Here is a 139,511-nt window from a genome sequence, read left to right on the forward strand (position 1 = left end):
GCAACCATGCGCGTTTTATTGTAAGTTTTATATGCATATATATATTTACTTTAGATAATTAGTGGTATACATTTTCAATTTTAATCATATACTTAAATGTTTTTATAACTATTTCAAATACAATAATTTATAGTTTACATGTTGTAAATAATTGATTGTTTAAAATCTTCACATGTATTTGTTGTTTTTATTATATATTTACCGTATTGTATTTGCATTTAATTATTAAACAAAATAATATGTGCATGAAAAAAATCATCTTTGAAAATTATTTTGTATTTAATTTATGTTTTATTTTTACCCCCCCCCCCCCTTCAAAATGGATTTCTTTTTTTGCAATATTTCTTACGTTTATTCATTTTACATAATATATTATTGTATATACAAAAATCTAAGATATGTTAATTTTTAATCATGTATTATATATTATGCTAATGTTAAGACGTTATGTCATCATATTAGATTTTTAACATAAATATGAAAATAAAATTTATCAATTTAATATAATTTATGATATTTAGTTCAATATAATAATTTAACATGATTGATTATGATTATAAAATAGATAAAGTAAGACATAATTTCTATCTTTAATTTTATAAACAATAACTGAATATATATATATATATATTAATGCATAATAATAGTTCATTGCTAATTACGAAATTAGTGAAAATATTTATATAAACTTTTTGAAAATTAAGATATTGTTAAAATATTCAGATCAACATAATAATTTTTTTTAATATGATTGATTGTGATGATATAATAGATAAAAATATGATAAAATATTTATTTTTCATTTTATAAACGATAACTGAATATATTAATGTATAATAATTTTGAAAATTAAGATTTTTTAAAAATATTTTTAAACAGACTTTCAAAATTTTAATATATATATATATATATATATTAAATGAAAAGATATCAACAGATATTATGATTAAAGTAGTTCAAAAATTTTATATATTATTAGTCCTATTAAAATACATATAATCTGTTTTAAAAGATTAATTTTTTAACAAAATAAATTCTGAACGAAAAATATCATGGATAAATGTACTTGCCGAAGTACAAGAGTGTCTTTCAACTCCATGATAGGGAACTACAAATACTCCACATATGACAGGTATGTGTGCAATGTTTCCTCTTTAGGAAGAGAGTTTTCTAGGATATGATTCCACTTTATAGCTAATTTTAGACTTAGCTCAAAGACTATTAATGTTCTTGGATGCTCGCCTTAGTCTTTTTAGGTTCAGAGTTTGTTGTGGCTGATTACTAATTACTTTGCAAGTTTACTTCCTACTTGCATTCTTTTTATTAGTCTGGTTTGCAGTAGATTTTTTCGTTTGATTTATCTTCAAAATCTTCTTTTTATACACTGCAAATCTTACATATACATCGTTCTCTTCGTCTCTTCTCCTAAAATTTTCTCCAGCTAGAATGATAATACCAAGATATTTTTTAAAAATCATATATAATCCAATATCCGTTCCTCTATAACATGAAGGATATTAATGACGTATGCAATCTCTCGTGCACCAATATCAGCTTCACATGTCATAACTTCGGTATATCTTCGAGTGGAACCACATGCCATCATTTTGTCTAAGTTGGTGATTTAACAGTGTTATCCTTAAGAGTTAAAATGACAAGTTGTGTAAAAGAGGTGTGGATTTGCCAAATTATATAATACAATTCTACGGTTTTAGAATAAACTCGTTTAGTGAAATAATAATAATAATAATAATAATAATAATAATAATAATAATAATATTTTTTTATGATCTAGTCTTATGTATTTGATCGCATACACAAAAACAGAAAATTGTTTATAAGCTATTCGAATAAATTTTGATGTTTTTATATTTTTATACTCTCATTTCGGCAGATTTTTGGAGCAATCACAATTTCCTTCCTCTGAGATAGGATAAATTTTAAAGTTCTGGCCGACTTAACAATGAACACATGATAAACACAAACAAATCAGATTCGAAGTTACGAGTGTACTTTGTGGTCTTTGAAGTGGTATCTACTTTCAGCAAATTCCTGGAGCAATATCTTTTAATGTTTTGGCTATCTAAACAATGAACACAATCCAATTTGAAAATTATCGTTAGGCTTTTTTCGTGCTTGAATCTCAGCTTCTGTTTTTTTTCTCAGATCACTCAATGGCTAAAGATAGTTCACAAAAAATTGTGAGGGTATTTCGATTTAAAATTAGCTATGGCTGGTAAGAGATGACTGAGTTGGGCTGCATTTACCAAAGTAAAGAACAAATCCACTGTGATTCTCATGCGGAGGTAGTCAGAGATAGTGCTCAAGAATGCACAACTTATCTGCCAAAATCAAGAAAGAATGCGCTGTGATTCTCGTGCTGAGGTAGTCGGAGATAGGGCTCAAGAATGCACAAGTTTTGTTATAACTAAAAATGAAATTCGAATTTATAATTAAAATTGATTTGATATTAATATCTTTTTGATTATTAATATTTTTTAAAATGTTATATATTTGATTGATTAATTTAAATAATCAAATATGTCATATTAATTAATTAAATAGTTCTACTATGACTTGTGAACAATAGATAAAAATAGAAATTCTATTTAAGTGAAATAATAATAATAATTTCTTTCGTTTATGACTTATCAACAATAGATAAAAGGGCAATTCTCTCAAATAGACTTTTTTTTTTAATTTGTCACAAAAATAGACCCCAAAAACTAAAATGACAAAAATAGAATTTTTTATTTTAAAAATTTAAATTTTTTTAATTTTTAAAATTTGAAATCTTATCCCCAAAACCCCACTCCTCAACTCTAAACTCTAAACTCTAAACCCTAAATCTTAAACCCTAAACTCCACTCCTTTACTTTAAACCCTAATGTCTAGATTAATTAACCCTAAGGGTATAAGTGTATATTTACTTCTTTTGATAAAACATTTAAGTTTATTTTGGTATTTTTATTTTTAAGGTCTATATTTATGATAAAAAAATTTTAAGGTCTATCCTAAAAAATTTCTCTACATAAAATAGCGATTATGTTAATTAATTAATTAAATAGTAGATTCTTTAGAATTAAAATGACAAGGTGTAGAAAAAGGTAGAATCACCAAGTTATATACTAATTCTATGTTTTTTTAGAATAAACTCGTTTAGTGAAATAATAATAATAATTTCTTTCATTTATGATCCAGTCTTGTGTTTTGAGCGCATACACAAAAACAAAAAAAATGCTCATGAACTACTCAAATAGATTTTGATGTCTTTTTTTTTTTGCTAAATAGATTTTGATGTTTTTATATTTTTATATTCTTTTATAAATGCTCTGACGCATAAATCCGGTGTTCATGAGTTTAGTTTAGGGCCAGCTGATTTTATCTGCCAGAAGAATTATTTTGGAGCTATATATTTGGTAACTGTGAAATACGATTTAGATGGTTATCTCACAACTCAAATATAACAAATTTGACCTACCATCTAGATGATTATTACATGATGCTTAAAATGAAGTATATTTGATTGTTAGACGTCACATTAATATCACCCCTAAACTTTAAAAAGATTAGATACTTTCTTAATTTGATTAACATTTACAGAGCAAGAGACATGTCCATATATCACTGTCACTTAGTGAGCTGGAGAGGAAAGGAGCAGCAACCTCACGACGACTTTTCCTAAACACATAATCTAAGCTTTACAGATCCACACATCACTTATGATGAGCTGGAGACGAAAGGCACGCATTAGTGGCAGTGACCATAAAGACCCGTGTTCGAACTCCCTCAAAATAAACATCGTTTCTTTGTTACTTTCTCGACAACATCTCGAGATCTGAAACCTGATCCCTACCTTTTTCATTTCCCCTTCTCAAAAGTCGCGGCCTTTGAATAGTGTTCCTCTCTCATCAAATCTCAGTTTTCAAGTGTTGACTCATTTCAAGATCTGGCTTATGTCATTATTCCCTTTATAAAGCTTTCTTCTTTCTTCTTTCTTTTTTTAATCCCTTCCAGCTAGTACTACCGTAGTAGGTAACTTTTGGGTGGTCTTACTTGCTTTTCAGCAAAAAAAGCTGTCAACTTTCTTCTTGTCTTTGGGGATCTGAGCATCTCAGAAGCTTATATGGGAAATGGGTTTCTCGAAAGCATGATGCTTTCGCTGCCACTTGTAATCTCTTGCTGAAGACGAAGCAATGTGTAGGTAGGATGCAGAGTAGTTTATAGTTAGGTAGCTCATGAGTTCATTTGTACTTGGAGGACTCAAGATGATTGATCAGTTCATCAACTTTGTTATTCGCCCTCCCAGGTACCTTTTGCTTCTCTAAAGTCTCAACCTTTATTCCATTCAACTGATTGGTAGCTGTTGGAACAGGGCTGAGTATGATCCTGATCAGTATTTGTGGGAGAAGGACTTTAGCATCGGTGGCACAAAGTGTAAAAGGCAAGACTTGGAGGCAAGTATGATGTGCAAAACCAGTTACTGTCCTCTTCAATTAGTGGTTTCCTCATGTGGCTAATCTTAAAGGTCTTATGTTTTTTCTCTGAAGTAGCTTACAAATTCAAGGGGTCACACCTTGCGTTGCAGTCACTACATTCCTTCATCTTCTTTGGACAATACTACTCCTCTTCCTTGCGTTATATACTGCCATGGTAATAGGTACATAACTAAAGACTTTGCACACTCCTCTTCTTGGGAATGAATATTTGATGAATAAGAACTTCCATTTGATCAGTGGATGTAGGGCAGATGCAAATGAGGCAGCAATGGTTCTTCTTCCATCTAACATTACTGTTTTCACACTTGACTTCTCCGGTTCTGGCTTATCTGATGGTGATTATGTTAGCCTTGGCTGGCATGAGGTGTGTTTTCCTTGTTCTTACTTACTTCCATAGCCTTCTCTTTCTCTTCCAAATAGTTACACTAACCTTTTGCCTGTTAAACTTAAGCTAGAAAGATGATCTCAAGACTGTGGTTTCTTACCTGAGAAGCAGCAATCAGGTGTCTCGTATTGGACTTTGGGGACGGTCTATGGGTGCAGTTACCAGGTTACTTCTTGAACTAGCTCTTAATGTCTCATCAGCTTTCTTAATGTCTGTGATCTGGAATGTGTTCCTTGTGTGGCTCTCTTCATCATTTAATGAAGTTGTTAATGAAATGTGCAGCCTTCTCTATGGAGCAGAAGATCCTTCAATTGCTGGAATGGTCTTAGACAGTGCATTCTCAAACTTATTTGATCTTATGATGGAACTAGTGGATGTTTACAAGATCAGACTTCCTAAATTCACAGTATGCTCTCTTTTTCCCCCAAGTCATATTCTTCATTGCTTATATCTTCACATGGCTACAAGAGTCCAAGAAGATAGTTCCCTCTCTTATCCCTTCCAATGATGATAGCATACTGTAGACATTCTGAAACTCTTATCTCACTTTTCAATCAGGTTAAAGTGGCTGTACAGTACATGCGGCGAGTAATTCAGAAAAAGGCCAAGTTTAATATCATGGATCTCAATTGTCTCAAGGTGTTATTTAGTTACCTCTTTCTATATTCTTATTCAACATTTGCTCCAAATAATCTTAGCATGAGCTTTTCGATTTCTGTTCCCCCAGGTTTCACCAAAGACTTTTATTCCAGCTTTGTTTGGGCATGCAAGCGGAGACAAATTCATCCAACCTCATCACTCTGACCACATTCTCAAGTGCTATGCGGTTAGATCAAAGTTGCTATCTTTTTTGCATTCATGTCAGTGTTGTTTTTAATGTTATGTAGTAATCTTATAATGCAGGGAGACAAAAACATCATCAAGTTTGATGGTGATCACAACTCCTCACGGCCGCAGTTTTATTATGATTCAGTGTTAATATTCTTCTACAATGTTCTACGCCCGCCTCAAGTTTCTTCAGCTTGCTCATCTAAACTTGAAAGTTATAGCGCTGCTGGTTTGGACGAGGTAGTTTGCACTCCTCCTCTGGATCAAGCAATCCAAATATCATGTCTGTTTATATGTCTACACTTAGATAGTATATAAACATAAAGATCTTGCCTAGACATTCTACTCGAGTCACTTACAAGGTAGCTCAAAATAGATGAGGGTTAAGAACTTGTGGTCACACAGCATTATGGATTAATCTCAATTACAGTTAGCATGGTGAAATATGATGCACATGAATCTAACTGCTTGGTTTTTCCTTGTACTGCCAGAATTTTCTGTATGAGATCATCTCTGGGCTTCGTTCGGCATGTATCGATGTTGCAAGTTCTTCTTCTTCTGCACCTCCTGCCTCTCTAACAACAAAGCCAACAAATGAGCTCATCTCAGAAGCCATGCCCATTATGGATACTGTATATTTTCTGTTGCATGAATTTTTATTTTCTTTTGCTTTGATTATTCCTTTTGATAAATCAAATCATTAATGAAACAGGATGACTTGCTTGTAGCAGACAATGATCAGAACATTGATGAACCTGAGGTAACTGGAGCATGTGGAAACACACAATTAATATATATATATATATATATGATGACTTAGAGCTCCTTTTAAATGGAGTCCCTCAAGTGTTAGCCTTTATGAACCTTGCTGACATTATAGGTTTTGACTGTTGTTATTTGGCAGGGGATGCCTATTGATCAGTTTGAAGAAGGATGTTCATTCACAAGCTCTAACAGGGAAAGCTGGGGTAGATGCTCTTCACTAGGAGGCTCTGAAGAAGATGAGAGCTTGGCTGTCGGCGAGGGTGATCAGGTTAATGTTCTTTGAATCTTATACGAAGATGTTTGGATAGTTTCTGATTCATGCCTTCCAGGTCGAGAAAGCTGATATTGGAAACACAGAACAGAAGCCAATAGAGTCCACTAGACAACAAGAAGAAGAAGAAAAAGAAGAGAGGAAGGAGAAGAAAATGAAGAAAGGAGTTGAAACAGATGCAAAGAAGCCTAAACGAGAGAAACTGGAAAGGTTAGAGGCTTTCAGCAAAAGACTCAGGCTTGGCATCATAAAGCGAGTAAACCATGGAAGACACCGTTCTTCGCAACCTTAACAACAAAGTTCAACAAAATACTCTAAATTTGTTATATATGTTCTCTGCATCTTGCCATGTACACATGCAGCAAATCAAATATGTACTACCGTATCGATTGTCATTGCAAATGGACTACATTCCTAATCATATCCTTAGATAATCAAACACACTTCTTTTAGATAAATTAATAATCCGTCCCGAGCTTCACCAGAACACAAGTCACCAAATCGAAAATCAAATGGATTTACAACTGTAGAAAAAAAGAATCACAGAAGTTTTTGTTCACATCATTATGTGATGATTGTTTTATACGTGAAGATATAGACACACCATTATTAATAGATTAGCCGCAGCAACCTCCTTGCGGTGTGGATCCGTCTCTACCACCTGATGGCCCAGGGATTCCTCCATATCCAACTTTAATTCCGTACGACTCATTTGACACATCAAACACACCATCTTCAATCTTCTTGTATATTGTTGCCGCTGTCTTAATAAATGCCTGGCAAAATTTTAAAAGCACCAACAAATCATGATTAGTAGTTCTACTCGTGTGTGAATAGTAGGGAGAGTTATTCTATAAGTTATGCCTAAATCTAATTCTGGTATTATATGTTGATACTTCTCATATATGAGAGGTTTACATTGGAGACTAGAGAAAGCATGTGGGTAACAAAACGCTCGTATACCTCTTCAACGTTCTGAGCAGTCTTGGCAGAGGCCTCCATGAAAATAAGACCGTGCTCCTTTGCAAACTGCTCACCTTCCTCTGTGGTGACTGCCCTTCGGCTGGAAAGATCACACTTATTCCCAATGAGCATAATGGTCATATTAGCGTTAGCATGCTGCCTTGCATCCTCTAGCCAGCTGGCTAGATGGTTAAATGTCTCCCTCCTGCAAAAATACAGCTGAAGTCATTATTATTATGTCAAGAGATCATGCTCAACTTCTAAAAAAAATGCTTTCATAATCAAAGTCAGTTCATGATGAGAAGAAGATTAAAAACGGACCTAGTGATATCGTAGACAAGCAAAGCCCCTGCAGCACCTCTATAGTAGGATCTTGTAATAGACCTAAATGATTCTTGACCAGCCTGCAAGAATATAAAGATGATGGGGAACAAATCAAACACCAATGATATTTCATGAAAAAGGAGATTCAAGGCTTAAAGAGGAGGAGGACGAGAGTACGGTATCCCAGATCTGGAGTTTGAGGGGCTTGTTGTCGATGGTGATCATCCTAGCCCCAAACTCAACACCGATGGTGAGATCATGCACCGGCTGAAACCTCTTGTCCGTGAACTGAAGCAGAAGGCATGATTTCCCCACTCCTGATACACAAACCAATCATCTCAATTCCTAATGAACTAGATTCAGATCAATCATTGAATAGGTCACAGTGATCTCAATGGATTTGAAACGAAAGGAAGACGAAGGAGTTACGTTACCAGTATCGCCGATGATGATATACTTGAAGAGATAAGCGTATGACATTGGAGCTGAATAAATCGAAAAATCACGATGAAGACGAGAATTGTAGAGAATCTCTTTCTTCTCTCTCTGTACAGACGGGAATTTGTTAATTTCCAGCTAATCCAACGAAGCATCAACCTGTGTATTATTACCCGCTCTATACAAACTTTATGGCGTTTCCGAATTTAGTAATCACACTGCGTGACGCTATTTTGAATGAAAGACATCATGCAGTCTCTTCACTAAAAAAAAATGAGAAGAATTCTGAGGGTTGAATAGGTTAGGTGCTGTGAGTGGTCAAAGACTCAAAGGTCAAAAATATAACACTTAAGGAAAAAGCAGCTTCACAGTTTAAACTGAGATGCACGTAAAATGGTGAATTGTTTGTGTTGAAGCTTTATGCAGTTCTCTTTTAAGAACTCAGATTGTAGAACTGGATTTTTCAAAAAAAAAAAAAAATTGGATTTTTCATTGGTGCATAATGCAGTGAGCTCAAGTCGATTGATGTGGGTTCATAGAAATTGTAATTGGTAACTTGGTGCAATCATAATATAAGTGAATAGTGTAGTGCACCCTTTAATAAAAAAAATATAGAAAAATAACATATATGAATTTATCTATACTATTTTTAATTATTTTATAAACCATTTTTTAACACTCAATAAACTAGAAGAATGAGTCCAAATATTAATGAAACATGGTCATTCCAGTTGCGAGATGATGCGTACACATCTCAATGCAGTATAACCAACTGCTTAGTTGCAATCTTCCTCAGCCTCGCTTCACGTTTAAGCCTCAACATCTCCTCCTTATCATGCTCACCTAAGCTGATAATAAGAGCATGTTTAACGCTGTATCTTAGATAAGTCTCTTAAGATAATTATGATTTAAAAAAAAAAGAAAAATTACAATTAACACAAGGGACGTCTCTTAATTAGGCGATGCAATAAACGTCTCTTAGCGTACACGTGTTGCTCTCTCTTCTCTTCCTCTCTGTTTCTCTATCTCTTCATCTCGTGTCTGCTCTAAGAGCATCTCCAAAAAGACTCTCTATTATAGAGTTTTGCAAACTCTATATTTGAAGTTTCAAGGTGTTCTTCTCCAAAAGGAAAACTTCAAATTTAACTTCAAAACTATTTGTAATTTACATTATGCTCCTTATATTTATCATAACTAATATAAATCCATAAAACTTTTGTAGATAACTAGCACATATATAAAAATATTATAGTAATATTAATTAATAAAATATTACATTAAAATATAAAATTATAAATAGAAATACATAATTAAATATTAAACTACAAGGAAAATACCACATTATTACATAAAATTATTTTATTAATGCTCCATTTTCGGTTATACAAAATTTGTTTGGACAATATTTTAGAAGTTCCGGAGAAAAAATTTACTAGACTATTAGTGTTGATGTAATATTTAAATTTTTATAACAATTATGTCTTCATGTATATATCTTCTTAAAAGAATTATTAAGTTTCTTTTGTAATATTCTTTTTGTCTAAATTTAGTTTTAAAATATTATAAATCTTTATTTTGATTTTTAAAAAAACTTTTATATGTAAAATTTTAATTTATAAAAATAAATTTGAAATATTTAAAATTTACAAAAGTTTTAAAAATTAAAACCATGAATGAAAAATACTTAAGAATCATAAATGTGATGTATAATTAATTATAAGGACCAAAATGCAAATAAAAAGATGAAACTTCAAATTTAGAGTTTTGAGTAGTGAAACTTCATATTTGAAGTTTCACTTCTTAAAACTCTAAATTTGAAGTTTTGAAGTTCCTTTTTGGAGAGCCAAAAACTCTATATTTGAAGTTATAGAGTTTCTTTTGGAGATGCTCTAAGCCATTGATCGGACCTCCGTTTGATGCTTGATTGATTTAGAATCGATGTTTGATTGATTTAGAATCGGGTCAGATGGGTGGGATTGGTGATCCGGGAGCACTCGGGGCTTACTTTAGAGGAGGTCAGAGAAGAAGTTCTTCTTCTCCGAGGATCCAAGAGTGTTGGAGGCGGCGTGTACGTTGTCTGGGTTTGGGTTTCCTAGGAATAAGCTAGGGAGGTTGTATAAAGAGGAAAGGTCTGTTTTTTTTTTGGCAGATTGGGGATGCGATTGGTTTGGTGCTGGGTAGGTTGAATGGGGTGGGGTTTAGTACTGTGGCTGTGGCTGGTGTTTGTTTAGCGTTTCCGAGTGTTCTGCGTGGTGGTGTGAAGAGTGGTCACATGTAATCTTACATGTAATCTTGTGAGTTTGAGTTTGTTGATTCATTGGTGAATAGCACAAGTGTTTTTTTTAAGAACTCCTAATGGGGTTTTACCATTGATGCAAAGAAAACAAAACTACTTTAACAAGGTCTCTTAAAAAAAATTTAGTAATTAAATATTACTTAAGAGACACAATTGGATCTTTCCTCACTTTGAAAATATGAAGTGTGTAATGCTCGTATACTTTGATAATAATATACAACTAGAAGAATGGGTCCAAATATTAATGAAACATGGTCATTCCAGTTGCGAGATGATGCAGACACATCTCAATACAGTATGTTTTCTATTCTCTTCCTATTAATATAAATATACTTTAATTATTTTATATTGATACATGTGAAGACACTACATGGAATTAAGCGCTTGAAGTCCAACTTTGATGAAGATATTAATTCTAAATTGTTTGAGATTTTCTATGCTCATCCTTACCTAAGCTGTGTGCATTTGTTTGAGAATGCACTGCGACGTTACTCCGACATAGTGCTCTTGAAAACTCTACAAGCATGTGTCACCACCCACGGAAGACATGAAGAGATCGGTATTACCGGCTTTCTGCGAAAGAGATATTCATTGTGACTAAAATCACAGAAGACTCCCTTTGGACATATCTCGCGGCCACCGTAATAATGATTACACAAAGGCTTCAGCCTCATCATGGTTTTGTATTGGAGAATGAAATGGTTATTGCTAAAATTATTTAAACTTTTATACTCTTTTAAATTGTTTTATAAACCATGTTTTCAACACATAGTAAGCTCTTTAGTTAAAGAAATGTTGAAGTAAAAAAGTTGCCAACCAAATCATACTTATCGAGTCAGCCTGAAACTTCTTAATTCAACCTTGTCATATCTAAAAATAACATAAAAGAAGCATCACATAAGAATTAACCAGTGTAAATACTAACCATTTACCTCTTTGGCTTAATTTCTTCATTGCTCTGACTACTGTCCAAGTGAGTCATCAGCATAGCCAGCTGCTTAGCTGCAATCTTCATCAACCTTGCTTCACGTTTAAGCCTTAACATCTACTCGTTATCATGCTCATCCAAGCCCATAATCATGTTCCTGAAGTGTGCAATGCACGTACATCTCTATTTGTGATATAATACACAATCATGTTTTCTATTTTCTTTTGGTTAATTGTGTCAGTATATCTTACCGTTAGCAAGTTAAAAACATCTTTCATATATACAATCTTGCATCTGAGAAGTCATCTTTTTGTGAACGTCACATTGCCTTCAATGGGTAAGGTTTAAAACTCTCACACTATACTAAATCAAAGTTTTGTAATTTTCACCGTTAATTAAACTTCCTTTATACGTAAATAATACACAAATTGTTGATACATTTGGGAACAAAGAGAGCTACATCAATATAAACGTATTATTTACATCTGTAAAAGATTAAGAGGCTAATTTCTGCAAGGTTTTGAGGATATGATTTTAATGTTACACGACTAGGACCAATTTAAATTCCATAAACAATTGTTCAATGTGCTAAATATACTTTATAATAAAATTAGCTATATCAAGTTTTTAGATGTTAGTTGTGATGTAATGGTTTAAATCCCATCTAAACATTTTCTAAATGTTTACGTTCAAACCATGCAAAATGGAATCTGAAAAATTAGAAATGACCATATGAAAAAAAATTAACCTAGAAATAACGGTTGTGTCATGTATGCATGTGGTTGTCCACTATGGTATGGTGTCCAGTTTAACATTCTAACATGAAGAGAACAAAGATGCCCTTGAAAATCTATCTTTCAAGTCTTTGTTCTAGTGTTATTGCACTTATGAACAACTCTGAGTAATTATCAATTTATCCAAAAACATATATGGACATATTCTAGTACTTCTCTAAATACCTAAACATCAATAGCATCTGCTACAACTCTTGTGGTTTCCATTTTCTAAGTTCAGCATCGACGATGCAGTGTGCTTCCTCTGCGATCTCTGCGTTTCTCAATGCAGAATCAATAGCCTCCTCTACCTCTTCCATCTCTTTCATCTTCTCCTCCAACATCATCTCCCCTTCTACTCTGCTCTCCTTGATCTCTTCCAGCTGAACAGCAACCGTTTTGGCCTTGTACTGAACCATTCTCTCTGACTCTTCATGCTTCCCTCTCAACTCCTCGTACTCTTTCAATGATATTCTAATCTTCTTATCAGGCTCATTGTGAGTCAAACTCTCCTTCTTATCAGTAAGCACTCTCATGTCTTCCACGGCTCTCTTCTCCGCGGTTTTCGCTTTCGCCACCGCTCTTCCAACTATCTCTAGCTGCTTCACTGCTTCACCCATCACTGTACGCCTGCCTGATGTTTCTCTCCTGAGTTCATCCACCTGCATCCTCATCTCCTCCGCTTCTTGTCTTGTCCTCTCAGCTTCACTGATGATTTCATCGACCTTTCGACTCGCTTCAACCCATTCTACTTCTTCAAAAGCTTCTCTCTCGTTCTCCTTTCCCTTCAGATCTCTGTTCTCTCTCTGCACACCATCCAACTCCACCGTGAGGGATCCCACCAAGCTTCTGTATGATATTTCTTCATCAAAAATCTCACGCATCGCGCTCTTAGCCTCTTTTAGCTCCATAGCAAGTTTGATCTCCTCTTGTAAAAGCTCGTTCTCCGCAGATATCTCCTCCAGCTCATCTATATCTTTCCTCAGCTCAGGGTCACACCCTCGTCTCAGATCCTCCAGCCTCAGCTCAGCCTCTCGTTTCATATCCCCGTAAGTTTTCCCCATGTCCATTCTCTCCTCGTTGATCTTTTCCTCTTCCTTTTGTATCCTATCAGCACCTGACTTCAACCTCTCAGCAGCGTCACACATTTCAGCTATCTCATGCGTCATGTCTCTGATTTTTTGGGAGTTAACCACTGTTGCGCACTCTGCTTCATCTGCTCTTTGAAGCTCTGATAGCCTCTCTTCCACGGAAATGCTGAACTCTTGTTTTATCTCCGCGAGCTTTTGCTTGGCCATGAGTAGCTCCGCGGTGGCTAAAATGTAATTCTCTCTTGCGCGCTCTGTTTCTTGGTTTTGGGATTGGAGTTTTTCTAACCGTTGGTTCATTGTGTGTTTGGTTAGGATGGCAGATTTTTTGGATTGTTTAGTGGCTTCTAGTTTAGCCCTCAAGTCAAAGGCCTTTCGCTGTGCAGAGTCGAGAGCAGAGAGAGCTCTTGCTTTGGCTTTGACAGAGGTATCGAGACAGAGCTGGACTCTGTCCATTTCTTGTTCTGCTAACAGAAGCTGTGTCTCTTTTTCCGACACATCCGTTGTGTCCTTAAAAGAATAAAGAAAGAAAGAAAACCACTTCACAAAGATGCAAAATGGGAATGAGAGAAGGAGCCAGAGAAGAGTGAATGTACCTGAGAGGATAAGGAGGAGAGACGCGGTTGTTGCTGCTTTGAGAAGCTAGCTTGACGAAATAAACTAACGGCGTCTCTAACGGATTGGAAGGGAGGACGAGTGTCAATCTCTCCCACCTCACTCATCCGAGGAGGAGTCTCCACCGGAGCATCCGCTCTGATCTTCGCCATAGATCCTCTCTCTTGACACAAAATGTTTCGTCTTGTTTGACGTGTTGAAGCAGAGAGAGAGAGAGAGAGAGAGTTTGATGTTGGTCCTCTGGATCTTGCGTCTTCCAAATAATGAAGCAGAGGCTCGCCATGTTTTTCGCTTTTTTGTCACTCTAAGGCCTTCATTTTCCTTTCCTTCGTCCATTCTTCTGTTTTTTTTTGGTAAACTCGTCCATTCTTCTGTTTATAGATATCAATTCTTTTTTTTTTTTTTGTAACATCAATTCTTTGAATTCTAAAATAAGAAACCTTGAAATATTTAGAAATAATATCAAAACGTAATATAGTAGATACTAGAAGTTTTAATTTGCCCGTTTTAGTAAATACAAACCAAGGTTTCTTTGTATAAGTGGAAGTCGCTCAATTCCCTCTTTGACTTATAAGGAATTGGACTCTTCTTCTTTGGTTCCAAGTCTTCTGGTTGTTTTTTTTTTTTTTTTTTTTTTGTCAACAAGTCTTCTGGTTGTTTAGTTATAACTTATTGGATGAAACAGCAAATGGTGATGGAAAATTAGACAAACAACAGTTAGCAAGAATCATAACTGATATCATATAGGGTGAGTAAAGTTTTTTTTTTTTTTTTGATCAACGGGTGAGGGATGTTTAAATAGACCAATTTAAATGGGACTGACCTGCTCCATTTTAACATCTCTACTTGAATGAAAAAGAATAAAAGTGGAGACGATGACTTAGTTTTGTGGGTTGGTTGGTGAACTTCTTCTAAGGCTTACCAGACAGAACCACAATCTGGCCTGTAAGTTTTGGTCTGAATATGTTTACTTCAAACCTTTTGGTTCAGCACTCATACAATTATTACAGAAGATTAAGTAATGCTTTGGTTATAGTTCACTAGTAACACCCACTCCCACAACAGCAGCAAATTTACAGGAGAAAAAACAACCACCACCAGGTTTGCTGTGTATACAAATATATATAACTAGTTGACTTGTAATTTGTGTTACAACTTAAAACATCATTACACATCCTCAAAAATTTACAGGCTGCCAGATGTGTACTCTTCTTCTTCATCCACTCTCAGTTCACCACCATGTCCTACACAATCTGATTCAGGTTTGGTTTCCAAGCGGAACATGTAGCCATGGGTCTCCTCTTCCAAAAGAGATACAACGCTCCATCACTCCCTCCTAGTTTATAGTTTTTATCGTAACCTTTCAGCATCTCACTCGCCGCAAACGCCGCGGATCCGCCAACCGGCCATCCCACGAACCCTGCCATCATCATTCTCACCCTCCACTTCCCAAGCACCTCGTGTCTCTCAACTCTCTCCCTCTCCTCGCACGCTATCATGTTCACTATATCCCTCGCCACACAGTGCTGCTCCGCGCTGATCCTCTGCTTATCATCCCTCGGCCTCGCCGCATCGATCGACTCAAACATCGCCGTGTAGTAATCAAGCGTCTCCGCGAACCGCGACAGGAAAGGCGACGTGTTGGTGTTGGATTCTTGCTCCACCAGCGTCACGAGCCTCGGTCCGAGGCTCTTGATCAGATGGAGCAGCCTGTCTCTATGATTCTCCACGCTCACGCTCTCGTCGGGCATGTGGTGCAACACGTAAGGGAAGTTCACCACGACGGCGAACCCAGGCTCCACACCTAGGTGTTCCCTGTGGACCTCGCACCCGGACATGATCGCGTCGTGAAACTCAAACGGCACGCCGCACGACTTCGCCATGTTGGCGAGCTTCTCACCTACCAAGGTGAGTCCTCCCCCACGGGCGTAGTAAGACTGTGAATCATCCACGCCCGTGACACGCAGCAACGGTGGCCCACCGGGGCGTTTAGCAAGCTCGTGGATGAGGAACATGTACTGTGATCCCTGCGCGATCTGGAAATCGATGACGTGGATTCTGTTATCACCAGCCGTTGCTTCTAAGATGGCAGCGTTTGCGGCTGTGTACGCGAACTTCCAGTAAGGGCAAATCTCATAGAGAACCCCCATGTAAGACATGAGTTCTCTCCCCGTTGGTTCGTTGCACTTCAAGGCTCTGTATATATTCCCTCCAGACCCTTCAAGCCTCGCTCTAAGCCCTTCCGCCATGTAAGCGCCTAGACGTTGGATAGGACTTCCTGAGACCGACACCATCTGTTCCAAGACGTCGATGAACCCACACGCTGTAGCGAAGTCCCCGTCAGCGACCGCACGAGCTCCCTCTAGTAGCACCTCTTTCAAGTCTAGCTGTGGAGTCAACGCCAGGAGCTCGTCCCAGTTCCATGACTTCCCTGCAGCTGGGCTGAAGCCTGAGTATTCTTCAACTTTGGGGTCAGAACTCAGCAGCGTGTCCTCGAGTTCACGGATCTTGCTCTTGACCCCGGCTTCGTCGTAGATGTAGGAAGACGCCGCGGTCAAGGAAGATTCATACACGTTTTCAGGGGAAGGATGTGGATCAGAGATGCATGAGTGAGAGCCCTGAGGAGAAAACGGGCTCCGGCCAGATTTGATGCTCACAGAAGAAGGGGAGTCATAGGAAGGAAGAGTAGTACCAGAAGCAGTTGATGATTCGAGGGTGAAGAAGCTTTCTTTGGAGGAGCCATTGTTGTCTATCATTTGAAACTGAGGTGAACAGTGTGGTTGAGGATACAGCATGTGAAGTCCAGCTGCACTGTGATGTTTCTGAGATGTTTGCATATTCTTTATATTAATGTCTCTTTTGTTTGACTGAACCGACCTGTCTCCATGGAAAGGAAGAGAAGGACAAGTGAGGCTACAGCAGCGTACAAGCAACTTAAACACAGACAATATTATTTGTGATAGAAGAAAATAAAGAGTCTAGTTCTTGTGAACAATTTTTCCAGACGTATGCGACAAGAATGTAGTCAAAAGTCAAAACCCATTTGCAAAGACTGCTCCTTGTATTCAATCAATCAATCAATCAAAGGGGTCATCAGAAAAAAAAACAGATCTAACATCTTTCAGGAACACAAAGAACGGTTTTTGGTAGAGCCTCAAGATCTCTATTACCAAAAATAGAAGCCTTTCAGTCTCTCTCTACAGAAATCAAATCAGTTCGAAGGTTAGGAGTCAAACCCTAAAAATCAGGGATTCAACTATTGGATTGAAAAGATTAAATTTGACGCTAAAAGTCATGATTTTTATACATTCTGCACTTTTGATAATACAAGACAAGACATAGACAAATTGATTTTGGCTACTTATACAATCTCATATCCTTCACACCTAAAACAACCAAAAGGCACATAAGACCTAGGATTCAAAAACCCTATGATCAAAGGCCTAAAACAGAGTTAAAATAGATAAGAAGAAAATAGTTTCATGGTATAAGGAAGAAAAAAAAGAGTAAATGGAACTGAAAAGTGTTGACATGACAAATAAAGGAGAAAGGGAGTAGTGCATAGATTACCACGAAAGCTAACCTTAAGGAGAGACCCTGGAGGGATTGGTGTGGAGATTGCTGGAAGGGAACAGAGAGGAAGCAGAAGGTTTGATTGCATACTCAAGAATCAAAGGCTTGATGAGGAAGAAGAGGATATAAAAAGTGCAAAATGTCATGACCCTCTTGGACCTATTAAATGTCCCTTTTATTCCTTTTATTCACTTAAAATGCCACTCTGACCATTGACTTTTGGACGGCAGTAGTAGCTAGCACTTACCACTGTCTTTTTTTTATTACTCTTTTGATGTTATTTATCTACTATCTGTCACTTTTGCCATTGTAAATTTATTAATTTCTAATATGTTTCATGATTGATAAGAAAATAGCCAAATTATAGAATCTGATCTTATTAATTTAAAATGTATGATATATAAAGAATACACGATTTTTTTTAAAAAAATGATAGAAGTATAGCTCTAAACCGAAGTTAACCGGATCTATCCAAAGTGACTACTACAAGCTGATATGAAACTGCAGAAGAAAGCAACATCGCTAGAGTGAAACTTTGACTTTGGCTGCTACATCGCAAGGTGGCTGTTTCACCATCGGAGAGGCATTTTTTTTCTCAAAACGACGTGAAAGAGTACGTAAAAAAGGAAACAATGTTAAAAAGTTGATCTCCTTAAAGCCATAAATCTCATTAAATATCTAGAGAAATAATCTATTTATGGACTATACTTCATTATGGAGATTAATTTGGATTTTTCTATAAATTTGAAATATCTCTAATTTAATAAACAAAATATCAAAAGAAATAAAAAAATTTGGAAATCTTCGAAAAGATTTTGTGACATTCCGACCTTTTATGTACATGAAAATGTTTTTTACCAGAATTATTTGATTATTTATATTATTAATGTATTTATTTTCTGAATATTTTTCCATAAAAATTTAGAATTAATTAATCATGATTAATCTGAAATAATAGAAAGATAGATGATTTATTGGAAAATCATTTTCAATGCCTTTTCGAGCCTAAAATACAAAAAAAACACACATGGTGATTGTAGTATAAGTAAATAAATCTTTTGAACTTTTCGAACTTAATATTCTACCCGTTACACAAGATGAAATCTACATGCCGAAAGAGCGGACATAAAATCCATAAACTATGGACGGTTAGAGTTTAGATGTATGCATAAGTAAAGTCCCATAGCAAGGAAAATGCTTGAAAATTTTCATAGACATTTTAAAAACCTAAAAGGAAAAGAACAAAACAAATCACACGGATGAAGAGTAACCAGCAATGCAAGCAAAAGGGAGAAACAAGCTTTCCAAGAGAGAAAAAGGGAGCAACAAAATAGAATGTGCATCAAATCTAGGTTTATAGTTGACATTGGCCCATAGAGAATAAAGTGTGTACTACAAGTCTACAGCAAAACCATTGATTCTTTTTGCCATTCTTATTGAGAGTCGCGGTGGCTTTTCTATTCATTTTTTCTTTGTAGCACTGGCTTTTCTACTCACTCGTCTTGTAAATATACATATTCGTTTACTACGTACTAATAAATATTCAACAGGCGGACTTTTGTAACATCTCCTTAGATGTTTTTACACAACTTGTAAGAAAACTCTTAAAATATTATTCAGATCGAATGGATTTTATCCTTTGTACGGAGGTGTGATGGCAAAATAGTAAAAAGAGACGAACGTGAAGGGCAAAAGAGAACGCGTTTGCGTCACATCACACGCAATGCGTAGGAAAAAGGTCGAGGGGGATCAAGGGAGTTCCTGGAACATCCCAATCTCCTCTCACTCTCCGACACATTTCTTTTTCTCTTTTAACTTTTTTATTTTGTTTTGTTTAAGTCACTTAATGTAAAAAAAAGATATAGAAAGAGAGATATGAGTGTTAAAAAAAGGTAAAAGAGATATGGATACAAATCTATGTGAGTTGCATGGAAATCAGTATGCCAACAGATTGTATTTTGGCATATAAAAGGTGAGGAAACAGACTATAAATATAGAAACAAATCCTTTAAAACCTTTTCTTCTGCTTTCTTGCGTTTTCAAAATAAGTAAAAAGGGTAAAGGAGATGATGATGCGATGCGATGGAAAGAAAACCAATTGTCGTTCCTTTTCTTTGTAGAGATGCCACTGGCCCACAAAAAGAAAGGCTTACGTAAGAGCAAGAGACGTAGTATGTATAACCAATAATCATGGAGGCCCACCAAACACGGTTACTCTCTTTTCTTTATGTTCTTTATTACCAACGGTCCAACACCATTACTCTTCCCTTTGTTATATACTCATCATATTCAAACTTGCATTGTTAGTGGAGAAGTTGTTAGCAAGGTAAACTGCAATATTGTTAGTAGAAAAATAACTTGTTCGGTTAAAAGAAAAACTTGTAGTGCGCGTTTGCAATTTTTTCCTATAGTCAAATTTGTAAATCTATATAATATGTTTAAGTATCATCACGCATTTCTATATGGTGCAACACATCATGCATCTACAATAAAAACATTACTAATGATGATTTGATAATGAGGTCATTGATACATCAAATAAGAAAAAAAGGGAGGGATGTGAAGGAAACGTATCTGCTAGATGCTATAATCATTTACTTGACTATTTTACACAGCACACTTTTATAATTTGTTCATCTCAGTCTTCGATCATGTGGGCTCCACATGATTAGACCGAAAACCATACTACCGTCTGAGATTGAGAGCATGAGAGACGACACATATCAAGTGGACAGCAAAAAGGTGAAAGCTTACATTTTGATGAACTTTTGTTTTGTCTTTAAAAAAAATTATCCCACCCATATGCGCCATCCTTTGCTATCCTATGATCTAGGTCCTGCCTTTCCCTCTGGGCTCCTTGATAGCTTTACTCTTTTTTGAACTTGATTTGACTTTAACTCGTGAACATGTTACAGTGCTTCTCCTTGATAAACTCTCTTCCGCTGAATCCACCCTCTCAAAACTCATGCAGAACATAGCATAAGCTTTTCAAGTCTCGTCTATCTTGTGAACCAATGACCAGCAACCTGACCTCTTGTTTCTCAAGGCTACGAAGCGAGTACCATGGGATTCGTCTTGGTATAAGGAGAGGGGGGGTTAAGCATGGATTCAGATCTGCCTGAGCTAAATTCCTGATAAGCGTTCAAATAATATTAAGAGCGTTGCCAACTGTGTACAGAAGATTCGTAAAGGTTCCAACTTTTGATCCTCAGCTTAACAGTGAATCAAGGGAACAAGTCTGTGCTTGCCAGTAGTAACAGCTTCCTGACAAGTAGTTGTTCCCCTTCACCTGATGAGAAAGAGTGCTTTCAGATTCTCATTATATATAATATGGCTACTCAGGGGTTATGTAGAATAATACTGAATTGATGCTGCAAAAAAAAAGTTAAAACTCAGTTAACCATTATACTCAGAGATCCAAGTCCCAGAGGCTTATATGATACGTCAATTCTCTTTTATTAATCCCCAAACACAAATGATCCTAGACCAGACCCTTGTGCCTAAACCTCCCTGGCTGGTCCTTATTCATGCTCGGTAGCTCCCTCTCGCTTCGCAGAACCATAGATTGAGAGAGAGGGAGTTCTCGTGTCCAGCTTCTCGGGAATCATGAGCTCGACCCTCTTGCTCTTGGAGTTTTAACTTCTTCATCTCCATCATCTAACAGGCTTAACGGGTTTGGTTGTTTTGGATCTGACAATGGCCTTTAGATAAAGATGGCTTGTTGGATTTGAATTCAGTGGGGGAAGAGGAAGATAGATTTGAGTTGATTGAGGAAGATAACGATGATCTATTGTCGTAAGGATTGTGTAGGATTGTAGTTGCAGTGATTTCGAAATTGTGGAAGAAGAAGAAGTAGAGGGAGTTTGACTTCCACTCTCTTCATTTCAAAATTTTGTTCCGTTGTCTTTTATCTGATATGGGTTTTTTCATCTCTATTGGGTTCCATTATGGGCTCACAATTAATTGATTTTGCTATTTATTTATTTTCTTGAAGAAAAAAAAAACAAAATTTGGTATTTATTTGAATTTTGCTTCTGGTTTATTCATGTAATTAGTGATAAAATTCCGTATGTTTTAACATGTTTGACGGTGTACTCTACAGACATATTATTTAACAGAGTTTAGTTTTGTATCCATTTTAACTGAGGCTGTATACGCACATATTCATATACACTGTATTTTAGTTCTTAATCAAATTGGTGAAGACATTTTCTTAGAAACTGCAAATTTTTGTAGTTAAACGCACGGATTACCAAACTATATATGAAAACAGTAACTAAGTGTAATGGCTATGTGTTCCAAAAAAAAAAAGAGTGTAATGGCTATAAAATATGAATTGTAGTGTTGGTATAATAATGTTGATGCATCCTTCTGGCCTTCTGTCATTCAGAGATATTCCACTTAGTATTAAATTATTTTAAAGTTTATTTCCAAAGTTTTAATTGTCAGCAAATATATAAAATTGTTAGATGTCAATCTTGTCATTATCAACCATTCCCATGTTCCACTCCACTTTGATTGCCCTGGCTTTTGAAGTTTTCATTTTGTAGATAAACAAACCAAAATTACAACCTAACTGTGAACCAAACATGTTTTATATTTAAAATAAAACAAAAATATATATTAGCTGTAAAAAATATTTATTTCATATCTTAATATTTAATTCCTTGGATGGTTTCAGAAATAATTACACAGTTGCAAAATTAAAAGCTACATCTTAATTTTTAGGCAAAAATCTAAAATTACCACCTCAACCAATAAAATCTAAGTAACTTTTATTTTGCTAATAGCTGCATTTTTAAAAAATTAATAAAAATTTGAGAGAAAATCACAGCTAATTTAACTCACCTCTTGTTGTTAATAGAAAACTAGAAACAGTATATATTATTTCCTAATAAAAACGAATATTAAACGTAACTATGTAATTAAATAAGATAAAAACAGCAATATGTGCTATTACCAATTAAATAGAGAAGTGGGGAAAATGACGACAATGCCATCGTCTCTTCGAAAAAGAAGAGAGAATAGCCAAACAATATTCGTGCCTGCCTCCATATAAAATCCTTACTAATAAAAGGGACCTTTTGAGGCTCCATAGAGCGTCCACATCAGCAAAAAAAACTTCTCCCGAAAGATGACACGTGGCATAAAATATAGTTTTACATTTTAATATTACTAATTTTCGAAAATTATAAATAATATGTAAACATACATCATAAAAAAAATGGAAAAACTACATTAAACATATGTAAGATTATCATTTTTCGCTTGAAAAAAAGACGGCTTATCTCCATAATGTAACATTACCATTTTATAAAAAACAAAAAACATTATACATAATTTGGAAAATAATAAATATATGTAAACATACAACATAAAAAATGGAAATACTACATTAAACATATGTACGATTACCATTTTACATTTTTATTTAAAAAAAATAATATGTAAACATACAACATAAAAAATAGAAAAACTACATTAAACATATGTAAGATTATCATTTTTCACTAAAAAAAAAGACGACTTATCTCCATAATGTAACATTACTATTTTGTAAAAAAAATATTATACATAATTTTGAAATAATAAATAATATGTAAACATACAACATAAAAAATGAAAATACTACATTAAACATATGTAGGATTACCATTTTACACTAGAAAAATAGAAAAAACGGCTTATCTCCATAATGTAACATTACCATTTTTAAAAAAAATAAAAAAAACATAAATATAATTATTTGACTATTTGTCCAAGTTCTTCTATTAAATATTACCGTTTTACATTAAAAATAGAAAAATACATAAAGACTTAAAATATAAAATATAGATATTAACTAAATATAAATTATAAGAAAGAGAAATACTCAATATATAGAAAAATAAATAATAATTAAATATTATAAATATATTAATATACGAATTATATATACAATAATAAGTAAATGCACAATTTAAAAAAAAAATGGAAAGAGTACATTAAATATTAAACATCTATCTTAAAATGTAAAATATAGATATTAAGTAAATAGAAAGTATAAGAAAGAAAAAATACACAACTTAAAAACAATGGAAAAAGTATATTAAGATTTAAACATCTATCTTAAAATGTAAAATATAGATATTACGCAAATAGAAATTATAAGAAAAGAAAATACACAATTTGAAAAAATGGAAAATTACATTAGTATTTAAACATCTATCTTAAAATGTAAATCTATCCAAAATTATAAAATTATTAGTAAATAGAAAGTATAAGAAATAGAAATACACAATATAAAGAAAAATAAATATTAAGTAAATATATAATATAAGTAAATCCCCAATTTAAAAAATGGAACATTAAATTAAGATTTCAAAATATATCTTAAAATTTAAAATATATATTACGTAAATAGAAAGTATAACAAATGAAAATATACAATTTAAAAAAAATGGAAAACATACATTAAGATTTACACATCTATCTTAAAATGTAAAATAGAGACATTAAGTAAATAACAAGTACAAGAAATGGAAATACATATACAGGAAAATAAACAATAAGTAAATAATGTAAATATATAATATATGAATTATATATATAATAATAAGTAAATACACAATTTTTAATAAAAGGGACCTTTTGAGGCTCCATAGAGCGTCCACATCAGCAAAAAAAACTTCTCCTGAAAGATGACACGTGGCATAAAATATAGTTTTACATTTTAATATTACTAATTTTCGAAAATTATAAATAATATGTAAACATACAGCATAAAAAAATGGAAAAACTACATTAAACATATGTAAGATTATCATTTTTCGCTTGAAAAAAAGACGACTTATCTCCATAATGTAACATTACCGTTTTATAAAAAACAAAAAACATTATACATAATTTGGAAAATAATAAATATATGTAAACATACAACATAAAAAATGGAAATACTACATTAAACATATGTACGATTACCATTTTACATTTTTATTTAAAAAAAATAATATGTAAACATACAACATAAAAAATGGAAAAACTACATTAAACATATGTAAGATTATCATTTTTCACTAAAAAAAAGACGACTTATCTCCATAATGTAACATTACTATTTTGTAAAAAAAATATTATACATAATTTTGAAAATAATAAATAATATGTAAACATACAACATAAAAAATGAAAATACTACATTAAACATATGTAGGATTACCATTTTACACTAGAAAAATAGAAAAAACGGCTTATCTCCATAATGTAACATTACCATTTTTTAAAAAAATAAAAAAAACATAAATATAACTATTTGACTATTTGTCCAAGTTCTTCTATTAAATATTACCGTTTTACATTAAAAATAGAAAAAATACATAAAGACTTAAAATATAAAATATAGATATTAACTAAATATAAATTATAAGAAAGAGAAATACTCAATATGTAGAAAAATAAATAATAATTAAATATTATAAATATATTAATATACGAATTATATATACAATAATAAGTAAATGCACAATTTAAAAAAAATGGAAAGAGTACATTAAATATTAAACATCTATCTTAAAATGTAAAATATAGATATTAAGTAAATAGAAAGTATAAGAAAGAAAAAATACACAACTTAAAAACAATGGAAAAAGTATATTAAGATTTAAACATCTATCTTAAAATGTAAAATATAGATATTACGCAAATAGAAAGTATAAGAAAAGAAAATACACAATTTGAAAAAATGGAAAATTACATTAGTATTTAAACATCTATCTTAAAATGTAAATCTATCCAAAATTATAAAATTATTAGTAAATAGAAAGTATAAGAAATAGAAATACACAATATAAAGAAAAATAAATATTAAGTAAATATATAATATAAGTAAATCCCCAATTTAAAAAATGGAACATTAAATTAAGATTTCAAAATATATCTTAAAATTTAAAATATATATTACGTAAATAGAAAGTATAACAAATGAAAATATACAATTTAAAAAAAATGGAAAACATACATTAAGATTTACACATCTATCTTAAAATGTAAAATAGAGACATTAAGTAAATAACAAGTACAAGAAATGGAAATACATATACAGGAAAATAAACAATAAGTAAATAATGTAAATATATAATATATGAATTATATATATAATAATAAGTAAATACACAATTTTTTTTAAAAAAAGGAAAAAGTTCATGAAGCATTAAACATCTATCTTAAAATGTAAAATATATAATATAAGTAAATACACAATTTAAAAAAATGGAAAACGTACATTAAGATTTAAATATCTATTTTAAAATATAAAATATAGATATTATGTAAATAAAAAATATAAGAAATGGAAATAAACATTTTAAAAAATAGAAAAAGTACATTAAGATTTATACATCTATCTTAAAATGTACATCTATCTTCAAATGGTAGTAAACTACATAAAAATGGAAATACCACATTAAACAAAAAAAAATAAAAATGTATAGTTTTACATCAGGAAAGTTCCTGTAAAACTCATTATTCCATCAACATCAACCTCACACTATCAAGGAAAACTTCAAAGCACTCGAGCAAAAAAATAGTTCCACCATCAACTCTTGCCGTCCCAAAAACCTTTAATGACCTTGAAGGAGATTTTTTATAACAACGAACTTTTTGTTAGGTGGATTCATTGTTGGGAAACCCGCAACTTCCAAAAGCCAAACTTATTCATGGTAATTGAATTGCTTTTCATAGACTCAAAGGTATTTTTACAAATTTAAATTAATCTAATCCATAATTTTATTGTTAATATTCATACTAACTCTTTCATGATCAAACCATTACTGTTAATAATCATTCAAGCGTTTATTCCGAAACACTTCCTTTCTCGCCAAATCAGGTATTGGTTCATGTTGGTTTAGTATTGTTTTTGAATTATTAACCGGTTTAGGATGGTCCTATTGTAAATATAATTTAAGTTGGTTTAGCATATATTATGCTTAAAATAACTTAAATTAAATAATAGTAATATTATGCTTAAAATACAATTTTAGAGAGTTTTCAAATATAGTTTACAAAACATTATAGGTGATGAATTTAATTTATTAAATTTGTTTATTACTTAAAACTAAATTTTTTTTAAAACATACTGAGTTATAGATATCAATGATGGATTGGTGAGTATAACATGAAGACAAAAATATAAATATTTGATTTCAAGATAAAAAAATCAGCTTTTATTCAGTTACTCAATATATAATATCTTAAATTATTTATAAAAAAATATACATAATATATATATATATATTAATCTTCCAAACTTAAACTATTATATTATATATGAATAATGCTTTTAAATAAAAATAATTTCCGATTTAAAAATAAAATAAAAACAACAAATGGTATTTTCAAATAATGGATGTAATTTACATTATACTATCATTTAATAAGTATTAGATACATTTTGATATATCATTATTTTCTATTTCCAGAAAACAATAAATTGTTAAACTTCAATATCATCTAGGTTAAGTATACGAACAACACAAATTCAAACATCACAAAAAAATATTTACATAAACATTATAATACAATGATTTAATCAGAAAATACAATTCAAAAAAACAATATTCAAAAGAATAGTTATATACTTAATATTTAAAAATCAAAGATATTTTTGCTAAAATTGTACTTACCTGGCTAAGGAGATCGACCATCTTTTTACGGATTGATCGATTGTTGAGCATGTGGTCGATCCGAAAATATTCTGCAGTTTGATTAAATATCTAAAACATTTATTCCAACACTCAACAGATAGTTTTGCTAAATATGATAACTAGATAGCCAACAAAATTCTAAAAAATATTTAAATAGTAAAAAATATGTTAATTTAATGTGTTAAAATTTAAAAATAAATTTTAATTATGACATGCATCTTAACATTTATATAAACATATATCATAACCTAAATATAAATAATTTAACAACTTAAATTAAAAATAAAATAAAAATCCCGGGCGTAGCCCGGGTTAATCCCTAGTAAATACAAAAAGAAAAAAAAAACAATAAAACATCGTCTGGCTACTCCCTCACTTCTCTGCTACACACACGAACTCCATCCATCTTTAAAAAAAAATAGTATTTCTGATTTGGGAAATTTTCAAATTTATAAAAAAGAAAAGAAAAGAGATTAGATGTAAAGGGCAAGGAGGGCATCTCTCTCTCTCTCTCTCTCATAGATTCTCTCTTCTATCGCTGCTTCCTCTTTGGTGAGTACTACTTGTTACGTTTCGCTTCTGATCGACACATCTTCATCTTTCCTCTCCTTTTGGGTCCATCGATTCCTGTCATCCGATCACGACCCAAGTCCAGCTTTTTTCTTTGACTCTCATCAACAAAAGGTTTCTTCTTTTCATCCTCTTTGTTTCCTGTTCATATATTGATGTTTTGTAATCATGCCTTGTGTCAGTGAATCATCATTTGACAGAATGGAGTTGGAGTCTTCATGTAAGCTGTTCATCGGTGGGATCTCTTGGGAAACCACTGAAGATAGTCTCCTTCAGTATTTTCAGACCTTTGGTGAGGTTTTGGAGGCTCTTGTCATCAAGGATCGTCTCACTGGCCGTGCCCGTGGCTTTGGTTTCATCGTCTTTAAAGACTCCAGTGTCGCTCAGAGAGTCCTTCTCCAGAAACACATGATTGATGGCAAATCTGTAAGTTGATTGTTGCTTTTTGAAAGTGTGAATTCAGTTTGGTCTCTGTGTAAAGACTGAAGAGAAAGAGCATGTCTGTCTGAAAATGTATATATGTGTTGCTCAAAGTTGTTTGCTTTATATCACTTGGGCACTTGCAGCTGCTAATTTGTAGTATCATCCCATCATCGATGTCAATAGTTTGTAATGCTACATTTCTGCCATTCATAATTTCAGATTTGTTATGTAAGAACGGTATAACCATCTTAAATTTATAATGTTGTTTATCTTGTTGGTGTGTGACAGGTGGAGGCGAAGAAGGCAGTTCCAAGAGATGATCACGTACCACTGAACAAAAGCAACAGTAGCGTCCAGGGATCTCCTGGTCCAGCACACTCTAAAAAGATATTTGTGGGAGGGTTAGCATCATCAGTAACGGAGTCAGAGTTCAAGAAGTACTTTTCTCAGTTTGGGACTATCATTGATCTTGTGGTGATGTATGACCACAAAACTCAGCGCCCCAGAGGCTTTGGCTTCGTTACATACGATTCAGAAGAGGCTGTAGACAAAGTTTTGCAGAGGAAGTTCCATGAACTCGATGGTAAGATGGTTGAGGTCAAAGTGGCCGTCCCCAAGGAAACATCTCCCATCCCAAACATGAACATTAGCAGCTTAAATAACTTTGGAAGTAGCAGGATGAGTTTGTTGCTCAACGATTACACACAAGGGTTCAACCTGAGTCCAACCTCAGCAAAACCTGAAGTTAGGTACAGTCCAGCGTTGAGTAACCAACGTAGCTTCTCTCCGTTTGGCCACGGATTTGAGATTGATCTGGATTTTATTGAGAGAAACCATAATCAGAGTAATGTTAGTAGAAGGCTGTTTAGCCCTGGATATAATGCAAGTCTTAGCAGGTATGGTGGCCAATGGAATGGTTCTGTTAACCGAAATCAACTATGGGGGAATAATGGTGGTTTGAGTTACATGTCAAACGCTGAGTTAAGTGGAGGGTTCAATGGGAACTATGGAGTAGGAAGCATAGGAGAGAAGTGGGGAACAGTTGGTGAAGGGCGTATTAATTATGGTATAAGCAATGGAATGGGTTTAGGATCTAGAGGAGGAGGAGGAGCTCATATGAGCAGCTCGGGTTGGGGAATGTCCAGTGAAGGAGGAGGGATGCGCGGTTGTGGATACATGAACAACACAGAGGTAACAACTAAGATAGACTTTTGCTCTTGGTGATTGAGCCAACGTGATGGATTGATTACTAATGAATGGTACTTTTGCAGGAATTGCTGCTAGCTTAGAGACATGACATATCTACACTTTAGGGAGATGAGATGATTTTGGAGTGAGTTTTAGAGAGCAACTTATTAGAGTCCCATAAATTTTCAAATTTTGAGTTGCTTTGCTTCTTTTTTGTTTTAATTTGGAATTTACTTTTTTTTTTTTTTATCTTTGTTTTGTTTGCTGTAAAATGACAAATACAAATGGAGGAAAACAAGAAATAGAGAGAGTTTCATGTCACTTTTTGGACATCTGAAGCATTTTGTTATTTTCAAAGAATTAGAGTAAATGTGGAATGAGTGAAGCTGGTGTTTGGTAGACATGTAGAGCCCAAAGTTCAGCATAAGTCCTGCTACTATTGTCGTTCTTTTAACTGAATGAGAGGAAAATGGAAGATATAAAAGAATGACAGAAGTTGTTGAATGGTGATAATGAAATGGAAGAGTAATAATTAATGAGGAATTGGTTAGGAGTTGTAATGTGAGTAGAACACGTAACTGGACCATTATGTATGTGTAAGAGTATTCTACACATACATATAAAGAGTTTCGATTCACAATATCTTCAAAGACCAAGTAATTAGGAACAAGATGAGCATTTAAGATTAAGAGAATAGGGAACTGTAGAGTTGCCTTGGCAGGAGGGGAAAGCATTATGGTGAGTCTACAAACTCAGTGGTCCCTCCCTCATGAGTCAAGACCCATCCACGTAAATAAGAACCCAACGCCACACTCTGGTGTGTCCTCTTTTCTTAAATGCCCTCTTTCCCTTCTTTCTCTATAAACACACAACCAAGACATGATGGTTTTTGGAGAACTTGTCTTGAGTTCCAACTTCCAATGCGGCTGCTATCATCTGAACCTCAACTTAACTCTACATGTAAGTCCCAAAGCTGCAGCTGGAAGCCTTACTCTCATCCCAATGACTTTACTGCCAACGCCTTTATTCTTCTCATCATCATTTTCTCATCTCTCATCTGCGTCCTCTCTCTCAAGGCTGCACTACGTTGTTGCCTCCGTCCAGTCCTCCAACATGACCCTAAACCCAACCCTGACCCTGAGGTCTCTCGTTCAGAAGCTTTCCCCGTACTTGTTTACTCCCCTGGGCTGAACCTGGCAGGCACTGAAGCAGAGTGTATCATTTGCTTGTCTGAATTCAAGGACGGTGACACCCTCCGCGTGTTGGATAGATGCAAACATGGGTTCCACGTTCACTGTATCCAGCAGTGGTTCTCCTCCAACCGTTCCTGTCCCACTTGCCGTACATACATCTTCTCATCAACTGGAACTCCTTAGTCAGATGACCTCATGGTCAATACAGCTTCCTTATTTTCTTTCCCAACTCACACCTCTATCATGCTTTTCCAAGCTAGTTTATTTGTTACCTTTTGTTGTTTTATGTTCCATGAAATCATAAACACACACAAAGAGAAACTGATATAAAGTCACTTTTGTGAACCAAACTGTAACTATACGCAAAACAAACAAAGACGATAACGAAGCAAAGTATAACATTACCTCAAAAACATAAGAGTGGCCAAAGGCATTATTCAATGTTGGAGTTCAAGGTGTGAAAGGTATTAACTTCCCACCTGTTGGATAAGAAAGAATAATGAGGTGTTATTGGATAAGATAATGAATACTGAGGGGGAGCAAAGACAAAAGTGAATGACTCACATTACTACATTGGCATGATATGATTCTGGCACTAGGAGAATAAATTCCAAAGGTCTTCTCTGGATTTCATCAATATATAACCGGTTCACGTCTATCTCACTTGCCTATGTTTCTACCAACTTCTTCCCATCACTTCTGTTTTTCTAACTGTCTACGTATATATATCACAAACTGCTATTGGTTTAGTGCATCTCCAACCTAAAAGTAAGTAAAATGATTGATTTTGAGTTATTCTCTTACTGGCATGCACTAAGAGCATATGCAATGGTGAACCTCACCAATGAATCCTTAGGAATATTTTAGTAATTTTTTTTTTTTTGGTTTTTGTTTGAATAGTTAAGGATTCGAATCAAAACTGGTCGTCCAATGGTGTTTCCGAAGATGAATCCTTAGGAAAAAAAAATGTTATTAAATTTTTTTTAAAACTGAAATTGAAATTTTATTATTTGCATGATTAAAAATAAAGATACAATGATTAAACATAAAGATATAAAGATAAACTAATTAGTAATCTTCATCACCAAATTTGTTTCAAATATTTTTGATTAAATCATTCTTCAATCGTTCATGCATATGCCTATCACGAAGATCATTCCGATTGGGAAACATATTATTCAGATTTGTAGGCCTCTCGGTTTCGACCTCTGAACTTCTGGTGACTTCTCCTTCTTCAAATTCAGATATATCGTAATGAATGTATCCATCTCGTTCATTTTCTACTACCATATTGTGTAGTATGATACATGCTCTCATAATCTTCCCTATCTTTGCTTTGTTCATTGTAAGAGACGGGTTTCTCACAATCGCAAACCGGGATTGTAGTACTCCAAAAGCCCGCTCTACATCTTTTCGGGTTGCTTCTTGAACTTTAGCAAATAACTCTTGTTTAGGACTTTGAGGGAGTGTGATAGATTGGATAAATGTTGACCATTTTGGATATATACCGTCTGTGAGGTAGTACGCCAACTTATACGTGTGTCCGTTGACCACGTACTTTACCCTGGGGGCCCGACCTTCTAAAATGTCATCAAAAACAGGAGACCGATCGAGGACATTGATATCGTTTAAGGTGCCTGGAGGACCAAAAAAAGCATGCCATATCCAAAGATCTTGTGAAGCCACAGCCTCTAAGACAATCGTCGGTTTAGCTGATCCACATGCATACTGCCCTTTCCAAGCGGTTGGGCAATTCTTCCACTCCCAATGCATACAGTCAATGCTTCCTACTATCCCAGGAAACCCCCGTTTCTCTCCAATATCGAGCAGTCGTTGGAGATCCTCTGGTGTGGGTCTTCGTAGATACTCTTCTCCAAATAATTGTATTATTCCGTCAGTGAAATGGTGTAAACACGAAAGTGCCGTGCTTTCACCAATTCGGAGATATTCATCCACCGTGTCAGCCGCAGCACCATAAGCAAGCAAACGAATAGCTGTTGTACATTTTTGCAGTGGAGAAAGGCCTAACCTGCCGATTGCATCTCTTCTTTGTTGAAAGAATGGAACGTTCTCTGAGAGGCCATCGACAATACGCATAAATAATTCCTTATTCAGGCGGAACCGGCGTCTGAATAATTGTGGGGAGAATGTAGAATCTTCGCTGAAGTAGTCATTCCATAAACGGTTGTGTCCTGCTTCACGGTTGCGTTCTATATAAGCACGTCTCCTTTGCTTATTGGTATGGGACACGACTATTTCATTGTATGTATCTTCGACGATTTCTTCGAAAATTTCTTCCAGTCTTTCTAACTTCATCGGATGAAGATGACGACATTTCTACAATGTTTTCAATTTTTTTAAGGTTTTAAAGATCTTTCCACAAGGTTTTCATTTTTTTTTTTTTAAGTTTTAAAGATCTTTCTATAAGGTTTTCATTTTTTTTTAAAGTTTTATAGGTTTTGTCACAAGGTTTTCATTTTTTTTTAAGTTTTAAAGATCTTTCTATAAGGTTTTCATTTTTTTTTTTAAGTTTTAAAGATCTTTCACAAGGTTTTCATTTTTTTAAGGTTTTAAAGATCTTTCCACAAGGTTTTCATTTTGTTTTTAAGTTTTAAAGATCTTTCCACAAGGTTTTCATTTTTTTTTTTAAGTTTTAAAGATCTTTCTATAAGGTTTTCAATTTTTTTTTTAAGTTTTAAAGATCTTTTCTATTAGGTTTTACAAGTTTAAGATTAGTTTCAATAACAGATTGGTAAAGGAGAAATGTTTGTGTTACCTAATAAGTGAAGCAGCAGTTTCTACTTGTTGCAAGTTCGAGTAGTAGGACAAGATTACAACACCTAGATAGCAAGATATTACAACACCTTCGAGTAGTAGCAACCAAAATAAAGGAAAGAAGAAGTAGTTGAGAGTAAACAAATGAGATAGGTAGCAATAAAAACATCATCCAGTCGTGAAGTTTTATAGAACATAGAGTGATACAGTAGAACCCGTGAGTTGGCTCACATGAAGCTAGACAACAAAACACCTTTTTCTTGCAGCACCCGTGCCTTCACATGTCCTACTGCTCAACCTGAAACAACAAAAAAGGCTACAGTTAGAGAAGTGTACAATACAAACAAACGACATGAGATCAACTAAGCAAATGAGTAACAAAACTACCCAACATCTCAGACATTAGTTTGAGTTTAAGAGATGTTTCCATCTCAGTGAGTTGCTCTTTCTTGCCAAGTAAACGTTCAAGCAGTTTCTGTTTAGAAAGTTTTTCTTTCACTGCCATGATGGACTGAATCTGTGACAAATCCTCTTCTTTACCACTCTTCTTCCTCTTAGAAGCAGCTTTAGCAGCCTTGACGCCCACGGGTCATGCTCCGGTTCTCCCACTTCGTCTTCTGTATCCACCTCCAGCACTTGTTTGCGCTTCTCCTTACCACCGTGATTAGACGGATAGGTTGAGCACCACTTCTGGTCGTGCCTCAGCTCCCTCCATCTATGTTCCAGACTGAACTTGTAACCGTGATCATTGTAGAAGTAGTCAAGTGCAGCTTTCATCACATCATCATTATTTTGACCACTTCTCTGCTCCCTCAGAGCCGCATCATAGCTCCCAACGAACTTGGAGACTTGCTCGTTAATCCTAGCCCACCTCTGCTTGCACTGACCAAGCTCTCTAGGTTTTGTCCCAACGAGTTGAGGACTTGCGTTGTAGTAGGCAACAATCCTCTTCCAGAACTGTCCTGATTTCTGCTCATTGCTCACCACCGCATCCTTACTGGTGTTAAACCAAGCACCAATAAGTATTTTATCCTCCTTCAGAGACCATTTCCTCCTCTCCTTTCCACCAGACTCGACCCCAGACTCGATAACAGGCTCGACAACAGGCTCCTCAGGACCTTGGCTACCGAACCAAAAAGGTTCAGGTGAATCAAGGTCAACTGAAGATTGAGATTGACTAAACAGGAGATTAACATAACTAGTGTTCTTATCCATGGTTAGAAAAGTGTAGTGTGTCACTCTAAGAGCAATACATATCCTTAAGTAGGCGCACTTGAAGTTAGCAAAATTAAAATCAATGCAAACCGAGCAGTTGGGAAGGTAGAAAGCAAACTAGTTGCATTAAACACCTATCAAATCAGAGTAAAACCGAGTTCCTAACGTTGTAAAACATTTAAACCAATCACATCTGAGGCGGTAGGAAGTGGAAAGCAAAAAAAGAAGCATTTAAACGCAATAGATTGTAAGTTTTCAAATTTTTACACTACTATACGTTTTATATAATACATAGAAGTAGTCATAGACCCCTATAACTAGGAAATAAGAGTATTGTACCTTATTATACAGACACTCCAGTGGTTTTAGACACTCGTTTTTACTTCTTTGAAGCTCTTCCTGCAACAACATGAGATCAAACGGTCACAATTTTTTTACAAAAAGCATAAAGACAAACCCAAAACCACAAGAGAGTAACTTACCAGACAGATACATGACCGCCAGACCTAAAAAAACTACTGCAGAGACCACTAGACAAACCTCCATTGCAAAGCCATTTGTAATAAGCCCCGGTTTCTTCTTAGATAACGCACACACAGTCTTCTGTAGCTTTACCACCTTCTCCTCACACTCAAAACCTTGATCCTTAAGCTGCCTAATTTGTGTCTGCAACTCACGCATCTCCTCCGTGATAGCCACGTCCCACCATTTCCAATTGTGGCAGTCCCCATCATCGACATTTGGGCAGGTAAAGTACCTCCTCCCTGGATATTTAGCCGTGGAAGATATTGCAACCACAGGGTCACGACCACAGTAGCAGGTGGTCGGGATTCCTTCGTCACACTCGGGTTGAGGTTCGTACTGAAGCGGCTCAGCAATATGGTAGTTACTCTCAGCTTCATCCCCGTACAGTTCAAATTCGGCTTGAATCAGTGCGTTTATGTCGTACTCATCTGATGACGAAGGCTGGCTGTATGAATAATCTTGTCCCATTCTTCGTAAACCTGACAAAAATCATGTAACCCAAATCAATTGAAACAAGCATTTGAATGAACCTATAATCTACATGACTCTTAAGTACATTCAACTTCTTGCAAACCAATAAGTACAAAACGCTAACAACAAGTGGGAAAATGGGATTGAAAACCAAAATCGTTATCAAAACCTAACTACGAACGACCTTAAACCACAAATCGAGTGAAAAAAATAATGCGAAACCCCAATAATCTTATCAAACCCGCTCGATTGAAAACACAAAATCCCAAACGATTGAGAGAACAACAACATCGAACGTAATCAAACTCTAAGTACAAACGACCTTAAACTCCTAATCGACTGGGAAAAAAAATTCTTCGAAACCCTAATTTCACATCAAAATTTCAACCCCCAAATATTCTTCGATTGTAAACACAAAACGAAACCGATTGACAGGAAAACACCAACAAAGCTAATCCTAATCCATAAATCTGCAAGAAAATCGGAAGATTTACCTTGATGTCGAGACGGATCGAAATCGCCACAAATCACCTTTCGTCGAGAGCTATTTTTTTTTTCTCCGCTTCGGTCGCAAATGTCGTAGTTTTTTTTTTGATACAGCAAAGACAAAAACCGACCGGACCACTCAGGTTATGACACGTAGCTAAGGATCAAGTCCGTTTAATCCTTAGTTACAGACTAATCCTTCCCTTTCTCGGCTCGTTTATTAATTTAATAATATCACAGACTCGGTAAGGATTCGGAACGGACCCCGTTGCGGACGCTCTAATAATAACATGTGGAACCATATTATATATATGAGTATAATCAGTGGCGGAGCCACATACAGTAAGATGGGGGCCACTGAACCCAACAAAATTTCAAAAATTAGTGTAAGTTACTAAATCCCAATCTATATGCCCCCATTCTAAAATAACGTTTGCCCCCATAGATTTGCTTAAACCCCCTAAAAATAACAATACTAAAAGCAGCATATGCTGAAAATCTGTGCTGCCACGTCACTTAAAATAATCCTCCAACCAAAACTTTTCTTTTTGCCACGTCAGATCCGTTGTGTTATGTTACGTTTGGGCCTTCGTTTCTTAATTTTATTTTTGTATGGGCTTCGTTTGTTTTAGTCCAGGGCTTCTATCTATTGTTGTCGACAAACGTAAAAAAAAAAAAGCTACAGAGCACGGAGATCGCGATGCAGACGGAGGTCTCGAGGAACTACGCCTCTGCCTCTTCCTCTTCTCCGATTCAAAGCGTAAAGAGCTCTGATCGATCAACTTCTCCACAAACGAAACTCCAATTTACTTCTTCAATTAATTTTGTCTTAATGTTTTCGTTTCATCTCCTCATGTTCTTTCTTCTTTATATACCGATTCTCTTTTCTCCGATTCTCTTTTCTCTTTACAAACACAAAACCCTACCAGCTTCTCAGATCTCAACCATGGCGACGAAACCGAATGGGAAGTCTCCCGTCTCATCCGCCTCTGATGAAAAAGTCATGTTCTTCCGAGATGTCTCGCTGGGTCCACACGAAACTCAGCTGCGGTTTCGTCTGATCCACTTCTGGGAAGCTTGGAATCCGATTAAGAAGACGCTAATCGGCCTTGAGATGCTCCTCATCGACGAACAGGTTACGTCATTTTCTGATTTTAAAACCGTAATTGTAGGATAAATAACGGTTTATAATTATCGCTTTGTTATAAAACGAAAATCTCGGGATGAATTTGTAGGCTAAGCTGTTTTACTATAAACCCCATTAAAAGATCATCACGTAATTTTCATATTGTTTCGGTTTATAATAACTGTTTTCATTTTATAATTGTGCCTTTGTTATTACATGAAATTCTAGGACCCCTAAGTAAATTGTGATTTTGTTCTGTTATTTATTTCGTTTTTGTCTAATGTTTTTCTTCACAGGGAACGGTGATTCAAGGTTTCATTTCGCCATCGCGTATTGAAAAGTATTTGGGTAAAATGGAGCGAGGAAAAGTTTACAAGCTCGACAACTTCTATGGATCGAGTAACAAGTCGGTTTATCGGGTTTCTGATCATGCCGTTACCGTGTCGTTTTCGTGGAACTCTGAACTGTCGGAGCTTCAGAACATCACCACCCCTTTTGATGAAGACAGATTCCGGTTTCATTCGTACGAGGTTTTTGAAGCAAACTGTGACCTCAAAGGAGACCTCTACGGTAAACTCACTAATCTATCATAGAATCTTTGATTGGATGTATTTAAAAGTTATACTGTGATATTGGTTTCTCTAGATCATTGTCTCAAATAATATTTGAAAGTCGAACATGTAGATGAAATTTATTCGGTTATTAGGTTTGTAGCGTTAGGTAGCACAACTTATTAACCCTCACTCTTGGATTTTGGTGATCATCATAGCATATGTTAGTATAAATGAATTCGTTGATTATATACAGATAAGTTGTGTTTGATTTCCATGTTTTGATTAAATATTTAGCTTTTTATTTTGGAGTCATCTAACTTATAAATTTTCTGAACAATGTAACAGATGTTGTTGGCCACATGAAGTTGGTAAATGGTCATACTCTCACTGAGAGTCCCGTCCTTGACGAAGTGCAAATAGCAGCTGCGAGGCATCTTCTGGTTCATGTGCAATTACATGGGTATGTGTTATTTTTTTCTTATAAAACACCATTTTACTGTACTTCTCTTAACATTCAGTGTGTTTCTTTTTTGTTTGCAGTGGACCTGTGATTAAGCTTTACCTTTGGGACCAGGTCGCAACGGAGTTCTGCAGAAAATTCAAGTCTTGCGAAACCACTCCCACCGTGTTGCTGGTCACGACCGTTAACACAAAGCGTCTAGGAGGTTTCTATTTCCCTCTTTATATTGCTTATTGACATTTATACATGCACAGTTTGAGTTTTTAAAATGGGATTTCCGTAATAACACAGGAACTCTAGCCCTCACCTCAATGTCCTCCTCACGGGTTTTTATGGACTATGATGTCCAGCCTACTATAGATTACTTCGGCTGGTAAGTATTCATGTGATATGCATTTGCAATTTGCCTAAATGACGTTACCCCGTTACCTCATTGCAGTGAGTGACTAAATTAATGATTTCTACTCTGTCTCAGGTTGAGCTCAAATCCAGCTATTGCTGAGCAGGTTGATGCAGAGGTGGTAACTAAACGTGAGACAATGACTATAGGGGAGTTATTCTCCTACATTAAGCAGGAGTCTGCAAAGGTAAAACTCAATTTAAATATCTCTAATCACTTAGGAAAGCTTATATGGTTATACACTCTCGCAGGAAGCATTTTTTGAGTGCACGGCTACGATCGATGACGTCGTGCATGGCTATGCTTGGTACTATATTTCGTGCAGTGGGTGCCATAGTAAGGTTACCAAAGGCCCAACCTCATTGATTTGTACAAACAAAAAGTGTGGGAAGGTTAACGTAGATGGTGTTCCGCAGTAAGAACTCTGAACAGAATTTTCAATTACGTTTTATTCGTATTAGTTTCTGATTTGTTAATAACAGGTACATGGCAAGGCTATCTGTTTATGACAACAGTGAACAGGCCGTTTTTGTACTACTTGGTGATGCTGGGCGTGCGCTTACTGGAAAGCATGCGTCGGAATTAGTTAGCAACTACTTTGAGGTAACTAATAATCAGTCTATAAACTTACATGAATTGAACTCACACTGTTATGATGAATGTCAGGCTAATGCTAACGAAGGTGTTGACCAAGAGGTGCCTGTCCCGGAAGCTCTAATCAACACCATCGGACAAAGTCACAAGTTTTGTGTGAAGGTGACAAAGCACAACCTATCAGGCAAGACCCGAGCTTTGACTGTGACCAAGATCCTCCCTCTAGACACTCCAACCGAAACAGAAACCTCGGCAGGAACCAACATTAGTGCAACGTCGAATGAAACATCTCAGACTGGAAATGATGTGTGTGAATCTTCCAAAAGCCGTGTAGGTGCTGCAGATGCGGGGAGTAAGAGGTCGTGTGACAATGCTAAGGTGGAGAAAGCTAAACGCCCAAAGTCTGGGAAGTAGAGGTTGCAAGCTCCAGCGCACTCAAAGTCTTTGTTTTTAGTTTACTTATTGACTCATGCTTTTCTTTTAAGTTTGAATTTTACAGAGCTTTTCACTTTGCAAACATTTTGTCTCATTTGCATGAATATTAGCTAATAATCATGCTCATGTTGCTCTATCTGGTTATGAATTAAGGCGAGTGATTTTCTTTCTAAGCTTTTTATTACATGTTACCAGGTATTAGCTTACTTTTCAAAAGATATAGTCAAAGTAATTGTTACGTATGAAACATGTTTAGGGTAGTCAAGATTCGAATTCTACATTGTCAGAATTAGTTTTATAAAGTTACATTATATTTCTAACAATTTTCAAACGTGATTGACCCCATAATTAGCAACAAGTCGGTTACAAGGTAATCATATATTATCCTTTCCAAAAACGTAAGAGGATCTAGCAATTAATAATCAAATCAATCCATGATTTCCAATCTCCTTCCTTAATGTTCATACGTTTGACTCAGAAAAAAAAACTTCATAGTTCCCATTGTGAAAACTCCAAAAGCCTACGTAAGTGTGCAAAATTCGTTTACTAATTCATCAAAATTCAAACCTATATCCACATCTCTAACTTGCAATCGGATTGTTTCTAAAGGATCAAGACTTCAAAAGAATGGATATCCCACCTCCTACACCCCCTCTGGAGACTACAGGTACGCACAATTCTTACTTCTTTAGCTCCACGACATGATGTTTACATAATGTTAAACTCAGTAAATTATATAAAAGGTATCAGCTTCTCAAGAATTTCTTCACAATCTAAATAATAATATACCAAATTTTAATAATTTTACTGATAATAGTTAATACATTTATTAACAATTGAAAAACCATTGGAATAAATAATTTTTATTTACATTAAGTATTTAATAATTAACTAAATATTAGTTTCTAATATATGATAAACCTTTTTATTAACTGTATTTTCGTATTTTTAGTATTAACTATATATAAGAAAAGATGTAGTTCTCATATATTACTTTCCCTATTCAATAAGAGTTGGTGTTAATAAGGAAAAACTCTTTCCATAAGAACCTGGTAAGAAAAGGGAAAATATTTATCTATATAGTCACTGATAGTAAACTTATATTAAATTCAACCTGTATAAAATCACTGGCAAAAAAAAGAAATATATAGATGCAAACCATAATTAGGAATATTTTAGCTTTTCCCTATTGTTAACATATACTTTTAAAACGAAACATTAATCTAATATCATGTATTCAACATTTTTATGTTATTATCAATTTTTCTGACTTATTATTTAATTATAAAGATTTATAAAAACACACAAAAAAAACTTTCTACAAACTTTTTAGGTATGTGTTGGTTTTTGCAGGAAAAAAACCTTCGCTTTATCATAATCATTATTAAACTTAGTGTATTAACTTCGGCAAAATTATTCTCATTTCCTAACTAATTATTCTACACATATAATAATGTCTAGATTAGTGCTACAATACCAATCATGGTATTTGAAGTTAAAAATACTTTTTTTTTTCAAACCAAACCCGGTTAAAAAAAAACGTTAATGGCAAATTCATATAGCTTTAAAACAGAACACATGCAAAATAATAAAATTTCAATATTTATATTCTTTTATATCGCAAATTGTTTTTATATTAATATGGAGACAACAGGTATTAAAGTTTTATATTCTTTTATAACGCGAATTGTTTTTATTAAATAATAAACATTTCCATCTTTATTTCAAAAGGTAGGCTAATAACTCTGTCCTCTCGCAAAAGTTTCACGTGTCTCTCAATATACTAAGCTAAATATACTAATATGAAAACAACAGGTATTTATAATCTTGGGTTTTTAAAGCATCTATTTGTTCCAACTATATAAAAAACTAATATATAAGTTGAGAAAATTACAGATATTACTCATAGTATATTTTAATATTACGCTTTTAATTTAAAACTTCTAATAATGTATTTTTAAAAAAAACTTTGGGGAAAAAAGATAAAAAAATAAAAACATTTCGTATTTGAAAACATATTATCCAAAAAATCATAAGAAAAATTTATGTTTTTTATTCCATCAACCTCTTCGTCAAAATTCTACCATCTTATTTATGTTTTTTTCTTCTATGTTTTCAGACTTTAACATTTCCTCTTAATAATGATAAACAACTTAGCTTCTACACATAATTTATAACATACATAAATTTTAAAAAGATTAAAGTTATTTTTTTAAGATTTTCAAAACATTATATTATTCAAACATTCTAATGTGTGAATTGATTATTTTCTACAATTTAACATAGACTGTTTCATCAAAATTGATATGTCACTAATAATTTTCATACAAAAAAACCCGGGCGTAGCCCGGGATCGCCTCTAGTACATATAACAATAACATATATAAGAACATTTAATATTTGTGCCCCCAATAAAATTATTTCCTGCCTCCGCCACTGAGTATAATAAGAAAAGCAAAGGACGTTGGAGGCAAAGAAGAGTGAATGCACGTGAGCAAGTAAACCATACCGCCTCTGAGCCTAGTGTTCGATTATGCGTGTGATTTTATTTTATTTTACATTTTATCTTTATAAAAAAAATTTAGATGGAATAGTTCTTTCATCAGTGCTACGGTCATCAACAAGGATTAAATAAATAGCACAGAAGACCAAAAAAAGACAAAATAAAATGTCAAGAGTGGGATTTGAACCCACGCCCTTTCGGACCCGCACCTGAAGCGGGCGCCTTAGACCAACTCGGCCATCTTGACATCTTTGGCTAAAATTCAACTACACTTAATATAATTCTTTGTACATCACCAGAACCAAGATTTCTTCATTGTATTTCAAGAAATATATTTGCTTTTTTTTTTAATGAATTTTGCAATCTAATATGTCTAATTTTCCCATAGTGATAAGAATTTAATGTCTCTACGAACTTATGCTCGAGTTTGACGCACAACTACTCTACTAAAAGCCCACCACATAGTTTGGTTACTTGTGGTCTACTCTCAGCTTTTAAATGTTTTATAACCATTTGTAGAAACTCTTGGATACAGAAGGATAAAAGAAACTTACTAGTATTCATTCATTACTGAGGTTAAAGATTCAGTAGAACAAGTTCACCGATTCATAGTGTTAGTTATTATTATAAATAAACAGACAAAGAAAGCTTTATTACTGCCAAGTTCAAGTGTACAGAACAGTCCTTATTAACTTAACTTGACACTAAGTGTAGTTACTTCTCTATGGTGAGAATGAGTTGACGAGTTGTACACTGAGTCGAAGGATGAGTAGTGGAAGAAGGGATACATTTATTGGTCTTATAAAACTCTCTCCATCCATCGATCTTGGCCACTTTGTGATGAGACAAAGCAGGGATGCATCTCCTGTCCACAATCTCAAGTATCTTCTCTGTTCTCCCCAGATGCATTGCCGCTTCTCTCACCGAAGCTTCCCTCACTTCAACCGCCGTTACCAAACACTGCATTCCCACCACTCTTGCCGTGTTGCAAAAGCAACCTGCTACTATGTCCGACACCATCCTCTCCACCTCTCTGAACAGAGTATCCTCTGTTCCAATGTTTCTCGATTCGTATTTCTTCGTAAGGGTTTGGCTGATTCGGTACATCGAGTTTGCTGCTAAGATCTTGATGGGCCAGCGCGAGGGCTTCAGCAACATGTTCTTCTCCCACGATTCGCTGAACTCTTTCTTCGCTATATCCTCAAGCTCTTTAAAAACTTCTTGTGGTCTTGCTCTCTGTTGCTTAGATAGTTTCTCTAGATCCACTTTGAGCCACTTATGGTAGAGGTCAACTCCTAACCAAACTACTTCAGCAGCTTTCCTACTGTTGGCTAACTCTCCTTCAATGTCTAAGACGTCTTCAAACTTCTTGACATAGACCAACGCCTCGTTTACAGCCTTCACTAACTTCTTCAGCAAGCAAGGGTTGATGTTGGGAAGTGAAGCAGCTATACTAGTCAGTGTTACTAAAGGAAGAGCCCAGCAATTTGGTGGCTCTCCGGCGGCCGAGGCCGCCAGAGAACCGACCTCGTCGCTATCAAACTCTAATATCCCTTCAAATCCTTTTGAGATGGGATCTGTTGCCTCCAAAAGGTCGATCAAGTTTTGTGGCTGTTTCTTCCGGCCCTTTTGTATCAAGTGGTTTGTGGCCTCGCGGTTGCTCCGTGCCATATAGTCAACCAGCTCCTCCTCCCCTTCAAGATGCAGAACGAACTGTCTCGCTGATGGGTTTGATCCGGAGGATGAGTCAGGGTGTGTTCTGAAGGTGAAATGGCAACATAGCAAGATCCTACTCACACAGTAGACGGCGATGAACCGGAGGAGCTTGCTAGCAAACACTATCCCGTACTGTATCGCAATGCAGAGATCAAGTATGCATCGGTTTACGTCGTGTGCAAGCTTCCTACTGCGGCGACCATGGAGCATCCAAAAGTTCAAGGGATGTTCTTTCTTCTCGGAGAGACTCTCTACCCAATAACTCTCTACTCTCAACTCGTCTCTCAAGGATTTGCTTGCTCCTGATGAGCACTGTAAGTTCACAGCAGTAAACCATCTGCTCGCTGGAGCAACGGTTCCTATGGCCACAGCAGCCGCCTGCGAGAGTAAAACCAAAGTGGTTGACCATTTGTAATCAGAGTCTCCACCGCAGAACCCGAGAGACCTTGGTTGTATAAAGTAAGATCGGAGAATGGCTTCAGACAAGGTGACTGCACTCAAGAAACAGAGGAAACCAGAGGTGGTGCAGGTGACAGAGCGAGCCATGACGAACTGAGGGCTACAAGTGTGGGCCATCATCCAAAACTTCATCAGATCTTCCTTTAACTCACAGAACCCTCCTCTTCTCTCCGTCTGGTACAAAGGACACTGCTTCAAAGCCAGCTCGTAACTCTTCTTATACTTGAGCTCCAAGAAACGCTTTGTGGCTGGGACTGTGATAGCAGAGAAGGTCAAGATCACAAACATTAGAAGCGTGAGGACGATGACCAACGCGTGTTCTTGAGGGAAGACGTAGATGGCGCCTGTCCCTAGCTGGATACAGATGTTGACAACGTCGGTGACGACGAGAATCCCAAGAGCCACGAGGTTCATGAGGAGGTCTTGAGTGACCATGAAACCCAAGGAAGGCATGGAGTTGGCCATCACGGTGCAGACGAAGACGTTGCTGCTGAGCTTGGAGAGCTGGTCCTGGCGACTAGGCATGCAAGTGTTGAGATCCACTGAGAGTTTGACGCAGACGGCGAGGAAGGTGAGAGTGGTGGCGTTGAGGGAGAAGGACTTGCATGGAAACCAGAACCTGCGGTTGCGGAAGCCGCGGAGGAGATCCGCGAACATGGCGAGTCCGCAGATGAGTGAAGCTGCGGCCACGTAGACGCCTATCCATGGTAAGGGCTTGCTGAACTCTGAGTCGCTAAGCTTGCCTTGACCATCGCACCCCATCGCTTTTTTTTGATGATGTTCTGTTTCTTCTTCTGCTTCTTCCATTTATAGACAGAGAGAGAGAGAGAGAGAGTTGGTGAATTTAATGTTTGTGTGGACTTATTCAGTAACAAACTGGCTTTGATTTTTACTAAAAGTTGGATTCATTCTCTCTTCTTTCTATCTTCCTCTGCACTGTTTCAAGTTTAGTCTCATTCAGTAACAAACTGGATTTGATTCAGTGAATCCTTAACACTATCTCAACTTAAGACTAGTTCCCTCTTCTTGTCTCTTCCTCTCCACGGTCTTTAGTTCGGACTGATTCAGAGACGAACGTTGGCTGCATTCACACTGAACTGTGAACTCCTCTATTTGTTGATTCCTCTTCTTGTCTCTTCCTCTCCACGGTCTCAAGTTAGACTCATTCAGAGACGAACGTTGGGTGCATTCACACTGAACTTCTATTTATTACACTCTAATTGTCAGCTTTCAGTTTATTCATCGACAAGCCCAATTACTTGACAGGCTTTATGACTACATGGGCCTTACAAATCTAATATAGAGGCCCAACTTAATGATGATAATGTAAAACAAAAAGAAAATGTTTTGATAACAAAAAACATATAAACGACTGCAATGGCGGCCAAGTTTCTGCCGGCGACGACTCTCCGTCTCACTCCATTCTCTACTCTCCGTTTCTTATCCTTCTTCCCTTCTTCTTATTCCCTCTTCAGCCCTCTAAGCCGCCCGATTTCCGAAGGTTTCCCGGCAAATGCTCGCCGGAGGTGCTTTTGCACCGCCGTCACTGAATCTGCCGGTTCCGGTGAGGGAAAGAAGGTGGATAACAGTTATGAGAATCGATTCGGGAGTAGAGTTGGAGAATTCAGGAGGAAGTTGAAGATAGCTGAGGTGAAAGGAGGAGCAGACCAAGGTCTTGGTCGTGTCGGGCAGAGTCTAAGCATCATGGGTTGGGTCCGGACACTTCGGTCTCAGAGTAGTGTCACGTTCATCGAGGTGGATTCTCTAATCCCGGTTTACTTACCGCCGGTTTAATTTAATTGACTGCTCACAAGGTTTTGGTTTGAAATTTTTGTTTTTAAGATAAACGATGGTTCATGCTTATCAAACTTGCAATGTGTGATGAATCCTGACGCAGAGGGTTATGATCAGGTAATCACTTGTCATTTAGTTTAATTGAAGAGAGACATTTTCATTGCTTGTGACTTGATTAGGAGCCTCTAAAGTCTTGGACTTTTGTATATAAACCTTATGATATGTTAGGTAGAATCTGGTTCGGTGTTGACTGGAGCATCGATATCTGTACAAGGTACTATTGTGGCCAGCCAGGGAACAAAGCAAAAGGTGGAACTTAAGGTTGAGAAAATCATTGTGGTACGTCCTTTGCTTCTTCTACTTTTGGACCTCCTCCAACTTAAAGTTATTTTGTCACTTACTCTCACTTTATACCAGGTTGGCAAGTGTGACTCTTCCTATCCGATCCAGAAGAAGAGGGTCAGCCGGGAGTTCTTGAGAACCAAGGCTCATCTGCGTCCAAGAACCAATACTTTTGGGGCGGTAATGTTTCTTTCTTAGTTGTTTCCCTGCAACTTTCCTTTTTCGTTTACTTTGTTTGGTGTTTTTCCGGAGAAATATAAGCATGGCTATTGTTAGAAACTTTTGTTTGTCCTTTTAGGCCTTTCTTCTCTGATTGAACTTCTGTTGGTACTGTGTTGTGAAAAATAATCACATCCTGTGTGCTTAAACATATATGACGTCTTGTTTCAGGTGGCGAGAGTTAGGAATGCTCTGGCATATGCTACGCACAAGTTCTTTCAAGAAAGTGGATTTGTCTGGGTGGCAAGCCCAATTATCACGGCATCCGATTGTGAAGGAGCTGGAGAACAGTTCTGTGTCACCACACTCGTAAGCACCTTAACTCTCAACATCGCAATAATAATAACCCATTAACAGCTTGATTGCTTTCCACAAGTACTATTATTCTCAACTCAGAAAGGATATAATTGAATTACACCTAAACTGTACTTACACTTTTTTAGATTCCCAGCTCCCATGAGACCACAGATTCTTCCATTGATGCGATTCCTAAAACAAAGGGAGGGTTGGTCGATTGGTCTCAGGTGTGTGTTCCAGCTCCATTTCTTTTGTTTCATTGCAACTGGAAGAGATTTCATGGTTGTATTGTATTCACTCACTTCTCAGGACTTCTTTGGGAAGCCAGCGTTCTTGACAGTCTCTGGGCAACTCAATGGAGAAACTTATGCGACCGCTCTCTCAGATGTAAAACTTTTCGAGTGATCATCGGTTAGCTAGATTTTTTGGTTAGTAAGTGTCTGAGTTTCTCATATGTATGACTTCACAGGTATACACGTTTGGTCCTACATTTCGAGCTGAGAACTCCAACACTTCCAGGCACTTGGCTGAATTTTGGGTCAGCATTATTTCATCTTCCAGCCAAACTCAAAATTGAATTTTTCTTTCCTATGTACATTTTTTTTCTAAAAACCTCCCTCTTTCTATGGATGTAAGATGATTGAACCAGAACTTGCTTTTGCCGATCTGAATGATGACATGGCCTGTGCTACCGCCTACCTCCAGTACGTCGTATGTTTCTCTCTCACTTTATTATATTTCCTTCCTTCAAGCTATATATATGATCTAGAATTAATATGATTGTAATTTGTCTCTTGATAGGTTAAATACGTTCTTGATAATTGCAAGGAAGACATGGAGTTTTTTGATACGTGGATTGAGAAAGGAATCATCCATCGCTTGAGTGTATGTCCTCTCTGAATTTCTCACTCTGTGATCAGAAAAGAAGGTTACGCAGTTAGCACTGGCTGATATTATGATCTAACTTGTGAAGGAGGTAGTTGAGAAAGAGTTTCTACAGCTGGGTTACACAGACGCCATTGAACTTCTTCTGAAAGCAAACAAGAAATTTGAATACCCGGTAAAGGCTTTACTTTCTTCTTTGGATTAGATTTGAGCTGCATATTTTGGCCGCTGAGCTAGTATAGATCTTGTTGTTGTAGGTGAAGTGGGGGCTCGATTTGCAGAGCGAGCATGAAAGGTATATAACTGAAGAGGCATTTGGGGGTCGCCCTGTGATAATAAGAGACTATCCGAAGGAGATAAAAGCGTTTTATATGCGTGAGAATGATGATGGGAAGACGGTGGCAGCAATGGATATGCTGGTGCCTCGGGTAAGAGTTTAGATTTTGCATTTAACAAACAAAAGAAAAACTAGTTTGTAATGAACCATGGTAAAAAAAAAGATAGGGGAGCTGATAGGTGGAAGCCAAAGAGAGGAAAGGCTTGAAGTGTTGGAAGCGAGGCTTGATGAGTTGAAACTCGACAAGGAGAGCTACTGGTGGTACCTCGACCTCCGCCGCTATGGTTCAGGTCTCTTTTCTGCTTCTGAATCACTTTTTCTTGAATCGTCATTAAATGGTTATGGAAGGGAAACAAAAGATATAAAAAATTAGAGGCTGATGAAGTGTTTTTGTTATTGTGTGTAGTTCCTCACGCAGGCTTCGGGCTCGGGTTTGAGAGGCTGGTCCAGTTTGCCACTGGAATTGATAATATCAGAGACGTTATTCCTTTCCCGCGCTCACCTGGCTCTGCTGACTTCTGAATCATGTCTCATTTTCATTCTTTTACGCACCCTTTACCTCCATTTCTCTCTCTCTCTTCATTTCATCCAAATTCTTGTACTATTATGTGCCAATGTGCCATAAATAATAATCGGTAAAAAAGAAAAGATTTATCATATCACATTACAAAGGTTTTGTATTTGAGAAATACTCTTTAAAATAACACTAATTAGGCTTTTGTTCGCAATTTAAAAATAATTATACTATAATAATTGATTGTTATTTATTTTTAATTTTAAATTAAATTATAATTTGTATGTATAATTTATATTAATAATATTATATTACTTTAATTAGACATATAAATTTAGATATGTTATATCTAGTCGGTTTTGTTGTTATTTTTATAGTCGATTTAATTATTATTTGTGTATATTAGATTGTATATGTTTCTCTGAATTCAACTAAAATATTTTTTTATGTTAAATATATTAAAATTATGATTAATTTTCATATTTATATTTACGTTGGTTGTTGTCTTAGATATGCAAATATATTTGAAGAAGATTATGCTTAACTTAAGATATAGTATCGTTAGAATGAAATATAAAATAAACTAAAGTGTCTGATTCCAAATAAAGTAAATTAACATAACGATAGTATTCTATTTTTTCATGCATAAATATAAATTTTACAAAAGAATTAAATTATAACAATTGATTAATATTTTATTTTAATTTGTTAATATGTTTTGAGTCATCCCATAATTTACATTTATAAAATAAATCATTATTACAAAATTATATATTCTTATTATATTTAAATCTATGATTTTAGACATAATTTGGATTAGTCGAGTCACTCATGTTGTGAGTATATTGAGTTGCATATATTCTTTCAAATTAAAACTGAAGTATAATTATTTTTATTATAATTAAGTAAAATCAAATTAATTTTATTTATCGTTTAAATGTGCATGTAGTTTCATAATATTTATCAAATTATATGTTGATTTTTTAAAACAAAATATCAGAAAATATAGCAGTAATCAATATGAAGTTACATATATAAGTAACTAATACATTTTTGGAAGCTCATGAACACATATCTATATTTACAATAATTAAAATATTTGATAAATTTTAAATAATTTTATGTCTTAGATTTATTAAATGGTAAACTGAAGTTTATTTGGGAAATTGCCACAAATACCACATTCATAGTACCAATTTTTATGTTTACACTAACCACTTTTACCCTCACTTTTAATGAAGGGTAAAATACAATTATACCCTTAGGGTTAACTAATCTAGGCTTAGGGTTTAGAGTTGAGGTGTGGGGTAGGGTTTTTGGAATGTGAAATTTATGATTCTAATAAATATATAAATAAATTCTAAAAAAATATATAATATTTTTTAAAAAATAATTTCAAACATAATTTTCGTTTTTCAAAAAGAAATTTGAAAAAAAAATTCAAAAAAAAATTCAAAAAAAAAAGATTTCTAAAAAAGTTCGAATTTGAAAACATAAAAAAAAAATATTTTTTTTTATTTTTTTATTTTTTTTGATTATTTTTTTTGATTATTTTTTTTTTTTTTATTTTTTATTTTCTTATTTAAATAATTATTTATTATATATATAAATAACAATGGCATAAGAGTCTTTTGCCACTTAGTGAAGAATGTATTTTTGAAAATGTCTCATTAGTGGTGGTAAAAATGAAAGTGGTACCATAAAAATGGTAAACATGTAATTTCCCCAGTTTATTTTAAATAATCTTAAAAATGAAAATTAAGATATGCTTTGGTATTATAATTATAGTCATATCAAGTTCCACAAACATAAAAATTTAAAATTTAAAAGCAAATTTAATATTTTGAAAACAAATAATTTCAATAATAATAATTGATAATATATCTACCTCGTTAAACTATATAGTGTTATGTTATTTTAAAATATTTTTAATTATTTGATCAAAGGATATTTATTGTTAATTATTTTTTTAATATCTCTTAAAAATAAGCAGTTTATAAAAAAATTGTGTGATTGTATTTTAAAACCATATTATAAAAGTAAAACATAATTTATAGATTTTTTTACTATAATTGAAATATATTATAGTCAACTAAATATATGGAAAATAAATAAAACATTTCAATAATACTAATTAAAAACTATTTTTAGTTAATTAATCATATATCCTTTTATTTTAATTAATTATTTTTGTAATCATCTAAGAAACTAGATAGATATATAAAAATTATTTCAATTACTTTGTAAATATATTTTTTTGTATTTTTTAAATTTATTTTTTAAAAGAAATAATATTTATTTTCTAATATTAAGATTATGTGTGTGAATGTTGTTTTATGAAATCACATTATATGCAAATATATATTTTTATCTAAGAAAATATATATATAAAGAATTATTTATTACAATTTATTATTTTTATTCATCTTTATTCTCTAAGGCGATGGTGACGGCGACTTTTTGAATTTAGGGTTGATGGTGATTTTCGATTGGGATCCGGGCGTTAATGGGAATCGACTGGATCTTTATCATTATGATAAGATTGGAGGAGGATGGAATCACAAGGAAGAATTGGAATCAAGGGTTCTCGAAGGAAAACACGGTTTTGACGGGATTCAAAATAGGAGGGGGCTACAATGGGCTGAGATTTTCACACGATCTGAGGAGGAGATCTGGTTTACGGAGTATCAATTACGAGATCTGCGAGGGTTACTTTGTGGGAAAGGAGGGAGCGATGAAGACCGGTGAGGTAGCACGGAAACGTTTGAAGATATCAGTTCCTCACTTCGATAATTCAGAATTGATCAAGAGTTATGCGTTGACGTTGGTGGGGAGATGTATGAATCCGGACGAGCAAGAAATCAATTCGCTTCTAGTGATGCTTCCGAAGATCTGGAAGGTGGAAGAGAGGGTGACTGGTGCTGACTTGGGAATGGGGAAATTTCAGTTTCACTTTGAGAAGGAGGAAGACATTGAGACGGTGTTGGAGATGCAGCCATATCACTTTGATTTTTGGATGCTCTCCTTAGCAAGATGGCAGCCACGGATGCCAAAGAATTTCCCATCGGAGATTCCGTTTTGGATCAAGGTGGAGGGTGTTCCGCTTGAGTTCTGGTCTACGGCAACGTTTCAGAGTATCGGAGATGCCATCGGGGAGACAACAGACGTGGATTTGGATTATGGCAAGATGAGAGTTGTGATTGATGGCGCTAAGGAGTTGTGTTTTGATACTACGGTAGATTTCAAGGGTGGAGAATTCTATGAAGAGGAGGAGGCTCCGGTTCTGCTAAAGTATGAGAAGTTGTTTGGGTTCTGTAAGCTTTGCTTCAAATTGTGTCATGATGAGGATATTTGTCCCTTGAATCCAAACCCAGTCAAGAAGAAGGAAGCAAAGGCTGACTTGGAAAGCAGGAAGGAGGATCGGGCAAGGAGCTACAAAGGAGTGGTGATTAATGGGGATGGGAGCAATCAAGAGAATCTCAAGGACCAGAGAGGTTACCATGGGAAAGGAAAAGGTAAAATGTATGAAGAACCAGAGAATCAATGGGTCAAGGTTCCGGAGAGAGGAAGCAAGAGGCCTTCTACCTATCGAAACGGTAGCAGAGGTGAGGAGGAAAAATCAAGGTACAGGAACTCTCGCTGGGAGCAGCCGCGGCATCATATGCAAGAGGATAGAAATCGGTATCAACGTGATGCAAGGAGGGCCAGAAACCATATTGATGGTGAACGTGGAGAGCCAAGAGAGGAAGGAGAGGTTGGAGGAGTAGCGAGAGTTCAGAGGGGTTTAAGGAATGTGGAGAAGCCAACTTTGAGCCTTGTGACTCAGGTGGCTACGCGAGAATCAAATGGGAAAACCAATTCTATTGATGCAAGTGCAATAGCTATGGAGAAGGAAGGTGAACTAGTGGAGAAGATGGAGACTAGCAAGATGGTAACTAGTCTGGACAAGACTGAGGAAGTGATGGGTCATGGAGTTGGCGATGATGTCACAGAAACAATGAAGTTTAATGGATCTGAGATAGATGTGAAGGGCAAGGAAGAGGCTACGGCTGATGAGGATGAATTTCAGGCGCTCACAGATGGGGAGGTGGAAACGGTCCAAGAGGATACGAGGGATCCTATGGACGTGGAGAATGAGCAGGGGGGGATTGGTGATCAGCGTGTTCAAGCAGAGGATGATGAAAAGAAGAAAGGAACACGTAAGGCGTTGTTCAAGAAAACAACAGCGATCGCAGTGGGGACTTCTAAGATGAGGTTCGTCCAGGCAGTGCTTTCACCACGAAAGAATGCTCATGCTAAGCCAGGCAAGAGACAGGGAGGAGGAGATGGAGCAAGACAGACAGAGGATAAGGGTCCTTTAAACCCTAAACCTTCCTCTTCCAAACCGTTTAATTGATTATGTGGATCAAATCTCAAGAAGTATTGTGGTCGGATAAGTGGTGGGGTTGGGGAGTTTTTCTTTCATTTTTATCAATAAGCTCTATGAGCATTTTTTTGTTGTTGGGAGTTGGGGTTTTATGGCATTGTTTTGGCCGATGGGGTTATGTTTTCCTAGTGCTTTTGGTTCTGGTGTTATGTTGGAATAAACTTGGTGCTTTTATTTTTTCTATTATCTCTTCTCGGCCATGGCTGATTGGAACTGTGAGTCTTTTGGTAATGCATTGGTTTATCTGGACGTTGCGTTTTTGGTTTTTGGATGTTACTCAGGTATTGGGAATACCAAAAATAGGTTATGGAAGAAGCGGACAGATGGGGTCTTTGGTCTCATCAAACCGAAGACTACCATATCAAGCATTAGTTGAATTTGGCATGGGAGTTCAGCAGCGGGTATTTGGACATAAAGATTTCTCTGGATTTGGATATGGAGCTCAAAAGTGGGTACTTGGAAACATGATTTTGTTATGGCTGAGAAATTGGGATAACGAAATTATCACGTCTTATGCTTGTGTGTACAAAGGATCATGTTTAATGATTTTTATGTGTTGGTGCAATATTTTATTTATCATGATGTGGACCAGGAGCTTTATAATTTGCTTAAATTATAACTGTCTACTGATACTATTATTACATGATAGAAGTATTACGGAGGTAAATTGGTGCTGGGGATTTCGAGATGGATTACTGCAATGGGTGGAGATTAGGAACTTGGCGTTGCCTAGAGACCATGCTAATATTTTATGTCAACACGAGATGCGCAAGTGTTTTGAAAAATTAATAAATTTGATGGTTTTAACATGGCAACAGGCCTATTTAATATGGGATTTGGAGAATTCAGGGTATCATTACACCCAATTTAGGCAGCTCAAAGGAGCTTTTCTATATATTTTTAAATGAGAGCACTAAGTTGGAATTGCCGAGGAATGGGAAGTAAGTGGACGATAAGTTATTTAACGGAGATATGGCACAAACATAAGCCGGATTTTTTATTTTTATCGGAGACAAAGCAAGAATTTGAGTTTGTCCAGAAATTTCAAGGTCATTTTGGATTTGATAATTTGGTCACTGTGGATCCAGTGGGGCGAAGTGGTGGATTAGCGCTTTATTATAATAATGAGTATCAGGTTAATGTGTTATATTCAAGTAATCGAATGATAGATGTGGAAGCAGTGGCTCTTGGAAAAACGGTATATATGACGTTTGTGTATGGAGACCCAGTGCAAGATTTACGAGAACAAGTGTGGGAACGTTTAACTAGATATGGAATTTCGCGATCAGACCCTTGGTTTATTATTGGTGATTTAAATGAGATCACAGGAAATCATGAAAAAGAAGGTGGAACGTTGAGAAATGCGAACTCATTTGTCCCTTTTAACAATATGATAAGGAATTGTGGTCTCTTGGAGTTCCCTGCTAAAGGAAATAAGTTGTCATGGCAAGGAAGGAGGGGCAAGGGCAAAGGGGCAGTAATGGTTAGATGTCGTTTAGATCGTGCATTAGCGAATGAGGAGTGGCACACACTATTTCCCCGTTCTTATACAGAATATTTAGGGATGGTGGCATCGGATCATCGCCCAGTGGTGGCTTATTTAGAAGATAAAGTTTCTAGGAGAAAAGGACAGTTTAGATTTGATAAGAGATGGATTGGACAAGAAGGTCTTATGGAATCAATTACAATGGGATGGTCCGATAATAATGAAGGAACAAGGACTGGTATAGTGGAACAAATTAGTAATTGCCGCCGTGAGATAGCTAAATGGAGGAAAAATAATCCACCTTATGGGAAGGAAAAAATATCAGACTTGCAGAAAGCACTTGAAGAGGTACAATCAGATGATACTAGATCTCAGGAGGATATTATGGAGGTATCTAGGAAGTTGCAAGAGGCATACAAGGACGAGGAGGAGTATTGGCATCAGAAAAGCAGAAATATGTGGTATTCATCTGGAGATCTCAATACAAAATTCTATCACGCTTTAACTAAGCAACGAAGGGTCCGTAATAGGATAGTAGGGCTACATGATGTTGAAGGAAAATGGATTACAGAGGACAATGGAATAGAGAGAGTGGCGGTTGCATATTTTGAGGAATTATTTACTACAACTTCTCCATCGGAGTTTGACGAGTTCCTCTCAGAGGTAACACCGGGCATAACTCCACTGATGAATCAACAATTACTGCGGATAGCGACAGAGGATGAAGTCAGAGATGCTTTATTCATGATGCATCCAGAGAAGGCACCAGGGCCGGATGGCATGACAGCTCTCTTTTTTCAACATTCATGGCATATTATTAAGGGAGATTTGGTGGAGATGGTGAATGATTTTTTGGTGTCTGGAGAAATGGATGCAAGGTTAAATATTACTAATATTTGTATGATTCCAAAGACAGAGAGACCTACAAGGATGACGGAGCTGCGACCTATCAGCTTATGTAATGTAGGGTATAAAATTATTTCGAAGGTTTTGTGTCAACGTTTGAAGTTATTGCTACCTTCCCTGGTCTCAGAAACGCAATCGGCATTTGTGGCAGGACGCTTGATTTCTGATAATATTCTTATAGCACAGGAAATGTTTCATGGATTAAGGACTAATGCGGCGTGTAAAGGAAAATATATGGCTGTCAAAACGGATATGAGTAAGGCATACGACCGGGTAGAATGGGAATTTATTAAGGCGTTATTACAGAAAATGGGGTTCCATGGTCATTGGATTAAACTAATGGTGGAATGTATATCATCGGTTCAATATAGGGTTCTTTTAAATGGCCAACCTCGAGGACTCATTATACCACAGAGGGGCTTACGTCAAGGAGATCCTTTATCTCCCTACTTATTTATTCTGTGTACCGAGGCTTTGATAGCGAATATTAAGAAGGCGGAGAGGGAGAAACAATTAACAGGAATAAAGGTGGCCAGAGCATGCCCTTCAATATCGCATTTGCTTTTTGCGGACGACAGTCTCTTCTTTTGTAAAGCTCAAAAGGAAGAGTGTCACACTATTCTAAGGATCTTAAAGGAATATGAGAAAGCTTCAGGTCAACTAATAAACTTTGATAAGTCTTCAATTCAATTTGGACACAAAATCGAAGAATCTGTCCGACAAGAGCTAAGAGATATTTTGGGCATACAGAATCTGGGAGGAATGGGAACTTATCTAGGATTGCCGGAAAGTCTTGGAGGTTCTAAGATACAAGTTTTTGTCTTCGTACAGGATAGGCTAAATAATAGGGTCAATGGCTGGACTTTTAAGTTCTTTACGAAAGGAGGAAAAGAGGTGATCATCAAATCAGTGATTACGGCTTTGCCAAATCATGTGATGTCTTGCTATCGTTTACCCAAGGCTACTGCAAAAAAGCTGACGAGTGCAGTAGCTCAATTTTGGTGGAGCCCTGGCGGTAATACAAGAGGAATGCATTGGAAATCATGGGACAAAGTATGTGTCAGTAAGGAGGATGGTGGTTTAGGATTTAAAGATATCACTGATTTCAACACAGCGATGCTTGGTAAACAATTATGGAGGCTGATAGAGAAGCCAAATACCTTATTTTCTCGCGTTTTTAAAGGTCGGTATTACAGGAATGCATCACCCCTTGAGCCGATTCATTCATATTCTCCGTCATATGGTTGGCGGAGTATTATTTCAGCTAGATCTCTGGTAAGCAAAGGACTAATCAAAAGGGTGGGAACAGGATCTTCTATATCCGTATGGAGCGATCCTTGGATCCCAACCACTCGCCCGAGACCAGCAAATAAAAATCAACACAATCTTTACCCAGACCTTACAGTGGATTCTCTTATTGATCCTCATTTGCGAAGATGGAATTCGCCGGCGCTTCGGGCTTTGGTGGACCCACAGGATGTGAAATTAATAGAAAGTATACCATTGAGTAGAACTCGAATGGCAGACAAAGATGGATGGTATTTCACAAATAATGGAAAATACACGGTTAAATCTGGATATCAAGTTGAAAGGATATACCCAGATAAGGAAAGATCACCATTAGTGTTTGGACCCACAGTGGATATTTTGAAGGCATATTGTTGGAAAATACGGTGCCCACCAAAGATTAAGCATTTTCTATGGCAATTGGTGACAGGGTGTATAGCAGTCAAGAAGAATCTGCATAAGCGAGGGATACCCGGAGATATCGTTTGTGCAAGATGTGGAGCTGAGGAGGAATCGATCAACCATGTATTCTTCGAATGTCCTCCTGCACTTCAGACATGGGCTCTTTCAAAGATTCCAACAAGTCCAGCTATGTTTCCAACAAGTTCTCTCTTTGTGAACATGGATCATCTCTTTTGGAGAATTGTTCCACAGATGGAAGATCATCAGTTTGCATGGATACTATGGTATATATGGAAAGGAAGAAATAATAAAGTCTTTAGTAATCTGGATGTGGATCCGTTGGATACCCTTAAACTGGCAGAAACAGAATCAAAACTCTGGGCTGAGGCACAAATACTGACTGACCACAAGAGGATTCCACAGGTAGAGGCTATGATTCTTCCGGCAATTCCAGGAAGATGGTGTTTTACGGATGGTTCCTGGAAAGAGAATGAGATTTTTTCAGGTCAAGGATGGTACAGTACTCTAGAAGGATTTGCGGGTTTGATGGGTGCAAGGAATGTTCGGGCTTCTCTTACTCCTCTTCATGCGGAGATGGAAGCTTTATTATGGGCAATGGAATGTATGAAAAACTTACGACAATTTCAGGTTACGTTTGCAACGGATTGTTCTCAATTGGTGAAGATGGTTTCAGAACCAGAAGAATGGCCAGCATTTGCAAGTTATTTGGAAGATATAAACAGCCTGAAAGAGAGTTTTTTCCGAGTAGAGATTATCTATGTACCAAGAACGCAGAACAAGAAGGCGGATAGCTTAGCCCGCAGTGCTAGGAAGGAAACGTCTTTTGTAGTTCACATGGATCAAGATCTCCCAGTTTGGTTCACAGAGTCAATATGAGTCTGTAAAATTGATGACAAAAAAAAAAAAAAAAGAATTATTTATTACTTGAAAAGTATATTTTATGTTATTTAAGAAAAACTTAAATAGAATATTTCTATTTTGTAAACTTTCTTTTTAATGAAATCATGTTATATATACATGTATTTTCGTTTTCAAATTTATAAATCCTTTTTATTATATATGTTATTTGGGAAATTTTAAAAAGGAAACTAAATAAAAATTCAATAATAGTATTTAAATATAATATTTTAATTCATTAATGATATCAGTGTAATCAACCATCATGAAAGTTAACGTGAGCGCGACACATAAGAAACTGGCTTCTCAAATAATATTATAGTATATATATAATATTTAAATAAATAAAAATAATATTTTTTATTATTTTTTAATAATACGTTTTTCAATTCAATTGTGTTTCCAGTTTTTTTTTTCATTTTTTTGTTTAAATTTTATTTTGAAATCTGAAAAAAAAATTGAAACTATTTTTTTTAATATTACTTTTTTTTAAATATCTTAAACGCAACACCTGAAAAACTCCACTCCTCAAATTTAAATTCTAGTCCTATATTAGTTAACCATAAGAATATAAATATATATTTACTTGTTTAATGAAATATTTTAGTCATTTTGATATTTGTATGCTATATTTATAATAAACTGTTTTAGTGGTATTATAGAAAATCTCTCTTAATAAATGTTATCAAGATTTTTCATTTTAAGTATTATTTTTGTGACAAAAATAAAGGATTGAATTCTGTATACCCCCTGAATTATAAGTTCCCCATCAAATTCCCCCTATATTTCTATACTCATTAACTAGTACACCACCTAAACTAACAAAATTTATCACTAAACTATAAGTACATTTTAATTCTAATTATTTCCACAGAAGTAATTAATTTTTAAAACTGTGATTTAATGAAACTAATTGCGTTATAAAATTATGTTTGGGTTAAGACTAAACCAATCTTAAACCACATCAACTTAAAAACAAGAAGGTGAGATAAAAAAGGTGCATATCTTTCATCAACAATAACATTTTGCGTCAATGTCCAAGAAGAGAATGTTGCCACAGTGTTCCGACGTGATCCTCATGGATCAGTTCATTCGTGTTGAGAAATTAAAACCAACGAATTTGTTGAAGCCGAAGCCGGAGAAGAGGCAAACTACTTCATGAAGTTATGTTTCGATATGGATAACATTTATGTTAACCGACATTTTACTTGTTACCTGATATTTTTTATTTTTTGTGGATTTTCAGTTTATTTTTTTTTTTTTTTTTTTTTTTTTTGTCATCGACTTTACAGACTCATATTGACTCTGTGAACCAAACTGAGAGATCTTGATCCATGTGAACAACCGAAGACGATACTTTCCTAGCACTGCGAGCTAAGCTATCCGCCTTCTTATTATGCGTTCTTGAAACATAGATGATCTCTACTCTGGAAAAACTCTCTCTCAGGCGGTTGAAATCTTCCAAATAACTTGCAAATGCTGTCCATTCTTCTGGTTCCGAAACCATCTTCACCAATTGAGAACAATCCGTTGCAAACGTAACCTGAAATTGTCGTAAGTTTTTCATACATTCCATTGCCCATAATAGTGCTTCCATCTCTGCATGAAGAGGAGAAAGGGAAGCCCTAATATTCCTTGCGCCCATCAAACCCGCAAATCCCTCTAGAGTACTATACCATCCTTGTCCTGAAAAAATATCATTTTCCTTCCAGGACCCATCCGTAAAACACCATCTTCCTGGAATTAAAGGGAGATTCATCGCCTCAACATGTGGACTCCTCTTAGTCTCATCTAGTATTTGTGCCTCAGCCCATAGATTTGACTCCGTTTCAGCCAATTTAAGGGTATCCAACGGTTCAACATCCAGGTTACTAAAAACTTTATTATTTCTTCCCTTCCATATGTACCATAATATCCATGCAAATTGATGATCCTCTATCTGTGGCACAACTCTCCAAAAGAGGTGATCCATGTTCGCAAAGAGAGAATTTATTGGAAACAAAGCTGGATTTGTTGGAACCTTTGAAAGAGCCCATGTCTGGCGTGCTGGAGGGCACTCAAAAAAAAAAATGGTTAATCGATTCCTCCTCAGCTCCACATCTTGCACAAATGATATCCCCGGGTATTCCTCTCTTTTGTGGATTTTCAGTTTTATATTGCCACTTTTGATACATTTTTAGATGTTATAATCATATAGCAACTAATTGATATAACAAGTTGGTTAAATGTTACAAATAAGTGTTATTAGCGGATATATGGTTGGTTACATGGTACATGATTTGTTAACTGGTTCATTTTGTTTTGTATATGATCAATTAGCTGATACATGATTTGTCACCTGATACATATTTTATTACTTTGATATAGTGTTTAATATCAAAGAATGAATATTTTTTATTATGTGAGTTATTTATTCTTGTAACACTCTATACATAATTATATTGATTAACAAAACATTTACATGGTTTAGACAAAAAAAAACATTTACATGGTTTGTAGATTATACATTTTGTTTGGTACATGGTCTATTAGTTGATAAATATTTTGTTAACTGATAATATTTTTCTAAGTTGATACATCGTTTAATACCAAATAATGAATATTCGTCATTATCTATATTTTTGATTCTTGTAACACTCTAAACATAAATTATTAACAAAATATTTTGTATGTTAAAAACAGTAATACACATTCATAGATTTGATGTACATTTATTCACTGATCTGATTTCATTGCTATGTTGTTTCCCTCTTAATCTTTTTGTTGAACCCAAAATCATCAGATTCGAAACCGGTAAATCTTTCTGATGAATCAGAGAAAAGGAATTGTAAAAGTTTCAGGATCTTCAAAAAATTAGGATTTCAAAAAGAAAGAAAGAAAGAAAGAAATGAGACATATTTGGAAAGTAGTAATCAATATGGTAAAAGAAAATGAAGAAATTCGTTCAAAAAAGTCTTGAACGAAGATTAGGTAAAGATGGAAAAAGAGAATGACGATGAGATGAGTGTATGGCTAACACTGGAAGTCCAAGCAACAAATGCTACCATTGTATGAGGTTTTAAGCGTATGGAGTATCTCTTCGTGTGTGTGTTTTTTTTTTGAAACACCTTATTCTAAAATTTATATTAGCTCTTCGTGTGTGTATACAACCAATTGTCTAGTTTTGTAGTTAAAATAGAAAATAAACCTTGCATTAAAATTTATAATCATTAGGTTTAGTGATAATCAGGGCTCATGACGTCCACCACTTCAAAGTGACAGTCTACAGCTGAGTAACATGTGAGAATGATGAAAACTTTGACAGAAACGGTGGCAGCTGAGCCGATGATCCCCTCTCTCTACCAAGCAAGAAAAAAAAATCTACCGACGAGGAAATCTAACAATCTAGGAAGAAAAATCCAATATATAGTCAAAGGAGTATATTTCCCAAATTAAAAGCAGGTCTAGTGAAATGACGAATTTGCCATCGGTCCTTAGTCCTTACATAAAACACTCCTCTTCAGTCACTTTCAATCTCACCTTTTTTTTTATCTCTCATCACTTTATATCGATTCTGCGCAAATTCATGCAAAAAGAGAGAGAGAAAAAGTTACACACTGCCCGAGATTCTGAGCGAGTGTGTGTGTGTGTGGTATTGTATTCTTCGCCGTCCTTTTCGATTTTGATCATTTTCTTTTAATCTAATTTCCTCTTCTGGTCAATCCCACAAACTCCATCTCACTTCACTCACAAGGTGGTGATTGGTTGATTCTGTTCTCTGATCCTTTACACCACATATATTATCATGATGATGAGTTTGTGCTTTTTTTTCTCAATCTGGATTTTTGTCTGTACCGTACATGATCATCGTTTGTTTTGTCTCTTTCCAGAAACCATAACACAAAGTTGGTTTATGTCCACATGAACAATATGATCATGTTTCAAGCACATGTCATATGTTCTGTTTCTTTTTGACTCGGAAAAGATCTTGGTGTTTGTCTGTACTTCAATATAAAGTTTGGAGCTTTTTATCATGATTTATGATGAAGCTATTTATATATATATATATATATATATATATAAGTATATAAGTCTGCATCTTGTGATAGATGCAATTTTTTTTTTTTAATTGTCGATGAATGTTAATAGATTCTCTGATTGTTTGGTGGTAAACTTTATATGTGAGAGTTTCATATTTTGACTGTTCTATTTTATTTGTTACACTGCAGGAGGAGATTGTATGTGACTGAAAACATGAAGAGAAAGCGTTACTATCAGTTGAACCATACGTTTGATCCATGTCGTAAGATGTTTTATATGTTTCCATTAGTTCACCTAAAAATGTTCTGCATTTAGAGGTGAAGTAAGTGATTTATTATCATCATCATCATCATCTGTTTGTTGTGTGCAGCTTTCGAGGTGTTCTGTTCAGGGACATGGAAGGCAGTGGAGTACTTAAGAGTCGAGAGTGGATCGATGACCATGCGACTTTTTGAGAACGGGCATGTACTGGATGATGTAAAACCTTTCCAAAAGCTTCGTCTTAGATCAAGAAAGGCCACTACTATCGACTGCACCACTTTTCTACGGCACGGTGTTGATGTTTGTGTTCTCTATCAGAAAGATGAAGTGACTCCAGAGGATGACTTGGAGCCGGTATGTATATACATTTACTTCCCTTGCGCATTTTGGTTTCTTGTTGTGAGATTCTCTCTGTGTGTGTGGTGTAGGTATGGGTTGATGCAAAGATTGTATCCATAGAGAGGAAGCCTCATGAACCTGAGTGCTTGTGTGAGTTCCACGTCAGCATCTATATAGACCAAGGCTGCATCAGTTCGGAGAAGCATAGGATGAACAGAGCTTCTGTGCTCATGGGACTGGACCAAATCTCCATTCTCCAAAAGTTTCCAAAGGAACAAAGCTTGGACCGGTTCTACAGATGGAGATGCTCCGAGGACAGTGCATCACTAGTGAAAACAAGGCTTACACTCGGCAAATTCATGCCTGATCTTTCTTGGCTTCTTGTTACATCAGTCTTGAAAAACACTGTGTTCCATATCAAAACTATCCAAAACAAGATGGTGTATCTGATTATGACGGATGAAGAGTCTAGTAGTAGTTCTTGTTTGAGTGCAATGAATATCACGGTGGAAGATGGAGTTTACTTGTCAAAGGTGGTTACATTCAATCCAGATGAGGATGATACTACTCTTGCTCTGGATTATGTTCATGTAGAGGAGGAGGAAAGTGAAGAGGAGGAGGAGGTGATGGAGCTGCGACGATCCAAGAGAAGAAACATGAGGCCTGATAGATATGGTTTCTCTGGGGTTCAGCCAGATTCAAAGGATGGATGGGTAAGGCTTATGCCATATAAGTACAGCACATGGACTGACGACGAAGAAGGTGATGATGAAGATAGTAATGATGATGGAGATTCAGATGATGATTTGTACTTACCCTTATCACACTTCTTTGGGAAAGAGAGCAACACAAAGGGATTCAGTAAACGTAAGGAAAGTGAGATTGTTTTGGTAGACAAAACAGCGAGGAAGAAGAAGATGAAGATGAAGAAAAGAGATGGAAGTGGTGGAAGCCGCGAGCTCTCAGTTATCCCCTTCACTCCTGTGTTTGACCCTATACCATTGGAACAGTTTGGTTTCAATGCAAACAGTTTATGTAGTGGTGGATTCTCTGGAAGCAATTTGATAGATGAGATGGATCGGTATCGTAGTAAGCCTTCTAAATACGGTAAGAAGAAGATGTTGTCGGAAATGGATGAGATGGAATCTGACTTGGGTTGGATTGACAACATGAGCAAGTCCTCGGTCCAAAAAAGAGCAGGATCACACTCCCGGATAAGGTCCGGTTATGGGAAAACCGGACATTCTGATGAACCGCAGATATTTAAGAGGAGAACATTGAGCGCAGGTGCTTATAACAAGCTGATAGAATCATACATGAGTAATATTGACTCCACAATTGCAGCCAAGAAGGAAACAAACAGTGTTGTTGAGCAATGGGAAGCGTTAAAGAACCCCACAAGCACTACAGTGGAAGATGAAGACGGGTCGAGTGAGGATGATGATAGTGAGGGAGAGACGTCAGAGAATGAGATGTTGTGGAGGGAGATGGAACTATGTATGGCTTCTTCTTACATTCTTGATGACAATGAGGTAATGTTGTTCTTTTTTGGAAATATTTGATTTCTTGCGTTTTTTTCAACTCATATAAGATTTTGAAAATTTCAGTTGAGAGTGGATAATGAGGCGTTCCAGAAAGCGACAAGTGGTTGTGAACATGATTATGAACTGAATGAAGAAATTGGAATGTGTTGCAAATTATGTGGTCATGTAGGATCGGAGATAAGAGATGTTTCTGCACCTTTTGTAAGTAGTGAAACTCTGGAAGATGCATTTTTTTTGTAACCAGTAGTGTTCTAATCATGTACATTTTTATCGTCAGGCGCGACAAAAGAAATGGACCACAGAGGCTAAGCATATCAACGAAGAAGACATTGACACTAATGTGAAACAAGACGGAGATGAGAGACGCAGTTTCACTATGCCTGTGGCTACCTTAGAGGTTCCTTCACCTGAAGAAAGCGAGAACGTTTGGTCACTAATACCACAGCTTAGGAGAAAACTTCACATGCACCAGAAGAAAGCTTTTGAGTTTCTCTGGAGAAACCTAGCTGGGTCGGTAGTTCCATCCATGATGGATCCGAGTTCAGATAAGATAGGTGGCTGCGTGGTTTCTCATACCCCAGGAGCTGGCAAAACATTTCTCATCATAGCTTTTCTCGCAAGCTACTTGAAGATATTCCCTGGGAAGAGGCCTTTGGTTCTTGCTCCCAAAACAACTTTGTACACATGGTACAAGGAGTTCATCAAATGGGAGATTCCAGTTCCCGTTCACTTGATCCATGGCCGTAGAACCTACTGTGTAGCCAAAGAGAACAAGATTCAGTTCAAGGGGATTCCAAAACCGAGCCAAGATGTTAGTCATGTTATCGACTGTTTGGACAAGATTCAGAAGTGGCATGCTCAGCCTAGTGTTCTTGTAATGGGTTACACTTCGTTTCTAACATTAATGAGAGAAGATTCCAAGTTTGCTCACAGGAAGTACATGGCTAAGGTACTGAGAGAATCTCCGGGGCTTCTGGTTCTAGACGAGGGACACAATCCGAGGAGTACCAAGTCGAGATTGCGCAAGGCTTTGATGAAAGTTGACACTGACTTGAGGGTTCTGCTGTCTGGTACATTGTTTCAGAACAACTTCTGTGAGTACTTCAACACTTTGTGCTTGGCTAGACCCAAGTTTATTCATGAGGTTCTAATGGAGTTGGACGAGAAGTTCAATACCAACCAAACTGTTCAAAAGGCGCCTCACTTGATTGAAAACAGAGCCAGGAAGTTCTTCCTTGACATTATAGCCAAGAAGATTGACACAAAAGTTGGAGACGAGCGGTTGCAAGGTCTTAACATGTTGAGGAACATGACCAGCGGTTTCATTGATAACTATGAAGGAAGTGGAAGCGGTGATGTTCTTCCTGGTTTGCAGATCTACACGTTGTTGATGAACTCCACAGATTTACAGCACAAGACTCTTACAAAACTTCAGACGGTGATGTCGACTTACCATGGTTATCCCCTGGAACTGGAGCTTCTCATAACCTTAGCAGCTATCCATCCTTGGCTGGTTAAAACCTCCACGTGTTGCGCCAAGTTCTTCAACCCTGAGGAGCTTTTCGAGATCGAGAAGCTCAAGCATGACGCCAAGAAAGGATCCAAAGTCATGTTTGTGCTCAATCTCGTGTTTAGGGTGGTCAAGAGGGAGAAAATTCTCATCTTCTGCCACAACATTGCGCCGATCCGCCTGTTTCTTGAGCTGTTTGAGAATGTGTTCAGGTGGAAGAGAGGGAGAGAGATCCTTACCTTAACAGGGGATCTTGAGCTGTTTGACAGAGGCAGAGTGATAGACAAATTCGAAGAGCATGGAGGTCCTTCTCGTGTTCTGCTGGCTTCCATCACAGCCTGTGCAGAAGGGATCAGTCTAACTGCTGCTTCGAGGGTGATCATGCTTGACTCGGAGTGGAATCCTTCCAAGACAAAGCAAGCAATAGCACGCGCGTTCAGACCAGGACAGCAGAAAGTGGTGTACGTTTACCAGCTCTTGTCCAGAGGAACACTTGAGGAAGACAAATACAGGAGGACGACGTGGAAAGAGTGGGTCTCAAGTATGATTTTCAGCGAAGAATTTGTAGAGGACCCGTCACAGTGGCAAGCTGAAAAGATTGAAGACGATGTTCTCAGAGAGATCGTAGAGGAAGACAAAGTCAAATCCTTCCATATGATCATGAAGAACGAGAAAGCTTCAACTGGTTGATGATGATGATGATTCATTCCTGTAACAGCTTCTTTGTATTGCAATAAAACTAATCAATTATCGCAACTGTGTAATAATTCAGCTGCATATCATAATCTTAAATAAATGTGAAACAAGTGTAGTTTTTCATCATACTATACTTATGATAGGAGGAGAGGTAGTCAGGGAAGATGATGGTACTTGGCAATAATAAACAGTTGTTTTATACAAACAACAGCTGTCTTACCTCTCTGAGTCACACAGACTGAGGTAGAATCTAACTTAAAAATCATAAGCACACACCTACAATAACATATCATCTCTCCCCTAACCAACAACGAAAGTATTTTTCTCAGAGCTCGATATTAAATTTAGGACAACCTAACAGCAGCAGAGACTGCCTCTTTCTTCTTCTTAGCTTTTGCTCCTTCCATTACCTACTTGCCTGCCAAAAACAAAATAGTGTTAGCTCAATATGGTTGCCTCCAAGTCATTTTACTAGACAGTAGACACTATATAACATCACCTCTAGAGTTACTGTTTCCTTTGACTTTGGTGACTTCTGCTGTGTGACATGGAAGGAATCTTTGAGGGCATCATCGATGTTTGCAGACCTTCAAGTAGCTGGAGAGAAGCGCACATAAACTCAAAAGTAAATTAAAGTGATTGCCATATAGAAATGAATGTAATGTCCTGTATACTTACTCTAGAAGTTGGCTGAATCCTGCGGACAGATCTACGTGGTTCCATTCCATCTGATGCTTTTGAAGAATTATCATCCAACGCCTTGGCCTCTTCAATCTTGGGTAACCCAGTAGGAGCCACTTTCCCTTTCCCAGTAGTGGTCGAGGAGGAACTATCTTGGCCTTGTTGTGAAGATGATGTGATTTGCTCTTCCCCTGTTCCCTTGGCTGGATCCCTGGAAGTTGATGCAGGACCTTTGTTCTCTCCACTCTGACCAACGGCATCTTCAGATTCCATATTTGAGGATGTTGTACTACGAGAGTCCTTGCGGGGAATTATCCTAGGTGCAGCAACCGGCTTCTCTTTGGTCTTGGGCGCAGGTTTGAAAGTCTTGGGCTTCGTTGTTGTTGTTGTCTGTTTTTCTCTCGGTTTAGAAGGCAATCTCCAGCTCCCTGGTCCTGGATTTTGGGGCACAATTGGTTTCACAGCCTTAGCTGGTTCCTTCTGTTTCCGAGTTTGATTGCTCGCCTCTGAAATGTAGTGTTTGCTCACGTCCATGAACTTCCTTGTCTTTCCAGGTTTAGGGACACCATAGATCACTTTTGCTCCCTGCGTTTGCAAACCGGTTCTCTTCATTCGGAGTGGACCAGGATTGCCCTCCTTTCTCCCGATGTTAAATGTAGTCTCTGAAACACCGAGGTCGAGAACACCAGTCTGAGGCGGTTTACCTAAATCCGGATCAACTACAGTTTCCATTTTCGTGTCTTTTCCTTCAGCCACAGGAGATGGAGCTCCTAGTCTAGGACGCTTCTCCTTTGGAGTATCACCCTGCAATTCAAATTTTCGAGTCATTCAAAATAGCAAAGCATCCAAAACGAAGCTTCTAGCTTCACAGAAGGGCCATAGTAGTACCTCATGTGACGAGCAGATGTTTTCTCCTGAAGTAGAACATTCAATCCACCTTCCATATTTCCATACAAGAGAAGGACGAAGATTCCAAGCTTTGATAGTCAAAGTCTCTCCTTGTGCTGCCAAAAAGAAAAAGAGACAAACAGTTTAGAACATGAAAATGAGATATCTTCATCACACGTCTTTACGAACCTGGAAAATGCACAGTCACTGTATTTTCATCATTTTTGTTCTTCTCCGTGATAACACCCTCCAACCAACTAAAGGAGAACAAAACACATAGATAAAGCTTCCAAAGTTAGTGGAATGAATAGAATAGGATTTCACAAAACGGAAAATTCAAAACAATACAGATTTTGTGTTGTGGGATCACTGCTGTTACCTGTCATGAACCCACGAGTCTACCCTATCTCCAATTTTCCAAACAGGATCCCCAATGGCAGCTCTACGCCTCTTCCTGGTTCCTTCATATGGCAGGGCAGTAATAGAACGAGCAGTTCTTATTTTCGGGGCCTCATCACCTTCACCTTTGAGGGCTACCCACTCCTTCAGCTTATCTGTTCCTGATAAGAGATAAAAGAATCGGATCAACTAATAGAGTACTGCACATGCATAAAATATAATAATGGAAAGTGGGTGATTATATAAGGTTACATATATATCATACACTTGGAGCAATATGTAAAGTAAATGAAAGATAACGATCAAATACAGATCACTGCAAGGACAACATAAAAAAAAATTATGGCCAACTAATAAACCTTGTTCTACAGAAAGGTCACTGAACAACACATAAGCTTTCCCATCCTCTAAGCTCAATACATTGGCAGAGTACCATGCGGTTCTTAATTCAGGTCCTTCCTTGAAAACCTACATAGAAATTTTTTTTATCTCCATTACAAAAAGAAACACAACCAGCAGTCCAGCAGCGAGCAGTTTGCTTTAGAAAGTGTATATATGCAAACATAGCACAAACCTCTACATGAGAACCTTCCTTGATGCACTCGTCGTTTGTTTTTTTCATAATCTGCTCACTTTCAGTCTGGGTGTCAATCGAAGATTTTGACCCAACTTCTGGCTCGAAAACTACAGCAGTGTGTTTAGCCACGTCTGCACTTATATGACCTTTCTGTCCATTTGTTTTCTTTCCAGTGGCAGAAACTAGACCTAGACCTAGACCATCAGCTGCTCTCACGGAGCCATCCAACTCAGTATGCGCAGTGCTGGGACTAGCAAAACCTCTATCACTAGTAGTCTCAGTTTCTTTTTCTAATACACCCACTTTACAAGGCTGCACTTTCTCAGATTCTTGAGCCTGCCTCCAATAATTAGTTGGACCCACCTCCACCAGCTTATTGAGCGACGGAGGATGGCCCATTGAAACAAGTATTCCAGCTTGTGAAACCGCCTCTGATGCCAGTTCTGCTGCCTTAACAATAGACTCCACATTTTCAGCTCGTTTGGTGGCCGCTGTGGCAGCCTCGACCCTCTTCTTAGCCGCCTCTCTGGCAGCACTAAGGAACGGACTGGAGCTGACCACTGCACCTTCACCCTTCAAGACAGAAGCAGGGGTACCCTGGCCTTGAGTTAGTACATCATTTGACTTGTGGAGATCATTACCCTGATAAGAAACACTAGGAAGGGATGCTTCTTCAGCCATTAATTTTGCCTGAAACGCCGCATTAGCTGCGACATTGGCGGCGGCAGCTGCAGCCTTTGCCACTGCAGCGGCAGCAGCTATGGCAACAGCAGCGGAAGCTAATCTGCCTTGAGTTTCTGGCTGGAGGCCAGCATGCCTCTGTTGCTCTATCTGCTTCCATACGTATTCGCTGTGACTAACGGCTGCAGTAGCGAGAGCAGAAGCGTCCTCTGCATGCATCTTAGCCTCATTAAGCTTATCAATGGTATCTGCCGGCAGCACAGATCTCTGCTTAACTTCAGATACAAGGTTACCACCAAAAATTGGGGATTGCAAAGATGATTTCATTTTCTTCCCAGGGAACGTAGATACCAGGTTCAAAGGGACTGCAGAGATGGAATCAACACTGGCCAGTGTGCCTGTGTTAGAAGACAGACTACCCGGAGCAGCTGTAATAGGTACAGGTGTTGATATAGAAACAAGAGGTGAGACAACTACTTCTGTCTGCTGTAGCGAATTCAAAATGCTTGGATCAGACTCCACAGAGACTGGCATTTTCTTCCGTTTCCTTGATTTCGTCCCACTGGAGTGTTGAGCAGGTGCTACAACTGTATTTGCTGGCTCAAGTGTTTGTGTCCCTTTGAAAACATTGCCAGAAGTTCCACTCAGAACATGCTTACCGCCGGAGTAAGGCAAGGACGATTCTTTTGTGGGTGTCAATTTTACAGATTCCGTGATCGGGAAAGCGGGGTAACGAGAACCAACATCGAACCCACTGGTCTGCGGAGAAGCAAGCCACGGGTTGGGGTAAGGGAGAGGGGACATCCAAGCCGTATTATGTCCAATATTCGTAACTGATGCAGCTTGATGAGCATGTGATGAAGAAGGCAGTGGTGCAGCAGCTGAACCTCTCTGAATGCTTCTTGATTGTAAAGTTTCGAGGGGAGTTGACAAACTCCATAAAGGTGATGAGAGTGGAATTATGGGTTTCGTCGCTGAACTCACTTTGCTACTGGTGTGACTCATTGACGGGGTCTCTGTCTTCCCTGGAAATGCAGTTTCGGGTATTTAGCTACGGAATGCAAACAGCAGCAGAGCTGAGAAATAAAATATAACCATAAGAGCTGAATAAATCGAACTAGAAACCTGCACGTGATTGCAATGGCGTTTCAGGACTAGAAACACGCATTCTCTGAGCCCTCACAGCACAAGCACGCCATGCTTTCTCCCAAGTGCCTCTCCCACCATCTAGAGAAGTTCAGAATGAACATGCTTTGTCTCAAAAATGGGTAATACAATAGGTTAAGAGAATAATAGTCTTACCTGCACCACCAAATGCAGATATCATATAAGCTTCATCGGGTGCTGTCCCTTGGCTGTAACGGGAGAAAACAAAACAAAACAATTATAATTTTGTAAGACAGTAAGATGTGCAAGAATTCTGAATGAGATCGCTACTGAGTCTCTCTGACTCAACAAAACTTAAGAACACGTACAGAGTAACATAGAACTTACATCAGACCACCATAAACAAAAATCTGTGCGCGTAGTTGCACTTGTTGCGAGTCAGTGAAAGGTCGACGAAAAATGCTTGAGGGAGCAGTAGAATTCATATCCGGTAGACTAGTCGTGGGGGCTGAAAGGGTACCAAACGAATTAAGAACAGGAGTCTGAAGACTTTGCTGTTTCTCAGTAGAGTGTGTGATTTGAATAGAAGAACCACTACTCTGATTAACAGCATTTGCTTTGCCTGCACTTTGAAAATGTTCAAAAGGTGCAGCCCCCTTTACACTATTTCCTTTTCTAGAAGTCTCTTTTCCTGCAGATTTAGGTGTTCGCCTGGGTTTACGCTCAGATTTTGTTTTCGAAGACTTCGCAGCTGTTTTCTCTAAGCTAGATTTCGACGGAGATCCCACAACCATCTGAATAAACAAAAGCATATGCTACGTAAGGATGATAAAAACATAAATTAACAGCATTCGCTTTGTCTAGTGATGAAACTATGTTGAGATATAGATCGGACGTACCGGAGAGACAAGGGTAGTTTCGGAAATTTCCACTGCTTTCCTTGGATCGGAAGTCAAGTTCAGCCCACTGCTGGAGGTTGGGTTTCTATCCAAGGCCGGAGATTCGGTAGCCATCAAACTCAAAGTATTCTGATCCTCTGTCTTATTAAGTTGTAGTTCGGTCATCTTACGAGCTGGGGAAGAAATGACATGAGACCCTAAATCTGTAGCAGCGTTTTCAGTTCCAGTAACATGGGACTTTACAAAAGGCTCAGAACTTGTAGAAGCACAGGACACTCCTACTTCAATTACACCACCTGCAATATCCGCAAGGACAGGCATATATTTTCGATGAGTGCACATTCTTTTATTCCACGAATCTAGAAAAGGAAAAGCATTGGTCGTCCCAAGATCAAGACCGGTAAAACTTAGTCATAAGTTTATAGTAACTGCATTCTTTAACAGATTATTGATTCTATCGTGGAAACACGCCTAATATGTATCTTTTTAATAAACCTTTCTAAAAAATCAGAAGAAACTTCTTGCTGCTACATGATCATACACACTCACCTGTGGGGTGTGAAACAGGAGTCGCAGCTGTCATAATCCCACCGGCAGCAGTCTTAGCCAAGGGGCTAGCGCTAGGGTTTTCATTTATGGCATCGTTGTCCAGAACTGGCTGAAACTCTGAGGAAAACGCAAAAGAAAAGAGATTACTTCAACATAAATCAAACCATCAAAGGGTAAACAAATATGGTAAGGTCTTTACGGAACGACAATATACAAAGAAAAGACTACACGTGCAAATACTACGGCCAAAAAAAAAACCATTACCAGGGACGTTTACAACGTCTGTTAGATTTTCTTCTAAAATTCTTCCCTCACACTGCTGAGGCAAAACTTGTCCAGCGGCATCAGCATCTACTGCATCCTTTGGCCCTTCAGAGGCAGGAGAGTGGTGAGTATCTTCAGTCTGCTTCCTAGGTTGTTGTACAATAAAACTCCCTGAATTACTTGCTTCCACGGGTGGAACAGTTTGACAATTTTCAGGTTCGCCAGATAAAACCTTCTCGGTTACAGAGAAATTGACTTGCTCATTAGCCTCAGATGATGTAGTCACCATATGTAAATCTACTGAAGATGTAAGACTGACAGCAGGTGCTCCATCTTGGCTTAGATGTTGCGATTCTTCAGGTTTGAGAGGAAATGCTTCACATTCTTTAATGTCAATCATAGTTCCTGAGGAATAAAATGTATACATATACACATGTAGAGGGTGTTTATAAATAAATAATTATGATATATCAATGGTACGTACTAAACCCCAAAAAAAAAAAATTAAGAAAAAAATGCAGAACAAAGAGTATAAAAGTTTATATCAAAAGAATGAGACAATATAATTACCTGGATTTTCTTTTGGAATGGTGTCAGACTGAGAATTTGACTCCACCAGCTTGGATGCAGAGTCTATTGAAACATAACCAACAGACTCGGATACAAAGCTTTCAGACAAGACTTGAGAGCTCTTGGCATCCTGATCTCTATCATTGGCATTGACAGCTAATTCCATGCTTTGTTTGAGATAAGATATGCGAGCACTACCTTTCTTATTGTCACCCTTCGTAGACACATCACCATATGTGGATTCAACCATTGAGTCCATTAGTGAAACATGAACACTTTCTGAAGTCTCAACTCGAGGTATCTCTGTATGTGTCTGAGTCTGAAAAGTAGATTCATGTTCACTGCTTGTTATATTTGGTAATACCCCAGTGAGTTCCAAAGATGCTTCAACTGTTCCGCTGGTATTGGCACTGCTGACAGGAAGATCTTGGCATTGGGTCCCTGAAACGTCTGGTTCAGCTACCTCAAGAGCAGAGAGAGCTTGGTCCCCTCTTTCTAGTACCGTGACATCGGATAGCTCCATATCCTTCAGATCAGACTTAGCAGTGTGGTCGCTGATATCATTTTCATCATTGAAAACCTCTGGAAGCAAAGTGGTCTGATTATGATTATTCAACTCACCACTAGCAGAAACCCCAGTCTGTACAGTTCCGTGGCTACAATCGATTTCCATCCTTGATTCTGTGTTGGCTTCGTCTTCTGTTTGGTCAAGAAGACTATCAGTAGTCTCAGTTCTTATATTGGCATGACCACCAGTATCCACAGCCTCTACAGTCCCGGTATCTGAAGGTAAAACGACACTGTTTTCCTCCATGGATGCCTCTTCCGTAAGGGTTTGGTTATGAACACTGTCAGTCGTCTCAGTTCCTACCGAATCAAGACCAGCAGAACTCACATGAGCTAAAACTGCATTATTTTCCGCAACGGTTTGGTCAAGAAGACTATGGGTTGTCTCAGTCCCTATCTTATCATGACAAGCAGTATCCACAACCTCTACAGGCACAGCGGCTGTATTTGAAGCCAAAATGGCATTATCTTCCGGCTCCTCCTCCACAAGAGTTGGTGAGTCATCTTTCAGCGGGACCTGTTCCTGTGCAGCATCTGTCTTGCAGGAGTCTCCTGGAGTATCATCCACAGAAGGGTTGGTGGGAGTTTCCTCTTTGGAAAGAATAGTCTCAAGGCCAGGCTCGAATTGATCCATTGTGCAGCCTAGCTCACCAGATTTCCTGATAGAATTATCTTTCTCTCTTACAATGACTTGGTCGTCCTGTCCAACTGAATTCAAAAGCATTTCAACGGATTCTGAGGAAGTAGCCTCAGACCAAACATTAGTATGCCTAGAAATGGCACAAGACTCTGTTGCAGCTGAGCTAAAGACTACACCACTACTTGCACGAGAGAAATCCTCAATCCAGTTACTATCTTCGTTACCCTCAATACCAAGAAAAGCCTCAGTTTCGACTAAACTATCAAACCTCAGATGCTCGTCAAAATCAAACCTTGGAAGAGACACCGGAGGAAACTTAGTGTTAGCTTCACCAGCTAAATGGAGATTCTGGTTTTGAAAGTCACTGTCATCATAATCCATGGGGCTATTCCTGACATATATGAGAGAACATGTGTAAAAATCAAAGCTTTAAACAAAGAGATGAATTCAGAAACGCTACCTCCCTCCATTCGGCGACGAAAACCGACCTCAGATGTTCCCTAATCGCACGTTCATCTACTGCTCCACCAAAACAATAGCAAACTCGTCAATACTATCTTCCCTCTCACATCCGTTGCGTCGGTGGTCAAGAAGGTTAAACTTACCGGAAAATTCAAGCTGATGGGGCGGACCTAGGGTTCCGGCGAAGAAAAGAGGTTTGGCGAGTGAAGCAGATTGGGAGAGAGAGAGAGAGAGAGAGAATGATCGATTAATTATTCGATTTACTCAGGGAAATCAAACGAATCAATTTAAATTATAAACAAAAAATATGGATGCTCATTCCGCTACATCCACACTGACACGTGTCTTATTTCCTGAATCTTGCGGCTAGTATTGAATTTAACAAAAAAACATCTCATAGTAGGTTTTTTTTTAACTTTTTAAAACGTGAGTTCAGTTGAAAGAAAATTTAATGACCGAGAGGTAAATAAATGGGATTCTATTTTTTTTCTTTTTTTACAATTACCGAGAGCTAAACGTTAATGACTAACGTTTATTCTCTAAGAAAAATGTCTTAAAAGATAAATTCACACACAGCAAAATTATCACTATTAGAGTAAAAGTAATTAATTAACGGTCTGGATTAACTCGACAAAAATGGTTATTTGTGAAGTAGACAAAAAAAGAGGTAATTAGTTTTTTTAGCAAAAGGTTAAAGAACAATAGACCATGCTCCTCGATCTTAAATCATCGAGATTATGTTTCTACAATCAGTGCCAAAATCCTGACACGTCGATATATGGAGCATGCACTCCATTGTTCATAATAGCGCCTCAAATTCCGAATACAGTGAATCAAATTATTTTTCATTGTTTCTTGCTCCCATAAGTTGAAATTCTTCTCTAGAATTTTATCATGTCCATCCACAACCACTGAAGAGTACGTCATGTATCCATAATCCATCTATCATACATCTCTCTGACATTCAAAGATAGCATTCAAAGATTTTTAATAGTTTCATCTTCTGCTCCACATCTCAGATAATGATTATCGCATAATGATCTTAGTTCCAAAAGTGTCATTGCCTTCTCGGATCATATCCAACACCCAGCTAAAGTGATCCTTCCCGATTTAGGGCGTATCAAGTGGTCTCAAAACCACTTTGGCTGGTTTGTTTTCATTTCATCTTTGCATCTTCTCATCTCTCCATGATTTTCTTTTCTTATTTCTTGTTGGATCCGGGATGTTCATTTACTCCCTTGTGATCGCTAGTTATTAAAAAAACGATAAAGAAAAAATGAGTAAAAGTTTTGGCTTGAATCACTTCTGAAGAGAAATCCATGGGGAGTGGTAGAAGAGAAACCATATTGGCTGAAGAGAAATCCAACCTTAGGATAGTTAAGGCGGTAAAGAGAATATGACTGAATGGTTTGTATTACTCATAAGATTACAGTATATATACATCGTACATTAGGTATTCTAAGTATCTAGTATTTACTGACACGTCGTTATACTTCTATCTTCTACATACACTCTCAAGATGGAGGGAGTTCAGTCACTCCAATCTTGCTCATCAGTTCTTGAAACCGGAATCGTGATAACGGCTTCGGAAGGGCGTCAGCGAGTTGATCCTTTGTCGATATGTGAGTGACTCGCAATGCTCCGGACTGCACATTCTCGCGGACAAAATGGAAGTCTAAGGCCAAGTGCTTCATCCTCGAATGGAACACATGATTAGCACTGAGATAGGTAGCACCGACATTGTCGCAAAAGACCACTGGTGTCGTCGGCAGTGTAACAGTTAACAGCGAATAGACCCATCTCATTTCTGCAGCCGTGTTAGCTACTGATCTGTATTCTGCTTCAGTCGACGATCTGGCGACGCTGTTTTGCTTCTTTGATGACCATGCTATCGGTGTAGCTCCCATATATAGGATATATGCATTTGTGGAGATAAAATCGTCTGTATCTCCAGCCCATTTTGCGTCAGAGAATGTGTGAAGTGTCAATTGTGATTTGATCGGCAGAAAAACTCCATGCGATATAGTCCCAGCTAGATAACGGAGGATCCTCTTAGCGGCTTGCCAATGCTGGTCAGTAGGGCAATTCATGAATTAAGACAGCTTATTGACGCTATAAACGATATATGGGCGAGTAAAAGCGAGGTATTGTAAACTGCCTAACACCACTCGATATTCCCTTCGATCGTCAAGCGCTGTGCCGGAGAGTAGCGTCAGCTTAGGCGAGGTGGCCATAGGTGTTGTCACAGGCTTGGTGTCCAGCATGTTGGTCTTCTGTAACAAATTCTGAATATACTTCCGCTGCATCATGTGGAGAACATGATGAGTACGTGTGGCTTCTACACTGAGAAAGTAGCGGAGATCGGTTGGATCCTTGAGTGAGAATCTAGCCGAGAGAACTGTGATACACTTATTGAGGAGATCAACACTACTGCCTGTGATGATAATATCGTCAACATACACCAGGATATAGACAACATGCAGACCATTGATGTAGATAAACGCATAAGTATCAACAAGAGAATTTTGACAACGCATCGCGCAGAGAAAAGTCTTGAGTTCTTGGAACCAAGCTCGAGGAGCTTGTTTGAGACTATATAAAGCTTTCTTTAGACGACAAACATGTTGTGGTCTATCCGGATCAACAAAGCCAGGTGGCTGTGTGACATAGACAGCGTCAGATAGTGTGCCTTGCAAGAAGACATTGTTGACGTTAAGTTTTTTGATACTCCACGATCGCGAGACCGCCAGTTGAAAAACTAACTGAATGGTAATAGACTTAACCACATGGCTAAATGTCTCTGCATAGTCAATGCCATACTCCTGGTTGTTTCCTCGTGCGATCCACCGCAATTTATACCTATCAAGAACACCATTAGGTAAGTATTTCAGTGTATGTACCCAGTTTGAAGCAATGACATGTTGTTGTGGTTCTGGAGGAACCAATTCAAAGGTTTGGTTTCGCAGTTGAGCGTTGTACTCGGCACTTATGGACCGTCTCCAGTTCTCGTCTCGCAAGGCCTGATTAAGGGTAGTTGGAATCGAGGGTTTCTGGTTTGGTTTTATGGTGAGAAGGGAAAGCTTTTTGGAAGGTTTAGAGATTTTTTTCTTGGCTCGTGTTTGCATAGGGTGAGCATTTGTAACTTGAGTTGGTGGTGAAGGCGTTGGGATCGTGTTGTTTGAGGCAGCTGAAGGTGTAGGAGATGGCTGCGGTTCTGGTTCGGTGGTTTGATTTTGTTGGGGTGCAAGCGGATAAGGTGGGGAAGAGCTTGTGGGTGTCTCTGTTTGTACCTGCGCAGAACTAGTAAGCGTATTAGTTGAATTAGTTCATGTACCCATATTCGTGTTCTGTTCTGGAGGAACAAAAGGCGTCTGCGTAGGCAGCGACACTTGTGATGGAGGATCCTTGCTTGGGGGTAAAGGCGACGAGTGTTGTTCGAGTGGTGTCGTGAAGATTAGTATTAGAGTAGGTGGAGTGAAGAGAGCTGGAGAGGGGTGATCATCAGGAGCCTTGTCGAGAACAGCCGAAGCATATGGGAAGTGAGACTCGACGAACTGAACATGCAGACATATAAATGCGACAGGTCGAGATGTGGAGACATAAATAGGCGCTTTGCGTGATGGAGTAGCCAAGAAAGACGCAAGGTAATGATCGATCGTCAAGTTTGTGCGCCGTATACTGTCTCAGCCAAGGAAAGCATAAACAACCAAATATTCTCAGCTTGAGGTAGTTCGGTGGTTTCCCGAAAAGCTTCTGGTATGGTGAGTCGTTTCTGATCACCGGTGATGGCAGTCGGTTAATTAGATAGACCGCGGCAGCAAAGGATTACGTCCAGTACGTTGTTGGTAGTTTAGCTTGATGAAGAAGAGTTAACCCCGTCTCGACTATGTGTCGATGTTTGCGCTCCGCGATTCCATTATGTTCGGGTGTGTGGTGGAGAGGTAAGAAGAGAAATGCCATTGGAGGATAAGACGGATCGCATGGCGATGAATTTTCCACCATTATCTGAATATAAGTTGCGGATTTTGGAATCAAAATGCTTCTCGACAAGGGCCTTGAAGGTAATGAAAGTTTCTTTTACTTTGGATTTTTGTCGGAGGAGATAGAACCATGCATACCGTGTATAATGGTCTACAAAAATAAGATAGTATTTGAATTGATCAATGGAGAGAGTGGGAGAAGTCCAAACATCTGTGTAGATGTATTGGGAGGCTGAGTTGAGACAATTGTGCTTAAATAAAATAGGAGTTTATGAGTTTTATTAATGAAACAATGAGAACATGGTGTTTGTGAAGAAGATGATAAAGGCAAAGAAAATTTTGAAACAACATGTTGCAGAGTAGATAAAGAAGAATGTCCCAAACGGGAATGCCAAAAACAAAATGAACTTTTTGGTGTTGGAGTGGCGAAGAGAGAGATGGTGTTTGGGGATATCACTGGCCACTCGTACAACTCGTCTTTAGTTCTTCCTTGGAGTAATCGGACCCCCGTGCTGAGATCCTTCACCTGAAAGTGGGTATGAAAGAATTCAACATATACATTATTAGAATTGCACAAGCAATAAACAGAGATAAGGTTTTTATGAAGGTTAGGGACATAAAGGACATCATTAATGTTAAATGAGCGAGAGGGAGTTATAAGAGATGTTGAACCAGTATGCGAGATTGAGAGACCGGAACCGTCAGCAATAGTGACCTCCTCTCCACTTGTGTACGGTTGATGAAGGGCAAGGGTTCTCAGCTCAGTGGTGAGGTGATGTGTAGCTCTACTGTCCATGATCCAGTTGTGAGGATTGTAAGAAGACGCAAACACCATGTTTGCTCGTGGCTGCCAAGCGGTCGGAGCAGGAGCATAGGAACGAGACTGAGATGACCTGGCAGTAGTTTTTTGATGTTGAGAGCAACGTCTAGCGCTGTGACCGTAAACACCGCATAACTGGCATTTGCCTTGATAGCCACGGCTGTTGTCATTGCACGAGGAGAACTGTTGTTGTTGTTGCCAAGTCTGATCATTCCGGTTGTTCCTGCTTTGATTGTTGTTCTTGTTAGAACCTTGAAAGTTGCCGCGGTTACCAATGTGAGGAGAGGATCCGCGGTAGTTAGCTACATTAGCTGTTATTGGAAGCACCGTCTGAGACGCCGGAGTAGCTTGGAGCTTAACCTCGAAATTGAGAAGCTTCTCGTGAACCTCCGTGACTGATGGTGTCAAATCACGACTCTCAACCTGATCAACCAGTTGCTTGTACTCCTCTGGCAATCCTTCAAGAATGTATTCGATCTGGTCCTCAAGTTCATACGGTTTTCCCAAAAGCGCAAGTTGATCAAATCGAGTAGTGTAGCCTTGGATGTACGCATCGATTGACATCGTCCCTTTGGTCCAGTTTTTTGATTTGTTGACACAGTTGCTTGATGTGAGCACGAGAAGGCTTCACATACGTAGAAGAGAGAGTGTCCTAGATTTGAGCAGAGGTTGTTGTAGTGAAGAGTATCGGTTGAATGGAGACGGTAATAGTGCCGAGTGATGTTAGGAGTTTTCAAGGCTCCTAAGACAAATGTTGTAGTATAGAAGATTGTCGAACCAGTTCTGAGGGATATCAAAGCACTGAGAATGCAAGTACTCACTTAATCTAAGTGCAACCAATGATTTAGATGGGTTTTAAGCTATGACTAAAACTAAAAAGCAATAACAGAATGATACTTTCTTGACTAAGGGAAAAGAGAATTCATGGGCATAGGGATTAGACCTTGGGTGATCAAGTATCGAACTAAGGATGGCAAATGATCAATCAAACTATCAACCTTAAGCTTAGACACAATTCTAAGCAAGCTCTATGTCTAGATGAATGCTCATTTGCTAACATATCTCAAACATCAAATGTCTTTGGTTGAATAATATGAAAACAATCATTACTAACAAGTCTATTAGCTATCTTAGCATCTTTAACAACAAATGTCTTTGGCAAAGTATACTAAAAGCCTAGGAGAGTTGTCTCAGGCATTTCATCAAACACCTTTTGGGTGGGAAATGTCTATTGATCAACTTTTGAGTGGCCAACTCAGAAGATGCATTATGAATACTCTACTAGCAAGGAACAAGAATGATCTACACTAAAACATCCTAGAACTAACCTAATCACCCTTAATCTCCCTAACCCATGAATTCAAAAGGTGATTACTCACTAATCTCCATGATTCCTCTTAAACCCATATTGGATTTCAGATTAATCATGTAGAGAAACACAGGAAATAGATAAGAACACAGAATTCTCAATAATAAACTGATCAATTCATCCAAAGAGATCCCTTTCCAAAGGTTTTTGGTGGTTTTTCTAAGAACAAAGATATGATCTGCCTCCTGGTGGCTTACAGAGTAATAAAACATAGGTTTAGAAAATAAAAACGTGCATAATGAAATGACCAAAATGCCCTTGAGAAATCACAAGTTCGAGCAGAAACAAAACACGGAGCGACCTCAGCCCGTCGCTCCGACAAGTCGCTCCAGGCTTCGGGAGCGACCTCGCTGTGTCGCTGCGAGAGGTCGCTCCGGGCTCGTTCTCGCGTCTCCGGGTGATGAAAACGCGAGCGACTTCTCCCTGTCGCTCTGGTATGGTCGCTCTGAGCTTCGGGAGCGACTTCAGCACGTCGCTCTGGAAGGTCGCTCCGAGGTGTAAATGTGTGTCTCCAGACGTGAAAACGCGAGCGACCTTGTGCAGTCGCTCTGGATGAGTCGCTCCGGGATGTGGTGCACAGCGACCTCATGCCGTCGCTCCGAGAGGTCGCTCCGGCAGTGCTCGTCCAAAGATCACTCTAATCACCTCCTTTTGAGCTCCAAATGCACCCAAATGTCTCCAGAAACTCCATGTGGTACTCAAATACCTGATAGAGACATATGCATGCAAAATGCAACCTAGACATGGCTAAATCCTAATCTATATGATGAAAATGCACATGAATAAATGGATAAAACAATGTAAATATGCAAGATATCAACTCCCCCAAACTTGTTCTTTTACTTGTCCTCAAGTGAACTTTCTAGAACTCAAGGAGAGAGGTTTGAAGGTGGGAGCTCATAGCCAAAAGAAACACAACTAGCGAATATAATTAGCACACTCTCTTATTACACTCTAGCTTCTCTAGGCCTATCTCAACTCCTTTTGTCCCTACACTCATCATCAAGCATCCACACATTCAAATCAACCAACTCTCACATTCATTAAGCACAAAACATCAGGTGAATTCTTGCAAATGGTCAGTTGGTCCAAGTCATTTGGTTGGGTAAGGGAAGGCTTTTATTCAAGTGATTCAAGAGGTTCAAAACATATGATCTTTAAGGTGGTTTACTCTCAAAACAAGTAGCCTTGACATTGCACATAATATATCTAAGAAAGGGACCAACTCATGCATACAATGCTCAATCTCCATTGTTCTACCCTTTTCCCAAACATACAATTACACAATCATTCCCAAATGTCAAACCCAACTCACATCTCTCACCAAAAGATCTTAAGAACTTTAACTCTTTCTTTTTGAAATCTACAAGGGATTTTTCTACAACCTCAAAACATTTCTTAGCTCCTAACAACTTTGCTAGCCCCCTTTTCTTTCTTTTTTTTTTTTTTTTTTTTCGATTTCTTTTTTTTTTTTTATATATTTTTTTTTTTTAGGTTGGGGGCCAAGACTTTTCAAAACTAGAGCTAGAGGTTCTCTACTTATCCCAGAAAATCAATTCACTTAAGCACAAAGAGTCTATCCTTTTTATTTTTCATTTCTCCCAAATCATGATCACAACACTCACCCTCCCACCTATAGCTAGACAAAAGAGTGTCCAATCTAGCAAAAATGAAGATCAAGCATTGTCGTTCCCGATACTCTCAACATTATGCGCATGTAAGACTTTCCGAAGAAGGCCTCACTCATCAAACAATGAAAGCTTAAAAGGAAGGAAAGGTTTTGGGAGTGGTCTACCACTAGAGTTTGTCAAAAAGATTGGCATAAAAGATGTGACAACTCCAGTGTGTATAGCCATGACTCAGTACACAAGGGACCCTAAGCAAGAAGCATTAAGTTCATTCATTTCTAATAAGGTTGTAGTTGGCTTCAAAGACTGAGTTTCAGCAATCAACAAGTTTCAGGAAGAGTTTTCAAGGCTCGAAACATACAAGTCTTTTTGAGAGGTGCAAAAGCTACTCAGGTGCAACGTAGTGTTCTTTACAAGGCATTCAAAATCATTGCTCCCAATGCAAGTGAATGCAACCTATATGCTCTAGACTCTCCTAAAAATGCAAATGATGCAAACTAAATGATTGGTTTTTTTTTTTTTTTATGCAAATAGGTATGCAATGCATGACTCAATGAAACAACATCAAAGCAAACATGATCAAATACTTGGTACCTCCCCCAAACTTGAGTTACACAGTCTCTGTGTCGTCAAGTAGAGAGAGATACCGAAAAGAAGACTAATATGCAAAAATGAAATGGTATATACAAGGGAGTGTGGTGGGTTACCTTCTATGGGGAATGAGTAGAGGGAGATGCTCCCTCCTCGTCGTCCTCAGGTGGTAACTCTTCAAGGTGCTCATCAGCAGGAGTGTCAATCTCTTCAATGTAGAAGGCTTGCCCGAACACAGTTGGTTTCCTCATTTTCCTCTTGATGTCAAAGTGGAGGATGTTCTCTTTACCCAAATGGAGATCAATCGTGCCCTCCTTCACATTAACAATAGCTCCTGCTGTAGCTAAGAATGGCCTTCCTAGAATCAATGGATCTTGAGCCTCCTCACCCATCTCAAGCACCACAAAATCTGTAGGTATCTCATACCTTCCAATCTTCACAGGGAGGTCCTCTAAGATGCCCACAGGGTACTTCACTGAACGATCAGCTAACACCAGAGAGAGTCTACACTTCTTGTACTGAGTGAATCCAAGCTTCTTTGCAACAGACAAAGGCATCAAGCTGACACTAGCTCCCAAATCGCAGAGACTTTTCTCAAATACCATAGGTCCAAGAGCACAAGGTAGTGTGAAGCTTCCTGGATCCTCTAATTTCTCTGGAACATCAAGCCTCTGGATGATGGCATTGCACTCATGGGTAAGAATCATCATGCTTTCCATCTCCTTCTTCTTTGCAGCTACAACATCTTTCAGGAAATTGTTGTATTGAGGAATCAACATGAAAGCATCGATGATGGGCATTGCAACCTGAGCTTCACTCATTTGCTTCTCAAACAGAGCTTTGTATTTCTCTAGCAGCTGCTTCTTGAATCTACCAGGGAATGGAAGTTTGGGTTCATAGGGAGGAGGAACAAAAGAACTTTCACTTGCTGGAGTAACAACTTCACCATCCTTTACTGTCTTCTTCTCCTCTCCAACCTTTCCTTTACCTTTGGCTTCCACTATCTTCTCCAAGATCTCGTCATTGATCTTCTCATCAACAATCACCACTTCATCATCTATGTTGATGGCAACCCCCTCACCTAATTTCTCAGCATCCTTGGTGAGGGTTCTAGGAGGTAACTGCTTACCACTCCTAAGGGTGATAGCTTTGGCCTCCTTGGGATTTTGGTCAGACTTTCCAGGTAGAGATCCTTGCTGGCGATTCTGGTGAGTGTTCATGGAAACAAATTGATTCTCTAAATTCCTGACTGTAGAAGCAAGGTGTGAGAATTTGTTGTTGAGCTCATTGTAGCTCCCATCAATCTTGGAATGAAGGTTCTTCAACTCATAACCAACTTGCTTCTCACTTCTAGTCTGAGACTCCAAGATTTGCTTCAGTAAGGTATCAGTGCTGCTCTCTTGAGGAGCAGAGGAACCAGACGAGGGGTTTTGCTGAGGCTGATAGCTGCCTTGCTGGTTGTTTCTTGGCGGATAACCACTCTGCTGGTTGTTGGAATAGGACTTCTGTTGGTAGTTGTTGTACTGAAAGTTGGGTTCTTTCTTGTACCAGCTACCATTGTTGTTGATGAAACACAGCTCTTCCTGACCTTCCAAACCCTCAACTTCATGGACAATAGCTGGTGTCTCTTGGCTTGGGTTGCCGACAAAGTGCAGCTGCTCTTGGGTAGCTTTATCAGCAAGGAGGATGTCTATCTTATCCTGTAGAGCTTTCAACTCCTTCCTCGTTTGCTTATCCTCAGTTCTACTGCTTCTGTCGTGGTCTCCACTGTAGACTGCATCACTCTTTACCATGTTGTCAACCAGTTCTTCTGCATCCTCCTCAGTTCTCCCCAAGAAGAACCCATTGCTAGCTGTATCCAGTCTGGCTCTGTACTTAGGAAGAGCACCACGGTAGAATGTGCTCAGCAAGCTCTCCTTAGAAAAGCCATGGTGTGGGCATTGAGCTTGGTAGCCCTTGAATCTCTCCCAGGCTTCACTGAAGCCTTCCAAGTTCTTCTGTTGAAAGCTGGAAATCTCGTTTCTCAGCTTAGCAGTTCTTGAAGTAGAGAAGAACTTCTCCAAGAATGCTTTCTTGCAGTCATCCCAAGTAGTGATGGAGTCACTGGGTAGAGACTTCTCCCACTGACGTGCCTTATCCCCCAAAGAGAAAGGGAATAGCTTGAGCTTTAAGGCATCTTCGGACACACCATTGGTTTTTGACAACCCACAGTAGCTGTCGAACCTGTCCAAGTGATCAAATGGATCCTCTAGAGCCAAGCCATGATACTTGTTGTTCTCGATCACGTTGAGGAGTCCTGATTTGATCTCAAAGTTGTTGGCTGCCACAGCGGGTGCTCGGATTCCCAATCTATGACCATGAATGTTGGGGCGGTCGTAAGTGCCAATGGGTCGAGCTGCTCGCTGTTGGTTTTGAGGTATGTCTCCCATATCAGTACTCAATCTCTGCAAGTGAGCCTGTTGCTCTTCTTCTCTTCTATTTCTAGCACACTCTCTCTCTAAAGCTCTGATGTCTGCAGCTATTGGAACTAGGTTTGATGGACCCCTGCTCCTCAAGTTCATACACCTGTAGATTAAAGGGAGGTGAAGAAAGAGAATCAGTAACAAAAGAAAATAAAAATGACTTAGTCTCAAGCAAGTGACTAAATCTCAATGTTCAAATCTACTCAGAATTTGGCAACGGCGCCAATTTGATGTTAGGAGTTTTCAAGGCTCCTAAGACAAATGTTGTAGTATAGAAGATTGTCGAACCAGTTCTGAGGGATATCAAAGCACTGAGAATGCAAGTACTCACTTAATCTAAGTGCAACCAATGATTTAGATGGGTTTTAAGCTATGACTAAAACTAAAAAGCAATAACAGAATGATACTTTCTTGACTAAGGGAAAAGAGAACTCATGGGCATAGGGATTAGACCTTGGGTGATCAAGTATCGAACTAAGGATGGCAAATGATCAATCAAACTATCAACCTTAAGCCTAGACACAATTCTAAGCAAGCTCTATGTCTAGATGAATGCTCATTTGCTAACATATCTCAAACATCAAATGTCTTTGGTTGAATAATATGAAAGCAATCATTACTAACAAGTCTATTAGCTATCTTAGCATCTTTAACAACAAATGTCTTTGGCAAAGTATACTAAAAGCCTAGGAGAGTTGTCTCAGGCATTTCATCAAACACCTTTTGGGTGGGAAATGCCTATTGATCAACTTTTGAGTGGCCAACTCAGAAGATGCATTATGAATACTCTACTAGCAAGGAACAAGAATGATCTACACTAAAACATCCTAGAACTAACCTAATCACCCTTAATCTCCCTAACCCATGAATTCAAAAGGTGATTACTCACTAATCTCCATGATTCCTCTTAAACCCATATTGGATTTCAGATTAATCATGTAGAGAAACACAGGAAATAGATAAGAACACAGAATTCTCAATAATAAACTGATCAATTCATCCAAAGAGATCCCTTTCCAAAGGTTTTTGGTGGTTTTTCTAAGAACAAAGATATGATCTGCCTCCTGGTGGCTTACAGAGTAATAAAACATAGGTTTAGAAAATAAAAACGTGCATAATGAAATGACCAAAATGCCCTTGAGAAATCACAAGTTCGAGCAGAAACAAAACACGGAGCGACCTCAGCCCGTCGCTCCGACAAGTCGCTCCAGGCTTCGGGAGCGACCTCGCTGTGTCGCTGCGAGAGGTCGCTCCGGGCTCGTTCTCGCGTCTCCGGGTGATGAAAACGCGAGCGACTTCTCCCTGTCGCTCTGGTATGGTCGCTCTGAGCTTCGGGAGCGACTTCAGCACGTCGCTCTGGAAGGTCGCTCCGAGGTGTAAATGTGTGTCTCCAGACGTGAAAACGCGAGCGACCTTGTGCAGTCGCTCTGGATGAGTCGCTCCGGGATGTGGTGCACAGCGACCTCATGCCGTCGCTCCGAGAGGTCGCTCCGGCAGTGCTCGTCCAAAGATCACTCTAATCACCTCCTTTTGAGCTCCAAATGCACCCAAATGTCTCCAGAAACTCCATGTGGTACTCAAATACCTGATAGAGACATATGCATGCAAAATGCAACCTAGACATGGCTAAGTCCTAATCTATATGATGAAAATGCACATGAATAAATGGATAAAACAATGTAAATATGCAAGATATCACCGAGCAAAGCGTTGCAGATCAGTCTGCCTTGTCTCTTCCACAAGACGTAGTACTGATTCGCTGAGATCACACCATCCATTGTTATCGTGGGTGGAGGCATGACAACAGATCCATCGATGTCTCCCATTAGATCATAGCCATCGAGTAGGGCGTGAACCTGACGGCTCCACATGAGGAAGTTGGATGCCGTGAGCTTCGTAATGTTGGTCATATTAAGGTTGAGAAGGTTTGTGGTATTGGAAACAATGATTGTTTCAGTGGAAGAGGCCGAAGAGTTCGACATGATTCAAAGAATCAGTGAAAAGAAAAATCGTGAGAAGAAGAAGAGTAGAAGTGGGGGCTAAGAGAGTTTTGAAAAATTAGGGATCTATGGTTCTTGATACCATAAAGAGAATATGACTGAATGGTTTGTATTACTCATAAGATTACAGTATATATACATCGTACATTAGATATTCTAAGTATCTAGTATTTACTGAGAGGTCTTTATACTTCTATCTTCTACAGGTGGTTCCATATCAAAATTCTCTTCGTCTTTCTTTCTCTTTACTTTTTACTACAAAAGTTTGTTTTGGGTTTTGATTGCTGAATTTTTACTGCTTATCATCCTTTGAACCAGTGGAAAGAATTCTAAGTGATCACATAAAAATCGTGAGCTAAACACTTTGTGAGTGTGAGGATTTTTATTTGCTAACTCTTTTGTTAAGTGTTTTCAGGATGTTTGGACTTTTCAAGAAATCAAAACCACAACAAGACGTTTATTTTCATTTTAAAACCGTGTTAGAAAAAGAGCAAATGATTTTTGGAAATAAGAAACAGTTTGCTTCTAATGGATTTGATTTTGTGCAGAAACAAAGAAACCAAAGGAAGAGACAAAACATGATCGATGATGATGAGAAGTGGGTCAGAAGTGGTGATCATCCCTTCTTCAAAGCCAAGAGAAGCAACTATGATGTGTTTGATCAGAAGAGCTTCTGACTTATGTCAATTTGGAGAAGATGTTGCATAGGCAATTCATGCTATCCGGCAACTCAAAAAGAAGAAAAACACCAACACTTTTATTGCACCAAAACATCAAAGTAATTTTTCTTCTCTTTCAAATTCTAATTTGAAAACTAATGTATTGCCTTCTGATAAAAGCAAAGTTGTGAAACCTACAAGCAAAACTCATTCTACCAGGTACTTCAAATGCCATAGGATCGGTCATTACGCTAACAAGTGTCGAAAGCAAAGACCGTTGGTGACTTTGGAGAATGAGAACATTGAAACCGAACCAGAAAAGGAAGATCCATTACAAATTTTTGATGACTTCACATATGAGCCAATTTAGGGGCTAGATGAACAAATTCGTGGTCATCAAGCCAACCAAGAAGAATCATCTTCCATTGAAAAAACCAACCGAACTCAAGGTGACCATTGTGTTGATTATGGTTCTTTTGCTTATAATCCTTTTTCTTTTAATGTTTCAGATTTGACGACAAATCTTTTTAAAGAGTAAGGGAATGATGTGCTCCAGTTCGTGGATCAGTCAAATGGAGCCAACCAACATGGAGATAAGGACGTTCTGAACAATTTGACCGATGGTAAAAACCTAATCTCGATGATTTAAGATCGAGGAGCATGGTATATCGCTCTTTAACCTTTCGCTAAAAAAAACTAATTACCTCTTTGTTTGACTATTTCACAAATAACCCTTTTTGCTAAGTTAATGTAGATCGTTAATTAATTAAAAAAAGAGAAAAAATATTACTTTTACTCTAATAGTGATAATTTTGCTGTGTGTGAATTTATCTTTTAAGACATTTTTCTTAGAGAATAAACGTTAATCATTAACCTTTAGCTCTCGGTCATTGTAAAAAAAGAAAAAAAAAGAGTCCCGTTTATTTACCTCTCGGTCATTAAATCAATACCATTAAAAGAGGATCATTCACTTAATGAAAATTACAGTTTCTCAAAAATACCCTTATTTTTACAAAGGATGAATAAAATTCATTAATGGCATTTAAGTCTTTTGGTTTTGGGCCTACATGTACATCTAAATAGATCTATAAATAATGGGCCTATGTATATTTAAAAGATATACTAACTTTAAATATAATATATGTATAAATATATTACGAACTATAAATAAATTAGCAAACATGAAAATATCATTTTCTTAAATATACATATCAATATTCAAAACAGATCATTTGAATATTATACATTTTTTCAATACAAACCAAAATCATATATCCTACACCATATATCATATACATATTTGAATATCATTTTTCCATTTATAATGTCATTTTATACATAATATTGATATGGCAATTACGAGTGTTCAAGAAAATTTTAAAAACTATATTAAAATTAATTTTTAAATCTAAAATAAAAACACCAACTTATAATAGATTATTAAAGACGAAATAAACTAATACTGTCATATCAATAAGTTTTTTGTATTATCATTTTTTATTTGGATAACATAACAAAATTTTATCAAATCCTAAGGAATCACTAATTTATGTAATATTAATAAATATATGAGTAATTTAATCAATTTTAAAAAAAAATTACTATTAAATATTTTGTAATCAGATCAATGTTATCAGATTGCAGGTTAATAGTGAGTTTTTGGATTTTTACCTCGTTATATCAGATTTTTAATTAACGAATTTTTCATTAAATCCGAACCGGATTATATACAATGTATCGGGTCTATAGGTCCAACCATGAATCTAGGTCAGATATGAAAACAAATCTTAAAACTCAAATATTATCATAGAACAACTACCATATTTCAAAAAAATACCATATTTTGGAGAGAAAAAAAATGATAAAACTCTAAAAACTCAATTGTTATGGTTCGAAACAAAAATAATGGTAATTTACAAATCAGTTTTCGATTAATAAATGAAAAACAAACAAACCCGCGCTTTCTAAGCGCGGATCAAAATCTAGTTTTCTTTCAACTGAACTCACGTTTTAAAAAGTTAAAAAAACCTACTATGAGATGTTTTTTTGTTAAATTCAATACTAGCCGCAAGATTCAGGAAATAAGACACGTGTCAGTGTGGATGTAGCGGAATGAGCATCCATATTTTTTGTTTATAATTTAAATTGATTCGTTTGATTTCCCTGAGTAAATCGAATAATTAATCGATCATTCTCTCTCTCTCTCTCTCTCTCCCAATCTGCTTCACTCGCCAAACCTCTTTTCTTCGCCGGAACCCTAGGTCCGCCCCATCAGCTTGAATTTTCCGGTAAGTTTAACCTTCTTGACCACCGACGCAACGGATGTGAGAGGGAAGATAGTATTGACGAGTTTGCTATTGTTTTGGTGGAGCAGTAGATGAACGTGCGATTAGGGAACATCTGAGGTCGGTTTTCGTCGCCGAATGGAGGGAGGTAGCGTTTCTGAATTCATCTCTTTGTTTAAAGCTTTGATTTTTACACATGTTCTCTCATATATGTCAGGAATAGCCCCATGGATTATGATGACAGTGACTTTCAAAACCAGAATCTCCATTTAGCTGGTGAAGCTAACACTAAGTTTCCTCCGGTGTCTCTTCCAAGGTTTGATTTTTTTTTTTTTGAATTTTAAGGAATTCAGGGTTTCCCCAAAGGCTTTCTAGGCCCAAAGGACTAATCCCCCTCCTGGCGCTGACGAGCTCCATGTAATAATGCCCCAGTGGGTTTGATTTTGACGAGCATCTGAGGTTTGATAGTTTAGTCGAAACTGAGGCTTTTCTTGGTATTGAGGGTAACGAAGATAGTAACTGGATTGAGGATTTCTCTCGTGCAAGTAGTGGTGTAGTCTTTAGCTCAGCTGCAACAGAGTCTTGTGCCATTTCTAGGCATACTAATGTTTGGTCTGAGGCTACTTCCTCAGAATCCGTTGAAATGCTTTTGAATTCAGTTGGACAGGACGACCAAGTCATTGTAAGAGAGAAAGATAATTCTATCAGGAAATCTGGTGAGCTAGGCTGCACAATGGATCAATTCGAGCCTGGCCTTGAGACTATTCTTTCCAAAGAGGAAACTCCCACCAACCCTTCTGTGGATGATACTCCAGGAGACTCCTGCAAGACAGATGCTGCACAGGAACAGGTCCCGCTGAAAGATGACTCACCAACTCTTGTGGAGGAGGAGCCGGAAGATAATGCCATTTTGGCTTCAAATACAGCCGCTGTGCCTGTAGAGGTTGTGGATACTGCTTGTCATGATAAGATAGGGACTGAGACAACCCATAGTCTTCTTGACCAAACCGTTGCGGAAAATAATGCAGTTTTAGCTCATGTGAGTTCTGCTGGTCTTGATTCGGTAGGAACTGAGACGACTGACAGTGTTCATAACCAAACCCTTACGGAAGAGGCATCCATGGAGGAAAACAGTGTCGTTTTACCTTCAGATACCGGGACTGTAGAGGCTGTGGATACTGGTGGTCATGCCAATATAAGAACTGAGACTACTGATAGTCTTCTTGACCAAACAGAAGACGAAGCCAACACAGAATCAAGGATGGAAATCGATTGTAGCCACGGAACTGTACAGACTGGGGTTTCTGCTAGTGGTGAGTTGAATAATCATAATCAGACCACTTTGCTTCCAGAGGTTTTCAATGATGAAAATGATATCAGCGACCACACTGCTAAGTCTGATCTGAAGGATATGGAGCTATCCGATGTCACGGTACTAGAAAGAGGGGACCAAGCTCTCTCTGCTCTTGAGGTAGCTGAACCAGACGTTTCAGGGACCCAATGCCAAGATCTTCCTGTCAGCAGTGCCAATACCAGCGCAACTGTTGAAGCATCTTTGGAACTCACTGGGGTATTACCAAATACAACAAGCAGTGAACATGAATCTACTTTTCAGACTCAGACACATACAGAGATACTTCGAGTTGAGACTTCAGAAAGTGTTAATGTTTCACTAATGGACTCAATGGTTGAATCCACATATGGTGATGTGTCTACGAAGGGTGACAATAAGGAAGGTAGTGCTCGCATATCTTATCTCAAACAAAGCATGGAATTAGCTGTCAATGCCAATGATAGAGATCAGGATGCCAAGAGCTCTCAAGTCTTGTCTGAAAGCTTTGTATCCGAGTCTGTTGGTTATGTTTCAAGAGACTCTGCATCCAAGCTGGTGGAGTCAAATTCTCAGTCTGACACCATTCCAAAAGAAAATCCAGGTAATTATGTTGTCTCATTCTTTTGATATATACTTTTATACTCTTGGTTCTGCATATTTTTTCTTTATTTTTTTTTTTTTTAGCGTACTGCCGGTATTGCATACAATTGATATATCATAATTATTTATATATAAACCCTCTACATGTGTATGTGTATACATTTTATTTCTCAGGGACTATGATTGACATTAAAGAATGTGAAGCCTTTCCTCTCAAACCTGAAGAATCGCAACATCTAAGCCAAGATGGAGCTTCTGCTGTCAGTCTTACAGCTTCAGTAGATTTACATATGGTGACTACATCATCTGAGGCTAATGAGCAAGTCAATTTCTCTGTAACCGAGAAGGTTTTATCTGGCGAACCTGAAAATTGCCAAACTGTTTCACCTGTGGAAGCAAGTAATTCAGGGATTCATATTGCACAACAACCTAGCAAGCATACTGAAGATACTCAGCAAAGTACACAATTTCTCGATGGTTGTCCTACCTCTGAAGGGTCAAAGGATGCAGTAGATGCTGATGCCGCTGGACAAGTTTTGCCTCAGCAGTGCGAGGAAACAATTTCAGAAAAAAATCTAACAGAAGTTGTAGACGTCCCTGGTAAATGTTTTTTTTTATTTTTTGCGTAGTATTTGCACGTGCTCTTTTCTTTGTATACTGTCGTTCCGTTAAGACCTTACCATATTTGCGTTTTCCTTAGAGACTCGGTCAATTCTGGACAAGGATGCCTTAAATGAAAACCCTAAAGCTAGCTCCTTGGCTAATCTTCGGAGTGAAGCTGTGGCAGATTGCCAGGAAGAGGATAAGACTGCTGCATCCGGTAGGATTATGACATCTGCGACTTCTGTTTCATACCCCGCAGGTGAGTTTGTATGATCATGTGAAACTTTCTTTCTAGCAGTTTCTTCTGATTTTTTTTTTTTAGAATGGTTTATTTAGAAAGATACATATTAGGTATGTGAATATTTGTGGATTCATACAGATCCAGATGCCAAGAGCTCTCAAGTCTTATCTGAAAGCGTTGTGTCTGAGTCTGTTGGTTATGTTATAAGAGACTCCGCATCCAAGCTGGTGGAGTCAAATTCTCAGTCTGACACCATTCCAATAGACAAATCAGGTAATTATATTGTCTCATTCTTTTGATATATAGTTTCATACTCTTGGTTCGGTAATTGCATACAAAATTGATATATCATAATTACTTATTTATAACACTCTACATGTGTATGTGTATACCTTTTATTTCTCAGGGACAATGACTGACGGTAAAGAATGTGAAGCATTTCCTCTCAAACCTGAAGAATCGCAACATCTAAGCCAAGATGGAGCACCTGCTGCCAGTCTTACATCTGCAGTAGATTTACATATGGTGCCTACATCATCTGAGGCTAATGAGCAAGTCAATTTCTCTGTAACCGGGAAGGTTTCATCTGCCGAACCTGAAAATTGTCAAACTGTTCCACCCGTGGAAGCAAGTAATTCAGGGGGTCATATTGTACAACAGCCTAGGAAGCAGACTGAAGATACTCACCAAAGTTCACAATTTGTCGAAGGCTGTCCTGCCTCTGAAGGGCCAAAGGATGCAGTAGATGCTGATGCCGCTGGCCAAGTTTTGCCTCAGCAGTGTGAGGGAAGAATTTTAGAAGAAAATCTAACAGAAGTTGTAAACGTCCCTGGTAATGTTTTTTTTTTTGGCCGTAGTATTTGCACGTGTAGTCTTTTCTTTGTATATTGTCCTTCCGTAAAGACCTTACCATATTTGTTTACCCTTTGATGGTTCGATTTATGTTGAAGTAATCTCTTTTCTTTTGCGTTTTCCCCAGAGTCTCAGTCAGTTCTGGACAACGATGCCATAAATGAAAACCCTAGTGCTAGCTCCTTGGCTAAGACTGCTACCGGTGGGATTAAGACAGTTGCGACTCCTGTTTCACACCCCACAGGTGAGTGTGTATGATCATGTAGCAGCAAGAAGTTTCTTCTGATTTTTTAGAATGGTTTATTAAAAAGATACATATTAGGTGTGTTTCCACGATAGAATCAATAATCTGTGTAAATTTTAAATAAGAGAATGTGTCTGTTAAAAAATGCAGTTACTATAAACTTATGACTAAGTTTTACCGGTCTTGATCTTGGGACGACCAATGCTTTTCCTTTTCTAGATTCGTGGAATAAAAGAATGTGCACTCATCCAAAATATATACCTGTCCTTGCGGATATTGCAGGTGGTGTAATTGAAGTAGGAGTGTCCTGTGCTTCTACAAGTTCTGAGCCTTTTGTAAAGTCCCATGTTACTGGAACTGAAAACGCTGCTACAGATTTAGGGTCTCATGTCATTTCTTCCCCAGCTCGTAAGATGACCGAACTACAACTTAATAAGACAGAGGATCAGAATACTTTGAGTTTGATGGCTACCGAATCTCCGGCCTTGGATAGAAACCCGACCTCCAGCAGTGGGCTGAACTTGACTTCCGATACAAGGAAAGCAGTGGAAATTTCCGAAACTACCCTTGTCTCTCCGGTACGTCCGATCTATATCTCAACATAGTTTCATCACTAGACAAAGCGAATGCTGTTACATTATGTTTTTATCATCCTTACGTAGCATATGCTTTTGTTTATTCAGATGGTGGTGGGATCTCTGTCAAAATCTAGCTTAGAGAAAACAGCTGCGAAGTCTTCGAAAACAAAATCTGAGCGTAAACCCAGGGGAACACCTAAATCTGCAGGAAAAGAGACTTCTAGAAAAGGAAATAGTGTAAAGGGAGCTGCACCTTTTCAACATTTTCAAAGTGCAGGCAAAGCAAATGCTGTTAATCAGAGTTCTGGTTCTTCTATTCAAATCACACACTCTACTGAGAAACAGCAAAGTCTTCAGACTCCTGTTCTTAATTCGTTTGGTACCCTTTCAGCCCCCACGACTAGTCTACCGGATATGAATTCTACTGCTCCCTCAAGCATTTTTCGTCGACCTTTCAATGACTCGCAACAAGTGCAACTACGCGCACAGATTTTTGTTTATGGTGGTCTGATGTAAGTTCTATGTTACTCTGTACGTGTTCTTAAGTTTTGTTGAGTCAGAGAGACTCAGTAGCGATCTCATTCAGAATTCTTGCACATCTTACTGTCTTACAAAATTATAATTGTTTTGTTTTTTTCTCCCGTTACAGCCAAGGGACAGCACCCGATGAAGCTTATATGATATCTGCATTTGGTGGTGCAGGTAAGACTATTATTCTCTTAACCTATTGTATTACCCATTTTTGAGACAAAGCATGTTCATTCTGAACTTCTCTAGATGGTGGGAGAGGCACTTGGGAGAAAGCATGGCGTGCTTGTGCTGTGAGGGCTCAGAGAATGCGTGTTTCTAGTCCTGAAACGCCATTGCAATCACGTGCAGGTTTCTAGTTCGATTTATTCAGCTCTTATGGTTATATTTTATTTCTCAGCTCTGCTGCTGTTTGCATTCCGTAGCTAAATACCCGAAACTGCATTTCCAGGGAAGACAGAGACCCCGTCAATGAGTCACACCAGTAGCAAAGTGAGTTCAGCGACGAAACCCATAATTCCACTCTCATCACCTTTATGGAGTTTGTCAACTCCCCTCGAAACTTTACAATCAAGAAGCATTCAGAGAGGTTCAGCTGCTGCACCACTGCCTTCTTCATCACATGCTCATCAAGCTGCATCAGTTACGAATATTGGACATAATACGGCTTGGATGTCCCCTCTCCCTTACCCCAACCCGTGGCTTGCTTCTCCGCAGACCAGTGGGTTCGATGTTGGTTCTCGTTTCCCCGTTTTCCCGATCACCGAATCTGTAAAATTGACACCCACAAAAGAATCGTCCTTGCCTTACTCTGGCGGTAAGCATGTTCTGAGTGGAACTTCTGGCAATGTTTTCAAAGGGACACAAACAATTGAGCCAGCCAGTACCGTTGTAGCACCTGCTCAACACTCCACTGGGACGAAATCAAGGAAACGGAAGAAAATGCCAGTCTCTGTGGAGTCTGATCCAAGCATTTTGAATTCGCTACAGCAGACAGAAGTAGTTGTCTCACCTCTTGTTTCTATATCAACACCTGTACCTATTACAGCTGCTCCGGGTAGTCTGACTTCTAACGCAGGCACCCTGCCCAGTGTTGATTCCATCTCTGCAGTCCCTATGAACCTGGTATCTACGTTCCCTGGGAAGAAAATGAAATCATCTTTGCAATCCCCAATTTTTGGTGGTAACCTTGTATCTGAAGTTAAGCAGAGATCTGTGTTGCCGGCAGATACCATTGATAAGCTTAATGAGGCTAAGATGCATGCAGAGGATGCTTCTGCTCTCGCTACTGCAGCCGTTAGTCACAGCGAATACGTATGGAAGCAGATAGAGCAACAGAGGCATGCTGGCCTCCAGCCAGAAACTCAAGGCAGATTAGCTTCCGCTGCTGTTGCCATAGCTGCTGCCGCTGCAGTGGCAAAGGCTGCAGCTGCCGCCGCCAATGTCGCAGCTAATGCGGCATTTCAGGCAAAATTAATGGCTGAAGAAGCATCCCTTCCTAGTCTTTCTTATCAGGGTAATGAACTCCACAAGTCAAATGATGTACTAACTCAAGGCCAGGGTACCCCTGCTTCTGTCTTGAAGGGTGAAGGTGCAGTGGTCAGCTCCAGTCCGTTCCTTAGTGCTGCCAGAGAGGCGGCTAAGAAGAGGGTCGAGGCTGCCACAGCGGCCACCAAACGAGCTGAAAATGTGGAGTCTATTGTTAAGGCAGCAGAACTGGCATCAGAGGCGGTTTCACAAGCTGGAATACTTGTTTCAATGGGTCATCCTCCGTCGCTCAATAAGCTGGTGGAGGTGGGTCCAAGTAATTATTGGAGGCAGGCTCAAGAATCTGAGAAAGTGCAGCCTTGTAAAGTGGGTGTATTAGAAAAAGAAACTGAGACTACTAGTGATAGAGGTTTTGCTAGTCCCAGCACTGCGCATACTGAGTTGGATGGCTCCGTGAGAGCAGCTGATGGTCTAGGTCTAGTTTCTGCCACTGGAAAGAAAACAAATGGACAGAAAGGTCATATAAGTGCAGACGTGGCTAAACACACTGCTGTAGTTTTCGAGCCAGAAGTTGGGTCAAAATCTTCGATTGACACCCAGACTGAAAGTGAGCAGATTATGAAAAAAACAAACGACGAGTGCATCAAGGAAGGTTCTCATGTAGAGGTTTGTGCTATGTTTGCATATATACACTTTCTATGCAAACTGCTCGCTGCTGGTTGTGTTTCTTTTTGTAATGGAGATAAAAAATTTCTATGTAGGTTTTCAAGGAAGGACCTGAATTAAGAACCGCATGGTACTCTGCCAATGTATTGAGCTTAGAGGATGGGAAAGCTTATGTGCTGTTCAGTGACCTTTCTGTAGAACAAGGTTTATTAGTTGGCCATTAATTTTTTTTATGTTAGTCCTTGCAGTGATCTGTATTTGATCGTTATGTCTCATTTACTTTACATATTGCTCCAAGTGTATGATATATATGTAACCGTATAAAATCACCCACTTTCCATTATTATATTTTATTCATGTGCAGTACTCTATTAGTTGATCCGATTCTTTTATCTCTTATCAGGAACAGATAAGCTGAAGGAGTGGGTAGCCCTCAAAGGTGAAGGTGATGAGGCCCCGAAAATAAGAACTGCTCGTTCTATTACTGCCCTGCCATATGAAGGAACCAGGAAGAGGCGTAGAGCTGCCATTGGGGATCCTGTTTGGAAAATTGGAGATAGGGTAGACTCGTGGGTTCATGACAGGTAACAGCAGTGATCCCACAACACAAAATCTGTATTGTTTTGAATTTTCCGTTTTGTGAAATCCTATTCTATTCATTCCACTAACTTTGGAAGCTTTATCTATGTGTTTTGTTCTCCTTTAGTTGGTTGGAGGGTGTTATCACGGAGAAGAACAAAAATGATGAAAATACAGTGACTGTGCATTTTCCAGGTTCGTAAAGACGTGTGATGAAGATATCTCATTTTCATGTTCTAAACTGTTTGTCTCTTTTTCTTTTTGGCAGCACAAGGAGAGACTTTGACTATCAAAGCTTGGAATCTTCGTCCTTCTCTTGTATGGAAATATGGAAGGTGGATTGAATGTTCTACTTCAGGAGAAAACATCTGCTCGTCACATGAGGTACTACTATGGCCCTTCTGTGAAGCTAGAAGCTTCGTTTTGGATGCTTTGCTATTTTGAATGACTCGAAAATTTGAATTGCAGGGTGATACTCCAAAGGAGAAGCGTCCTAGACTAGGAGCTCCATCTCCTGTGGCTGAAGGAAAAGACACGAAAATGGAAACTGTAGTTGATCCGGATTTAGGTAAACCGCCTCAGACTGGTGTTCTCGACCTCGGTGTTTCAGAGACTACATTTAACATCGGGAGAAAGGAGGGCAATCCTGGTCCACTCCGAATGAAGAGAACCGGTTTGCAAACGCAGGGAGCAAAAGTGATCTATGGTGTCCCTAAACCTGGAAAGACAAGGAAGTTCATGGACGTGAGCAAACACTACATTTCAGAGGCGAGCAATCAAACTCGGAAACAGAAGGAACCAGCTAAGGCTGTGAAACCAATTGTGCCCCAAAATCCAGGACCAGGGAGCTGGAGATTGCCTTCTAAACCGAGAGAAAAACAGACAACAACAACAACGAAGCCCAAGACTTTCAAACCTGCGCCCAAGACCAAAGAGAAGCCGGTTGCTGCACCTAGGATAATTCCCCGCAAGGACTCTCGTAGTACAACATCCTCAAATATGGAATCTGAAGATGCCGTTGGTCAGAGTGGAGAGAACAAAGGTCCTGCATCAACTTCCAGGGATCCAGCCAAGGGAACAGGGGAAGAGCAAATCACATCATCTTCACAACAAGGCCAAGATACTTGTTCCCAGTCAAGCACTACTGGTAAAGGGAAAGTAGCTCCTACTGCAGGGAGGTTAGCCAAGATTGAAGAGGCCAAGGCGTTGGATGATAATTCTTCAAAACATCAGATGGAATGGAACCACGTAGGTCTGTCCGCAGGATTCAGCCAACTTCTAGAGTAAGTATACAGGACACTACATTAATTTCTATATGGCAATCACTTTAATTTACTTTTGAGTTTATGTGCTTTGCTCTCCAGCTACTTGAAGGTCTGCAAACATCGATGATGACCTCAAAGATTCCTTCCATGTCACACAGCAGAAGTCACCAAAGTCAAAGGAAAAAGTAACTCTAGAGGTGATGTTCTATAGTGTCTAGTAGTAAAATGACTTGGAGGCAACTATATTGAGCTAAGAGTCTAAGACTATAGATTTTGTTTTTGGCAGGCAAGTAGGTGATGGAAGTAGCAAAAGCTAAGTGCACATAAAAACCTAAAAGGAAGTAAGAGGCAGTCTGCTGTTGTTTGGTTCAAGCTCCGTTGTTGGTTGGGGGAGAGATGATATGTTATTGTAGGTGTGTTTTTGATGTTTATTTTAGTCAGATGTTCTCTCTCTCTCACTCGGTGTGTCTCAGTGAGATAAGATGGAAGTATATTCGTGACATTGTTGTAGGAACTAAAACAACAGTTTTATTATTGCCAAGTATCATCATCATCTTCCCTGACTCTATTTAATCCTCTCATCAAGTATATAGATACATTTGTTTCATATTTATTTAAGATTATGATTGATCATACGACTGAATTATTACACAGTTGTTACAGGAGCAAAAGCTTCTTGTATTGTCTAAACAGGCTGGGCATGCCACTTCTGAATCTTGTCTAAACAGTTGACTAACGTCTTGGCTCGGTTTTGGAATCCCCTTGAACTGAATCTTGTTCTCTTTGTTCTACGGTCATGGATCAAGTGAACGGGAACTGGAATCTCCCATTTGATGAACTTCTTGTACCATGTGTACAATGTTGTTTTGGGAGCAAGAACCAAAGGCCTCTTCCCACGGAATATCTTCAAGTAGCTTGCGAGAAAAGGTATGATGAGAAATGTTTGCCTGCTCCTGGGGTATGAGAAACCACACAGCCACCTATCTTATCTGAACTTGGATCCATCATCGAAGGAACCACTGACCCGGCTAGGTTTCTCCAGAGAAACTCAAAAGCTTTCTTCTGGTGCATGTGGAGTTTTCTCTTAAGCTGTGGTATTAGCGACCAAACGTTCTCACTTTCTTCAGGTGAAGGAACCTCTAAGGAGGCCACGGGCATAGTGAAACTGCGTCTCTCATCTCCATCTTGTTTCACCTTAGTGTCTATGTCTTCTTATATCACAAGATAGTAAATATGATAAAGCTCTGATTCAGAAACAAAACATAAGTATATATTAAAATATGAACTATGTTGAATGTCCTTGCTTAGACCTTTGCATTGAAAGATCTTCTATTCCTAAAATGATAAACAATTTTATATAATATATGGTAAATCTTCTAAAACACCACAAAAAATATTTTTTGATCAAAAGAACACAAATGGTGTATTTAACTAGGAGTTTTGATGATTTGTATTAAAATAACAAATTCACTATTATTCAAACATGTTTTTTAAAACACTTTAAAATCCAGTGTTATTGAATATGTCATTTCATAAAACACCTTGATATTATTGTTATTGAACAAAATTTAAGTTGAAGATTTTAGAGTGGTTTAAGTGTATCAAGTTAATTTTCTCTCACTGAGATGTGAATGTAAATATGCAGAACCATGAAGTTGCTATTTGGGCATCTCCAACCCCACTCTATTTTGCACTCTAAAATAGAGTTTAGAGTAAAAATGTTCCAATAGTACTATATTTCTCACTCTATAATAGAGTGAAAAATAGGTTTACAACTTTTTTTTGTTCATCACTCTATTTTCTACTCTAAAATAGAGTACCACTGAAGCAAACTCAAATTCTATTCTGGAGTTACTATATTTTAGAGTAAAAAAATAGAGTAAGCCATTGGAGATGGTCTTAAGAGTCTTGATGACTTTTTGTCACGTGCAAACAATTTCACAACATTCATATGTACACATATTTAGATTTACACACATAAACCGTGTTCGTTCGACACTTTAAACCAATCTAAAATGGACTCCCTACAATCTATGTGAACTTATCTCTTTCAAAAAAGCAAATTTTTTTACATAAGTAGCAGATTCGTAGGATAAACATTAATATTCAAAAGATGTAATTTTTACAAAATTCAAAGAACATAGAGAAGCCCAAATAAATGGCTTTTAACGCTGAGTTCTCCTTCTTGTTAGCAAATAAAAAGTTATCTGATTTCAAATCTGGATGCAAAAAACTCCACTGGAATGAGACATCATCACCACTTAAGAAATCGTTCTCACTACAACCATCGGAGAGCGGATGCGTAAGGAAAACTGGAGTAGATGAGCATCAACTGATATTGACGAACGACAACGATTTCCGCCGAGTGGAATCCGGGTTCTTTGGTTAGTGAGATGGAAAGTTCGGTGGGGGAAAAATCAGAAGACAAGAACTCATTAGATTCCAGGTCACTCATAGCCGGTTCGTTGAAAACATAAGGAAGCAGCCACATGCACAACCCGAGTTCATCGGAGTTATCTATCCATCACTGGAACGATGGTTAAATCCATAGTGGAAGATGAGTCGAAGATTTCAAACGTTAATGCCGATGATTCCATTCAAACTTATTATCTCAGCATCACACCTCACCTTCAACTTCTTCATCCCTGCCGTTGTCGTCTCTGTCCTCACTGCCGTTGCCGTCTTCATCATCAACTCCGTTATCGTCTCTGTCCTCATCTTCTTCTTCTACTGGTTCTATATGAGGCTGACTAAGGACTGCAAAATTCGAACTCCATTGTCATCATCACCACTTCAGAAATCGTTCTCGCTACGGCTACAACCATTGGAGAGGGAGGCTTAAGGGAAACTGTTGTAAATGAGCATCAACTGATATTGACCAACGACAATGATTTCCGCCGAGTGGAATCCTGGTGCTTTATGCTTATCGCTTAAATCAGATTAAAATATTGCAAACAGTTTTTCTATAAAATTATTTTATAAAAACATTTTTAAAAGCGATCTGAAACGATTTGCGAACGCTCTTTAGCTATTCTGTAAAACGTTTTGATCTATGTAATGAATCGTATAAGAAAACTATTTACGCGAAAGTCTCTAACAGGTTCGCGATCTCGTTTTTTTAATAGAAATGATCGATCATTTTGAAATAGCGTTTAAGAACGTTGTTAAGGCGAGTTCTGGGAACGACTATTAAACGTTTAAGAACGCTTTGCGTGATTATGCGACATCTATTGTATAGCGACTTAAAATTGTAATCGCTTGTTAAATTGAGTTCTCAATACTACTACGGTTTGTGTTTTGTCAACAGATTCAATCATGACTGATGGTGATAACAACCCGCAAGTCAATGGGGGAAACCGGTGCAACTAGTGATAGTCAATCACTTGGAACGCTACCCACAATTTTCCGTCTGTTCCTAGCAACATTAACGGACTTCAGCTCGACAAGTTTGACGAAACAAACTTCAAGCAATGGCAGCAGAAGATGCACTTCTTTCTGACCACTCTAAATTTGTCCATGTATCTTACTGAGGTCTAACCAGTGCTACCCGCGGAAAATACTGATCCAAGGGCGCTTGCTAGCCATGAAGCATAAAGGCATGAAGACTTCTGATGCAAAGGTTACATTAAAAACTGGCTGGTGGACCAATTGTTCAGTGTTTACAGTGAGGTCGAATCTTCCAAAGATATATGGAATGCTCTGAAATAAAATACAAGTCTTTCAATGTAGGCTCTGAGAAATTTGCCACTGGAAAATTTCTCAAATTCGTGATGGTCGATTCACGACCTATTATGGATCAAGTGCATGAACTACAATTGATCTGTAAACAATTCGCTGAAGAACGAATGAAGTTTTGTGAGACTTTCACAGTAAACTGCTTCATCGAAAAGCTTCCCCTCCCCCCCCCCCCCCCCCCCCCCCCCCCCTCCAAGTTGAAAAGATTTCAAGAATAGAATTATCTTGTTTACAAGCAAAAAGCCTTGACGTTGCCAAATCTGATTATCAGGCTTCACAATGAGTCACTAAAACATGAAAAGGAAGTGCCAACTCATACTCACGATGTCAATGTCTCTGAGCATAAGAATAAGGGCAACGGAAAGGCAATATTCCAAAAATTTAGGCCGAACAAGCTTGCTCAATAAGCACCCACGAGCTTCAAGAAACAAGGCCAACATCCCACTAACAACAAATTCGTTGGGAAGTGCAACTGATGTGGCAAACTAGGACACATATCCTCGGAATGTCGCATTAAAGCTTTGAGGAAAAATCAGGCAAACCTAACTGATGCTGATGTGTGCGATGTGGTCACAGAAGCCAACATGGTTGAAGATAATCCCAAAAATTGGTGGTACGACACAATTGCCACTACACACATCTGCGTTGACAGAGAGATGTTCAGTACCTATCAGAAGTCTAAAACTAAAAATCAAGTGAAGAAGGAAAATATCTCCCAATTCAAAGTTGAAGGTACTGGAAAAATTGTGTTGAAGATGACTTCTGGAAGGGAGGTTACTCTGGCCAACGTGAAGCATGTTCCAGACATGAGGAATAATCTGATTTATAAATCTCTAATGAGTAAGCACGGCCTTCGAATCAACTTCAAATCCGACCAGCTGATCCTCAGGAAGAGTGTTGTTTTTATAGAAAAATGTTTTGTTAAGGACTTGTAAAAATGTCTGTAATAATAGTCACTCAAAAAATTGATGTACCTGATTCCAATGTTTCAATGAATAAAAATCAAGTTTCTTATGTCATTGAGTCTTCTAATATTTGGCATGAAAGATTGAGACATGTAAACTATAAGTCTGTGTAAAGACTAATGAACTGATTGAGACATATAAACTATAAGTCTAATGAAGTTTGTGTTCAAGCAAAACTCACGAAAAACATCACCTCGTGTTGAACAAACAAACGAACCTCTAGGTTTAATACACATTGATTTGTGCGACTTGAAGTATTTATGACGATAAAAATTTATTTGCACTTTCATAGACAATTGCACAAGATACTGCTATGTCTACTTATTAATAAGTAAAGACGAAGTCTTGGACAAATTCAAAGAGTACAAACTAGAAGTTGAAAAATAACTGAAAAAGATTATTAAAATAGTCAAAAGTGATAGAGGAGACGAATATGATGGAACTTTCAATGCGTTTTGTCAAGAAAATGGCATTATCCATCAAACCACTACTCTCTACTCCCAGAATCAAATGGAGTTACGGAAAGAAAAACCGAACTCTCAAAGAAATGATGAATGCAATATAGCAGGAATCTGGTCTAGCCCAGAATCTGTGGGGTGGGGGGAAGCGTTGTTCACCACAAACTATATCCTCAACAAAATGCCTCATAAGGTAATTCGCAAAACGCCACATGAACTTTTGAAAAGTAACATACCTTCGCACAAATACCTCAAAGTGTGGGAATGCTTGGCAAAAGTTGCAGTGCCACCTCCGAAAAGGTCTCAATTGGACCTAAAACCGTGAATGTTTTATTCATTGGTAAAGCACACAACAGTACCGCTTATAGGTTTCTGAAAATAAAATCAGATGTACCTGACATCCATGTATATACTATCACGAAATCGAGGAATGCTTTATTATTTGAAGACATATTTCTGTGTAAGGATAAACAACATCTCAAATGCGCTCGTGAAGAAATCGATGTGGTTATCTCCATTGATGAGGCAAGTACTTCTGGAACTTCTGCAATCAAAGCAGAAGATGTTGTAGACAAACCTAGACGAAGCAAGATAGCTCGTAAGGAAAAGTCTTTTGGTGAAGATTTCATGATCATATTTCTCGCTGAGAACGATCCGAAATCTTACGTTGAAGCCATGTCTAACCCTGACGTAGACTTCTGGAAAAAAGTAGTCAATAGTGAATTTGATTCTATATTACAGAATTATACCTTCTAGATGGTTGATTTTTCTCCAGGGTTTAACCCACTAGAGTCTAGATGACTGTTCAAAAGGAAATTGAAAACTGATGGTTTAGTTGATAAGCACAAGCCTGGTGGTGCAAGGACATAGACAAAAAGAATATGTAGATTTCTTTGACATTTATTCTCCAGTGACGAGAGTAAATTCAACCAGACTCTTGATCACAATTGCTTAAGAAACTTGGAAATCCATCAAATGGATGTTAAAACTGTCTTTCTGAATGGAGATTTAGAAGAGGAGATATACGTGAAACAATCTGAAGGTTTCGTGGTTCAGGGTCAAGAACAGAAAATTTGAAGACTCGTAAAGTCGTTGTATGAAATGAAGCAAGCTCCAAAACAATGACATGAAAAATTTGACAATTTAATGTTGTCAAATGATTTCCGCATTAATGAATGTGATGAATGCATTTACGTCAAAAGTATTCCTAGTAGGTATATTTTGTTGTGCTTGTATGTGGATGACATGCTCATCATCGGCATCAACAAAGATATCATCTAACAAAAACATGCTTAATAGTCAGTTCGACATGAAAGACATGGGTCTTCCAGATGTTATTATTGGCATTAAGATCACAAAGACTCCTAATGGGATAACCTCTCACGATCATTATGCTGAAAACATACTTAAGAGGTTCATGACCTACTCTAGTTGAACTGCAGAAACTCATGTTGACACTATGTTGCACTTGACCAAGAACGTAGGCGAGGCAGTGTTACAAGGGGAGTATGCACGGGTAATTGCAAGTCTGATGTACTTAACCAATTGTACAAGACCTAATCTAGTGTAAGCGGTTAACGTATTAAGTCGCTACACAAGTAATCCAAGTCATACATACTGGAAAGCCATAACAAGTGTATTAAATTACTTGTGATATATCAAAAGTTATAGACTGCACTACAGTAAAGAACCAGCAGTCTTGGAAGGATAATGTGATGCAAACTGGATATAAGACTCAAAGAACTCGAAATCCACAAGTAGATATGAGCGTAAAGAGCAGCAATATATTGGAAATCTTCCAAACAAACTTTATTGGCCAGATATACCACAGAATCTGAGATCATTGCTTTAGACAAAGAAACAGAAGAAGCATAATGGCTTCGTAATCTCTTGGAAAATATTCCAATGTGGCAGAAACCAGTCCCAGCTCTACGCATACATTGTGATAGCCAGTTGGCTATAGCTCGGGTACTGAATACTCCATCCAGATGGTCCAATTTGATCAGCCTGCGTATTTTCAAAATTAAGCCTAAATTTTTAAACTCATTCAGATGAGCCATCTACATGACTTGTACTTTTAATGTCTAAACTTACTCCGCTCTCCGATGGATGTAGCCGTCGTGAGAACGATTTCTGAAGTGGTGATGATGTCTCATTCCAGTGGAGTTTTTTGCATCCAGATTTGAAATCATATAACTTCTTATTTGCTAACAAGAAGGAGAAATCAGTCTTAAAAGCCATTGATTTGGGCTTCTTTATGTTCTTTAAATCTTGTAAAGATTACATCTTTGGAATATTAGTGTTTATCCTATGAATATGCTGTTTATGTAAAAAAAATTCCTTTGTTGAAAGAGATAAGTTCACATAGATTGTAGGGAGTCCATATTAGATTGGTTTGAAGTGTCGAACTAACACGGTTTTTATGTGTGTAAATGTAAATATGTGTACACATGGATGTTGTGAAATTGTGTACACGTGACAAAAAGTCATCAAAACTCTTAATAGAAACTTCATGTTTCCGCACATTTACATTCATATCTCAGTGAGAGAAAAGTAACTTGATACACTTAAACCACTCTAAAATCTTCAATTTAAATTTTGTTCAATAACAATGATATCAAAGTGTTTTATGAAATGACATATTCAATAACACTGAATTTTAAAATGTTTTAAAAAACATGTTTGAATAATAGTGAATTTGTTATTTTAATACAAATCATCAAAACTCCTAGTTAAATACACCATTTGTGTTCTTTTGGTCAAAAAAATATTTTTGTGGTGTTTTAGGAGATTTACCATATATTATATAAAATTGTTTATCATTTTAGGAATAGAAGATCTTTCATGCAAAGGTCTAAGCGAGGACATTCAACATAGTTCATATTTTAATATATACTTATGTTTTGTGAATCAGAGCTTTTATCATATTTACTATCTTGTGATATAAGAAGACATAGACACTAAGGTGAAACAAGATGGAGATGAGAGACGCAGTTTCACTATGCCCGTGGCCTCCTTAGAGGTTCCTTCACCTGAAGAAAGTGAGAACGTTTGGTCGCTAATACCACAGCTTAAGAGAAAACTCCACATGCACCAGAAGAAAGCTTTTGAGTTTCTCTGGAGAAACCTAGCCGGGTCAGTGGTTCCTTCGATGATGGATCCAAGTTCAGATAAGATAGGTGGCTGTGTGGTTTCTCATACCCCAGGAGCAGGCAAACATTTCTCATCATACCTTTTCTCGCAAGCTACTTGAAGATATTCCGTGGGAAGAGGCCTTTGGTTCTTGCTCCCAAAACAACATTGTACACATGGTACAAGAAGTTCATCAAATGGGAGATTCCAGTTCCCGTTCACTTGATCCATGACCGTAGAACAAAGAGAACAAGATTCAGTTCAAGGGGATTCCAAAACCGAGCCAAGACGTTAGTCAACTGTTTAGACAAGATTCAGAAGTGGCATGCCCAGCCTGTTTAGACAATACAAGAAGCTTTTGCTCCTGTAACAACTGTGTAATAATTCAGTCGTATGATCAATCATAATCTTAAATAAATATGAAACAAATGTATCTATATACTTGATGAGAGGATTAAATAGAGTCAGGGAAGATGATGATGATACTTGGCAATAATAAAACTGTTGTTTTAGTTCCTACAACAATGTCACGAATATACTTCCATCTTATCTCACTGAGACACACCGAGTGAGAGAGAGAGAACATCTGACTAAAATAAACATCAAAAACACACCTACAATAACATATCATCTCTCCCCCAACCAACAACGGAGCTTGAACCAAACAACAGCAGACTGCCTCTTACTTCCTTTTAGGTTTTTATGTGCACTTAGCTTTTGCTACTTCCATCACCTACTTGCCTGCCAAAAACAAAATCTATAGTCTTAGACTCTTAGCTCAATATAGTTGCCTCCAAGTCATTTTACTACTAGACACTATAGAACATCACCTCTAGAGTTACTTTTTCCTTTGACTTTGGTGACTTCTGCTGTGTGACATGGAAGGAATCTTTGAGGTCATCATCGATGTTTGCAGACCTTCAAGTAGCTGGAGAGCAAAGCACATAAACTCAAAAGTAAATTAAAGTGATTGCCATATAGAAATTAATGTAGTGTCCTGTATACTTACTCTAGAAGTTGGCTGAATCCTGCGGACAGACCTACGTGGTTCCATTCCATCTGATGTTTTTGAAGAATTATCATCCAACGCCTTGGCCTCTTCAATCTTGGCTAACCTCCCTGCAGTAGGAGCTACTTTCCCTTTACCAGTAGTGCTTGACTGGGAACAAGTATCTTGGCCTTGTTGTGAAGATGATGTGATTTGCTCTTCCCCTGTTCCCTTGGCTGGATCCCTGGAAGTTGATGCAGGACCTTTGTTCTCTCCACTCTGACCAACGGCATCTTCAGATTCCATATTTGAGGATGTTGTACTACGAGAGTCCTTGCGGGGAATTATCCTAGGTGCAGCAACCGGCTTCTCTTTGGTCTTGGGCGCAGGTTTGAAAGTCTTGGGCTTCGTTGTTGTTGTTGTCTGTTTTTCTCTCGGTTTAGAAGGCAATCTCCAGCTCCCTGGTCCTGGATTTTGGGGCACAATTGGTTTCACAGCCTTAGCTGGTTCCTTCTGTTTCCGAGTTTGATTGCTCGCCTCTGAAATGTAGTGTTTGCTCACGTCCATGAACTTCCTTGTCTTTCCAGGTTTAGGGACACCATAGATCACTTTTGCTCCCTGCGTTTGCAAACCGGTTCTCTTCATTCGGAGTGGACCAGGATTGCCCTCCTTTCTCCCGATGTTAAATGTAGTCTCTGAAACACCGAGGTCGAGAACACCAGTCTGAGGCGGTTTACCTAAATCCGGATCAACTACAGTTTCCATTTTCGTGTCTTTTCCTTCAGCCACAGGAGATGGAGCTCCTAGTCTAGGACGCTTCTCCTTTGGAGTATCACCCTGCAATTCAAATTTTCGAGTCATTCAAAATAGCAAAGCATCCAAAACGAAGCTTCTAGCTTCACAGAAGGGCCATAGTAGTACCTCATGTGACGAGCAGATGTTTTCTCCTGAAGTAGAACATTCAATCCACCTTCCATATTTCCATACAAGAGAAGGACGAAGATTCCAAGCTTTGATAGTCAAAGTCTCTCCTTGTGCTGCCAAAAAGAAAAAGAGACAAACAGTTTAGAACATGAAAATGAGATATCTTCATCACACGTCTTTACGAACCTGGAAAATGCACAGTCACTGTATTTTCATCATTTTTGTTCTTCTCCGTGATAACACCCTCCAACCAACTAAAGGAGAACAAAACACATAGATAAAGCTTCCAAAGTTAGTGGAATGAATAGAATAGGATTTCACAAAACGGAAAATTCAAAACAATACAGATTTTGTGTTGTGGGATCACTGCTGTTACCTGTCATGAACCCACGAGTCTACCCTATCTCCAATTTTCCAAACAGGATCCCCAATGGCAGCTCTACGCCTCTTCCTGGTTCCTTCATATGGCAGGGCAGTAATAGAACGAGCAGTTCTTATTTTCGGGGCCTCATCACCTTCACCTTTGAGGGCTACCCACTCCTTCAGCTTATCTGTTCCTGATAAGAGATAAAAGAATCGGATCAACTAATAGAGTACTGCACATGAATAAAATATAATAATGGAAAGTGGGTGATTTTATACGGTTACATATATATCATACACTTGGAGCAATATGTAAAGTAAATGAGACATAACGATCAAATACAGATCACTGCAAGGACTAACATAAAAAAAATTAATGGCCAACTAATAAACCTTGTTCTACAGAAAGGTCACTGAACAGCACATAAGCTTTCCCATCCTCTAAGCTCAATACATTGGCAGAGTACCATGCGGTTCTTAATTCAGGTCCTTCCTTGAAAACCTACATAGAAATTTTTTATCTCCATTACAAAAAGAAACACAACCAGCAGCGAGCAGTTTGCATAGAAAGTGTATATATGCAAACATAGCACAAACCTCTACATGAGAACCTTCCTTGATGCACTCGTCGTTTGTTTTTTTCATAATCTGCTCACTTTCAGTCTGGGTGTCAATCGAAGATTTTGACCCAACTTCTGGCTCGAAAACTACAGCAGTGTGTTTAGCCACGTCTGCACTTATATGACCTTTCTGTCCATTTGTTTTCTTTCCAGTGGCAGAAACTAGACCTAGACCATCAGCTGCTCTCACGGAGCCATCCAACTCAGTATGCGCAGTGCTGGGACTAGCAAAACCTCTATCACTAGTAGTCTCAGTTTCTTTTTCTAATACACCCACTTTACAAGGCTGCACTTTCTCAGATTCTTGAGCCTGCCTCCAATAATTACTTGGACCCACCTCCACCAGCTTATTGAGCGACGGAGGATGACCCATTGAAACAAGTATTCCAGCTTGTGAAACCGCCTCTGATGCCAGTTCTGCTGCCTTAACAATAGACTCCACATTTTCAGCTCGTTTGGTGGCCGCTGTGGCAGCCTCGACCCTCTTCTTAGCCGCCTCTCTGGCAGCACTAAGGAACGGACTGGAGCTGACCACTGCACCTTCACCCTTCAAGACAGAAGCAGGGGTACCCTGGCCTTGAGTTAGTACATCATTTGACTTGTGGAGTTCATTACCCTGATAAGAAAGACTAGGAAGGGATGCTTCTTCAGCCATTAATTTTGCCTGAAATGCCGCATTAGCTGCGACATTGGCGGCGGCAGCTGCAGCCTTTGCCACTGCAGCGGCAGCAGCTATGGCAACAGCAGCGGAAGCTAATCTGCCTTGAGTTTCTGGCTGGAGGCCAGCATGCCTCTGTTGCTCTATCTGCTTCCATACGTATTCGCTGTGACTAACGGCTGCAGTAGCGAGAGCAGAAGCATCCTCTGCATGCATCTTAGCCTCATTAAGCTTATCAATGGTATCTGCCGGCAACACAGATCTCTGCTTAACTTCAGATACAAGGTTACCACCAAAAATTGGGGATTGCAAAGATGATTTCATTTTCTTCCCAGGGAACGTAGATACCAGGTTCATAGGGACTGCAGAGATGGAATCAACACTGGGCAGGGTGCCTGCGTTAGAAGTCAGACTACCCGGAGCAGCTGTAATAGGTACAGGTGTTGATATAGAAACAAGAGGTGAGACAACTACTTCTGTCTGCTGTAGCGAATTCAAAATGCTTGGATCAGACTCCACAGAGACTGGCATTTTCTTCCGTTTCCTTGATTTCGTCCCAGTGGAGTGTTGAGCAGGTGCTACAACGGTACTGGCTGGCTCAATTGTTTGTGTCCCTTTGAAAACATTGCCAGAAGTTCCACTCAGAACATGCTTACCGCCAGAGTAAGGCAAGGACGATTCTTTTGTGGGTGTCAATTTTACAGATTCGGTGATCGGGAAAACGGGGAAACGAGAACCAACATCGAACCCACTGGTCTGCGGAGAAGCAAGCCACGGGTTGGGGTAAGGGAGAGGGGACATCCAAGCCGTATTATGTCCAATATTCGTAACTGATGCAGCTTGATGAGCATGTGATGAAGAAGGCAGTGGTGCAGCAGCTGAACCTCTCTGAATGCTTCTTGATTGTAAAGTTTCGAGGGGAGTTGACAAACTCCATAAAGGTGATGAGAGTGGAATTATGGGTTTCGTCGCTGAACTCACTTTGCTACTGGTGTGACTCATTGACGGGGTCTCTGTCTTCCCTGGAAATGCAGTTTCGGGTATTTAGCTACGGAATGCAAACAGCAGCAGAGCTGAGAAATAAAATATAACCATAAGAGCTGAATAAATCGAACTAGAAACCTGCACGTGATTGCAATGGCGTTTCAGGACTAGAAACACGCATTCTCTGAGCCCTCACAGCACAAGCACGCCATGCTTTCTCCCAAGTGCCTCTCCCACCATCTAGAGAAGTTCAGAATGAACATGCTTTGTCTCAAAAATGGGTAATACAATAGGTTAAGAGAATAATAGTCTTACCTGCACCACCAAATGCAGATATCATATAAGCTTCATCGGGTGCTGTCCCTTGGCTGTAACGGGAGAAAAAAACAAAACAATTATAATTTTGTAAGACAGTAAGATGTGCAAGAATTCTGAATGAGATCGCTACTGAGTCTCTCTGACTCAACAAAACTTAAGAACACGTACAGAGTAACATAGAACTTACATCAGACCACCATAAACAAAAATCTGTGCGCGTAGTTGCACTTGTTGCGAGTCAGTGAAAGGTCGACGAAAAATGCTTGAGGGAGCAGTAGAATTCATATCCGGTAGACTAGTCGTGGGGGCTGAAAGGGTACCAAACGAATTAAGAACAGGAGTCTGAAGACTTTGCTGTTTCTCAGTAGAGTGTGTGATTTGAATAGAAGAACCAGAACTTTGATTAACAGCATTTGCTTGGCCTGCACTTTGAAAATGTTGAAAAGGTGCAGCTCCCTTTACACTATTTCCTTTTCTAGAAGTCTCTTTTCCTGCAGATTTAGGTGTTCGCCTGGGTTTACGCTCAGATTTTGTTTTCGAAGACTTCGCAGCTGTTTTCTCTAAGCTAGATTTTGACAGAGATCCCACCACCATCTGAATAAACAAAAGCATATGCTACGTAAGGATGATAAAAACATAATGTAACAGCATTCGCTTTGTCTAGTGATGAAACTATGTTGAGATATAGATCGGACGTACCGGAGAGACAAGGGTAGTTTTGGAAATTTCCACTGCTTTCCTTGGATCGGAAGTCAAGTTCAGCCCACTGCTGGAGGTCGGGTTTCTATCCAAGGCCGGAGATTCGGTAGCCATCAAACTCAAAGTATTCTGTTCCTCTGTCTTATTAAGTTGTAGTTCGGTCATCTTACGAGCTGGGGAAGAAATGACATGAGACCCTAAATCTGTAGCAGCGTTTTCAGTTCCAGTAACATGGGACTTTACAAAAGGCTCAGAACTTGTAGAAGCACAGGACACTCCTACTTCAATTACACCACCTGCAATATCCGCAAGGACAGGTATATATTTTGGATGAGTGCACATTCTTTTATTCCACGAATCTAGAAAAGGAAAAGCATTGGTCGTCCCAAGATCAAGACCGGTAAAACTTAGTCATAAGTTTATAGTAACTGCATTTTTTAACAGACACATTCTCTTATTTAAAATTTACACAGATTATTGATTCTATCGTGGAAACACACCTAATATGTATCTTTTTAATAAACCATTCTAAAAAATCAGAAGAAACTTCTTGCTGCTAAATGATCATACACACTCACCTGTGGGGTGTGAAACAGGAGTCGCAACTGTCTTAATCCCACCGGTAGCAGTCTTAGCCAAGGAGCTAGCTCTAGGGTTTTCATTTATGGCATCATTGTCCAGAACTGACTGAGAATCTGAGGAAAACGCAAAAGAAAAGAGATTACTTCAACATAAATCGAACCATCAAAGGGTAAACAAATATGGTAAGGTCTTTACGGAAGGGCAATATACAAAGAAAAGAGCACGTGCAAATACAAAGGCCAAAAAAAAAAAAATTACCAGGGACGTTTATAACTTCTGTTAGATTTTCTTCTAAACTTCTTTCCTCACACTGCTGAGGCAAAACTTGTCCAGCGGCATCAGCATCTACTGCATCCTTTGGCCCTTCAGAGGCAGGACAGCCTTCGACAAATTGTGTACTTTGGTGAGTATCTTCAGTCTGCTTCCTAGGTTGTTGTACAATAGGACTCCCTGAATTACTTGCTTCCACGGGTGGAACAGTTTGACAATTTTCAGGTTCGCCAGATAAAACCTTCTCGGTTACAGAGAAATTGACTTGCTCATTAGCCTCAGATGATGTAGTCACCATATGTAAATCTACTGAAGATGTAAGACTGACAGCAGGTGCTCCATCTTGGCTTAGATGTTGCGATTCTTCAGGTTTGAGAGGAAATGCTTCACATTCTTTACCGTCAATCATTGTCCCTGAGAAATAAAAGGTATACACATACAAATATTCACATACCTAATATGTATCTTTCTAAATAAACCATTCTAAAACAATCAGAAGAAACTGCTAGAAAGAAAGTTTTCACATGATCATACAAACTCACCTGCGGGGTATGAAACAGAAGTCGCAGATGTCATAATCCTACCGGATGCAGCAGTCTTATCCTCTTCCTGGCAATCTGCCACAGCTTCACTCCGAAGATTAGCCAAGGAGCTAGCTTTAGAGTTTTCATTTAAGGCATCCTTGTCCAGGATTGACCGAGTCTCTAAGGAAAACGCAAATATGGTAAGGTCCTTAACGGAACGACAGTATACAAAGAAAAGAGCACGTGCAAAAAAAAAAAAAACATTTACCAGGGACGTTTACAACTTCTGTTAGATTTTTTTCTAAAATTGTTTCCTCGCACTGCTGAGGCAAAACTTGTCCAGCGGCATCAGCATCTACTGCATCCTTTGACCCTTCAGAGGTAGGACAACCATCGAGAAATTGTGTACTTTGCTGAGTATCTTCAGTATGCTTGCTAGGTTGTTGTGCAATATGAATCCCTGAATTACTTGCTTCCACAGGTGAAACAGTTTGGCAATTTTCAGGTTCGCCAGATAAAACCTTCTCGGTTACAGAGAAATTGACTTGCTCATTAGCCTCAGATGATGTAGTCACCATATGTAAATCTACTGAAGCTGTAAGACTGACAGCAGAAGCTCCATCTTGGCTTAGATGTTGCGATTCTTCAGGTTTGAGAGGAAAGGCTTCACATTCTTTAATGTCAATCATAGTCCCTGAGAAATAAAATGTATACACATACACATGTAGAGGGTTTATATATAAATAATTATGATATATCAATTGTATGCAATACCGGCAGTACGCTAAAAAAAAAAAAAAAATAAAGAAAAAATATGCAGAACCAAGAGTATAAAAGTATATATCAAAAGAATGAGACAACATAATTACCTGGAATTTCTTTTGGAATGGTGTCAGACTGAGAATTTGACTCCACCAGCTTGGATGCAGAGTCTCTTGAAACATAACCAACAGACTCGGATACAAAGCTTTCAGATAAGACTTGAGAGCTCTTGGCATCCTGATCTCTATCATTGGCATTGACAGCTAATTCCATGCTTTGTTTGAGATAAGATATGCGAGCACTACCTTCCTTATTGTCACCCTTCGTAGACACATCACCATATGTGGATTCAACCATTGAGTCCATTAGTGAAACATTAACACTTTCTGAAGTCTCAACTCGAAGTATCTCTGTATGTGTCTGAGTCTGAAAAGTAGATTCATGTTCACTGCTTGTTGTATTTGGTAATACCCCAGTGAGTTCCAAAGATGCTTCAACAGTTGCGCTGGTATTGGCACTGCTGACAGGAAGATCTTGGCATTGGGTCCCTGAAACGTCTGGTTCAGCTACCTCAAGAGCAGAGAGAGCTTGGTCCCCTCTTTCTAGTACCGTGACATCGGATAGCTCCATATCCTTCAGATCAGACTTAGCAGTGTGGTCGCTGATATCATTTTCATCATTGAAAACCTCTGGAAGCAAAGTGGTCTGATTATGATTATTCAACTCACCACTAGCAGAAACCCCAGTCTGTACAGTTCCGTGGCTACAATCGATTTCCATCCTTGATTCTGTGTTGGCTTCGTCTTCTGTTTGGTCAAGAAGACTATCAGTAGTCTCAGTTCTTATATTGGCATGACCACCAGTATCCACAGCCTCTACAGTCCCGGTATCTGAAGGTAAAACGACACTGTTTTCCTCCATGGATGCCTCTTCCGTAAGGGTTTGGTTATGAACACTGTCAGTCGTCTCAGTTCCTACCGAATCAAGACCAGCCGAACTCACATGAGCTAAAACTGCATTATTTTCCGCAACGGTTTGGTCAAGAAGACTATGGGTTGTCTCAGTCCCTATCTTATCATGACAAGCAGTATCCACAACCTCTACAGGCACAGCGGCTGTATTTGAAGCCAAAATGGCATTATCTTCCGGCTCCTCCTCCACAAGAGTTGGTGAGTCATCTTTCAGCGGGACCTGTTCCTGTGCAGCATCTGTCTTGCAGGAGTCTCCTGGAGTATCATCCACAGAAGGGTTGGTGGGAGTTTCCTCTTTGGAAAGAATAGTCTCAAGGCCAGGCTCGAATTGATCCATTGTGCAGCCTAGCTCACCAGATTTCCTGATAGAATTATCTTTCTCTCTTACAATGACTTGGTCGTCCTGTCCAACTGAATTCAAAAGCATTTCAACGGATTCTGAGGAAGTAGCCTCAGACCAAACATTAGTATGCCTAGAAATGGCACAAGACTCTGTTGCAGCTGAGCTAAAGACTACACCACTACTTGCACGAGAGAAATCCTCAATCCAGTTACTATCTTCGTTACCCTCAATACCAAGAAAAGCCTCAGTTTCGACTAAACTATCAAACCTCAGATGCTCGTCAAAATCAAACCTTGGAAGAGACACCGGAGGAAACTTAGTGTTAGCTTCACCAGCTAAATGGAGATTCTGGTTTTGAAAGTCACTGTCATCATAATCCATGGGGCTATTCCTGACATATATGAGAGAACATGTGTAAAAATCAAAGCTTTAAACAAAGAGATGAATTCAGAAACGCTACCTCCCTCCATTCGGCGACGAAAACCGACCTCAGATGTTCCCTAATCGCACGTTCATCTACTGCTCCACCAAAACAATAGCAAACTCGTCAATACTATCTACCCTCTCGCATCCGTTGCGTCGGTGGTCAAGAAGGTTAAACTTACCGGAAAATTCAAGCTGATGGGGCGGACCTAGGGTTCCGGCGAAGAAAAGAGGTTTGGCGAGTGAAGCAGATTGGGAGAGAGAGAGAGAGAGAGATAATGATCGATTAATTATTCGATTTACTCAGGGAAATCAAACGAATAATCAATTTAAATTATAAACAAAAAATATGGATGCTCTACATCCACACTGACACGTGTCTTATTTCCTGAATCTTGCGGCTAGTATTGAATTTAACAAAAAAACATCTCATAGTAGGTTTTTTTAACTTTTTAAAACGTGAGTTCAGTTGAAAGAAAATTTAATGACCGAGAGGTAAATAAACGGGAGTCTTCTTCTTTTTTTCTTTTTTTACAGTCACCAAGAGGCGAAAGGTAAACGTTAATGACTGTACGGTAAGAGAAATGTTTTAAAGGATAAAAATCACACACGACAAAATTATCACTATTAGAGTAAAAGTAATTATTTAATGGCAAAAAGTTTTTTTAGCAAGAGGTTAAAAATCAATAGACCATGCTCCTCGATCTTAAATCATCGAGATTAGGTTTTTACAATCGGTGCCAAAATCTTGACACGTCGATATATGTAGCATGCATTCCACTGCTTATAATAGCGCCTCAAATTTTGAGTACAATGAATCAAATTCTTTTTCATTGTTTCTTGCTCCCATAAGTTGAAATTCTCCTCTAGAATTTTATCATGTCCATCCACAACCACTGAAGAGTGCATCATATGTCCATGATCCATCTATCATACATCTCTCTGAGATTGTTCAAAAGATTTTCGCACTGATGGTATTTCTTCTTGTCTATCGTTAGCATTAAACTAAGCAATACATTCTGATTCCGCGTATCTTACAGTTTCCAATGACTCTATGTCTATCCCTCTGAGTAGTTTTATCATTTTTTGCTTTCTATATATACCACATAATCCAAGGGTGAGTATCTCTATCCAACTCAGAGTCTTCTATATCATTCTTTCGCCATAATAGATAATCCATATTTGTGTGTTGACTTGCACTGGGGAATAGTAAAGGTGGAGACGTGATTGCTGCTAGAGAGCATTTTTGTAAAGTCGGTGGGTATTCAAAGATGACATTCAAACATGTTTAGTAGTTTCATCTCCTGCTCCACATCTCGGATAATGATTATCGCATCAAATATGACGATGAGTTAAGTTACTTGTCACATCCAACTGTCCTGATATTGTTTGCCATATAAAATGGTGTATTTTCGGTGGATCTTTTTATCTTCCAAACAAAGGTTTAAAGTTTTGTAATACGAGGTTCTGAATATTGCTGGTGTTTTGCAATACCTTGTAGCTCAATTTTACAGTATGCATACCACTCTTCGTATAACCCCAACAATATTCATCCAGCTGGTGGCCTTAGCAGATGACCAAGGACTGGATCAGCGGAATGTCCTCTCTTCTGACATAATTTTCTGATAGCTCCGTGTTCCAAATTCTTTGCTCTCCAATTAAGAGTTCACTTACTGGCATCATTGGATGAACTACTGGTTCAATATAAGTAGAAGGATGTGTTGGTATCGTTGTTATCCAAAGATCATCCCATACTTTGATCTCATTCCCTAAATGCACCTTTTGCATAATTCCTATAGAAAGCAATGGCTTCACAGCCATTATACTTGTCCATCAATAAGAGGGATTGTCAACCTTGTTCAGCCGCAAAGGCAAACTACATCTCAAGTATTTTCTGCTCAAAACTCTTGCTAATAAGGAATCTGAGAATTGTACTAATCTCCCCAACTGTTTGCTAGCAGAGCAAAATTGAACTCATGTATCAGCCTACACCCTATCCCTCTCTCTCTTCTTTCGACCTGCAGAGTTTTTCCCATTTTTTCCAATATATACCTCTCTTTGGTAGTTTGAACTCTACCAAAACAGTACAATGGCATTAGCTAAATTCTCACAAGTCTCTAGAAGTAGTAGCAGAGTCGACATGACATACGTAGATAGAACAAGAAAGATAGACTTTATCATAATCTCCTTTCCACCCTTTGATAACCATCGCCATGTCCAACCATTAATCTGGCTTTGTAGTTTTTCCTTAAGGAAAGCAAATAATTTTTCGTTTAGAGCCACTGATGTCCTCTAGGATCTCAAGATAAGATCTCATTTTTCCTTTATTTGCTATTTTCGTTGAATTTTTGATTGCATCCTTTACATGTCTGAATATCTTCTCACCAAAGCATAAAGACATTTCTTCATAGTTAATACACTGTCCTCAGGCTTCTCCAAAAATCTTAATTGATTTCATGACTTCATAGTATTCATGGGGTTGCGCCTTAGAAAACAAAATAACATCAACAAAAATACATTTGTTTAGTCATTGGGAGAAGTGTCTTAAAGGATAAAATCACACACTGCAAGATTATCACTACCTACTTGCGTAAAAGAGATGACGAGATGGATTAACTTGGCAAAAATGGTTATCTGTGAAATAAGCAAAAAAAAGATAATTAGTTTTTTTTTTAACACTGGTTAATTATGTTATTAAAACCTATAAAAACATTACATAGACGATATAAACGACAATTCTACATATTTTATGAAAATTCATATCTGACGATACTATATTTAGCAAATATCTATGAGTTTATGTTAATATTATACTATATAAAAATATTGAGATAATATACACAATAATTTATAAACGAAAATGTATGGTTTCTGTATATAAATTAGTTATTATAACAATTATATTAAAATTAAGGGAAACTGAAAACAATAAATATATAACATCTGAAACTCTATATGTTGTGGTGTTTCCGGCATTGTTCAAAGATATATTTGTATTGTACCCTCATCTTACAAGAATATATTACGCTATTTATTAAAAACAAAATCAACAAACTCCAATTCAACGCATGGTTCTTTTGCTTTTCTTTTCAGTTATTTAATTTCTTCGTATCTTTATATATAAAGAAAGCATTGTATCTCTCCTGGGCATGCCAGCTCGGATGCCACGCTGGAAATTGAAGCTCCCTCGCGCTGCCACGTCGGATCCGCACCGTTTCACTAAAGTGTGATTCGGTTATTACGGGCTACGCATTTGGGCTTCATGCTATGTTTGTACGCGGCCCGACTACCCCAATCTCCTGGTGGAACCCTAATCATCCTCTACGCTCGCCTTGGTGATCTCCGCTCTCCTTCGATCGGCGCAGCTGCGATCTATCTCCTGTAACAGTTCTTCGATAATCAATGGACTTAAATCATCTTTAATCACCACTGCGAAGCTCCCTCCTGCGCCGCTCATCTGCTATATAAAGATCTCACCGGTTCGGAAATACTTTCGACTATGAGATCGTTTATAGGAAATACTTTCGAATTCACTTTTTGTTGATTTTCACTCCTTTTGTTTATGTATTGCAGTCAACTATCATACAAGCGACTGTGTACAGAGGGTTTAATGTATTCCATAAGCGATTTTGATGTGGCTCAGAGCAATCTAAAGTCTCTCCTCTATCAATTTGACTGAATCGTGTCTCCACCGTCAAAGTGCGTCTCATCAGATTCTGGGAGGCTCTCCCTCTCTCTTTGTTTTTTTTAGGATGGTTAAGATAGACAGATGGTTTTTTTGAACTGTCAACTCTATGTCTTTTCCTTCCTTGGTTTGTAATATGCTGATGAGAACTCCTCCTTCTATCATAGGCTTACTAAAATCTTGGGTTTGATCTATCACGAGTCTTTCTTTCCTGGATTGGCTTGGCTGGATTGGTCTATTCTAATCTATCTTCCTTGCCTTCCTGTCTTGCCTAGCTATGCCTTCTTTCCTTGATTTCAGCCAGGATCTGCTTTTAGCCTGATTGGTAGGTTGGGTGGTGTTGGTTGCCTCACGATAACCAAGTGGGGTTTGTTGATAGGTTTGTTATGCCTGAAGAGTTTATTATATCTCTACCAGGTATATGATTGTCCATTGTAATCTGTTTCAGTTTGAAGTTTGTCTCTGAACTTTGATTTTTTTTTTTATGAAGATAAAAAGATGTGGAGAGATGGCACGAAAGATATGTTTCTTCAAAGACCAAATATCAAAGGTTGGAGTTTCTCCTAAAGAGTTTATAGACAAATATGTTTATATGTGCTTGGATGATGTTGAGGTGAACTCATATGCTTGCTTTTGTTTTTAATTTCTTGGACAGCCATTGCTTCTCATTTCGTCAGCCCTATATTTGATTTCTTTCTTTCCCTTTTTGAGGTCAAGCTTGGAGAGCTAGAAGCTGAACTTTCTGTAATCAAGGTCATAGTCAAAACGTTGCAGTGGCTATCAACAGTAGCATCCTTAGTGTCTTACATATGGCAACTCTTCCAAAGGTCTATTGTTATTGTCTCAAACATCGTTATATATATGAAAGATTCTGTAACTAAGGTAAACGAACTGAAGAAAGCAATTAAGTTTGATTGTAATAAGCACTAAACACTAACCAAAATAATAATATTGATGTTGTGTTCGCAGGCTTTTATGAAAGCTATACTGGAGAGCTTTACAAGAGTACTTCAAGGTTTAGCTTTTAACATTGTTGCTTAAAATAATTAATACCATCTTTGTAGACAAAACTATGAGATGCAGTGAATAACTTCTTATAGGTTTTACGTTTTACTTCTATGTTTGCGCTTTTTCTTCTTCTCATAATTATATCTCCTGTAAATTTGGGTCAGATAAAAATCAATGTAAATCTAGAAATATGTATTTACTTCCTTTTGCAAGTTCTGTATATAGTATTTAGTAATATTTAGTAAACTAATTTTTGATAACTAATTTTTGATTCAATATTTTATATACATTATACACTTATATACTATTTGTAAATATGACTTAAAACTCAAAATAAAACACAACAAAAATATCTTTTTTTTATATTGGTCGTGCCAATAACTACACTAGGGATGTCCGAAATGTTTTTAGAGTCAATTACCTAAATAACCACAAAGAAATTAGAAATTAGGTGAATATACGTGATGTGACAAGTTGTGTGTCTAACAACTAAGGTATGATGTTGTGGGATTTAGGGTATTTAGTTAATTAAGGGAAAAATTATGTATATGGGATGCAATTTCACATGTTTTTATTATAAACAGATGAAGAAATTACGGTATTAGACAGCTTTCCGCTACGACCAGATAAGCAATGATACACATATTGCTTGGCAAACAAGTTATTAATCAAACATATATTATATTATGTTTTTTATGCCCCATAATAAATTTATAGTAAATTAAAAATTAAATTAATGTATTACTCGGTATAGCAAATGGAAACAATATATGAGGTAATAGAATAAGTAAAACATCCACTAATTGTATACTGAAACTGAATAATAAAATTTTATTAAAAATACAAATACATTCAATATATGCAAAATGTAAAATAATCGATGTTTTGAGCACTAAAATTAATCACAACAATAGAAACTCGAATATACTTCCTATATATATAGAAATTGAGCAAACATTTAACAATGTATACCATTTCAATCATGCGTATCATGTTAATACAAACTTATAATCTATGACAATAATAATAAAAATAAATTATTTTAGTTAGACATATCACGTATGTAAAGATGATATAAAAAATGTTCTCATTAAAAAACATAACAAACAAATAAAGATAATAACTAAAATAATATAATGTCAAAAAATATATTTGACAACAAATAAAAATACAAAAACAAGTGACAAAAATAAGCAAACATCAAACGTTAAGTAAATGGATATAATGTCCTTCAACATTTAAATTTGAGAAATACTTTAGGATATCACTTAAAAAGTTTTTGTCACAAATATAGATTATAAGAATCAAAATGACCAAAATATTTCATTAAATAGGTAAATATGCACTTATACCCATAGGGTTAACTAATCCAAACTTTGGGGTTTAGAATTAAGGGTGGAGATTTATGATTGAGGTTTAAAATTTTATAAAATAAAAAATAAATATTAAAAATTTGAAAATAAAAATTTTAAAAATAGTTTCAAAAAGTATTTTCAAATTACAAAAAAAGAAATTAAAAAATATTCGGAAAAAAAATTCAAAAAAAGTTATAAAAATTCGAATTTGAAAACATATAATCTAAAACTATAAAAAAATATTATTTTTAATTTTTTTAATTTTTATATATCTAGGATGTTAAGGTCTTTTTACCTATTAAATGAAATATTTTGGTTATTTTTCTTCTTAGAATCTATTTTTGTGGCAAAAACTTGAAAATTGTCTATTTAGGAGAATTGCCCTTTAAATTTTCCTACTAGACAATAAACATTATTATACACATTTCTTGCAAATGCAAACCTAAAACACAAACCACCAAATCATACAAAAAATAAAATCTGAGATCTCAAGTAAAGTATATCCCGCCCGTAGGGCGGGCCGACCCTAGTTATTCATATTCTTATGTTTATTATATTTGTCATTTTCTTATGTTTTTATTCCTGTTAATTTTTCATTTATATTTTCTCAAACATCTTTTGGTCTCTCTTACATAATTTAATACTATTAAACACAAAACTTACAAATTGTGTATTAGAATTTAGGTTTCAGATACTTTTTACATATTTTTCTTTTATTTCAATAACTTGATAAATCAATTTGTGTATCTAAATTTATTGATTAAATGATTATATTCTTTACCTCATAAAAAAAACTCCACGATAAAAATATATTTTCATTTCATATGATCTTTTAACTCTTCTCTTTTTTTTTTTGTTATTTTACCTTATTTCTTTTCATTTTTTTTTCTATTTTTATATCCCACCTATTTTCATATCATAGGATCATTTTCTATATTTATCAATTCACCTGATATTTCCCCTAAATTTACTTTTTCCTTTTAATTTTATTGTGTTTTAATTTATAGTTTAATATATATATATATATATATATATATATATATATATATGTGTGTGTGTGTGTGTATACATAAATATAAATTTTAAGAATAAATACTATTTATATTAATATTAAAGAAACTATAATAGTTTTGATGTTGTATTAAATCATATATTTATATTCTATTAATTTAGATTCTTATTTTTTTATTTACTGATAAAAGTTGTCATTTAAGTTTTAAAATAGGCCAACAAGACATTTCATTAAAAATACATATAGTCACCCTAATAAAATTTTGAAAATGACCATGCATATCTATCGTATAGATTCCTGATCTTAGGCATAACCACTATATATTACGGGGTGTTAGTGGAACTTAGATTTCTATAGAGTTTGTTGATTTTAAAAGTTAAGAGATTTGTTAAATTTGGAAAAAGATGTAGAGAATTTTGTATATTGTGAAAATATATGAAAATAAAGTAACGTAATGATTCTAAGAATTCAAAGTAAACATGTAGTATTCTCAAAATCTTAATTTGTGAGTTAAAATGATAAGAATTCAACTCCCAATAACACTTACTTTAGTAGATTTGTAGAATCATTAAAATTTAAACTTTTTGAATAACAAATGACTTTGTATAGAATTATAGAATCATCAAACCAATAACAATAGATTTTAATGAGAATATGAGAATCTATAAACCAATAACACTAGACTTAGAAATTCTAAGACTCATTATAAATCTCATCCTCACTAACACCCCCTTAGTTTTCTAAGTTAAACTCAGCTTTATAAACCACTAAATAAATTGTATAAACCATAAATTGTCAACTTACCTTTTATGCATATTAATTGTATAACTAGATGATAACTTGTGTGCATGTGTGGAGTGAGTTTTTATAATAATGTTTGTTTATTATATGGTTTTAATATTTTGCAACACTATAATCTTTATCGATTATAAAATGACGAATACAAATGTTGGTCTTTTAAATATATCATCGTTTAATTATTTTTAAGACTTAATATGCACCCAAAAAAAAAATTGCGGCTGACACAAATCACCAAAATCAAATAGGCAACATCGATTGTATAATGACGAAAGAGAATTGAGTTTTCTGCTCTCGATTTGTTTACTACTGACTCTCCATAAGTGGTTTTATTTTCTACCTCTATAAAATTATGATTTCGTTCTTGTCTTTGTTTCATTGATATGAGTTAAGTTTTTTTTTAACTTCTTCTATGAATTCGGTGAATTACATAAGTATCAATTTAAAAAAATGGACATCTCTAAAAATTAGTTTCACTCCCGATACATATCTAAGAATAAAAATTTTGAAAAAAAAATCACTGGTAAACTATATTAACATGTTAGTGTTCAAATCTAATATATCAAATGGTTATAGAATATAAGTGCATACTCAAAATATAAATATCTGTCTAGTATATATTCACTAGCTCGGTCTAAAAATCATCTAATTCTAGAACAACAACAAAAAATTATTTATTTCACCAGTTCATATAATATCTGAATCTGAACGGGTGATATCCGAACCCGAATGGATATCCGAAGATAACCAAACTTAAATATACTTAGCCCAATATTTCTTGTTTACTTCTCTTATTTTATTCAAAATATTTATATTAATGATGCTTATTGCTCAAAATTAGATAATATACATATAATTATGAACAAAATCATTTGCTACTCACTTAAAATACATATCAAGCTCGTGTTTCTTGTATTAACAAAAATTGCATCTAAAATTTCAAAACAACAACTAAATTAGTGTCTTTCTATTTTCAAAGTTTTATTTCCAAACCTATTAATAGTTTAATCTTTTAAAAATTAGAAAACTAGTTAAGTTAAAATATATTTTAAATACAAAAAACTTAAACAATGAATAATTTATTTATTTTTTCTTCAAAATTTAAATATCTGAACCTGACCCAAAATATCCAAACCCGAACATAAAATACCTGAACCCGACTCGAAGCGTAAAAATACCCAAACGGGTTCTATACCTTGATACTGAAATACCCGATACGAACCCGAACGTGTATCTAAAAGCCCAAACCCTACGATATGAGTTCAATGTGAGACTTTTACCATTTTTTGTAATTTATAGCTGTTTTTAGAAATTCAAAATATAACATTTAGAAAAAATCTAAATTTTTTAATCATATACTTAATGTGATTTTTTAATTTATTTTAATAGTATAAAATTAGACAAAAAAGAAAGAGGTTAAAAAAATTGTTATCAAATATGTACTATTCATAATCATTAATTGTCCTATATATGTTAACCATATTGGGTAATTATGTAGCTTTTATTTAAGGAAAGAAAAAATTCTTTTATATAGTACTAATTAATTTATAGTTAGTTTAATAAAAAGCATAGTATATGTTTATATGAACCAACTTAATTTTCTAACAATTCTAAGAATAATTTCCATGATGACACGTGGCTACGAAAACATGTTGTAATGCTCCAGGATTAATATATAGGGGATGTTTACAGCCACAAATATGGTCATATATTAAACCGGTTAATCACATACAAACTTGGTTTGCATAAACAAAGTGAGAAATCTAAGCATTTATATAGGAGTAAATAAAGTTGTTACTGATAAATTACTAAACAAAATTTAAAACAAAAGAAACATAACAATCAAATGTTAAAAAAAAAGCGTTATTCCTTCTTACTAAATATTTATCAAATTAATTAATATAACACATTAAATTTGTTTAGTTGATTTTGTAAATGAAACAAAAACAGAAAAAATATAATCAGTGTTTTACGCGGGTAGTATTCTAGTATAAATAATTATATAAATAACATAAAATATTTGATACATAAGATTTTTGTTATAAAGAGAAAGTTTGGTATAGATTAGCACAATCCAGTTAAAAATCTAGGATTTTTTCTCTTTAACCGTGTATCTTTTCTTTTAAACTTTTATCTGTATATAATCAAAATCCAATCTCAGTTCCGACAAATGAAATGAAACAAGTGAAAGAAATACAGAATAAATCACTTGGTACTTATATAAAATTCTTTTATTTTTTGGGATTTATTTTTTTTTGGGATAAGAAGATCTATCACGCAAAGGTGTAAGCAAGGACATTAGTTCATATTTAAACTCTTTCTCAAAAAAAAAAAAAGATCATAGTTCATATTTTAATATATACTTAAGTTTGGATTTTTGAAACAGATCTTATCGTATTCACTATCTTGTGATATAACAATGTATATGGCGGGACATAAGAAAACCATGAAAACAAACAAATTCTCCTAATTAAGACACTAGAGTAGTGCTTATCCAATAAATATTTACTCCGGCTTAATTTGACCTAAACTCTCAGACACAATCATCGCCCTCCAGTTTTTCATTAAACAACATGGTATCAAGAGTGTCACTATTAGAGTATCTATAGTTGGTTTGTTTAGTTAGAAACCGGATATTTTATGATGTACATAAATACTTGTACCTTGTTCACTTACGGTTAACAGAAATAATATTCATTTTCACATCTCTTGATCTCATTGTCTTCATCATGAGTGCTCTGTTTCTGTTCAACTTCAATTCCTCTAATAGTAACGCTTCGTCATTTTTGTAGGTGCTCGACTAATGGACCATTTTTGTGGCATAATTGTTAAGAAACAAAAAAGGAAAAAATATAATGTACAAATGCTGTAAAAGTTTTGACATTTTTCTCTCACCATCGATAATGGCGTCATTGCATCCATTAAACTTATTCAAAACAGTGTTCCGAAAAGTCCTACAAGCAAACAATTATCTTAAACTAGATATGAGCCCGTGCGTTGCGACGGGTTTTGTTTGATGTTTTAGTTTAATAAATAAATAAAAGTAATAAATCATTTTATTATATTTTTAGGATTGTTTTTGCATATATTGTGTGAGACTTATTTTATAATTAAGAACTCGTTTTTATACATAAATCCCAGTTAATATTAATATTATATAATCATTTGCATAGGTGAATTTTTATCAAATTTTAACTTAGTGCTAGAAAAAACACTCATACTTATTAATTTAAACCCAACCCAACCCGAATTAAGAATTATAATGAAAAAAATTGAAAGTTAAATAAGGTCAATCGAGTCATTGACAACATCATACACTTTCTTATGTAATAATTTAATATTTTATTAAATTTATACGATGCTTAATAATTTTCTTAATTTATTATTTCTAAATGATATATTTCTATAACAACATTTTAATTAAAAATGAAGTAGAAAATATTACATAGTAAAAACAAAAAATGTAATAAGATGGCGATGAAACTTGATTTTTTTTGACAAAATGCATATAAAAATCACTTCGATGACAATAATAATAATAATCTATTTCTTATGACCACACATGAAAATATATATCAAACATGTGTATGATTTTTGTATGACCAAACACATATAAATAGCAATCATGAAAACATCCTAATTTTTCATTTTTGTTAATTAAATAGTTTTAACATCATACTTGTCATTGAATTCTTTTTTCATTTATTATTAAATAATTTTAAATTTTATTTTTGTTTGTTTTTTTTAAAAGGGCCCCTTTTCATTTACAGTCTATATATATATATATATCAAATACTCTTTTATATTTTTTCTAGGATTTTAGGAAATGGAAATTAGTATCATATAACCTTTTACAATTATCTTCTCTTTAAAATATTAAAAAAAATAAATTGTTATCAAATAATTATTTCTAGTTACTATTAAATAAGGTTAAAAAAAAATACTATTTGTACAATTCGAATCTAAACTAATTTTAAACAAAGGGAGTAATTTTCAGTATCATGTTCATCATCAAATTATCTCTTAAAAACATTACCAAATAAGTTTTTACAATTTTATTTTGGTTAGAACTTAAACATATGATAAAATCTCTCTTGTTTGTGATTTTTTAAAAATATATCAAATATTCTCTTAAAGTTTTTAAGGGTTTTAAAAAAGGAAATTAATATTAAATAATATTTTAAAATCTAATTTTGTTTAGGATTTAGAAAAATAAAATTAATATCAAATAATTGTTTCCAGTTAATATTAACTATTTTTAGAAGTTCCAATTTTCAAAATTCGTTTTTTCAATATCACAAATATTTTAACTATTTTTTTGTTAATTAAATAATTTATAGTATTATGTTTATCATTAAACTTTAAAAGTGAAAATTACTACTAAATAGACTTTTAAAATTATCTTTTGTAAGGATTTTTTTAAAAAAAAAAAAATCTTATTTGGTCAAGATTAAAAAAGGAAAAATTATTTTCCAAATCTATTTTATTTAGGATTTTAGGAAAGAAAAATTAGTTTCACATAATGTCATGTTTTTATTGACACATTAACAATATAATTTTTTTATTGGCACATGTAAAAATCATATCGAGTGAAAAATATTTAAAGTTATTTTGGTTTATAATTTTTTAAACATAAAATTACCTCTGAAAAAGGAAAGTTAGTTAATTATTAGAAATTTAACATTGCTTTTACAATTTTATTTTATTTAGACTTTTAAAAAAGAAACTTACTTATTTTATAATTATTTTCTTTAATATTTTTCACTAAAAGTTTTCTTGTATTGGTAGGATTATAATTCCTTTTTGTTTAATTTTTTATAAATTAATTTATATTTAATAAAATTTCCTGTTTAACGAATTTTATATTTTGTCTTATACGTACAAACACATATTTTCAAATTTTTCATATTCACACATACTCATATACGACAACACATCATAATTGAAAAAAAAATTGTGTTAGCATGAAAAAATGTAATAAGATTATAAGAAAAATTGAGTTGTATCAAGAAATTAAAAGAAAATACGTAGGTAATATTTTTTCGTAAATAATATTTTGTTTTTTGAAAATAATATGTGGAAGCTAAAACCTAAATAAAGTTGTGAAATATTTGTAGCTATTTTTTGGTTTATAAATTATTAACATACAATTATCTATAAAAAGGATGTTTCTTATTTATAATAAACTAATAGTGATACTTTTAGATTTTCTTTTGTTTAGGCTTTTAAAAAATAAATATTACTTATTTTATAGTTAGTTTTACTTTACGATTTTTATTAAAAAAATTCTTGTACTTGTAGTATTTTATAATTAGTTTTTTTTCTAGATTTGTTTTAGTTAATATTTTTCTTTTACAATTTTATTTCTTTATTATCGTTAAAAACGAAATTTAGATTTTTTAAAACGAAAAAAATTACTTTCAAATAACGTTTTACAATTATTTTTCTTTTTAGGATTAAAAAAAATACAATATTACTATCCAATAATTTTAACAATATATAATTGTAAAAGACTATGTAATAGCAATATAATAGTAATACTTTTACAATTTTCTTTTTTTAGGCTTTTAAAAAGGAAATATTACTGATTTTATAGTTAGTTTTACTTTTTGATTTTTATTAAATAATATCTTGTATTTGTAGGATTTTTTTTAAAAAAGTAGATTTTTTTAGTTAATATTTTTCTCTTACAATTTTCTTTCTTTATTATCTTTAAAAACGAAAATTATATATTTTTTTAACAGAAAAAATTATTTTCAAATAAATTTTAACCATTATTTACTTGTTTAGGATTTAAAAAAAAAATTACTATCCAATAATTTTAACAATATATAATTGCTCTTTTCCAAAATCTTAAAAAGAATTGTAAAAAATATATTTTTGTAATAATAACTTTTATTTTCTAAATCTCTTTTAATCCTAAGAGAAGAAATCATATATTTGACACATGTCGCAATCTTAAAAAATTATTGACACATGTCGTGATCATGTTAATTAACAACTTTGAAAAACTAAGCTTTATATAATAAGATTTCAAACTTCAGTCATACTCATGCATCAATATGTAGATTTTTAGAGTGAGAATAATTGTTGTCACATAAGTTATTGATTCTTCTCTTACATATACGCTTAACCATCTTTAGTATGGAGGGCCTATAGTAATTATTATTTCTTTAATTTCTTCAAATATTAAGAACACACATTTTTAAATATGATAGAAGGATTTATATTACATCTATCACCCATCTGATTTCTATGGACGAAAAGGTAATGAGAGTTCCCATAATAAATTGATAAGATTTGATGAGGAAGAAAAACTTGGAATTCCATAGACTAAATGATAACATCATATTTAAATGAAACACGTAAGATGCAAGTAAATTCATTTAAATTTAAAAGAGTAGACGACTGCATATTAATTACATACTCCCTCAATTCCCGAAAGTAAGATTTTTTAGATTTTTTCTTGTTCCACAAAGATAGATTTTCTATATTATTAAGGTATATTTTTATACTTTTGAGAAATATTAATTGAAAATATTTGAATTGATTAAATTTCATTGGTAAAAAGTTATTGAAAAGTGTATAATAAAATAAAAAATAAATCAAACTATAAATATTAATTAAATTCTTAATAATCGTGCATACTCTAGAAAATTTTATTTTCGAGAACAAAAGGAGGGAGTATTAGAATACCCAAAAAACATAAATGATAATACTAGTGGTGAGAGAGGAGGTTGTGTGTTTATAGAGAGAAAAAGACAATGATGAGGAAGAAGTGGGAATTCCACATTCACGTTGTAAACAAAAAAAATTTGTGGTCTACTTTTCTGCCAAAAGACAGAGAAGATTGTGACTCATGATAACATCATATCTTTGTTGCTTTCGTTTTTGCAGGTCCGTTAAAAGGAAACTCAACATGTCATTGTTTTAGAATAGACTATAAAGATTTGATATCGATGATTCAAAATTCAGAAGATAGACGAGTTTTTCAACATAGCTGAAGTAGTTAGCGACACTAAAGCGAAGTTTTCAAGATTTTACATTTAGATGCCAACATCAAGTAGAAAATTCTACAACATATTCATTAACTAAGGTTTCTGTAACATTACATAGGGATCTTTGCTTTGTTAGTTGTCAAACTCGGCACCTCTAACTTTAATACTTGAATATCTTTTGATATCAAAAGAAAAAAACATACCCAAATATATTATGTAAATATGAATACACCGTAACATTAGTCATTCGTTTGCTATTGAATCATGGATAAACACTTGGGGAGGGGGAGGGGGAGGGGAATGTTAAAAAAAGATGAACACTTTATAGTCTATAATGAACTTCCCATTTATTTCTCACCTTTGTAGAGTATAATGAACCTTTTTATTGGTTCTGAGAAATGTACGGTATGAAAGTTAGAATTAATCCTATGAGTTGTACCAAATTCAGCACAAAGAACACCATCTCATCACCTGTGTCTCATGTTAAAAAAACGATTAAGAACTTTTCTTTTTTTAGAGAGATTAATATGGGCAAGGTGTAAAATTTGACCTGGAAGGAAAGTCGCAGTCTGTCTCTTTTGCGCCCAAGAGAATCTGCAGATTTAACGACACACAGTAAAAAGAAAATTAACAACAGAGAAAAACAATCCAACCAGAAAAAGTGACGAAGCTCCTATATATTTCTTATATAACTGAAGGTAAATATTTGCGTGCATGTGACTTGAATTTTCCAGCTATAGCCTATAAGTAAATATTCGCATGCATGTGATTTGAATTTTCCAGCTATAGCCTATAGGTAAATATTGTTTGGTGTACAATTCCAGTGAATTGCTTACAAGATTCCTCCACCGGCAGGGCCAAATGATTTGAAAATAGACATTGCGGTCATAGAAAGTCCATTAGCAGCACCTCTCTGACTCTGTGGCTGCAGTGGCATGCCGAAGAAAAGTGAGCATTAGACCAGAGGCAGAAGAAGTTACCATTATTGAAGATGGCCATAACTAAAACAAGACGGAAAAGGGTATGTGGTACACTGGCCCAAGAACCATACCACCGCCTTGTTGAGCAAGATAAACAGTCCTGTAACAAGAGAGATCTGCAACAACAAAAACCACAAAGATATCTACAATATTTATTATTGTTAATTAAGGAGACATTATATACAAAAGCATCAGGGCTGTCCCAATGTACTCACAGACAACGCGTTTTTCAAGATAGATGCACAGTTTATCACTAAATGAAGGGTCAACCCTGAAAGTGAAGCTATAGACGGGTAACAAGAAAGCAGCGGTATTAGCATCACCTGAACAACAACAAAAATGTAAGGGATTTGAAAAGTCTATTGTAGACAACCGATTACCACTCTAAAATCAGAGAGGATTGCTTTATAATCAAGAATACTTAGCAAAACTAAAAGGCCAGATTTACCGCGGAAAGACGTATAACCACAAGGAGTCCCAGGCTCTTCTCCATCGGGGGGTATACCATAAGTTGAAACAACAGAAGCCCAAGTCCTGAAAACATGGTAACTCAAATCACAAGGAACCTCCAAGGGGAAATATATGTGGATAGACTATCACAAACCAAATCAAAAGAATCCAAGAACTAATTAAACAATCAGCAATGAGCACGCTTCACGAAGAAAATATAAATAAGCACACACTTCTTTTAAGGAACCACTACACAAGACAATGTAAGCTATATACAACATGCACCTGATATAGCTAAAACTTGGCCAACATCTTGAGATGAGAAGCTCAATCCTCCATAGCTTATGTCGCTAACAGCCCAGAGTGAAAATATCTTGCAAAGTTCACCGAAAAAGTGATAAAATGTTAAAGCTGCTGAAAATATTTGACAGCACTCGATCCTCTAAAACAAATAAATAACTTCGATAGAGAAGTGAACTGTAACTGTCTTACCTCTGAATAAGCTATCTCCTGGAGGGAAAAAACACAATACACAATGATGATAGCCATCAATGGACGGTTCCTCAGGAGACTTGGCTTGCTTTGTGTGTTATGGTCTTCGAGTCCTCTACCTATACTTCCATCATTGTTTAGTTCATTTGGTGAATATTCAGGTTCATTTGGATTTAGCCTCCCGCGTGAAATTCTGCAATGTGTATGAAGTGTTTCCTGTAACTTATACCATGAGTTAATATTTCCAGGTTTATCTTCATACAAATATCAATATGCTTAAAGTCATACCTAATAGTTGACATGATTCTAAAATTCGGTCTACCTGGCGCATATACGGGGCCTAGGCGGCAAATCGATCATCGCCAGACTTTTTTCATTAAATCTGATTTATTTGATTCAAATAAATCGGTTTAAACCGTCTTAAATTGGTTTAAATAAATTTTAAATCGGTTTAATATATATAATAAATCAATAATTTGTTAACATCTAGGCCCACCTAGTCATTAGTCCTCTACAAAGCGTATAGTTACTGCATAGTGATTTATTGAACATTTGTTCTTGATCTTCACAAGAATTCATTTTATGAACAAAACATTGCAAAGAGAATACCCTATACTAATTTTGTCCATGAGGAATGAATTAATATTTTTGTTCAAGTCAATACTCACAGGCAGCCACCAGCATGCAATGAGAGCCCCAGTAGCATAGACTGATATAACTAAGCTCGGTAGAAAATATGGAAAGCTGTAATGCACAACACAAAAAGAAACTATTGAGGAGACTATTTTGCATTTGAAACTGCATTTTGGAGTGTATAATAAATATATTACCTTCCAAAAACTGAATCCTGTGAAAATAAATTAGGATACTTCTCTGCAGGCTAAGAAGCATGAAACAGAAACCAAGCAGCCCAATCAGGAAAATGTAAGGAATGTGAAATTTGTATAAGCAGAGTTTAGAGTGAAGTGAACCTGAGCAAGATAGCCTCCAATAGCAGGGCCTATTATCAGTCCTATACCTCTCGATGTACTTACCTGAAAGACATGCAAGAAAAAAAATTAAACTAGATGAAGTAAACATGGCCAATAATAGAATAAACAAAAGCCTCACAACAGAAAGACTAAGAGCGTGATACTCTTCACTAACGACTTCTGAAGCATATGCCTGAAACAGCAAAGAAACACCTTTAGAAAGTGCAACCTCAAAGGACATTTGAAAGAGAAAAAGTAGATATTCCTTCACAGCTTTGACGAAGACATTTACTTACTCTTATTACTCCGAGCAGACAATTGACGCAGCCGAGAAGAAATCTAACTGAAATAGCAAACCAGAAGCTTGTGCTTAAACCAAACAAGGTATTGAATATGATCCTGAAAAGAGTGTCGGGGAAAATAAAAATTCTGCAAGAAAAGGAAATTGTCTTTATTTAAATATTGAAGAATAGTTAAAGCTAACACAGAGAAAGTCGCCATGAGGATGATAGGTTTGCGACCATATCGATCAGCTAGTTTCCCCCAGAGAATAGACGTCAGAGCTCTTCCGATCATGAAAGATGATGCTAAGAACAAGAAGAAGTAACACCAACGAATCTTTCAATATTAATATGTTGAAGCAATTAAAAAAAAAATTGCCTAAAGTTATTACCAACAAAACCAGCATAGAAACCAATATCCTCTTCTTTTTCAGCTACATGGAAGTCTCTGATCATGAAATAGAGATATGGAAACAGGGAAGATATCGGGAGAGCTGACATACACCACAAGGTTTTGAGCATCATCCGTATTAGAGAGACGCACAAGTTCGTGGAAACAAAACTAACATAGAGAAAGCTAAAGGAGGAGAATATTGAACCGGTGCAGAGAGAGACGAGCCAGATGAAGGAGAGGTGGATGTAAGGGATTCCTCGCTGTTCTTGCTTGAGTCGGTCGATGTTACAGCCTGGGCAGTTATTGTCTTCTTTCTCCTCCAGAAGGGTTTCTCTTGCCTCGTCGGCCATGATCGGAACCACTGAGTCGGAGTAGTCTACTGATGTCCTCTGGTTGATTTTTTTTTTGTTCAGTAGAAAAAATATATAATAAAAAGAAGAATCTGTGTCAAATTAAACATGGGTCGGATAACTATTGAAAAAAATATATTCTAAAGGCGCCAAAAAAAGAAGCTGAAATGATTCACAAGAATCCAATTCTATGAGATAACAAACTAAGTCCCACATTGGATAATTAGACAAATGGTGTATAATATATAAAGAGATGTCCAACTCTAATTAGTACGAGGCTTTCTGGGATGGAAACCAAAAAGTAAATCCATGCGGACTTGCTAATTAGACCCAAAGTGGACAATATCGTACTAATCGGATAATAAAGAGTTGGACACGGGATTTCACAATCCAACAATTGGTATCAGAGCGCGGTTGACGAGAAATCTGCAAGAAAGACCGAAATACCCAGAAATCAAGTCAGAAGATCTTGGAAGTCAGTTGTGGGACACGAGATGAATATGATCCTTAGTTTGAGAGGGAGAATATGAGATAACAAACTAAGTCCCACATTGGATAATTAGACAAATGGTGTCTAATATATAAAGAGATGTCCAACTCTAATTAGTATGAAGCCTTTTGGGATGAAAACCAAAAAGTAAATCCATGCGGGCTTGCTAATTAGACCCAAAGTAGATAATATCGTACTAATCGAATAATAAAGAGTTGGACACGGGATTTCACAATCCAACAAATTCTACTCAGTGCTGCTGTGCTGACAACTATTGAAGGTATAAATATCACAGATCTTTATACAATAACAGATCTCTTATACAATAAAACAGAGGTCAACAATTATTTGAGTGACATGTATCATTTAATTTTTTTAAAGTTATCTTTTATTTTTATTTCAGAAACAAACGATTTTTTAGATAAAATTGTTCCCACTAGGCCGGGGACAGATCTGGATATCCGAGAAATTTATGGTACTTGGATCCGTATCCGTCGGATCAGTAGATTTAATATCTGGATCCAGATATGTGGTTTCTGAATATCCGGATTTCGGATATTCATCTCGATATTTTGTTACCCACGGATATCCGGATCCGTAAAAATAATTAAACATAATATTTTTTAAAAAATACTAATTTTTAATATAATACATAAATTAAATATTTATATAATATTAATAAATATATTTATATATGTCTATAATATTTTAAAAACTAAAATATAATATTATAAGATTAATTCATGTATAAATATTTATATATCAAATATAAATATTAATGAAAATTAAAAATTTAATATGTTTTAAAAATATGGATCCGGATCCGGATATCCAGACTTAAAAATTAAGATATCCGGATTCAGTTTGGACAGATCCAAGACTATCCGAATACGGACACTTCAGATATTCTATTTTCGGAGCGGATCCGGAGCGGATCTCGGATCAAATCCGGATCTCGGATAATAAGTCTCAGGCCAACAACTATCTCTATAACTGTTTTTATTTCCCACTATCTCAACCATATATATTTTTTTTATGACATCTAACTTTATTGATTTCAAATCATTGTAAACATATTACATGAATCATAAATTACAACAAACATGTTAAGAAAAACATATAGCAGAGACAGCAGTAACACGATGCTTCCTAACGCACTCGTAGGATACACTGATTCGCTAGCTTTCCTCCATTTCGTTAGATCTTTCTTGTGGCTCTCAATTAATGTGAGTAAATGCAATTTTCTTTTAAGAAGATCATTGAATGCAATCTATCTGTTACATTGCAATCCGCTCCAAACACTTCCGCTGCAGGAGATAACATGTTTTATTGTAACTATCCATGGCATTGAAATTTTTTTGCTTTCAAACCAATAACACCAAATCTTCAATTTATAATAATACAGAAACATCATCTTCTGTCTCTTTATTGTTTTGAAATCTTCACTTTCTCGTAGCAGTCCCTTGTATAGTGCCTCCGATGAGATAATAAACCCACCACAGTTTATCATCCTAATATCTTCTCTAAATAATTGAGCGCCCATTGGTAGAAACTAGAAACCAATCACTCACAAGTATCACCATGCAATGCAATACAATCATACCACACCATCTCCAACATGATGAGAGGTTTCCAAACCGTTCACGCAAAAGGAGGAAACTTGGTGGTGGCCATGGTTGATCTATCTCAACCATATTATGAAACTGTATTTAACCATAATTTTTTTTCTTTATACCACTAAAAACAACGATTCTGTAAAAAACGATTGGGGTTGTTTGATAGATCATTGTGTCGATCTCATAAAGATATTAAGGTTATTTGGAACATTTCAGTGTAAGTATGGTTTACAACTCTCTCTTATACTGAATCGTGATTATATATTTATAGCAATTGGCTCTTTTCGAATTTGACAAAATCAATGAGGATTATGATGAATACTAGGAATGTCATCAAGAGCTTCAGGAGTCTAAACATTTTTCTCGAACCAGGTTTTTAACGATTGCTCTATCTCTTTGATCTCTAATCCATCTCATACGATTTTCTTTAAATCTGAATCTCTTTGTATGTTTACTTGCATTTCATTCTTCGATTTATTTAATGAAAATGGTCAACAGTTGGAAAAGGAAATCAAAATTTCTATTTTGGTTTTGAGTTTTAATTTTATGGATGAGAAGTCTAATAATTCTGTAATCCGCAAAGAGAAAAGAAATCTAAATTAATATATCATTATGTAGTTATGTTTTATTGAGTCAAAAGTGCAAAAATATATCTAATAAATAATGGATAACTAGGATAAGCTTTGCGCAGGATGAATTTAGAATTTATATGAAAAGTATTTAAGAAATATCGTATGGAAAAATAAAATTTATATTCTTGTTCGAATAAATATTTTTGGCCTTTAAACAATTTTTTTTTAAAATATTGTTAATTACATAATTTGTTTACTGATGAGGAGATCCCAATTTTAAAAAAGATTTTAGGTCAAAAATTACTTATCACATAAGAACCTAATGTTTAGGCCGAAATCTCACGCCTACTATTTGGTTACATTAAAATGTTGGCAGCTAAGTTTTATATCATGATTTAGCAATTTAAAAGTTAATTATGATTATGAGAAATTTACGTTCACGTACCAATCCTATCTATCTTCAATATGTTTCTATTTTTAGAGTCGTTTATTTCATTTTGGTTATTGTTCAATATAAATATTGATTTTTGAGTTTATTCTCATTTCGTTATTTTATTTTGGTCTGAGATTTACAAAAAATTTT

The 139,511-nt window shown here is 36.7% G+C and overlaps 14 protein-coding genes, 2 non-coding genes and 1 pseudogene across 40 annotated transcripts; 9 read left to right on the plus strand and 8 right to left on the minus strand.

The window, feature by feature from the left end:
• Positions 1-3,711: 3,711 nt before the first annotated feature.
• Positions 3,712-7,169, plus strand: LOC106360704. Of its 3 annotated transcripts, none has more exons than XM_013800346.3 (13): positions 3,712-4,309; positions 4,376-4,461; positions 4,554-4,660; positions 4,737-4,863; positions 4,955-5,049; positions 5,167-5,290; positions 5,443-5,523; positions 5,612-5,710; positions 5,788-5,952; positions 6,204-6,344; positions 6,425-6,472; positions 6,617-6,745; positions 6,807-7,169. In XM_013800346.3, exons 2-13 carry the CDS (start codon positions 4,384-4,386, stop codon positions 7,038-7,040), a joined length of 1,428 nt encoding a protein of 475 aa, XP_013655800.2. In that variant the 5' UTR covers positions 3,712-4,309; positions 4,376-4,383; the 3' UTR covers positions 7,041-7,169. The 3 variants fall into 3 exon arrangements, with proteins under 3 accessions (XP_013655800.2, XP_013655799.2, XP_048594641.1); XM_013800345.3 differs by having other exon boundaries at positions 4,376-4,457; XM_048738684.1 differs by lacking the exon at positions 3,712-4,309 and having other exon boundaries at positions 4,551-4,660.
• Positions 7,170-7,179: 10 nt separating this feature from the next.
• LOC106360705 (ras-related protein RABB1c) lies at positions 7,180-8,688 on the minus strand. The gene is made up of 5 exons (XM_013800348.3): positions 8,470-8,688; positions 8,213-8,352; positions 8,033-8,115; positions 7,712-7,916; positions 7,180-7,524 (listed from the first exon to the last, which is right to left on the minus strand). The coding sequence occupies exons 1-5, from the start codon at positions 8,513-8,515 to the stop codon at positions 7,366-7,368; spliced, it is 633 nt and encodes a 210-aa protein (XP_013655802.1). The 5' UTR covers positions 8,516-8,688; the 3' UTR covers positions 7,180-7,365.
• A 1,592-nt stretch (positions 8,689-10,280) lies between these two features.
• Positions 10,281-14,946, minus strand: LOC106360707 (putative WEB family protein At4g17210). The gene is made up of 2 exons (XM_048738687.1): positions 14,155-14,946; positions 10,281-14,068 (listed from the first exon to the last, which is right to left on the minus strand). The coding sequence occupies exons 1-2, from the start codon at positions 14,323-14,325 to the stop codon at positions 12,677-12,679; spliced, it is 1,563 nt and encodes a 520-aa protein (XP_048594644.1). The 5' UTR covers positions 14,326-14,946; the 3' UTR covers positions 10,281-12,676.
• Positions 14,947-15,187: 241 nt separating this feature from the next.
• LOC106360706 (scarecrow-like protein 13) lies at positions 15,188-17,911 on the minus strand. 2 transcript variants are annotated; one of them, XM_013800350.3, is made up of 2 exons: positions 17,757-17,911; positions 15,188-17,050 (listed from the first exon to the last, which is right to left on the minus strand). In XM_013800350.3, exon 2 carries the CDS (start codon positions 17,008-17,010, stop codon positions 15,418-15,420), a length of 1,593 nt encoding a protein of 530 aa, XP_013655804.1. In that variant the 5' UTR covers positions 17,011-17,050; positions 17,757-17,911; the 3' UTR covers positions 15,188-15,417. The 2 variants fall into 2 exon arrangements, with proteins under 2 accessions (XP_013655804.1, XP_048594643.1); XM_048738686.1 differs by having other exon boundaries at positions 17,744-17,895.
• Positions 17,912-27,789: 9,878 nt separating this feature from the next.
• On the plus strand, positions 27,790-29,928 carry LOC106360709 (heterogeneous nuclear ribonucleoprotein 1). 3 transcript variants are annotated; one of them, XM_013800356.3, is made up of 4 exons: positions 27,790-28,110; positions 28,197-28,422; positions 28,708-29,610; positions 29,691-29,928. In XM_013800356.3, the coding sequence occupies exons 2-4, from the start codon at positions 28,198-28,200 to the stop codon at positions 29,706-29,708; spliced, it is 1,146 nt and encodes a 381-aa protein (XP_013655810.2). In that variant the 5' UTR covers positions 27,790-28,110; position 28,197; the 3' UTR covers positions 29,709-29,928. The 3 variants fall into 3 exon arrangements, with proteins under 3 accessions (XP_013655810.2, XP_013655809.2, XP_013655808.2); XM_013800355.3 differs by having other exon boundaries at positions 27,791-28,110; positions 28,179-28,422; XM_013800354.3 differs by lacking the exon at positions 27,790-28,110 and having other exon boundaries at positions 28,124-28,422.
• A 173-nt stretch (positions 29,929-30,101) lies between these two features.
• Positions 30,102-31,150, plus strand: LOC106360711 (RING-H2 finger protein ATL79-like). Its single transcript, XM_022701772.2, has one exon. It carries the CDS (start codon positions 30,444-30,446, stop codon positions 30,981-30,983), a length of 540 nt encoding a protein of 179 aa, XP_022557493.2. The 5' UTR covers positions 30,102-30,443; the 3' UTR covers positions 30,984-31,150.
• Positions 31,151-36,555: 5,405 nt separating this feature from the next.
• Positions 36,556-40,014, plus strand: LOC125577322. 2 transcript variants are annotated; one of them, XR_007315743.1, is made up of 5 exons: positions 36,556-37,407; positions 37,695-37,968; positions 38,298-38,412; positions 38,493-38,785; positions 38,888-38,999. XR_007315743.1 is itself a non-coding variant. In XM_048738688.1 (5 exons), exons 1-5 carry the CDS (start codon positions 38,724-38,726, stop codon positions 39,818-39,820), a joined length of 801 nt encoding a protein of 266 aa, XP_048594645.1. In that variant the 5' UTR covers positions 38,494-38,723; the 3' UTR covers positions 39,821-40,014. The 2 variants fall into 2 exon arrangements, 1 of the variants encoding a protein (XP_048594645.1); XM_048738688.1 differs by lacking the exons at positions 36,556-37,407; positions 37,695-37,968; positions 38,298-38,412 and adding exons at positions 39,064-39,227; positions 39,295-39,415; positions 39,479-40,014 and having other exon boundaries at positions 38,494-38,785.
• A 2,396-nt stretch (positions 40,015-42,410) lies between these two features.
• Positions 42,411-45,692, minus strand: LOC106358813. Of its 2 annotated transcripts, XM_022708330.2 has the most exons (2): positions 43,415-45,642; positions 42,411-43,286 (listed from the first exon to the last, which is right to left on the minus strand). In XM_022708330.2, exons 1-2 carry the CDS (start codon positions 45,324-45,326, stop codon positions 43,222-43,224), a joined length of 1,977 nt encoding a protein of 658 aa, XP_022564051.2. In that variant the 5' UTR covers positions 45,327-45,642; the 3' UTR covers positions 42,411-43,221. The 2 variants fall into 2 exon arrangements, with proteins under 2 accessions (XP_022564051.2, XP_022564048.2); XM_022708327.2 differs by having other exon boundaries at positions 42,411-45,692.
• TRNAL-CAG lies at positions 42,511-42,591 on the minus strand. The gene has a single exon. It is a non-coding gene; the product is annotated as a tRNA-Leu (tRNA).
• Positions 45,693-45,850: 158 nt separating the features above from the next.
• LOC106360712 (asparagine--tRNA ligase, chloroplastic/mitochondrial) lies at positions 45,851-49,121 on the plus strand. Its single transcript, XM_013800361.3, has 14 exons — positions 45,851-46,274; positions 46,362-46,430; positions 46,542-46,652; positions 46,731-46,835; positions 47,046-47,183; positions 47,318-47,398; positions 47,481-47,558; positions 47,641-47,709; positions 47,808-47,882; positions 47,973-48,056; positions 48,145-48,231; positions 48,314-48,484; positions 48,557-48,683; positions 48,800-49,121. Exons 1-14 carry the CDS (start codon positions 45,897-45,899, stop codon positions 48,913-48,915), a joined length of 1,689 nt encoding a protein of 562 aa, XP_013655815.2. The 5' UTR covers positions 45,851-45,896; the 3' UTR covers positions 48,916-49,121.
• A 12,732-nt stretch (positions 49,122-61,853) lies between these two features.
• Positions 61,854-66,828, plus strand: LOC106360714 (SNF2 domain-containing protein CLASSY 1-like). Of its 3 annotated transcripts, none has more exons than XM_022701791.2 (6): positions 61,854-61,963; positions 62,541-62,614; positions 62,723-62,967; positions 63,042-64,484; positions 64,560-64,697; positions 64,774-66,828. In XM_022701791.2, the coding sequence occupies exons 2-6, from the start codon at positions 62,566-62,568 to the stop codon at positions 66,694-66,696; spliced, it is 3,798 nt and encodes a 1,265-aa protein (XP_022557512.2). In that variant the 5' UTR covers positions 61,854-61,963; positions 62,541-62,565; the 3' UTR covers positions 66,697-66,828. The 3 variants fall into 3 exon arrangements, with proteins under 3 accessions (XP_022557512.2, XP_013655818.2, XP_013655819.2); XM_013800364.3 differs by having other exon boundaries at positions 61,903-62,065; XM_013800365.3 differs by lacking the exon at positions 61,854-61,963 and adding an exon at positions 62,057-62,126.
• Positions 66,829-66,854: 26 nt separating this feature from the next.
• LOC106393977 (flocculation protein FLO11) lies at positions 66,855-75,278 on the minus strand. 2 transcript variants are annotated; one of them, XM_048738694.1, is made up of 18 exons: positions 75,130-75,278; positions 74,985-75,043; positions 73,939-74,915; positions 73,318-73,878; positions 72,748-73,152; positions 72,484-72,600; positions 71,935-72,230; positions 71,423-71,829; positions 71,231-71,283; positions 71,054-71,155; positions 69,245-70,953; positions 69,030-69,138; positions 68,651-68,831; positions 68,461-68,528; positions 68,272-68,387; positions 67,381-68,187; positions 67,202-67,299; positions 66,855-67,120 (listed from the first exon to the last, which is right to left on the minus strand). In XM_048738694.1, exons 3-17 carry the CDS (start codon positions 74,903-74,905, stop codon positions 67,210-67,212), a joined length of 5,988 nt encoding a protein of 1,995 aa, XP_048594651.1. In that variant the 5' UTR covers positions 74,906-74,915; positions 74,985-75,043; positions 75,130-75,278; the 3' UTR covers positions 66,855-67,120; positions 67,202-67,209. The 2 variants fall into 2 exon arrangements, with proteins under 2 accessions (XP_048594651.1, XP_048594650.1); XM_048738693.1 differs by having other exon boundaries at positions 73,318-74,915.
• Positions 75,279-85,297: 10,019 nt separating this feature from the next.
• Positions 85,298-85,404, plus strand: LOC125577530. The gene has a single exon (XR_007315937.1). It is a non-coding gene; the product is annotated as a small nucleolar RNA R71 (small nucleolar RNA).
• Positions 85,405-90,635: 5,231 nt separating this feature from the next.
• Positions 90,636-100,310, plus strand: LOC106360713 (annotated as a pseudogene). The gene is made up of 21 exons (XR_007315744.1): positions 90,636-90,783; positions 90,870-90,928; positions 90,998-91,096; positions 91,216-92,714; positions 92,888-93,313; positions 93,414-93,575; positions 93,696-93,830; positions 93,964-94,389; positions 94,537-94,653; positions 94,936-95,231; positions 95,337-95,743; positions 95,881-95,933; positions 96,009-96,110; positions 96,211-97,913; positions 98,009-98,117; positions 98,317-98,497; positions 98,620-98,687; positions 98,761-98,876; positions 98,961-99,775; positions 99,857-99,954; positions 100,044-100,310. The product of XR_007315744.1 is annotated as an uncharacterized LOC106360713 (transcript).
• Positions 100,311-108,521: 8,211 nt separating this feature from the next.
• LOC106381662 (mucin-17-like) lies at positions 108,522-117,807 on the minus strand. Of its 3 annotated transcripts, none has more exons than XM_048738690.1 (19): positions 117,659-117,807; positions 117,514-117,572; positions 115,847-117,444; positions 115,246-115,671; positions 114,996-115,157; positions 114,442-114,867; positions 114,180-114,296; positions 113,602-113,897; positions 113,090-113,496; positions 112,900-112,952; positions 112,723-112,824; positions 110,920-112,622; positions 110,716-110,824; positions 110,336-110,516; positions 110,146-110,213; positions 109,957-110,072; positions 109,057-109,872; positions 108,878-108,975; positions 108,522-108,788 (listed from the first exon to the last, which is right to left on the minus strand). In XM_048738690.1, exons 3-18 carry the CDS (start codon positions 117,432-117,434, stop codon positions 108,886-108,888), a joined length of 6,660 nt encoding a protein of 2,219 aa, XP_048594647.1. In that variant the 5' UTR covers positions 117,435-117,444; positions 117,514-117,572; positions 117,659-117,807; the 3' UTR covers positions 108,522-108,788; positions 108,878-108,885. The 3 variants fall into 3 exon arrangements, with proteins under 3 accessions (XP_048594647.1, XP_048594648.1, XP_048594649.1); XM_048738691.1 differs by having other exon boundaries at positions 108,522-108,804; XM_048738692.1 differs by having other exon boundaries at positions 114,180-114,262; positions 114,600-114,867; positions 117,659-117,806.
• A 2,842-nt stretch (positions 117,808-120,649) lies between these two features.
• On the plus strand, positions 120,650-122,368 carry LOC106437663. 5 transcript variants are annotated; one of them, XR_007315747.1, is made up of 6 exons: positions 120,650-120,955; positions 121,050-121,175; positions 121,329-121,578; positions 121,652-121,774; positions 121,873-122,043; positions 122,131-122,368. XR_007315747.1 is itself a non-coding variant. In XM_048738695.1 (6 exons), exons 3-6 carry the CDS (start codon positions 121,548-121,550, stop codon positions 122,200-122,202), a joined length of 390 nt encoding a protein of 129 aa, XP_048594652.1. In that variant the 5' UTR covers positions 120,657-120,955; positions 121,050-121,175; positions 121,329-121,547; the 3' UTR covers positions 122,203-122,368. The 5 variants fall into 5 exon arrangements, 1 of the variants encoding a protein (XP_048594652.1); XR_007315745.1 differs by having other exon boundaries at positions 120,652-120,955; positions 121,879-122,043; XM_048738695.1 differs by having other exon boundaries at positions 120,657-120,955; positions 121,652-121,711; positions 121,817-122,043.
• Positions 122,369-132,516: 10,148 nt separating this feature from the next.
• On the minus strand, positions 132,517-136,433 carry LOC106381661 (probable peptide/nitrate transporter At3g43790). 8 transcript variants are annotated; one of them, XR_007315749.1, is made up of 16 exons: positions 136,106-136,398; positions 135,899-136,000; positions 135,710-135,812; positions 135,522-135,624; positions 135,365-135,418; positions 135,226-135,288; positions 135,085-135,134; positions 134,923-134,998; positions 134,255-134,476; positions 134,048-134,135; positions 133,761-133,846; positions 133,528-133,635; positions 133,335-133,455; positions 133,169-133,257; positions 132,883-132,926; positions 132,517-132,803 (listed from the first exon to the last, which is right to left on the minus strand). XR_007315749.1 is itself a non-coding variant. In XM_048738699.1 (16 exons), exons 1-16 carry the CDS (start codon positions 136,248-136,250, stop codon positions 132,715-132,717), a joined length of 1,461 nt encoding a protein of 486 aa, XP_048594656.1. In that variant the 5' UTR covers positions 136,251-136,433; the 3' UTR covers positions 132,517-132,714. The 8 variants fall into 8 exon arrangements, 4 of the variants coding, with proteins under 4 accessions (XP_048594656.1, XP_048594653.1, XP_048594654.1 ...); XR_007315751.1 differs by having other exon boundaries at positions 133,365-133,455; positions 136,106-136,397; XR_007315750.1 differs by having other exon boundaries at positions 133,335-133,428; positions 136,106-136,396.
• Positions 136,434-139,511: the final 3,078 nt, after the last annotated feature.

The sequence above is a fragment of the Brassica napus genome, chromosome A8 (assembly GCF_020379485.1).
Source record: "Brassica napus cultivar Da-Ae chromosome A8, Da-Ae, whole genome shotgun sequence".
Classification (NCBI taxonomy): Eukaryota; Viridiplantae; Streptophyta; class Magnoliopsida; order Brassicales; family Brassicaceae; genus Brassica; species Brassica napus.

Bases quoted from the DNA above. Each gene is read 5' to 3' on its own strand.
- LOC106381661 (XM_048738696.1), bottom strand. From the start codon at position 136,250: ATGGCCGACGAGGCAAGAGAAACCCTTCTGGAGGAGAAAGAAGACAAT. The intron at 136,001-136,105 runs GTTCAATATTCT...GGTGTATGTCAG, and splicing joins GCTCGTCTCTCTCTGCACCG to CTCTCCCGATATCTTCCCTG. The intron at 133,636-133,760 runs GTAAATCTGGCC...GTTGTTGTTCAG, and splicing joins TGGTTATACGTCTTTCCGCG to GTGATGCTAATACCGCTGCT.
- LOC106360706 (XM_013800350.3), bottom strand. From the start codon at position 17,010: ATGCAAACATCTCAGAAACATCACAGTGCAGCTGGACTTCACATGCTG.
- LOC125577322 (XM_048738688.1), top strand. From the start codon at position 38,724: ATGTCCTCCTCACGGGTTTTTATGGACTATGATGTCCAGCCTACTATA. The intron at 38,786-38,887 runs GTAAGTATTCAT...ACTCTGTCTCAG, and splicing joins ACTATAGATTACTTCGGCTG to GTTGAGCTCAAATCCAGCTA. The intron at 39,000-39,063 runs GTAAAACTCAAT...ACACTCTCGCAG, and splicing joins TTAAGCAGGAGTCTGCAAAG to GAAGCATTTTTTGAGTGCAC.
- LOC106360712 (XM_013800361.3), top strand. From the start codon at position 45,897: ATGGCGGCCAAGTTTCTGCCGGCGACGACTCTCCGTCTCACTCCATTC. The intron at 46,275-46,361 runs GTGGATTCTCTA...TTTGTTTTTAAG, and splicing joins GTAGTGTCACGTTCATCGAG to ATAAACGATGGTTCATGCTT. The intron at 47,559-47,640 runs GTAAAACTTTTC...ATGACTTCACAG, and splicing joins ATGCGACCGCTCTCTCAGAT to GTATACACGTTTGGTCCTAC.
- LOC106437663 (XM_048738695.1), top strand. From the start codon at position 121,548: ATGCCTGAAGAGTTTATTATATCTCTACCAG. The intron at 121,579-121,651 runs GTATATGATTGT...TTTTTTATGAAG, and splicing joins GTTTATTATATCTCTACCAG to ATAAAAAGATGTGGAGAGAT. The intron at 122,044-122,130 runs GTAAACGAACTG...TTGTGTTCGCAG, and splicing joins TGAAAGATTCTGTAACTAAG to GCTTTTATGAAAGCTATACT.
- LOC106393977 (XM_048738693.1), bottom strand. From the start codon at position 74,905: ATGGATTATGATGACAGTGACTTTCAAAACCAGAATCTCCATTTAGCT. The intron at 73,153-73,317 runs GTAATTATATTG...TTTATTCCTCAG, and splicing joins CATTCCAAAAGAAAATCCAG to GAACTATGATTGACATTAAA. The intron at 72,601-72,747 runs GTAATGGTTTTT...CGTTTTCCTCAG, and splicing joins AGACGTTGTAAACGTCCCTG to AGTTTCAGCCAGTTCTGGAC.
- LOC106360705 (XM_013800348.3), bottom strand. From the start codon at position 8,515: ATGTCATACGCTTATCTCTTCAAGTATATCATCATCGGCGATACTG. The intron at 7,917-8,032 runs GTCCGTTTTTAA...GTATTTTTGCAG, and splicing joins CTTGTCTACGATATCACTAG to GAGGGAGACATTTAACCATC. The intron at 7,525-7,711 runs GTATACGAGCGT...AAATTTTGCCAG, and splicing joins CTGCTCAGAACGTTGAAGAG to GCATTTATTAAGACAGCGGC.
- LOC106360711 (XM_022701772.2), top strand. From the start codon at position 30,444: ATGCCCTCTTTCCCTTCTTTCTCTATAAACACACAACCAAGACATGAT.
- LOC106360707 (XM_048738687.1), bottom strand. From the start codon at position 14,325: ATGGCGAAGATCAGAGCGGATGCTCCGGTGGAGACTCCTCCTCGGATG. The intron at 14,069-14,154 runs GTACATTCACTC...TATTCTTTTAAG, and splicing joins TCTCCTCCTTATCCTCTCAG to GACACAACGGATGTGTCGGA.
- LOC106381662 (XM_048738690.1), bottom strand. From the start codon at position 117,434: ATGGATTATGATGACAGTGACTTTCAAAACCAGAATCTCCATTTAGCT. The intron at 114,297-114,441 runs GTAATTTTTTTT...CGTTTTCCTCAG, and splicing joins AGAAGTTATAAACGTCCCTG to ATTCTCAGTCAGTTCTGGAC. The intron at 113,898-114,179 runs GTGAGTGTGTAT...CGGATATTGCAG, and splicing joins TCCTGTTTCACACCCCACAG to GTGGTGTAATTGAAGTAGGA.
- LOC106360709 (XM_013800354.3), top strand. From the start codon at position 28,165: ATGCCTTGTGTCAGTGAATCATCATTTGACAGAATGGAGTTGGAGTCT. The intron at 28,423-28,707 runs GTAAGTTGATTG...GGTGTGTGACAG, and splicing joins ACATGATTGATGGCAAATCT to GTGGAGGCGAAGAAGGCAGT.
- LOC106360704 (XM_013800345.3), top strand. From the start codon at position 4,239: ATGAGTTCATTTGTACTTGGAGGACTCAAGATGATTGATCAGTTCATC. The intron at 4,458-4,553 runs GCAAGTATGATG...TCTCTGAAGTAG, and splicing joins GTAAAAGGCAAGACTTGGAG to CTTACAAATTCAAGGGGTCA. The intron at 4,661-4,736 runs GTACATAACTAA...CCATTTGATCAG, and splicing joins ATATACTGCCATGGTAATAG to TGGATGTAGGGCAGATGCAA.
- LOC106358813 (XM_022708327.2), bottom strand. From the start codon at position 45,326: ATGGAAGAAGCAGAAGAAGAAACAGAACATCATCAAAAAAAAGCGATG.
- LOC106360714 (XM_022701791.2), top strand. From the start codon at position 62,566: ATGAAGAGAAAGCGTTACTATCAGTTGAACCATACGTTTGATCCATGT. The intron at 62,968-63,041 runs GTATGTATATAC...TGTGTGGTGTAG, and splicing joins CAGAGGATGACTTGGAGCCG to GTATGGGTTGATGCAAAGAT. The intron at 64,485-64,559 runs GTAATGTTGTTC...TGAAAATTTCAG, and splicing joins ACATTCTTGATGACAATGAG to TTGAGAGTGGATAATGAGGC.